The sequence below is a fragment of the Grampus griseus genome, assembly GCF_964374135.1.
Source record: "Grampus griseus genome assembly, chromosome: 19".
In the NCBI taxonomy this organism is placed as follows: domain Eukaryota; kingdom Metazoa; phylum Chordata; class Mammalia; order Artiodactyla; family Delphinidae; genus Grampus; species Grampus griseus.
The window spans coordinates 13,992,493-14,114,388 of record NC_139013.1 but is presented as its reverse complement, the minus strand read 5'-3'; the positions used below and the strand labels follow the sequence as shown (position 1 = coordinate 14,114,388).

The following is a 121,896-nucleotide window of genomic DNA, read 5'->3' as shown; positions in this document are numbered from 1 at the left end:
TTGTAGAAAAATCACCTCTCCTTGATTTTATAAAAAAGCTCTACAACCGTAAAGAAATTTCTTCCATAGAGTTTCTTTCCAGTATGAATTTTCTGGTGCAGCAAAATTTATGAGCTCTAAAATAGAGACCTTCATACTCTTATTATGTTCTAAAGCTCTTGTCATAGAATAAATTATTTGGGTTCAAAAGTGGATAGATGGTAATAGAATGTTTACATCTTTCTACGGTACTTATAAAATATTCCTACCATTTGACTTCTCTAATAGCATTAATAATGATGATAATAATAATGATGATGATAATAATAATGATAATAACACTGAGTATCAGATACTGTCCAAAGGGAGTTACATGTGTTTAATCACTTACAATTTGATCATTATTATACCATTATAGTATTTTACACATAAAGAAATGGAGGCACAGAGAAGTTAAGTAACCTATCCAATTTCACAGTTAGGAAATATTAAAATAGAGATGGTGCTCAAAAAAGGATATAATTGAGCATTACATTCCAGGGTTATAGAGATTTTTAAAAATGTTTAATGGGTTCCAGAAGTCATTTATTTCTGCATTCATGAAGTTAATATAAGCTTTCTAAAAATGAGTTGATTTTGAACACAATCAAAAGGATGTCCTATTTCATTACAAACATAATATGAGTTCTCTAATATTCCAGAGCTGCTGAAGATGGGTGAAGACTTTCTTATATTAAATCATATATAAAGCTTTCTCAATTATGAAGCCTCATATGTTGAATAAGTTGTGAATGACGTCTAAAGTCTTTACCACACTGTATGCATGCACAGGGTTGCTCACCAGTATGGATCCTTTGATGTAGAGTAAGTTCTGAGCCACGACTGAAGGCCTTCCCACATTCCTTACATTCATAGGGTTTCTCACCATTATGAGTTCTTAGATGTTCAGTAAGGTGTGAGCCACGAATAAAGGCCTTCCCACATTGCTTACATTCATAGGGTTTTTCACCTCTATGAACTCTCTGGTGTTCACTAAGTTGTGAGCCATAAATAAAAGCTTTGTCACATTCCTTACATTTGTAGGGTTTTTCACCTGTATGAATTCTCTGATGATATGTAAGTTGTGTAGTACGAAAAAAGGTCTTCCCACATTCCTTACATTCATAATGCTTCTCACCATGAATTTTCTCATGTTGAGTAAGATATGCACCACGAATAAAGGTCTTTCCACATTCCTTACATTCAAAGGGTTTCTCACCTGTATGAATTCTATGATGTTCACTAAGTTGTTTGCCACAAATAAAGGCCTTTCCACATTCCTTACATTTGTAAGGTTTCTCACCTGTATGAATTCTCTGATGTTGAGTAAGATTAGAATTAGAAATAAAGGCTTTCCCACATTCTTTGCATTTATAGGGTCTCTCACCTGTATGAACTCTCAGATGATAAGTAAGTTGTGAGCCACGAGAAAAGGCCTTTCCACATTCTTTACATTCATAGGGTTTCTCACCTGTGTGAATTCTCTGATGTTCATTAAGTTGAGAGGCACATAAAAAGGCCTTCCCACATTCTTTACATCTGTAAGGCTTTTCACCAGTATGAACTCTTTGATGATAAGTAAGGTGTGAACCAAGAATAAAAGCCTTTCCACATTCCTTACACTCATAGGGTTTCTCACCACTATGAATTCTTAGATGGTAAGTAAGTTGAGAGCCAAGAATAAAGGCCTTCCCACATTCCTTACATTCATAAGGTTTTTCACCACTATGAATTCTCTGATGGAGTGTATATTGTGAACAATAACTAAAGGCTTTTCCACATTTCTTACATTCATATGGTTTCTCTCCTGTATGAACTCTCTGATGTTCAGTGAGTTGTGAACCACGAATAAAGGCCTTCCCACATGCTTTACATTGATAAGGTTTTTCATTAGTATGAATCTTCTGATGTTGAATCAGATCAGAGCTACGACCAAAGGCCTTTCCACATTCCATACACTCATAAGGTTTCTCACCATTCTGAATCCTCTGATGTTGAATACAGGTTGGCTTCTTGCTGAAGATCTTCCTACATTTCTTAACGTCAGAGTGTTTTGCTTTATTATGACTTTTCTCATGTTGAATAAGGCATGACAAGTAGCTGAAAGCTTGTTTACATTCCTTACATTTGTACAATTTTTCCTTGGTAGGATTTATCTGATGAAGAATAGGGGACATGGAATGGCTTTGAGTGGCCTCTTCTTTACAGGTAATTTTCATGCGCATGTATGGTCTTTCCTGACTTCTCTGTTGATCCTCAAACTTGCCTTTGCACTCTGTATTTTCTCCAAGATCATTGCACTCAAGGTTATGGCTTATAGGTTTCCTCATATTCTCCCATTGCAGTGATTCCATTTCATAAGTTCCCTTTTCTGGACATGACCTTTTGGTCTCACAGCTGTATTCCAAGTCTGTAAAATAACAAGAAAGCGAATTCTTGCTGTTTTTGTTTGTAAGAAGAAATGAACTGTCTAAGGTAAAAATGGTAGATAAGGGCTTCCCTGGTGGCGCAGTGGTTGAGAGTCCGCCTGCCAATGCAGGGGACACGGGTTCATGCCCCGGTCCGGGAAGATCCCACATGCCGTGGAGCGGCTGGGCCTGTGAGCCATGGCCACTGAGCCTGTGTGTCTGGAGCCTGTGCTCCGCAACGGGAGAGGCCACAACAGTGAGAGGCCCGCGTACCGCAAAAAAAAAAAAAAAAAAAAAGGTAGATAAAAATGATAATTCTCATAAGAACAGAATGGCTTAAACATTGCTAAAAATTTTGTGCAATTTAGAAAAAGGCACAAGGAGAGAACATAGAATGAGGGGAATTTATAGGGGGGAAATTAATTAAGAAAACAGATTAAGTCAGTGGTTCTCAAACTTTGGAGTGGATTAGAATCACCAAGGAAGCTTATAAAATTACAACAAAAACACCCCTGGAAATAAACAAACAAATGCCTGGGTGGATAGCCAATCTATCAACAAATCCTATTAGCTCTCCTGTCAAAATTTATCAAATATCTGACCACATCCACTACAACCACATTAGGCCAAGCCACACATCTCTCACTGTAATAGCCTCTTATCAAATTCTTATGCATTTTAGACTCCCTCACATGCTGTTCCATCTGCCAGGAATGCTCTCTGCAAGGCCAGTTCCTTTTCGTCTAAAACATACTAACTTAAATGCCAGCTGCTCAGAAAGACTATCATTGAAAACTCTAATTGGGTCCATGCCATGTCTTTATTCTCTATATCTGCACCTTCTTCTTCATTCTTGTTTCAATCTTTGCAATTCTAGAATTACATTTTCTTTATTTATGTTGATCCTTCTATTCCTCAAGCTTCACAAGCGTAGGAAAAATATTCCTCTTTATAGCTATTCCCCAGAACACAGAAAGCAAACACAGTGTTTTCTTCTTCCCTTCATGTATTTTTTCAGGTCTTTCTTTCCAGTGCCTTCTACTCAAGGCCAAATGTTCTCATATTTTCCAGAAAAGCATAAGGTTCTATAATGTTCTAGAAATAGTGACAACTTTATACACTAAAGAAAATTTTATGTTATTCTGAACAAAGTTGGGAGATGGGTGTAATTTTAAAATGTAGAAGAACACTATCCACTGTGACTGGAGCCCCAGGCACACTCTGGCAACACTGCATATAGGCTGTAGAGTGTAATAGAGGATGGTAGTGGGAAAGAAAATAAATATATATTAGTAAATTCAAGTTCAAATGGTCTTTTAGAAATAAGAGTCAGAAATCTGAGGAAAACGTGCTTTTGCTAAAAAGTACAATGAAACTGTAATCTGTAAAGTACAATGAAACTGTAAACTGTAAAATACAATGAAACTGTAAACCGTAAAGTACAATGAAACTGCAAACTGTAAACAAAAACCCCCACACGGCTCAATTTAACACCAACTCGTCAGCAAAATGTACTGGGATGAGAGTATCTGGCTTTTACTTTCTGTCAGAGAAGCACAATATGGTTTACAAGACAGTAGGAAAGAAACCAACTGGAATATGGTGATTAATGGAACAGCGTAAGGGACCAGATAAATCCAGTTTAGATTCCAAACTGCTCTCCATGTTATAGTAACACAATAATAAAAATGGGAAGAAATATAAATCTAATGATTCTGGGGTGGGAAGCACTGTGAGACCACACAGGGTAAGGTGCTAAATGGCGACCTAGTGTGATAAAGAAAGTAAAGATAAGAATACCCAAGTCTTAAAACCAGGCTGAGGTTGAGGAATATGTATGAAATGTATTCAAATAAGTAGTTCTTTTTATTGTCATTAAATCAATGCAAGAATAACTGGGAAAACTGCAAAAGGGGTGATGACTAAAGACAACAAAATGGAGTCTGAAAAGCAGAAGGCATATTGAAAGGCCCCTTTGACTCTTACCCCCTTGAGTCCTACTGAGTCTATCTCCTAAATAGCTCTTGAATCTGTTTCCTTATCCCCAACACCACTGCCAACACTCCGAGGACGCCCAAAGCAACTCTCATTTGAGCCACGACAATAACCTACTCAGTAACGTCATGAGACCCTTCCTTCTCATCTCCATCTGGCAGTCAGAGTAATATATTAAATGTGTAAATCACATTATGTCACTGTCCTATATAAGATTCTTCATAAGCTTGCAAATGCTTTTGCGATAAAATTCGAACTTGTTAGTAGCATCTTTCAAACTGCTTTTGACTGCAACCTCACAATAAGAAATGCATGTTATATTATTATGCATGTTATATTGTGAGTACACATGCACAAACATAAACAAGACAAATAGGTCATGAAATTTTCTTTTTTACGTGTGATGCATTCTGATATTTTATTTTATTTTCTCTTCTGTGTTATTTTATTTATGAAACAAAACCAAACCAAAAAATAAAAACAAATGCTGCTCACATTCAATAAAGATGTTAAAAAACAAACCAACCAAAAACAAATGCTGCTCACAGCCTACCAGGTCATTTCATAACACCTAGAAGGTGCTGCCTGGCCTGGCTTCTGCCAGCTTCTCCAAACTCACACCTGGTACCTCTCCCTTACTAGGCTCCAACTACAAGTGTCTTCTTTGACTATCTCATATACACCAGGCTCTATCCTCTTATAGCCTTCAGTGCATTGTTCCCTCTGCTAGGAATGCTCTTCCCTCTACCCTCAGCCTCCCTACTGGCTTTCCATCTTTTCAGGGCTCATCTGAAATTTCACAGACCTTTGCAATTCCTGAAAAGCCTTCCCCAAACCCAGACTTCTAGCAACACTGCACCTACAATTCTTTCTTCTATTAAGACAACCACTCTTAGTTTCTAACAGGAATAAGTACCCACCTTCCCCAAAGAGACCACTCAGGACCAATCCTGTAATGCTTGACATCTCTGGGTATCCAGTTACCTCTGAAAAGCTCTGGCTTCCTGGGTCCTTGGTCATCACTAGGACTCTCATCCCAATCCAGGTCTGGACATCCTCTTTTATGACCTGTTGGTTTATGGTTTATGATCTGTTGGTTCTACTGCATGCTAACCAACAGATCTTCTGGAACTCATAGTGTACTTTCCAGAAGTACTCTAACCTCAGCCTCCCTTCTGATTCTTCTCTTCACCTTCTTGCTCTGATTGAAACCTTGAGCACACTGCTTCCCCTGAAACACTGTTTTCCTTCACTTCTTTCCACCTACCCTCTCCCACAGTAGATATAATAGACCTTGTTGTTACCAATAATCACAACACCTCTAAAAGTTCAGTTTCGAGCAATCATCATTTTGACCACTACCACACATATTTCATTTACTCTTATACCATCTCTCTATTATTTATCTCCATCTTAAAGACTCTCCTTTGAAATCAAACAAAACAACCTCTCCTTTGATTCTTTGGTTCACTTTGCAGCTCCTATCCATTTACTGTACTCCTTCCTGGCAAAACTTCTCAAAAGAGTTGTTGTACTTCCTGTCTATACTTTTTATTTCCCTTTACTCCCACCCTCATAACTAACCTTTTGCTGTATTTACTTCCAGGTTTTTTCCCTGCACTTTTATGTAGTTACATATACAAACTTGAATCAAACTTCTTTTTCCTCATTATTATATCATACTTCTTTTTCCTTACTATTATAATACTGTTATTTAAAACTTCTAAAGCATTTAAAAACTCTGTTTGTACCTTTGAGAGCTCCTCAAATGGGCCTTCCACACTGCCTGGTGAGTTAACTCACTATCCCACTGTAGTTTTTACTGTTGACTTATTTCTTCTTCATTCTCTTTTTAATCCTCTACAATCAGGTTTTTGCTCCTCTCATTTCCAAACCTACTTTGTCAGTGTCACCAATATCCTTCATCTTGCCAAATCCAATAGTCAGTTCTTAGCCTTCACCTTACTTGAGCTCTTAGCAGTATCTTTCACAGTTAACCACTCTCTCCTTGTGTTTGTCATGGCTTCCAGTACACTGAATTCCCAATTACTTCCTAGATCACAGGTTAATCAGGAAGCTCCTCAATTTCCTTTGCTGCATCATTTTCCTCTTCCCAGCTAAATGTTGGAATGCCCCATGGTTTAGCCCTTGGACTTTATTTACCTTGCTTTCCAACTAAACCAATCCCTCCATAATCTCATCTCATCCCATCATACAGAGATTAATCCTATATTTGTCTCTTCAGTCCTGACTACCCTCCTGCAGGCTTTCAAATGTGTGTCTAACTTCTCTATGGAGATATCTAATGGGCATCTCAAATGCATAACTCTTAACTTCCATCTGCAGGCTTCCAAACTCTGATGCCTCTTTCTATTTCCAATCCTTCAGCAAGTCCTATTAATCCTACCATCAAAATACAACCAGAATATAACCCATTCTCATCACCTCCACATATTAAACCCCATTCCAAGCCACTATTATCCGTAATATAGACTCTTGAACCAGTCCTCTAACTGGTCTTTTGCTTCCATTCTTACCGTCTTCCTACACATAACACCCAGAGTGATCTTTAAACAATAATCCCCTACTCATCTGCACAAAAGTCTCCAAGGGCTCCCTATCATACCTAGGATAAAACCTCACTCCTTGAAATGGCCTACAAGGCCTCATATGATCTGATCTCTGCCTATTTCTCTGACCTCATCTCTAATTTCTACTTTCACTCACTCTGTTCTAGCCACATTGACCTTCTTGCTGATCCTCAAATAAAGGAAGCTCAGCCTCTCCTCAGGGCCTTTGCACTTCTGTTCTCTCTGCCTGAACACACACTTGCCTTATTTTTACACTGCTAATTTCTTTCCAGTCTCAGTTCAAACGTTACCTCCTCTGAGAGATCATCCCTGTCCATCCTAATCTAAGAACACAATAAGCTCTCAACAAACGTTTGCTGGTTGGAGATACCTACCTAAATAAAAAAAAATAACTGGAAAAAAACTCAATCAAGAAATAGAAAAAAGGATTGTCTTGGAAGAAACCAAAGGTAGTTTCCTCATTAAAGCAAAAGGGGGGGACATCCCTGGTGGCACAGTGGTTAAGAATCTGCCTGCCAATGCACGGGACACGGGTTTGAGCCCTGGTCCGGGAAGATCCCAAATGCCGCAGAGTAACTAAGCCAGGGTGCCACAACTACAGAAGCCTGGGCGCCTAGAGCACGTGCTCTGCAACAAGAGAAGCCACTGCAATGAGAAGCCTGCACACCGCAATGAAGAGTAGCCCCCGCTCACCGCAACTAGAGAAAGCCCGCGTGCAGCAACGAACACCCAACGCAGCCAAAAGTGATAAATAAATAAATAACTTAATTTTTTTAAAAGGGTGGGGTGAATGTAGGAGGAAGAGCGGTAAATGGGAGTTGGAAAGGAAGTTCCTTTGGGAACTCATGTCGATATCACCTTCCTGCTCTCCCTAGGTCTCAGGTCTTCTTTCCACAGGCCTTTGAAGGGAGCTTCACACAAACATCGCAAAGTGTTGTCACTTCATAAAGCAGCTGTATTATTATCAGCAATAGCTGATCCTGTGTGGCAAGCTCTTATTCACCTGAGCTCCATCTTGTCATGGCTCTCACCACCATCCAGGGCTCCTTCCCTCGCTCCAATAAGGAAAACACGTCTGGCTTAGGGATCGAACATCCAGCTTAAAAGAAAAGAAACGGGACATGGTCATGGGATGAAGAGTCCCAGATTCAAATCCAGTCCATTGGTCATCAAAGAAGAGAAACTAACAGGAAGTGATGGAGGAAGATGTGAAGGTCCGAAGGGTGAGAAATAAAAAGGTACACAGTGGGGCTGTCTACTTCTACTTTTAAAAAACTCAAACGTTTCCTTAGGGAATAGAAATCCGAAATTCACAATGAAGGAGGCAGAAAGTATGGGAGACAAATTCTGAAAACTGTGTAAAATGATCTTACCCAGTGAGATCAGGTGGCTGTAGTTCTCCACCATGACCTCCCTGTACAAATCCCGCTGAATGGGGTCAAGGCATTCCCATTCCTCCTGAGAGAAGTTGATGGCCACATCCCTGAAAGTTACCAACCACTGAAACAACAAATCCATTTATTATTTGTGAAAATACGATGATGATTTTGAGGTAAAATGAGATAAGAAGGAGGAGCGCATTGAAGGAAGGGGGTGATATAATAAACAATATGCCATGGCCGAACACCTGTAACACTGAAGGAAATTGGGTGCCTGAACTGTAGTGTCAGCATGATCCTTGATCACTGCTATTGCCACAGACAAAACTTCCTATGTATACTAGGACAATTCCATTATCCCGAAAGGTCTGGGAATACAAAAGGCCAGAAGATTGCAGTTTCCCAATTGAATGAAATATTGTATGCAATCACCCAGCACTTTAAGCTTTCTAATTCTCAATAAATAATAAATAAATTCTCAACTAATGGGTTCTTTCTGAAATTAACTTCTCTCTTTAAAGAAAAGGATAAACAAAATTGACGAAATCTTTCCAAACAATTTTTTAACAACTCTCTGGACTGGAACATAGAATTTGGATGTAACTTAGAATCTTTTTGAAGATTCAAGTTCATTAAGTCACTATACTATGTCACCAAATATAATGGACATACAGTATTTTCACTTTATGGATGTAATGATCTGCTTATTTGGGAGTAGTTAAAACAAATTCTTTAATGTCTTTAGCTCTAGGAATCTAAAATTCTCAAACGATTATACATCTGGCAGATTTTATTTGCTCCTACGTTCTGTGTTCCTAGGCTACAGCAGGCTGATGGATGCCAGTCTAGGTGCACACAGGCATCACTCTGACACATTCTGGCCAACTCCAAGGTAAGCCTTGCCTCTCATTGGTTTCTTGGCAAGAGGGATGTGGAAGGTAGACTAATGACCCCGCAAAGATGTCCATATCTTAACCCCCGGAACCTGTGAGTATGTTACCTTACATGGCAAATGGGACTTTGTAGATGTGATTAAATTAAGAATCTTGGGGAGATTATCCTGGATTTTCTGGTTGGGGCCAATGGGATCACAAGGGTATTTTAAGTGATAGAGGGAGGCAGAAGAGTCAAAGGAGATGTGATAATGAAAGCAGAGATCAGAATGATGTGATTACTGGCTCTGAAAATGGAGGGGACCCTTGAGCCAAGGAATGTGAGCAGCCTCTAGCAGCTGGAAATGCCAGAAAATAGATTTTCCTCTGGAGCCTCCAGAAGGAACACAGACCTACCAACACCTTGATTTTAGCCCTATAAGACTGATTTCGGATTCCAACCTCCAGAAGTATGACAGTAGGTTTGTGTTTCAGTCACTAAGTTTGTAGTAATTTGTTACAGCAGCAACATGAAACTGTACAAGAGGCAAGATCTCTTTCTTCTCAGGACTCAATTCCCCAACCAATTTCAAAGGCCTCACAAAAAAATCTCACCACACACTGAGACTGGGAACAACCAGCAGAAATGCTGTCACTTCCAAGTGGAAAACCTAGGTTTGTAGAGATCAAAGTCTGTCATGTGTCTCATTTAACTACCTCACTAAACCACTGTGCTAATACTAGCACAGTGGGAGATATTTCTTAAGGGGAGATATTAAGGGGAGATATTTCTGCTTCCTCAGGGCTCCTGACAGAATACCATCTGGTGCAGGGAAAAACACTTAGAGAAGAATGAAGCTCTTTGCTACGATCACTCACTGGAATGGGAGAAATTTGGGAGCAGTTCCTTTACAGGACTAAGCAAGGCAGAAAATATGGGAATAAATATATCTGGTGTTCATATAACCCAACAAAATGATTGCACTTCAGGGAGGAAAGAAGAAGCAGCAACTCACGTGAGGCATGGTTTTCAGAACTGTCAGAACTGATCAACTTTCTGGTTCCTCTCCTGGAGATGTGCAGAGTCCTAAGAGGAGAGCAGGGCTGGAGAAGGAAAACAAAGCCATGAGAACAAGCTTGCCTCAGAGCCCACAAAATGAGCACCTTGGAACTACCTTTATTTCCCCTCTTTGAGGGAAGTTTGGGAAAATCTCAGCCCTCTTACAAATCCAGTGGAATCCAGATAGAGCAGAGGGAATTCAGGCCAGACTTTTCCTTAATCCCCATGATGCTGAACAGGACCCCAGAGGGCGCCAGTTTCCATGGGCATCTTACATCTCTAGGATAGGGGAGTACCCAGGGAGCCCTGGGGAGAAGCGCTTCCCCAGGGCCCACATGCTAAGTGAGCTGCTTCACTCCCATGCTTAAAGGCTCAGACCCACAAGACTGCTCCTGACTTCACAAGCCAATCGCAAATCCCAGGCCACTGTACTTCTGACCAACCAGCTATAAATTGGGGGCTCCTATAATCCCCTCCTAAGGTTCTATACTTTGCTAGGATGGCTCACAGAACTTAGGAAAACACTTCACTTATGTTTACCAATTTATTATAATGGATACAATTTAGGAGCAGATGCATGGAAAAGATGCATAGGGCAAGGTATGGTGGAGGGGGAGCTTGGAGTTTCCAATGCTCTCTTTGGGATTGCCACCTTCAAAGCACCTCAAGGTGTTCACTAACCCAGAAGCTCATCAAATCTAGTTCGAGAGTTTTTATAGGGCTTAACCTCCAGTCCCACTCTCCCCTTTCCTGGAGGTCAGGTCAGTGGGTGGGTTGGAAAGTTCCAACCCTCTAATCATTTGGTCTTTCTGGTGATCAGCTCCATCCTGAAGCTATCTAGGGGCCACTCCAAGCCACCTCATTAGCATAAATTCAGGTGTGATCAAAAGGGGTTCATTACGAATAATAAAAGACACTCCTATCACTCAGAAATTTGCTAAGTTAGGAAAACCAAATAGTTGATGAAAAGTTCTTATTTATAGAACTCCAGCTAAGAAATGCAGAAGGAATTGAGAGAATTTTTTTTAAAAAATCACTATATGTAACCCTTAATAAAATAATAGATCTCAGCATCAATCATAAATGGATGTTATAACCTCTATGTCAGTGTTTCTTACCCTTTTTTTCATTATTAGTTCCCCCAAAGCCTTTTAAGACAACTTTTCTCCTGATACCACTTACCTATGAAATTTTAATACCACAGATATACTGTATATGTGTTTATGTACTGTGTCCACAAACCATTATAATATTTAGTAAGAGTTTGGCCCCCCTCCCTGCCAAGAACCAAGTTTCACCCTCGTGGGGGCAATACCCCTCCTTCTGCCATTGAGAATGCATGCTTTAGGTGAAAGAGGAAGAGGACATTTTATAAAGGAAGAATTAAGTGGACAGCACTTGAACACCAATCAACATGGCATCACCAGAAGTGGGACACCAGACTAAAAAACCTCAGGATGTGATGTCACAGGAAGTACACAACATAACCTATGAATTATTTTTGCCTGAAAATGTGATTTAGGCAAAATATGATCTGAATCTGATCAAGGCTCTAGATCTAACTACCCCTTAACAGAAATATGTAGCATAGGGGAACTAATTATATGACACCACAAGGAAGAAATTAGCCAAAAGGAGAATGCACAATATTCTGTAAACAAATAACCTAGTTTTTCTACAAATCAATGGCAACAATTAAAGTAAAAACAGAAAATAGAGAAAACTGTTATGGATTAAAGAAAGTTAAGAGATTTGACAGGGACTTCCCTGGCGGTCCAGTGATTAACACTCCACGCTTCCAGTGCAGGGGGCCCAGGGTTCGATCCCTGGTTGGGGAACTAAGATCCCACATGCCGGTCGTCCAGAATAAAAATTTAAAAAAAATTTAATAAGAAAAGAGATTTGACAACCAAATGTAATGTGTGGACCTATCTGAATCATGATTTGAACAAACCAATTGTAAAAAAAATCTATCTTCCAAAGAATTGGAGAAGTTTGAATATATACTGGGTATATGATATTATGGAATGACTTAGTTTTTAAAGTTGAGATAGCATCATGGTTATTATTTAAAAATATGTCCTTTTGGTTACATAAGCATACATGTGATTAAAATAACACTTTGAAATACTAAAGGAAAAAGGGGGATGGATAGGTATAAGGATATTTGCAAATGTGTTAAATTACGGCTGAGCGTTGGGCACACTGGGGTCGTATTATTTTCTACCCTGCTTGAAAATTTCCATACAAAGTTAAAACAAAAGTCCACATTTTCTCCAGAAAGTATAGTTATCTTTCATCAAAAATCTTAGACCAGAAAGGGCTGATTTGTCATCAGGTGGAAAAGAAGAGGTAAAGATGTGGTTGGTGAGTAGAGTAGACTGGTGAGGCCATCCCTGGAGCGCCAAGATTCACAGGGATAGCAATGCCTAAGGACAGTCACTGGTTTCTCCTAAGGTTTCTCCTTAGGGAGATGTTGCAGGAGGTAGCAGCATCTTGAAAAGAAGAAACTCGAGAGAAGAAAGAAAATGGCAACATACTTTAGAAGAGACTTTTAGCTGTGCAATATTTTTTTCCTTTCCTCTGTATGCTTCTGTTGGAAAAAGTAGAACAGAGAAAAAAGAATCAAAGGATATCAAGCCTTTCCCAGAGCCGACCAAACAGTTTAGGACCAATTCCCACAACAACTTCAGGCTGAGAGAGGGATCAGTTTTTCCCCATAGGGTTCTCAAAGTAGAATGGGGCATCCTGTTAGGATGGTCTTCTGCCTTCCTGGGGCATAAACTCTCATTGTAGGGGCATCTTCAGAATAGCCTCGTTCTCTGTAAAGTGAAGGAACTGCGGCACCTGGAACCGCGCGATTCTCAACTGGCGAGACTCTGTCCCTGTCTCACGGCGGGAGAGTACACAGTCACTAAAGGGGCACAGCAGCCAAGTGCGTTAGAAGGCGGCAGGTGAGCCCGTCACGCTGCCACAAAAGCGCGCGCACACTCACACACCCAGCACTGTGGAACGTTCATGATAACATCTCCCTGCTCCCGTTGGCCGGGAACCAAAGTCACAGCGCCGCTTTTGCCGGAGGAGAGCGACGCGAAGTGCACACTCACCTGCGGCGCAGAGGAACACAGCTGATAGCACCACGCCTCTGCCGCTAGGAACCGAAGTGACAGGACCGACGACCAGCGGAGAAGGGCACAGCCACTCCGCACTGGCAAGGCCGACTTCCGTAAGGAATTAACCTGAGTGCTACGAAGTTGGAGATACGTAGTCCAGAGCCAGGATCGTCTCGATTCCTGTCAGCACCGAGCCCCAGCCGGCACACCGGTATTCCCAGCACCTTACAGGAACTTCCTTCTGGATGCTCCAACCCAAAGGCAGCGTGCGGGTCCCAGCGAGGTAGAGCACTCACCTACCGCTGCAGACTGGATCCTTAAACCAAGGAGTAACGGAGTAAGTGTACGAAATGGCGCAGGGACGCGGTGGCCTCCGGGAAATGTAGTCTTAAACATGAACCCGGCCCGATCCAACAGAATCCAGAGGAAGCTGGCCACGTCCTGTGGTCCGGAATCGGGCGCGCCTCGGGTCTCCCTTGCTTGAACCCGGGAACTCACGCTGCTGCGGTGTGAGCCGAACTATTTCATTTTACTCAAGTGACTTCCCAGAGGTTCTAGAAAATCGCAAAGAGGTTACCAGAGCTTGAGTCTTGCAGTGATGCCTTCAGAGAAATATAGTCCAGGGCTGAAAAACCTGCAGAAGTCTGGGAAGCAGGGTCCAGATTTCTTAGAGCTCTGGCCCGGACGAGGTGACGGTGACTACCGGGTTGCTGCTCAAAGGGGTTCAGGGGTGTGATGCTTACTTCATGGTCGTGTGTGTGTGTGTGTGTGTGTGTGTGTGTGTGTGTGTGTGTGTGCGCGCGCGCGCAAGGGCAAATGTTCTCTACAGGAGAAGGGAAGACTGGGGAGTGTGATTTGTGTCAGATTGTGCTTGAGACTGTGAGGAATGTTAGTGGATAAGCATGTGATCCATTTGGGACTGTGTTAAATGTCTGGGGTTGGTTGTAACTATAGCTTTCAGGATGATGTATGGGATTAATCAGACAGTCTATGATTAAGTATTTTATAACTTGTAAGAAAATGCTTTTTCTTTGCATGGTTGTGAATTTAGAATAGATTCCGTGGAATTATAGAAATGTTAAGTGAAAGATACCTTGAGAGTTCACCTGTAGTAGTGAATGTGGGAAAAGAAATGTGTGAGCATAGTATTGTGAGAGTGGGTATGATTGTCTCATGATGCAGCTCTGTGTAACAGTGGTATCTTTAAGCTTCAGTTTCCTCACCTGTAAAATGAGGTTAACATTCGTGTAACAGTTGGAGCAGTGCTGTCCAATAGATATTTCTGCAGAACTGGATTCCATGTCCGTCCAATACCATAGCCCTGGCCACAGTTTGGCTATTGAGCACCTGAAATGAGACTAGTTTGACTGAGGAGCTAAATTTTTTATTTTGTTTAATTTTAATAAATTTATATTTAAATAGCTATACGTGGCTGGCTAAATTTGACAGCACAGTCTGAAGTATCAATTTGCCTTCAAGATTTGGAGGGGAGAAACAAGTAATTTCATCTAGCAAATAATTTGAAAAATGAGTTTTACATTGAAATGAAGAGAGATGAAAAATGCAAATTCAGCTTTAGTCTTTATTTTGGGGGGAATAATTTGCATAGAGTCCACAAATATTACTATATACCGCAATGATTTTTTTTACATACCACACACAGATCAAGATAAAGAACATTTCGGGAATTCCCTGGTGGCGCAGCGGTTAAGAATCCGCCTTCCTTCCAATGCAGGGAACACGGGGAAGATCCCACATGCCACGGAGCAACTAAGCCCGTGTGCCACAACTACTGAGCCCGCAGTGCTACAACTACTAAAGCCCGGGCGCCTAGAGCCCATGCTCCGCAACAAAGAGAAGCCACCGCAATGAGAAGCCCTCACACAGGAACGAAGAGTAGCCCCAGCTCTCCGCAACTAGAGAAAGCCTGCGCGCAGCAACAAAGACCCAACTCAGCCAAAAATTAATTAATTAATTAATTAATTAAAATAAATAAATAAAATAAAAGGTAAAGAACATTTCGAGGACGCCAGAGTGTCCCCTTGTGCCCCATCCTGGTCAGCTCTGAATCCACCTAGAAGTGACCACTTTTTGGACTTCTAGCACTGTAGATTAGTTTTGTGAATTCTTGAACTTCATTTAAATACAATCAGTGTAATGATATGTGTCTGGCATGTTTTTTAAAAAAAATATTTATGCATGCTGTGCCGGATCTTAGTTGCGGCATATGGGATCTTTAGCTGCAGCATGCGAATCTTAGTTGCAGCATGCATGCAGGCTCTAGTTACCTGACCAGGGGATGAACCCCGGTCCCCTGCATTGGGAGCTCAGAGTCTTACCCACTGGACCACCAGGGAGGTCCTGTGTCTGGCATGTTTTTAATCAACATCATGGCTCTGAGATGAGTCCTTGTTATGGAGTATAGGAATAATACCTGTAGCCAGCTAGTAAATATTTTAGGTTTTGTGTGCCAGATGTTCTCTGTCACAACTGCTCAACTCTGCCAGTGTAGCATGAAAGCAACCATAGACAACATGTAAACAAATGAGTGTGGCTATATTCTGGTAAAACTTTACAGACACTGAAATTTGAATTTCATATAATTCTTACATGTTGCAAAACGCTATTCTTATTTTTATTTTTTTTACATCATTTAAAAATGCAAAACCTTTTTTAGGTCATTGGCCATACAAAAATAGGTGAAAGGTCATATTTTGTCCATAGGCTGCAGTTTTTCAATTCTTACTATGATTTATTCATTCTATATTAACAGACATTTGTGTGATTTCCAGTTTTTTCTTACTATGAATAAATCTTTCATGATCAATCTTAAAATATTTTTTGGTAGACATAGCATTCATTTCTATTAGGAATGCAAGAGTGGAATAGTTGGATCATAAAGTAGGTCTACATTTATATGTGTAGGTACTGTCAAACGATTTCCCAAAGTCTTTGTGTTAGTTTACACATACGTCAGCAATGTAAACGATTCCAGTTGCTCCATATCCTCTTGAACACTTGGTATTGTTAGTCTTTTTAAATTTTTACAATGCTAGTAGGTGGGTAGTAGTATCTCAGTGTGATTTTAATCTGCATTTCCCTGATTAATACTCACTTTAGCATCCTTTCATATATCAACCATTTGGATAACCTCTCTGTTGAACTGCCTGTTTAACTCTTGACCATTTCATTAAAGTCAGTTTGTGGGGTTTTTTTTCTATTTATTTATAGCTATTTGTATATGCTGGGATATGAGGCCTTTTGTAGGATATATTTATTGTAGATATCTTTCCCAGGATATGGCTTGCCTTTCACTCTGATAATGAAATCTTTTTTTTTTAACATCTTTATTGGAGTATAATTGCTTTACAATGGTGTGTTAGTTTCTGCTTTATAACAAAGTAAATCAGCTATACATATGCATATATCCCCATATCTCCTCCCTCTTGCATCTCCCTCTCACCCTACCTATCCCACCCCTCTAGGTGGTCACAAAGCACCAAGCTGATCTTCCTGTGCTATGCAGCTGCTTCCCACTAGCTATATATTTTACATTTGGTAGTATTTATAAGTCCATGCCACTCTCTCACTTCATCCCAGCTTACCCTTCCCCCTCCCTGTGTCCTCAAGTCCATTCTCTACGTGTGCATCTTTATTCCTGTCCTGCCCCTAGGTTCTTCAGAACCTTTTTTTTTTTTTTTTAGATTCCACATATATGTGTTAGCATACGGTATTTGTCTTTCTCTTTCTGACTTACTTCAGTCTGTATGACAGACTCTAGGTCCATCCACCTCACTACAAATAACCCAATTACGTTTCTTTTTATGGATGACTAATATTCCATTGTATATATGTGCCACCTCTTCTTTATCTATTCATCTGTCGATGGACACTTAGGTTGCTTCCATGTCCTGGCTATTTTAAATAGTGCTGCAATGAACATTGGGGTACATGACTCTTTTTGAATTATGGTTCTCTCAGGGTGTATGTCCAGTAGTGGGATTGCTGGGTCATGTGGTAGTTCTATTTATAGTTTTTTAAGGAACCTCCATACTGTTCTCCATAGTGGCTGTATCAATTTACATTCCCACCAACAGTGCAAGAGGGTTCCCTTTTCTCCACACCCTATCCAGCATTTATTGTTTCTAGATTTTTTGATGATGGCCATTCTGACTGGTATGAGGGGATACCTCATTGTAGTTTTGATTTGCGTTTCTCTAATGATTAGTGATGTTGAGCGTCATGTGTTTGTGGGTAATCTGTATACCTTCTTTGAAGAGATGTCTATTTAGGTCTTTTGCCCATTTTTGGATTGGGTTGTTTCTTTTTTTGATATTTAGTTGCATGAGCTGCTTGGAAATTTTGGAGGTTGATCCTTTGTCAGTTGCTTCATTTGCAAATATTTTCTCCCATTCTCAGTGTTTCGTCTTGTTTATGGCTTCCTTTGTTGTGCAAAATCTTTTAAGTTTCATTAGGTCCCATTTGTTTATTTTTGTTTTTATTTCCATTTCTCTAGGAGGTGGGTCAAAAAGGATGTTGCTGTGATTTATGTCGTAGAGTGTTCTGCCTATGTTTTCCTCTAAGAGTTTTATAGTGTCTGGCCTTACATTTAGGTGTTTAATCCATTTTGAGTTTATTTTTGTGTATGGTGTTACAGAGTGTTCTAATTTCATTCTTTTACATGTACCTGTCCAGTTTTCCCAGCACCACTTATTGAAGAGGCTGTCTTTTCTCCATTGTTATATTATTGCCTCCTTTATCAAAAATAAGATGACCATATGCGTGTGCGTTTATCTCTGGGCTTTCTATCCTGTTCCATTGATTTATATTTCTGTTTTTGTGCCAGTACAGGCCCAGCCGCTCCCAGACCGGGTCATGAACCTGTGTCCCCTGCATCGGCAGGCAGACTCTCAACCACTCAGCCACCAGGAAAGCCCTTTTTGGGTTTTTTTTGGCTGCATTCGGTCTTCATTGCCGCGTGTGGGCTTTCTCCAGTTGCGGTGAGTGGGGGCTACTCTTTGTTGTGGTGCATGGGCTTCTCATTGCAGTGGCTTATCTTGTTGCAGAGCACGGGCTCTAGGTGCGCAGGCTTTAGTAGTTGCAGCACGCGTGCCCAGTAGCTGCGGTGCACAGGCTTCAGTAGCTGTGGTGTGGGCTCTAGGGTGTGTGGGCTTCAGTAGTTGTGGCTTGTGTGCTCTAGAGCATAGGCTCAGGAGTTGTGGTGCACAACTTAGTTGGGCTTAGTTGCTCCAAGGCATATGGGATCTTCCTGGAACAAGAATTGAACCTGTGTCCCCTGTGTTGGCAGGCAGATTCTTAACCACTGTGCCACCAGGGAAGTCCCTGATTTTTGCATGTTAAACCAACCTTACATTCCTGGCATAAATACCATTTGGTCATGGTGTATAAATTTTTTTAAAAAATTTTCTACTGGATTCAGTTTGTTAGTATTTTGTTGAGGATTTTTGTGCCTTTTTGTTACTTTTGTGTTGTTGTTTGCTATGGTAAATATTTTGTTTTAAAATTTTACTGTTTAATTACTTGAAGCTAGTATACATGGACACAATTTATGTTTTTATAGTCACATATCCAGTAATCATGCTAAATTTATTTATTCAACTACTTTTATAATTCTTTTGAATTTTCTACATACAAATTATGTCATCTGCAAATATTGTTATATTTCTTCTTTTCCAATCTTTATACCTTTTCCTTCTTTCCTGTTTATTGCACTAGCTTGGGCCTCCAGTATGACGTTGAATGTGAGTATTGGTAGTAGATTTCCTTGTTTTGCTCTCTTGAAGAATCCAGCAAGTATGTTGTCTGTAGGTTATTTAAAGATGCTCTTTATCAGATTGATAAAAGGCAATTTTCTTTTATACCACTTTTGTTGAGAGTTTTTATGAATTTGTACATGATTGATATTTTGTATTCCATCAAATATTTGGAAGAATTCACCAGTGAAAATGTTCAGGAGTAGAGTTTTCCTTGTGGGGAAATTTATAATTAAACATTTATTTTTCTTAACGGAATTACTCAAATTTTATATTTTTTCTCATGTCATTTTGGTAAGTTATATTTTTAGAGGAATTTTCCATTATTTGAAGTTGTCAAATTTATTGGTATAAAGTTGTCCCTAATGCCTTCTTATTTATCCTTCAAAACCTATAAAATCTTTTTCCATACCTGATATTTGTAGGGTTATTTTCCTCTTTCTTGGTCAGTCTTGCTAAGGCTTATCAATTTTGTTAAACTTTCAAAGAACTGGTTTTTGGCTTAGTTTATTTTCTCTATTACTACTTTGTTTTCTATTTTAGTGATATCAAACTTATCTTTATTACTTCCTTTTAAATACCTTCTTTGGGTTTAAATTGATGTTCTTTCTTTTAGTTTCTTACAGTGGAGGCTTATACCATTCATATTCAATATTTTTTACTTTTTGATATATGCATTTAGAGCTAGAAACATGCCTCAAATTACTGCTTTTACTACAACCCAAGTGTTTTTTTTTTTACAAGAGAACAAATCCTACACTTTTATTTATTTACTTTTCAATAAGTTTAAATCCTTAAAAGGTACAGCATCACACGGATTCTGTGTCCAATGGCCTTAGCAAGAAGATTGCTTTGGAATTTGGCATGAACCATGCCACTGTTTCCATGAACACCCGTTATCTTTCCCCAGCTTACTCTGGTTTTGTTAGGTTTTCCATAAGTAGTTACTGTGTTGTTCTTTGCTTTGTACACATAAGTACACCTCTTGCCTAGACAGAATTCAGTTTCATCTTGAGCATATATACCTTCAACTTTCAGGAGAGCTGTGTGCTCCCTCTGGTTCCACAGACCCCACCGATAGCCAGAAAAAGTGGCCTTGGACCATAGCCTTTCAGACATATCTGTCATTTTAGAAGTCCTCTTCCCAACAGGCCCCACTTATTTGCCCCCAAAGTTCAGCTGCGGGAGCTCCACACACCTCCACAGGGTCCAAGATGGTTGAAAAAGCCCAAGTGTTTTGGTTTTTTTTCATTATTATTAAGGTCAAAATATTTTAAAATTTCTATTCTGCCTTATTATTTGACCCATTGATTTTATAGAATTATATTGCTTAAGTTCAGATAACTTGGGAATTTTTCAATATTTTGTTTTGTTATTGTTGTTGATTTTTAGTTTAATTCCATTGTGATCACACAACATACTGTACATGATTTCAAACCTATGAAATGTATTAAATCTGCTTTATGGCCCAGTGTATAGACTATTTTGCTAAATGATCCATGTTCACTTGAAATGAATATATATTCTGTCATTGCTAGGTGTTGTATTCTGTATTTGTTAAGTTGGCTAATTGTGTCATTCTCATATTGTTACTGATTGTTTTGGGACTATTTATATATGAGTTAATAGGACTTGTGTGTTAAAATCATTTATTTATTAAAGTGGCTGTATCTTTTTCTCCATTTTAGTTCTGTCAATCTTTGTTTTCAGAGTAGAATTCTAAAAATTCTCCCACAATGAGATATTATCTCAGTAGCTGATTGGCAAAAAAAGTTTTAAAGTGTTACAAGTGTTGTCAAGGATGTGGAACAACTCTCAACTATGTGGCAGTAAGTGTCAATTGAAATGATTCTGGAAACTCTGACATCACCTAGAGAAGCTGGGAAGCACATGCCCTAGAACAAAGCAAGTCCATCTGTAAGTATTATACTTTAGAGTTAATCTTACACAGACTTTTAAAGGTCTACAGAAATGTTCAAAACAGCACCACTTGAAATAGGAGGGAAAAATCTGGAAACAACTCAAGTATCCATCAAGAGGCTATATAAATAAAATTTGGCAGATGTACACAGTAGAGTGCTGCCCAACATTGAGAAAATGAACAAATTCCCAGAACATAATGTTGAGTTTTTTTTTAAGTGACAATACATAGAATGTCATTTCACTAAATTTCAAAACACATGCAAATCTAAACAATATGTTATTTGGGGATATGTACATATATGGCAAATCTGTAAAGAAAACCATGGGAATGACTAAATTCAGGTGATGGTTAACTTTATGGGAGATGGGGGAGGAGCATCTAGGACACTTCAGGGACTTCCCTGGTGCTCCAGTGGGTAAGACTTTGAGTTCCCAATGCAGGGGGCCCAGGTTCGATCAATCGTTGGGGAAATAGATCCTGCATGCATGCCACAACTAAGAGACTGCATGCTGCAACTGAGAGTCTGCATGCCACAACTAAGAAGTCCACATGCCACAACTAAAAGATCCCACATGCCACTACTAAAGATCATGCATGTGGCAACGAAGATCCCGCGTGCCGCAACTAAGACCCAGAGCAGCCTAAATAATAAATAAATAAATATTTAGGATACTTCAAAGGAACTGATAATAACTTTTTCTTAAGCTGAGTGGTAGGCCCACAGAATTTATTTTCATTCATTCAACTGTACTTATGTTCATATATATATATATGCTTGTGTGTGGAATTCTAAGTTAATAAATAGGCTCAAAATGAAACAGGATGAAAATATGAAATAGCTGAACAATTGTATTACTGAATTCAAGCCAAGGAATTCTCTGACACAACCCAAAGAATTAAAGGAATACAAGAAGCAAGAATATAAACCCAGAGAATGTATTCAGGAGAACTTGATGAAGATAAAACTAGAAAATAATGACATAGAAAATTAAAAAAAAATACAGTTGACCCTTGAACAACACAGATTTGAACTGTGCAGGTCCACTTATACATGGATTTTTTTCAATAAATACGTGCTATAGTACTACATTATTTGCAGTTGGTTGAATCCTCAGATGTGGGACCTAGGATATGAATATGGAAGACCCACTGTAAAGTTATACACAAATTTTCAATTGCACAGAGGGTCAGGGCCCCAACCCCAGTGTATTTCAAGGGTCAACTGTACAACCAAAACTAGTTTTTAAAAAAATGACCAAAATCTTGTCATTTGAAAAGAGCAAGGGTAGACTTTTGCTTACATACAGTGAGTAGGTCACATGCATTTATTTCCCATCACTATCCAAAAAGAGATGAAAATAACAATGACAACAACAAATGTAAAGACAAAACTACAAAAAATAAGAAAATTCAAGGAACTCTGGTATGAAAGAGCTTATGACCAATTTACAAATTCCCTGAAGGGCCCAGGTTCCACAGAAAAGGACCTTCGTGAGGTATGGATCTGGAAGTAGAGGACTGGTTGAAAATTTATACACAAACTCATTGCCCTGATCTTCCCCCTCTACAGTTAAATTTTCTCCCTTGTCTAAAAAGTACATTTGATCTCTGGATAAATTGATTTTGAGAAGATGTAGAGGATGCACAAAGAAGGGCAGACAGACACAGTTAGAATGAGTAATAACCACAGTCTGAAATCTTCTTAAGCTTCTTTCCCTATCCTGGTACCAGTCTCCAGCAACTCAACACATAACCTTCACAGGCAGGAAACTGGAGGAGTCCTCTAAGGAGAAACTAAAGAGCAAAGAGAATAGAATTCTGGGGGTGTCCCAGAGAAAAGATTGCTTCTGAAATCCATCAGTCGGCAGGCTCTAACTCATGACTCAAAGTAAGGATTACCACGTGGTTGAGAAAAGCACCTAAATGAAAGACAGAGAACAATTCAAACAGGAAAAGGGAATTTGGTCATAACAAAGACAATACATGTAGCTAAGAGAACTTTAAATAAATAATATTTACATAATTGACTATCCTACCTATCACATGCATAATATTATTATATATTATTCATATAATTATGAATCAAATATAATGAATATAATATATATACTATATATAACATTAATATATAATTTCATAAATATCAGAGAAGATATTGCATTCCTAAAGAACAGTATACTATATAGAAAAAAACCATGAGAGAGCTCTAGGAATTTAAAAATATGACTTATTAAAAATTAAATAGAAGTAGAAGATAAAATTCCTAGAGTTGAGTAAAAAGACAGAGAAAATAGGAAGAAAACATTTAGAAGCTTAAGCCATGTAAGTTCCTTCAAATAATTCCAGTGAGAGCGAGGAAAGAAGGAAAGAAAGAAAATACAGAAAAATTTTCCAGCCCAGAAGTACATGAGTCTCTAGAACGAAAATATCCACCTGACACCCAGCATTAAAAAATTTTAAAGAGGGATTTCCCTGGTGGTCCAGTGGTAAAGAATCCGCCTTCCAATGCAGCAGGACGCTGGTTCGATCCCTGGTCAGCGAACTAAGATCCCACATGCTGCAGGGCAACTAAGACCGCATGCCACAACTACTGAGCCCATGCGCCTCAGCTAGAGAGCCCGCATGCTCTGGAGCCCACGTGCCACAACTAGAGAGAAGCCCATACGCCGCATGGAAAGATCCTGCATGGTTGCAACTAAGACCCGACACAGCCAAAAATAAATTTAAAAATAAATTTAAAGATCCACACCAAGGAACAAAATTACAAAATTTTAGTACATTGTGTGATATATATCACCCTAAACATTCCAGGAGGGTTGGGAACACAGATTACGCACAAAGAAATAGAAAACAGATGACAAGCCTTTACAAAAGCAACATTAGCTACTGTAAGATTTTATCTGATGTTATGCCTTCAAATTCTAATTTATAGTAGAATTCTCACCACAGGGAATAAGTGAGATTGCAATAAAGGTATTTTCAGACAGTAAGAACTTAAACATTTACCTCAAAGGCATGCATTTGAACGAAGTTGTTGGAGAGAGGCAATCAGCAAAAATGAGAAACATACAAAATTAACAAGACTTGGAACATAGGAATTCAATTCCCGAAAAGGGAGAAGGGAAGTCTTACAGAAACCCTGCAGTCCAGACTGGAGCTACAAGATGATGGCTGTGAAAGAGATTCGGCAAGGGGGAGAAGAAGTATCAGATAAGTTTGAACATTTGGAAAAATCATTGCTTAGAGTTTGACACTTTGGAGGGGTGGGGAGAACATTTAGAAAAGTGTAGCAATAGGAGCAAGTACATATACATATAAACCAAGTCAGCTAAATCCACAATAAAAAAAATTGTGTAAAAAATATACTTGGCTCTGAAGCACAAAAATATATAATCAGTATATAAATACCAAATACCGCTTTAACCAATAACTGTGATATAGTCATATTTGGAAGTGGTAAAGGGAGAGGACAGGGTGGGAGGGTCTTGTTTTAAATGAGGTTTGAAGTTTTGATCATTAAACAGGACATTTTAATTATTTTAACCACTAAAATGAGACTGATTTTTTAAAATAAATTTATTTACTTATTTTTGGCTGCATTGGGTCTTCGTTGCTGTGCGCGTCTTTCTCTAGTTGCAGCGAGTGGAGGCTACTGTTCGTTGCAGTACATGGGCTTCTCATTGCAGTAGATTCTCTTGTTGCGGAACTCAGGCTCTAGCCTCGTGAGCTTCAGTAGTTGTGGCATGTGGGCTCAGTAGTTATGGCACACAGGCTTAGTTGCTACGCAGCATGTGGGATCTTCCCGGACCAGGGCTCAAACCCAGGTCGCCTGCATTGACAGGTGGATTCTTAACCACTGCGCCACCAGGGAAGCCCAAGACTGATCTTTTAACGAACAGTGGTAAAAGGAATTTTTTATTACCTAAGAGTGACTAAGGACGTTATTGGGCTCCTATACAAATATACAATTTTTACTCCTCTTCATGTTACTATGTAGTCCTCATTTCTACATTTTGGTATGGGTCCAGGAATACGTTATTATGATCCTATCATAATAAAGGAGATAATTTTGTCTCCTTTTCTCCCCAGTATTTATGCCTGAAATTATTTTACTTAATTAAGTGCCAGTCATAATTCTGAAGGCACACCTAACCACCATGTAATTAATCAAAATGCCACACATCCAGCCTCATACACAGAAACAGCGATGCACAAGCGCAGACCCTGTGGAAAACCATAACCAGAGGCGTTGGCCTATCAAAACCATTCCAGAAATGATACACTGTGGAGCACAGCCACATTCACGGATACACACAATCTCACGCACTTCACTAACCAACCGCGCAGACTTCCGGCTTCAGAGCTGGGCATAATCGTCCATTCTCTGCGGAGTCATCGCAGTACCCCATCCAAATAATTACACGCAAGAACAGCCCCACGCACAGAAACAACGCTGTCCAGATTACACACTCAGGCACACAGGCATCCAGCCGGCTCCGGAATCCTGGCCCCTAGCAGGTTTTACCGCCGCGTTCCAAACCCAACAGCTCCCTCTAGAAGAAGCGAAGGAGCACACACACACTCCTCTTTGCGCCTGCGCACTAGTGACTGTGCGGAGAATTCCCGGCAATCTCCGGGAGGGGCGGGTCGCGGAGACGATAACCAATGAAAAAAAAGCCAGAGGCCAAGACACTTCCCGCAGGGTAGCGGGCCAGAGTCAGTCTCAGCGTGTAATTCGAGGGTTCGTGTTCAGGGGTCTGAGGTTTCCTGGAGCCTCCTCGGCCTTTCACCGCCTCCTACACGCTTGGAGGAGGCGTGGGACTTGCGTCTGACAGAGACAGGCACTTCCCAGAGCCCCAGCGTCACAGCCTCGGGAAAGAGCTGTTCTCCTATGCCTATTCCATTGGAGTGTGGTGAGATGGGAACCCGTGCAGCCGCAGCTTTTCTCGGACACCTATGTTTGGGAGGGGACAGGCGGCACTCCGGAGACCCGACTGCGCATGGGAAGCAGAGGGTTTAGGGCATTTGGGGTCTAGAGTCTTCTGCCGCTCTATGTTTTCCCCCAGGGTTCCACCAGGTTGGTGCAGGTTGACCTCGTGTTAGGCTGCACCCTGCAGGTCTGCAAGCCTTGTAGTTGCCCAGCAGCGGGTTGCAAGAAAGAGCATGGAGACAGCGGTAGAGACATCAAGGGTTTATTGGACAGGAAATCTTTCAGCTCTGAAGCAAAGGCCCTGGGGTGATACCCCACTGTGTATGGCAGACATCAGGCAGGACACAGGCAGTAGTCTTCCTCTGGGAGAGGAGGAGGAGGAGGTTACCAATTATTGGGGAATTGATGTCAGGTGGGCTCATTAGTTTCCAGGGAAACCAGTAGAAGAGTGTGTCCCTCATTGCCCCTTTGGTTAACAACCATCACTGGGGCAGGTGTTGCCCCTTGATAAACTAGCATGGTGTAGCCATTCTGGTCTTGAACTCAGACAGCAGTGAGCAGTGGCTTGAAGTGAGATTTTAGTTCCCTGCCCAGGATTTGGACCTGGGTAGCCCAAAAGAAAACCAGGAATCCTAGCTGCTAGACCACTAAAGGCTAGGGGCTAGAAGCAAAGTTCCCCTGGCTCTTGCCTCATTTGAAAAATGAATTTCTCAAGGAGGCAGAAACAGGTACAAAGTTTATTGTTAGAGACACAACACAACAAGTTGGGGAGCACACGGAGAAACAGTTTGTTTATTTAAGACAGAAGCAAGATAGAGATACGCACCCGGAGAGAAAGGGTGTGGGTGTCCTCCCTAATGAGGAGAAGCGCAGTAGAGAGGAGGTCAAATCATTGGGGCTCGTGCAAAGACGAGGAACAGGCACCCTTGCTCACTCCCTGAGAGGAGCTGCTTTGGTCCTTAAATGGGGTAACAATGGGAGCAGATCCATGGGTTGGGTAGGAGGCGTAGCCTAGGTGGTCAGCCCACCCCCTTGGTGGTGCTGTGTACCACGCTTTTGCTCCCAGCCCCTCAGAAACGGCAGTTGGTTTGTGGCTTTTTGTATTTTTGTTCATAATTGCCCCAACTGCGTGTGTGTGCAGTTATTTTTAGTCCCTTATAGTTTCATTGTATTCCGTTGCTCAAGGAGATGTCTGTCCAGGTGCACGCACTCTGGGTCCCAGGTCCCAGCCTATCTCAGAAGGACCCATAGGACATTTCTGGAAAAACGAAGGCAGTAAACGGCCTCAGGGGTGACCAGCTGCAGTGTCAGAACTGCAGCGTATCCAGAGCTGTGAACGCAGACATTCTAGTCTTCTACTTTCTTTGCGTGCATGTGAAAGTGAGGGGCAGAGATGGTAGTGGAGACTGGGTTTTGACCAATCTTCAAAAAGACCAGATATCTCAGGCAACCCTTTCCCTGGCTACTGCCATTCTCCACAGAAGTCATGTGAGAAGGAGAGAATTGCTGCTGTACATCAAAAAATCAAATTCAAGGTGAGTTTGTGCTTCCTCTTTGTTCCATGAAATGCATTTCGTTTTTCAGTATGTGGAAACATCTGGTGTCCTCCTGAAACATTTTCATTGATTTACCCTTAAGTCTTCCTTCCACAGGGAAAGTCACAGGTCCTGGGGATAGATCCCATTCCCCAGTGCACCCAGATGTCCTTCTGGTTAATTATTTGCATTTTGCAAATAATTTAATTCTTCCTGTTGACTCTCTTTTATTAAACATTTCTTAGGCTGTAGAAATGCAACTCTGGAGGATAATAGACTATTATTTTAGACAGTGATTTTTAATGAAGAGAATATACCTGCTTGGAATCACACACTGGATATTCTTAATCTTCTACAAAGGCTTGAGATCAAAAGCAAATAGGGTAGGAGATGGTTTGACTCATTTCAGTCAGTGACAAGGACCTTGCTTTGTGAAACTTTTAAGAGTACAAATGTAATTGGTGGTTTGAGAGGTCTGTTTCAACTAGGGTGTAGATCCCACCACCACTCTACTCCAGAATACCTAATGGTATTTTTTGTAGTACTGGCCAGGTCTGCTTCCTGGTTTGTCAGCATAACTTTGTTTCAGGTCACATTTTTGTGTGATGTGTGAGCAGTATGGTATAATGGCTAAGAGTGTGGGTCTAATACCTGGGTTAAAATCCTAGCTCTAACGCTTGCTAGGTGTGTGAGCTGCTTGGGTAGTTTATTCAACCTCTCCTTGCCATAGTTTCTTTTTTTTCTCCAAAATATTTTGTAAAGACTGTTTTTTTTAAGAGCAGTTTTAGGTTTACAACAAAATTGAGAGGAAAGTACCGACATTTCCTATATATCCCCCGTCCCAATACATACATAGCTTACCCCATTATTAATAACCCCCACCAGAGTGGTACCTTTTTTTTTTTTTAAACCAAGGATGAACGTACATCAACGCATAAGTCACCCAAAGTCCGTAATTTACCTTACTGTTGTACCTTCGTGTTGTACTTTCTGTGGTTTGGGACAAACGTATAATGACATATATCCATCATTCCAACGTCATAGAGTGTTTTCATTACCTGAAAAGTCCTCTGTGCTCTGCTGATTCATCTCCACCCACCCCCCACAAACACTGATCTTTTTATTGTCTCCATGGATTTCCTTTTTCCAGAATGTCATATAGTTGGAAGCAGACAGTATGTAACCTCTTCAGATCAGCTTCTTTCACTTAGTACTGTGCATTTAAGTCTCCTTCCTGTGTTTTCATGGCTTGATGGCTTATTTCTTTTTTAGCACTGAATAATAGTCCATTGTCTGGAGGGACCACAGTTTATCCATTCACCTACTGAAAGTCATCTTGGTTGTTTCTGAGTTTTGGCAATTATAAGAAAGCTGCTGTAAACACCTGTGTGCAGGTTTTTGTGTGAATATGTTTTCATCTACTTAGGGTAAATACCAAAGATCTTTATTACTGGGTTGTATGGTAAGAAAGAGTATGTTTAGTTTTGTAAAAAAACACCAAACTTTCTTCCAAGGTGGCTATGCCATTGTTTCTTAACTGGAAAATACCTACCGTGTAGCATTATTATGAGGGTTAGATGAGTTACTAGTGTAAAGTCCTTAGAATAGCCCCTGGCACATACTAAAAGCTCAGAAAACATTGCCTGTTATGATGTGGTAATTCTGGGTCATTCCCCTTCAGCTTTCTGCAGATCAGGAACAATGACAGTGTAAACTTAAATTTCTTGGCACTTGCAGGTAAGAAAATGAAGCAAATGCCAAAGTCCTGTAGAGTGGCATTTAACTCTATGCCATTTACCTTCCTTTATGGGATTCCAGGCAAAAACTGAATCCTTGATTTCCCCCCACACACATTTATTGAGATATACTTGGCATATAACATTGTGTAAGTTTATGGTGTACAGTGTGAAGATTTGGTAAATGTATACATGGTGAAATGATTACTACATAGTTAGCTCTGTGCGTGTATGTGTGGTGAGAACGTTTAAAATCTACTCTTTTAGCAACTTTCTAGTGTACAGTACAGAATTGTTAACTATAGTCACCAAGCTGGACATTAGATCCCCAGTTAGATCTTCTAACTGGAAGTCTGTACCCTTTAACCAACATCTTCCCATTTCCCCAGTGCCCTAGCACCTGGCAGACTCCATCCACTTTTTGTTTCAATGAGTTTGGTTTTCTTAGACTCCACATATAAGTGAGGTCATACAGTATTTGTCTTTTTCTGACTTATTTCACTTACTGTAATGCTTTCAAGGTTCATTCATGTTGTCCCAAATGACAGGATTTCCTTCTTTTTTCGGGCTAATATTCCATTGTGTGTGTTTATATCTATATATAAAGAATATGTGTTGTATGCACATATCACATGTACATTTAACCCATTTTCTTTATCCATTTATTGGTGGACAGACAAGCTGGTTGCATGTTTTGGCTATTGTAAATAATGCTACAGTGAGCACCCCTGCGAACATGGCATGGCGAGCGGTGCGGAGCGTGTGGCCCGTGGTCTACAGCCTGTGCGCCGTCTCTGCGCCCAACGCGCCCTGCCCGCCGCGGCCCTGGGGACTGCGGGGCGGGCGCCATCAGGGCGCTGCGCACCGGACCCGCTCTGCTGTCGGGTCGTAAATTCACAGACAAACATGAATGGGTAATAATAGAAAAAGGTGTTGGAATAGTGGGAATCAGCAATTTTGCACAGGAAGCTTTGGGAGATGTTGTTTACTGTAGTCTGCCTGAAGTTGGGACAAAATTGAACAAACGAGGAATTCGGTGCTTTGGAAAGTGTGAAAGCTGCTAGCGAACTATTCTCCTCTATCAGGAGAAGTAACTGAAATTAATGAAGCTCTAGCAGAAAATCCAGGACTTGTCAACAAATCTTGTTATGAAGATGGTTGGCAGATCAAGATGACGCTCAGTAACTCTTCAGAACTAGATGAACTAATGAGTGAAGAAGCATATGAGCAATACATAAAATCTATTGAGGAGTGAAAATGGAACCCCTAAATAAACTAGTTTGAAACAACTTAATCTAGCATAGTTGTCTTAAATTAATGGTGGATAGATTTTTAAAAAGAACCTTTTAGCAAAAGAAACTACTTGCAACAATGTTGCCTGAAGAAAATACCCCTTAACTGCCTAATGACTTCAGATAAACACCACATCTTTTTCACAACACCCTATAATTTTTTTATTTTTTTATTTTTTGCGGTACGCGGGCCTCTCACTGCTGTGGCCTCTCCCGTTGCGGAGCACAGGCTGCGGACGCGCAGGCTCAGCGGCCATGGCTCACGGGCCCAGCCGCTCCGCAGCACTTGGGATCCTCCCAGACCGGGGCACGAACCGGTACCCCCTGCCTCGGCAGGCGAACTCTCAACCACAGCACCACCAGGGAAGCCCCTCAACACCCTATAATTTTTAGGCTAATCTCCAGTTATAATATTTAGAATTCCTGAAATTATCTGTGGTAAAACTAGTTATAAAAATTATGTAATTCAAGGATAACATTGTTATCTTAACCTTGTATAATATTGTAACTTGCTTACAGCCATCCCTGGATTTGGGTCAAAATACTCAATGAACTTCCCACTGGAAATAAATGGCAGTGGGGAAAAGTTGTTTAGTTGTATAGTGTCCAGTGAAGAACATTACTATCTTAATTTTGCAGTATACTGTGTTTGCTTGTGCTACTTCTATACAGTGAAGCAACAGTCTTGCAGGAAAATAAGAAACAGTTTAATAATAAAATATTCAACTTCTTAATAAAAAAAATAATGCTGCAGTGAACGTGGGGGTACAAATAAATCTCTTTGAGATAGTGATTTCATTTCCTTTGTGTATATACCCAGAAGTGGGATTGCTGGATCATTTGATTGTTCTATTTTTAAGTTTTTGAGGAACTGCCATACAGTTTTCTATAATGGCTGCACAAATTTACATTTCTACCAACAGTGTACAAGGGCATCCTTTTCTCCACATCCTTGACAACACTTGTTATCTTGTCTTCCTAGGGATAGACATTTCTAACAGGTGTGAGGTGATATCTCATTGTGGTTTTGATTTGCATTTCCCTGATTAGTGATGTCAAGCATCTTTTCACATACCTGTTGACCATTTGTATGTCTTTGGGAAAATGTCTATTTAGGTCTTCTGCCTTTTATTTATTTATGTTTTGGCTGTGCTGTGCAGCATGTGGGAATCTTAGTTCCCCAGCCAGGGATTGAACCCATGCCCCCTGCAGTGGAAGCACAGAGTCTTAACCACTGGAAGGGAAGTCCCTTCTGCCCATTTTTTAATCAGATTTTTTTCTCTTGAGTTGTATGTGCTTCTTATATGTTTGAGTTATTAATCCCTTATCACATGTATGGTTTGCAAATATTTTCTTCCATTCTGAAACCTGCCTTTTTATTTTGTTAATGGTTTCTTTTGCTGTGCAGAAGTTTTTTAGTCTGATGGAGTCCTACTTGTTTATTTTTTCTGCTGTGGCCTGTGCTTTTGGTGTCATGTCCAAAATATCATTGCCAAGGGAATTCCCTGGCAGTCCAGTGGTTAGGACTCCCCACTTCCACTCCTGGGGGCCTGGGTTCGATTCCTGGTTGGGGAACTAAGATCCTGCAAGCTGTGCAGTGCAGCCTATATGTATGTGTGCATGTGTGTGTATATGTGTGTGTGTGTGTGTATCATTGCCAACACCAGTTTTCCCAGTGTTTTCTCCTAGTAGTTTTATGTTTTCAGGTCTTACATTTAAGTCTCTAATTCAATGAATTAGAGACTTAATTTTTGTTAGTGGTGTAAGATACGGGTCCAGTTTCATCCTCTTGCATGTGAATATATCCAGTTTTCCCAGCACCATTTATTGAGGAGGCTTCCTTTCCCTACTGTGTATTTTTGGCTCCTTTGTCAACTATTAGTTGACTGAATATTTGTGAGTTTATTTCAGAGCTCTTAATTCTATTCTGTTGGTCTATGTGTCTGTTGTTATGTCAGTATTAAACTGTTTTGACTAGCTATGTAGTATAGTTTGAAATCAGGACATGTGATGTCTCCAGCTTTGTTGTTCTTTTTCAAGATTGTTTCGGCTATTCAAGGTCTTTTGGGTTCCATACCTATTTTAGAATTGTTTTTTCTATTTCTGTGAAAATGCCAGTGGAATTTTGATAGGGATTGCATTGAATCTATAGATAGCTTTGGGTAGTATGGACATTTTAACAATATTAATTCTTCTGATCCATGAACGCAGAATATCTTTCATTAATTTGTGTCTTCTTCAGTTTCTTTCATCAGTGTCATAGTTTTCACTGTACAGATCTCTCATTTCCTTGGTAAAATTTATTCCCAAATATTTTCTTGTTTTTGATGCTATTTTAAATGGAATTGTTTTCTTTATTTCTTTTTCAGATACTTCAGTGTTAGTGCATAGAAATACAACTGATTTTTGTATGTTGGTTTTATATTCTGCAGTTTTACTCAATTTGTGTATTAGTTCTATCAGTTTTTGGTGGAGTCTTTAGGATTTTTCTACATATAAGTTCATGTCATCAACAGACAAATTTTACTTCTTCAGTTTTGATTAGGATGCTTTTTATTTATTTTTCTTGCCTGATTGCTCTAGCACTTCCAGTACTATGTTGAATAGGATTGGTGAGAGAGGGCACCCTTACATTTTTCCTGCTCTTAGAGGAAAAGCTGTCAACCTTTCACTACTGAGTATGATATTTGCTGTGAGTTTGTTGTATATGGCCTTTATTATTTTGAGATATATTCCTTCTATACCCAGTTTTTTTTTTTGTTGTTGTTTTTTGGGGTTTTTTTTGTGGTACGTGGGCCTCTCAGTGTTATGGCCTCTCCCGTTGCGGAGCACAGGCTCTGGATGTGCAGGCTCAGCGGCCATGGCTCATGGGCCCAGCCGCTCCGCGGCATGTGGGATCTTCCTGGACCGGGGCATGAACCCGTGTCCCCTGCATCGGCAGCCGGACTCTCAGCCACTGCGCCACCAGGGAAGCCCTATACCCAGTTTTTTGAGAGTTCTTATCATGAAAGGAATTTTAATTTTGTCAATGCTTTTTCTGCATCTAATAAGGTGATCCTGTGATTTTTATCCTTCAGTCTATTAATGTGGTATACCACATTTATTGATTTGCATCCCAGGGGTTTATTCTTACATTCCAGGGATAAATCCCACTTGATCAATCCCACTATGATCCTCTTAATGTACTGTTGAATTGGGCTTATTAGTATTTTGTTTAGAATATTTGCATTTATATTCATCAAGGATATTGGCCTGTCATTTTCTTTTCTTGTAGTGTCCTTATCTGGCTTTGGTCTCAGAGTAATGCTGGCCTTGTAAAATGAGTTTGGAAGTGTCCTTTCCTTTTCCATTTTTGGAATGGTTTGAGAAGGCATGACATTAACTCTTCTATAAATGTTTGGTGGGCTTCACTACTGAAACCATCTGATCCTGAGCTTTTCAGTGTTGGGAAGTTTTTTGTTTTTTTAAAATTAATTATTTATTTATTTGTTGCACTGGGTCTTAGTTGCAGCAGGCAGGCTCTTTAGTTGTGGCACACGGGCTCCTTAGTTGTGGCATGTGAACTCTTAGTTGTGGCATGCATGTTGGATCTAGTTCCCAGACCAGGGATTGAACCCAGACCTCCTGCATTGGGAGTGCAGAGTGTTAACCACTGCGCCACCAGGGAAGTCCCAGTATTGGGAAGTTTTTGATAACTGATTCAATCTCCTTACTTGTTAGTGGTCTATTTATATTTCCTATTTCTTCATGATTTAGTATGGGTAGGTGTATGTTTCTAGGATTTATTTCTTCTAGGTTATACAGTTGTTTCTGTATAATTGTTCATAATAGTCTCTTATCTTTGATATCAGTTGTAATGTCTCCTCTTTCATTTATAATTTTGTTTGAGTCCTCTCTTGTTGAGTATAGCTACAGGTTTCTCAATTTGGTTCATCTTTTCTAACAACCAATTCTTAGTCTCATTGATTTTTTTTCTGTTTGCCTTTCTAGTGCCTATTTCATTTCTGCTCTTTTGATAAGATTTTGCTCTTCTGTCTGCTACTTTAGTCCTACTCTGTTCTTTTTCTAGTTCCTTGAGATGTAAAGTTAGGTTAATTATTTTGGATCTTTCTTTTTCTTAATGTAGGCATTTATCACTATAAACTTCCCTCTTAGAATTGCTTTTGCTGCATCCCACTTGCTCAGTTCTCTTAATGAATAATATGCAGAAAGGAGCATACTTATTAATTTAAAGGAGACCAGGACTTCCAACTAGTCAATTAAACCTCTGTGTGTGTAAGAAGGAAATACTAGTAATCCTCATCTGATTTGACAAGCCTTATACGTATTTACACCTTAAAGATTATAGAGATGTCACTAGAATAGCAAATCACCAAGATAGTCATTCAGAATTTCTTACTTTTTTAGAGATGTGAGCTTATTCTCATAGATTTTAGCAATAATCTCTGAAGTCCAGGTATCTTACAAGATTCCATGATAGGAACAACAATTCCAAGGATATATTTTTAATAATATTAGAAAACATAGTAAGGTGCTTATAGTTACAAATATTCACGTGCTCTGTATTGGACAGGGTAACAAAGCTAAGCCTTTGTTAATATTCTCTATTTGTCATTTTATCACATCAGAAATTTTATAAGGTAAGAATGATATCTCTTTCATTGTAAATTCTAAGGTTGGGGAGGGGACATCACCTTTTTCTTCTGAGAAACTTTTTTGCTAATATTGTTAATTAAATAGGTTTGCATTCTCCAGACAGATCTCTGAAATTTATTAATTAGTATTATTAGACATGGCTATCAAATCCCACAGAACCTACAAAAAGGATTCTTGGAACTAATAGAAATTTTAGCAGGATCACAGAGTACAAAATCAGTATACAGAAGTCAGTCATGGACTTCCCTGGTGGCGCAGTGGTTAAGAATCTGCCTGCCAATGCAGTGGACACGGGTTTGATACCTGGTCCAGGAAGATCCCACATGCTGCAGAGCAACTAAGCCCGTGCACCACAACTACTGAGCCTGCGCTCTAGAGCCCACAAGCCACAACTGTTGAGCCCATGCACCACAACTACCAAAGCCCACGCACCCTAGAGCCTGTGTGTCACAACTACTGAGCCCATGTGCAACAACTGCTGAAGCCTGTGCACTCTAGGGCCCGCATGCCACAACTACTGAGCCTGTGCTCTGCAACAAGAGAATCCACCACAATGAGAAGCCCGTGCACTACAGCAAAGAGTATCCCCCACTTGCTGCAACTAGACAAAGCCCGTGCACAATAATGAAGACCCAATGCAGCCAAAAAAAAAAATTTTTTTTAAATAAAAAAAATTTTTTTTTAATTTAAGAAAAAGTCAATCATCTTTGGGACTTCCCCGGTGGTCCAGTGGTTAAGAGTCCACCTTCCAACGCTGGGAGCAGTGGTTCAATCCCGGTTGGGGAACTAAGATCCCACGTGCCGTGCAGTGTGGCCAAAATCTTTTAAAAATAAAAAATTTAAAAAACAGTCATTTTTTCTATACTAGCAATGAACACCTAGAAGTTGAATTTAAAAAAACAATACCTATATGTGTATGTATAACTGATTTACTTTGCTGTACACGTGAAACTAACACAACATTGTAGATCAACTATACGCCAATAAAAATTTTTAAAATATAAACATTTTTAAAAAGACATACTTAGGAAATTTCAAGTATTCGATACAGTATGGTTAACTATAGTTGACATGCTGCACATTATCTCTCTAGAATTTCTTCATTTTGCACAACTAAAACCTCGTACTCCAGTTATTTGTGTTAAATGTAGATTCTGTTCATGTCTTGAAAATATTAAATATTTATATTCAATAAAATGTAAGTTAAAAAAAATAAAAAACAATACCATTTTCAATAGCAACCCAAAAGGTGAAATGCTTAGGTATAAATCTAACAAAATATTTACAGAATCTATGTGGAGAACTACAAAAGAATGATAGAATTCAAATACCTAAATAAATATATTTATTTATGTTTTCACATATAGATTTTTTTGTTCGTGAATATTCAAAGCAGTTTTATTATCACTGGACAAAAACTATAACTCAAATGTCCATCAAAAAGTAAATGGATAGGGCTTCCCTGGTGGCGCAGTGGTTGAGGGTCCGCCTGCCGATGCAGGGGACGTGGGTTCGTGCCCCAGTCCGGGAGGATCCCACATGCCGTGGAACCGCTGGGCCTGTGAGCCATGGCCGCTGAGTCTGCGTGTCCGGAGCCTGGGCTCCACAGCGGGGGAGGCCAGGGCAGTGAGAGGCCCGCGTACCGCAAAAAAAAAAAAAAAAGGATAAAGACATTTTTGTACATCCACAAAATGGAATACAAAACAGCAACATAAAAAGGATGAATGTCAAAATAATTATGTTAAATTTAACAAACAAAATACAACTTATATAAAATTGTTGAAAATTTATACTAATATGTAGTCACAAACATCAGTTTTTGCTTGGGGATAAGGAATAGAAAGGAGGATATATACAAAAATGCACCAAGAAACTTTTGCAGGTGATGAATACATCCATTATCTTGATATTTCTGCAGGTATATACACATGTAAAAACACAACAGACTACACTTAATTTTTTGGCTGTGTTGGGTCTTTGTTGCTGTGCACAGGCTTTTCTCTAGTTGTGGTGAGTGGGGGCTACTCTTCGTTGCAGCACGCGGGCTTCTCATTGCAGTGGCTTCTCGTTACAGAGCATGGGCTCTAGGCGCGTGGGCTTCAGTAGTTTTGACACGTGGGCTCTGGAGTGCAGGCTCAGTAGTTGTGGCACATGGGCTTAGTGGCTCCACGGTATGTGGGATCTTCCCAGACCAGGGCTCGAACCCATGTCCCATGCATTGGCAGGTGGATTCTTAACCACTGTGCCACCAGGAAAGCCCTATTTTTTTTTAATTTTTATTTTATACTGGAGTATACTTGATTAACAATGTTGTGTTAGTTTCAAGTGTACAGCAAAGTGATTCAGTTATACATATATATGTATCTCTTCTTTTTCAAATTGTTTTCCCGTGTAGGTTATTACAGAATATTGAGCTGAGTTCCCTCTGCTATACAGTAGAACTTTGTTGGTTATCTGTTTTAAATATAGTAGTGTGTGTATGTCAATCCCAAATTCCCAGTTTATCCCTCCCCCACCACATATAGATTTTTATTCATGTATTGGATCACTCAATATTGTTAAGGTGTCAGTTCTTTCCAATTTGAGCTATAGATTTAAGTCAATTCAAATCAAAATACCAGAGTCTTTTTTGTAGATATCAACAAGTTGATGCTAAAATTTTATGGAAAGGCAAAGGAACAGAAATAGCCAATACAATTCTGGAAAAAAAAGTTGTAGGATTCACATTATCTGATTTCAAGACTTAATGTAAAGCTACGATAATCAAAGCAGCATGTTATTAGTGAAAGAATAGACATATAGATCAAGGGAATAGAATAGAGACTCCAGAAATAGACTCATATCTATATGGTCAATTGATTTTTTTTTTCAGTATAGCACGAAGGCAGTTCAATGGAGAACGGCTAAGTCATTTCAAAACATGATGCTGGAATAATTGAATGTCCATATGCAAAAGGATAAAAAAAGTAACCCTGACACAGACCTTATCCCTTAATAAAAAATTAACTCAAAATGAATTATAGACCCACATATAAAATGCTATAAAACTTAGAAAATAGGAAAAATTCTGCATGGCTTTGGGTTTAGCAGTAAATCAGGTATTTTGTAGGATATTCATCAGTTTGGATTTATCTGATGTTTTCTCATGATTAGATTGAATTGATAGATTTTGAAGGGAAGAATACCTCAGTGGTGATGTACCCTCTTCAGCACATTACATCAAGGGATACAATATGTGCTATTACTGGTGATGTTAGCCTTGATCACTTGGTTACGGTAATGTCTGTTAGATTTTCCATTGTAAATTTACTGTTTTTCTCTTTGGAGTTAATAAATTTGGGGAGATACTTTGAAGCTACATGACTATCTTTTTTCTCATTAAACTTTCATTCACTGATTTTAACATTCATTAGTGGATCTTGCCTGCAACAATTAAAATTGTGATTAGCTAATGATGATTTTTTTACCTTCCTTATTTCTTCTATATTTACTAATAAGAATCCTTCTATAAGGAACTGTTGTTCCTACCTCATTTATATGTGTGTATGTCATTTATATGTGTATGGGTCCATAAATATTATAATACACATACAGACAGATACACAATCCAACATTGTTATTGGGGGGTGTCAAATTGTTCCTTTAGCCTTCAGCAGCTATTCTATTTTTTATTCTCTTAATTTTTATTTCATATTGGAGTATAATTGATTTACAATGCTGTGTTAGTTTCAGGTGTACAGCAAAGTGATTTAGTTATACATGTACATATATCTATTCTTTTTCAAATTCTTTTCCCATTTAAGTCATTATAGAATATTGAGTAGAGTTCCCTGTGCTTTACAGTAGGTCTCTGTTGGTTATCTATTTAAAAAAAAAAAAAAACTGGTATAGGGAAGTTTATAGCAGCTTTATTCATGATTGCCAAAACTTGGAAGTAACCAAGATGTCCTTCAGTAAGTGAATGGATAAATGAACTGTGGAATATCCAGACAATGGGCCACGTGGCATGAGTGGTCTAGTTCCCTAAGCAGGGATCAAATTCATGCCCCCTGCAGTGGAAGCATGGAGTCCTAACCACTGGACTGCCAGGGAATTCCCTAGTTATCTATTTTAAATATAGTGGTGCATATATGTAAATCCCAAACTCCCAATTTATCCCTCCCCACAACCTTTCCCCTTTGGTAACTGTAAGTTTGTTTTCTAAATCTGTGAGTCTGTTTCTGTTTTGTAAATAAGTTCATTTGTATTTTTTTTTTTTTTAGATTCCACATATAAGTGGTATCATATGGTATTTGTCTTTCTCTGACTTACTTCACTTAGTATGGTAAACTCCAGGTCCATCCATGTTGCTGCAGATAGCATTATTTCATTCTTGTTAATGCCTAAGTAGTATTCCATTGTATATATGTACCACATCTTCTTTATCCATTCATCTGTCAATGGACATTTAGGTTGCTTCCATGTGTTAGCTATTGTAAACAGTGTTGCAGTGAACATTGGGGTGCACGTATCTTTTTGAATTACGGTTTTCTCCAGATATATGCCCAGGAGTGGGATTGCAGGATCATATGGTAGCTCTATTTTTAGTTTTTTAAGGAACCTCCATACTGTTCTCTACAGTGGCTGTACCAATTTACATTCCATCCAACAGTATAGGAGGGTTCACTTCTCTCCATACCCTCTCCAGCATTTATTATTTGTGGATTTTATTTATTTATTCTTGGCCGTGCCACACGGCATGTGGGATCTTAGTTCCCTGACCAAGCATCAAAGCCATGCCCCCTGCATTGGGAGCTCAGAGTCTTAACCACTGGACTGCCAGGGAAGTCCTGTTTGTGGATTTTTTGATGATAACCATTCTTACTGATGTGAGTTGATATCTCGTTGTAGTTTTCATTTGCATTTCTCTAATAGTGACGTTGAACATCTTTTCATGTGCTTCTTGGCCATCTGTATGTCTTCTTTGGAGAAATGTCTATTTAGGTCTTCTGCCCATTTTTGAATTGGGTTGTTTGTTTTTATGCTATTAAGCAGCATGAGCTGTTTGTAAATCTTGGAGACTAATTCCTTGTCGGTCCTGTTGTTTGCAAATACTCTCTCCCATTCTGTGGGTTGTATTTTGAAAAAGATACTGCTGCAATTTGTCAGAGAGTGTTCTGCCTTAGTTTTCCTTTAAGAGTTTTATAGAAACTCACATTTAGATCTTTAATCCATTTTGAGTTTATTTTTGTATATGGTGTTAAGGAGTGTTCTAATTTCATTATTTTACATGTAGCTGTCCAGTTTTCCCAGCACCATTTATTGAAGAGAATTCCTTTCTTCCATTGTATGGTCTTGCCTCCTTTGCCATAGATTAATTGGCCATAGGTGCGTGGGTTTATTTCTGGGTTTTCTATCCTGATCCATTGATCTACATGTCTATTTTTGTGCCAGTACCATACTGTTTTGATGACTATAGCTTTGTAGTATAGCCTGAAGTCAGGGAGCCTGATTGCTCCAGCTCTGTTTTTCTTTCTCAAGATTGCTTTGGCTATTCAGGGTCTTTTGTGTCTCCATACATATTTTAAGGTTTTTTTGTTGTTGTTCTAGTTCTGTGAAAAATGCCACTGGTAAGTTGATAGGGACTGCATTGAATCTGTAGATTGCCTTGGGTAGTATAGTTATTTTGACAGTATTGATTCTTCCAATCCAAGAACATGGTATATTTTTCCATCTCTTTGTGTCATCTCCCACTTCTTTAATCAGTGTTTTATAGTTTTTAGAGTATGGGTCTTTTGTCTCCTTGGGTAGGTTTATTCCTAGGTATTTTATTCTTTTTTGATGTGATGGTAAATGGGATTGTTTCTTTAATTCCTCTTTCTGATCTTTTGTTGTTAGAAATGCAACAGATTTCTGTGTTTTAATTTTGTAACCTGCAACTTTACTGAATTCATTGATGAGCTCTAGTAGTTTTCTGGTAGTGTGTTTAGGATTTTCTATGTATAGTATCATGTCATCTGCAAACAGTGACAGTTTTCCTTCTTCTTTCCCAATTTGGATTCCTTTTATTTCTTTTTCTTCTCTGACTGCCATAACTAGGAATTCCAAAACTATGTTGAATGAAAGTGGTGAGCATGGACATCCTTGTCTTGTTCCTGATTTTAGAAGAAATGCTTTCAGCTTTTCACCACTGAGTATGATGTTAGCTGTAGATTTTTTGTATATGACCTTTATTGTGTTGAGATTTGTTCCCTCTGTGCCCACTTTCTGGAGAGTTTTTATCATAAATTGGTATTGAATTTTGTCAAAATATTTTTCTGCATCTATTGAGATGATCATATGGTTTTACTCTTCTATTTGTTAATGTGGTGTGTCACACTGATTGATTTGTGGATATTGAAAAATCCTTGCATCCCTAGGATGAATCCCACTTGATTGTGGTGTATGATCATTTTAATATATTGTTGGATTTGGTTTGCTGGTATTTTGTTGAAGATTTTTGCCTATGTTCATCAGTGATATTAGCCTGTAATTTTCTTTTTTTGTGATATCTTTGTCTGGTTTTGGTATCAGGGTGAGAGTGGCCTCATAGAATGAGTTTGGGAGTGTTCCTTTCTCTCCAGTTTTTTGGAATAGTTTCAGAAGGATAGGAGTTAATTCTTCTCTAAATGTGTGATAGAATTCGCTTGTGAAGCCATCTGGTCCTGGACTTCTGTTTGTTGGGAGTTTTTATTTTATTTTATTTTATTTATTTATTTTTGGCCACATTGGGTCTTCGTTGCTGCTCGCAGGCTTTCTCTAGTTGCAGCAAGTGGGGGCTCTTCTTTGTTGTGGTGCGTGGGCCTCTCATTGTGGTGGCTTCTCTTGTTGTGGAGCACAGGCTCTAGGCATGCGGGCTTCAGTAGTTGTGGCACTTGGGGTCAGTAGTTGTGGCACTTGGGGTCAGTAGTTGTGGCTCGTGGGCTCTAGAGCACAGGCTCAGTAGTTGTGGCACACAGGCTTAGTTGCTCCGTGGCATGTGGGATCTTCCAGGACCAGGGCTCAAACCCGTGTCCCCTGCATTCGCAGGCCGGTTCTTAACCACTGTGCCACCCGGGAAGTCCCTGTTTGGGAGTTTTTAAATCACGGTTTCAATTTCAGTACTTGTGAGTTGTTCATATTTTCTGTTTCTTCTTGGTCCAGTCTTGGGAGATTGTACCTTTCTAAGAATTTGTCCATTTCTTCTGTGTTGTCCATTTTATTGGCACATAGTTGCTTGTATTAGTCTCTTATGATCCTTTGTATTTTTGTGGTGCCCATTATGACTTCTCCTTTTTCATTTCTAATTTTATGGATTTGAGCCCTCTCCCTTTTTTTCTTCATGAGTCTGGCTAAAGGTTTATCAATTTTGCTTATCTTTTCAAAGAACTGGCTTTTAGTTTCATTGGTCTTTGCTATTATTTTCTTCATCTCTGTTTCATTTATTTCTGCTCTAATCTTTATGATTTCTTTCCTTCTACTAACTTTGGGGTTTGTCTGGTCTTTCTCTGGTTGCTTTAGGTGTAAGTTTAGGTTGTTTATTTGAGATTTTTCTTGTTCCTGAGGTAAGTTTGTATTGCTATAAACTTCCTTCTTAGAACTGCTTTTGCTGCATTCCATAGGTTTTGGATCATTGTGCTTTTGTTTTCATTTGTCTCTAGGTATTTTTTGATTTTGTCTTTGCTTTCTTCAGTGATCCATTGGTTGTTTAGTAGCATGTTGTTTAGCCTCCACATGTTCGTGTTTTTTACAATTTTTTTCTTGTAGTTGATATCTAATCTCACAGCATTGTGACTGGAAAAGATGTTGATATGATTTCAGTTTTCTTAAATTTACCGAGGCTTGCTTTGTGGCCCAGCGTATGGTCAATCCTGGAGAAAGTTCCATGTGCACTTAAAAAAAATATGTATTCTGCTGCTTTTGGATGGAATGCTCTATAAATATCAGTTAAGTCCATCTGCTCTAATGTGTCATTTAAGGCCTGTGTTTCCTTACTGAGTTTATGTCTGGATAATCTGTCCATTGATGAAAGTGGGGTGTTAAAATTCCCCACTATTATTGTGTTACTGTCGATTTCTCCTTTTATGGCTGTTAGTATTTGCCTTATATATTGAAATGCTCCTGTGTTGGGTACATATTTATTTAAAATTATTATATCTTCTTGGATTGATCCCTTGATCATTTTGTAGTGTTCTTCTTTGTCTCTTGTAACAGTCTTTATTTTAAAGTCTATTATGTCTGATAAAAGTATTGCTACTCCAGCTTTCTTTTGATTCCCATTTACATGGAATACCTCTTTCCATCCCCTTACTTTCAGTCTGTATGTGTCCCTAGATCTGAAGTGGGTCTCTTTTACCCACATATATGGGTATTGTTTTTGTATCCATTCAGTGAGTTTATGCCTTTTGGTTGGAGCATTTAATCCATTTACATTTAAGGTAATTATCGACGTGTATGTTCTTACCGCCATTTTGTTAATTGTTTTGGATTTATTTTTGTACATCTTTTTGCTCCCCTTCCTCTTTTGTTCTCTTGTGATTTGATGACCATCTTTAGTGCTACGTTTGGATTGCTTTTTCTTTTTTGTGTGTGTATCTATTATAGTTTTGGGGTTTGCTGTTCCCATGAGGTTTTGATATAGCAGTCTATAAATGTATTGATACAAGATTGTTTTAAGTTGTTGTCTTTTTCCTGCCTAGAGAAGCGCCTTTAGCGTTTGTTGCAAAGCTGGTCTGGTGGTGCTAAATTCTCTTAGTTTTTGCTTGTTTGTAAAGTTTTTGATTTCTCTATTGAATCCGAATGAGAGCCTTGCTGGGTAGAGTGTTCTTGGCTGTAAGTTCTTCCCTTTCATCACTTCTAAATACATTGTGCAACTGCCTTCCGGCTTGCAGAGTTTCTGCTGAAAAATCAGCTGATAATTTTATGGGAATTTCCTTGCATGTTATTTGTTGCTTTTCCCTTGTTGCTTTTTAATATTTTCTCTTTGTCTTTAATTTTTTTTAATAAATTTATTTATTTATTTAGTTTTGGCTGTGTTGGCGCTTCATTGCTGTGCGTGGGCTTTCTCTAGTTGCGGCAAGCAGGGGGCTACTCTTCGTTGCAGTGCACGGGCTTCTCATTGCGGTGGATTCTCTTGTTGTGGAGCACGGGTTCTAGGCACGCAGGCTTCAGTAGTTGTGGCACGTGGGTTCAGTAGTTGTGGTTCGCGGGCTCTAGAGCACAGGCTCAGTAGTTGTGGTGCGTGGGCTTATTTGCTCCGCAGCATGTGGGATCTTCCCAGACCAGGGCTCAAACCCATGTCCCCTGCATTGGCAGGTGGATTCTTAACCACTGCACCACCAAGGAAGCCCTTGTCTTTAATTTTTGTCAATTTGATTAATATGTGTCTCAGCATATTCTTCCTTGGGTTTATCCTGCCTGGTACTCTGTGCTTCCTGGACTTGGGTGACTGTTTCCCATGTTAGGGACATTTTCAGCTATTATCTCTTCAGATATTTTCTCAGGTACTTTCTCTCTCTCTTCTCCTTCTGGACCCCTATAATGAGAATGTTGGTGCATTTAATGTTTTTCCAGAAGTCTCTTAGACTGTCCTCATTTCTTTTCATTCTTTTTTCTTCATCCTGTTCCACAGCAGTGATTTCCACCATTCTGTCTTCCAGATCACTTATACATACTTCTGCCTCTTTATTCTGCTGTTGATTCCTTATAGTGTAGTTTTCATTTCAGTTATTGTATTGTTCATCTCTGTTCCTTAGATCTTATAGCTGTTTATTAAACATTTCTCATATCTTCTCAGTCTGTGTATCTTAACTCTTACATGGCCAGGGTGGAACTTTTTGACATTCCAAAATGGATTCTTGCATGCCTAATTAGAGAAAGTGGGCTTAATAAAACATCTTTTCAAAATTCTGACCCTGAGAGAACAAAAGTAATTTTGGGAGAAAGTTTGAAGTTGTAACTCTTATCATGTCCTTGAAATGTAAACACATCCTACATTTCCTGAGACTACAGTCTTAGCTCAACTAGTAGAAACTAAAACTGAAAAAAGAAAAAAAAAAGGGAAAAGAGGCCTTTTAAAACTCGAGCAGGAAAACTATGAGACCTCTGTGTCTATTTGGATATATGTATGTCTGTGTGTACATTATAAATATGATATGTCCCTACCTCCAGATGATATTACCAAAAATAATTTGTAAAAGAGCTGTATTTAATTGACTTAAAAGTAAGTACTTAGAAATCAAATACTTCTGAATGTAACTCAAGCTATCCAAAATTTTTAAGCGTTCATATGATCTAAGATTAATCTTCAATAAGTGAAAAGTTTTAGTTGATGGTTTAATTAATATAGACACATCTTTAAAGTCATCAACATTAAATATAATACTTTTATTGTACCTAGGTTTACTAAAAGGTTTTAAACACGTGGCCAAGTAAGATCATAAGTCACTGTGAAACAATACTTAGATTCATTTAACCAAAGTGACAATAAAAGATTTCAAGGGCAAATTCAGAAAGCTACAACAGACTGCCTAAGAGGTAAAGAAACTGTACAATATGCTATCAAAATCAGATCAATAGTACAAGAAAATTTTATCCTCTTTACAGAGAAGCCCTAGGGAAGCCCTAGATCACTTTTAATAAGATAAAATACTGAAACATTTATTGCTAAAGAAATCTATATTGACCTACTTTAGACCTCTTATTACAGAGAGACTAAATATGTTTGAGATTATTAATAATCTTGTGCATTATTTTTGTACATGTATCTTTTGCATTATTATTGAAAGATTGTACTATGAAGTGGCATATACTTCTAGAAATTAATTTAAAAAAGGGAACTGTGAGGGACTTCCCTGGTGATCCAGTGGTTAAGACTCCATGCTCTCAGTGCAGGAGGCCTGGGTTCGATCCCTTGTCAGGAAACTAGATCCCACATACCGCAACTAAAGGATCCTGCGTGCTGCAGCTAAGATCCGGCGCAGCCAAATAAATAAATAAATATTAAAAATACTTCAGGACTTCCCTGGTGGCACAGTGGTTAAGAATCCACCTGCCAATGCAGGGCACATGGGTTCGATCCCTGGTCCAGGAAGATCCCACATGCCACGGAACAACTAAGCCTGTGCACCACAACTACTGAACCTGTGCTCTAGAGCCCACGAGTCACAACTGCTGAGCCTGTGTGCTGCAACTACTGAAGCCCATGCACCTAGAGCCTGTGCTCTGCAAGAAGAGAAGCCACTGCAATGAGAAGCCTACGCACCACCACGAGGAGTAGCCCACGCTCTCCACAGCTAGAGAAAGCCCACGCTCAGCAATAAAGATCCAATGCAGCCAAAAAATAAATTTAAAATTTTTTAAATAATAAAAAGGTAACTGTGAGAAAAAAGTTTTAGGCATGGTCAGGACTAAGATTAGATTGAATTTAATTAAAGGGACGAATTTTAATATTGAAAATAAAATGGTACAAAACTAGAATTTGTTTTTTTCTCTGTAAAGAGGATAAAATTTTCTTGTACTATTGATCTGATTTTGATAGCATATTGTACAGTTTCTTTACCTCTTAGGCAGTCTGTTGTATCTTTCTGAATTTGCCCTTGAAATCTTTTATTGTCACTTTGGTTAAATGAATAAGTATTGTTTCACAGTGACTTATGATCTTACTTGGCCACGTGTTTAAAACCTTTTGATATCTTTGAAAGACTTCCTCAAATCAAATTCTAAATGAAGTTCTTCTGATCTCTAGCTAACTTTGGGATGCTTCAGAGGGCCCCTGAACATCTCAAAGGGAAATATTAAACTAATTAGATTTATCTGGTATGTTAAATTACCTGGGAAACGTGGTGAAATGAGTAATGATAAACCTTCTTAGATTATATTGTATGGGTTGTTAATATAAATATTCTAGAAATTATATGAAGTTCCTAAAATTTGAAATGTCCTGGTATGTAGTCAGTCATAACTCTAGTTATTATCTTAAAATGTTGTATGTCACAGAAATAGTGAAATTTCCATGACAGTGGCATTGTAATCAGGTCTTCAACCATGTTTTGTGTTTTTTTTAATACTTATTAGTCTGCGCTGGATCTTAGTTGCAGCATGTGGGATCTTCGTTGCTATGTGCAGGATCTTCACTGTGGCATGCAAGATCCTTCAGTTGCTTCATGCAGGATATTTTAGTTGTGGCATGTGGACTCTTAGTTGTGGCATGCATGTGGGATCTAGTTCCCTGACCAGGGATTGAACCCAGGCCCCCTGCATTGGGAGCATGGCATCCTAACCACTGGACCACCAGGGAAGTCACTAACCATGCTTTAAATTTTAAGTCTTTTTTCATTTATAGGCAGTTGCTGTCTTACTCTTATGCTTTTGCAAAAATGCTTATAGATGAATTGCCTTTATGCTCCAAAGCAAAATTAGACCCAGAAGTGAAAGGACTTCCACTTTTTATGAGGGCTGTTTCAACAGTGGCTTGCTTGTGTAAGGTTACTGAAGAAATAGAAATGGGGTCCCCTTTAACTATTTATTTTATGTCCCACACTCAGTTGAGAGTCTTCTAAACTCTTACCACACTCAGCAGTATTCTGTAAGCTGACTAACTTCTTAAGAAATATTGTTGCTTTCTGCACCTAATATTACTTTGGTTCAATGTAATAACCTTAACCTTGCAACTTTGCTTCCAGAACCACAGAAAGAAAACACATGACTTCATTTTGTTAACTGATTATCATCTTGCTCCCAGGAATGAATTACAAAAAGCTCCTATTGGTAATGCTGATCTAATTTGAATTACAGATGGGTCCTACTTAAAGAATGAGCAGGTACATTATGAAGTTGGATATGTAGTAATGCCCACAGTGGACATAAATGAAAGCTCTTATATACCAAAAACAAAGTCAGCAGAATAACCTCTATTAATTGCCTTAACCAGAGCTTGCCAACTAAGACCAGATAGCAATTATTTATACTGACAGTCACTATGCCTTTGGAGTAGCACATGACTTTTGAATCCTATGGAAACAATGAGATTTTTTAACCTCTTCAGGACAACCTATATTTTTTTAATTTTTAAATTTAATTTATTTTTTTATACAGCAGGTTCTTATTGGTCATCAATTTTATACACATCAGTGGATACATGTCTATCCCAATTGCACAATTCATCACACCACCACTCGCACCACCATGCCGCCTTCCCCGCTTGGTGTCCATACGTTTGTTCTCTACATCTATGTCTCAATTTCTGCCCTGAAAACTGGTTCATCTGTACCATTTTTCTAGGTTCCACATATATGCATTAATACACGATATTTGTCTTTCTCTTTCTGACTTCCTTCACTCTGTATGACAGTCTCTATATCCATCCACATCTCAACAAATGACCCAAATTCGTTCCTTTTTATGGCTGAGTAATATTCCACTGTATGTATGTACCACATCTTTATCCATTCATCTGTCGATGGGCATTTAGGTTGCTTCCATGACCTGGCTATTGTAAATAGTGCTGCAGTGAACATTGAGGTGCATGTGTCTTTTTGAATTATGGTTTTCCCTGGGTATATGCCCAGTACTGGGATTGCTGGATCATATGGTAATTCTATTTTTAGTTTTTTAAGGAACCTCCATACTATTCTCCATAGTGGCTGTACCAATTTACATTCCCACCAACAGTGCAAGAGAGTTCCCTTTTCTTCACACCCTCTCCAGCATTTGTTGTTTGTAGATTTTCTGATGATGCCCATTCTAACTGGTGTGAGGTGATAACCTCATTGCAGTTTTGATTTGCATTTCTCTAATAATTAGTGATATTGAGCAGCTTTTCATGTGCTTCTTGGTCACCTGTATGTCTTTTTTGGAGAAAAGTCTATTTAGTTCTTCTGCCCATTTTTGGATTGGGTGATTTGTTTTTTTAATATTGAGCTGCATGAGCTGTTTATATATTTTGGAGATTAATCCTTTGTTGATTCATTTGCAAATATTTTCTCCCATTCTGAGGGTTCTCTTTTCATCTTCTTTATGGTTTCCTTTGCTGTGCAAAAGCTTTTAAGTGTCATTAGGTCCCATTTGTTTATTTTTGTTTTTATTTCCATTACTCTAGGAGGTGGATCAAAAAAGATCTTGCTGTGATTTATGTCAGAGTGTTCTTCCTATGTTTTCCTCTAAGTTTTATAGTGTCTGGTCTTACATTTAGGTCTCTAATCTATTTTGAGTTTATTTTTGTGTATGGTGTTAGGGAGTATTCTAATTTCATTCTTTTACATGTAGCTGTCCTGTTTTCCCAGCACCACTTATTGAAGAGGCTGTCTTTTTTCCACTGTATATTCTTGCCTCCTTTATCAAAGGTAAGTGACCATATGTGCGTGGGTTTATCTCTGGGCTTTCTATCCTGTTCCATTGATCTGTATTTCTGTTTTTGTGCCAGTACCATGCTGTCTTGATTACTGTAGCTTTGTAGTATAGTCTGAAATCAGAGAGCCTGATTCCTCCAGCTCCGTTTGTCTTTCTCAAGATTGCTTTGGCTATTCGGGATCTTTTGTATTTCCATACAAATTGTGAAATTTTTTGTTCTAGTTCTGTGCCAGTGGTATGTTTGATAGGGATTGCATTGAATCTGTAGATTGCTTTGGGTAGTAGAGTCATTTTCACAATGTTAATTCTTCCAATCCAAGAACATGGTATATCTCTGCATCTATTTGTATCATCTTTAATTTCTTTCATCAGTGTCTTATAATTTTCTGCATACAGGTCTTTTGTCTCCTTAGGTAGGTTTATTCCTAGATATTTTATTCTTTTTGTTGCAGTGGTAAATGGGAGTGTTGTCTTAATTTCACTTTCAGATTTTTCATCATTAGTGTATAGGAATGCAAGATTTCTGTGCATTAATTTTGTATCCTGCTACTTTACCAAATTCATTGATTAGTTCTAGTAGTTTTCTGGTACCACCTTTAGGATTCTCTATGTATAGTATCATGTCATCTGCAAACAGTGACAGCTTTACTTCTTCTTTTCTGATTTGGATTCCTTTTATTTCTTCTCTGATTGCTGTGGCTAAAACTTCCAAAATTATGTTGACTAATAGTGGTGAGAGTGGACAACCTTATCCTGTTCCTGATCTTAGTGGAAATGGTTTCAGTTTTTCACCATTGAGGACGATGTTGGCTGTGGGTTTGTCATATATGGCCTTTATTATGTTGAGGAAAGTTCCCTCTATGCCTACATTCTGGAGGGTTTTTATCATAAATGGGTGTTGAATTTTGTCAAAAGCTTTCTCTGCATCTATTAAGATGCTCATACGGTTTTTCTCCTTCAATTTGTTAATATGGTGTATCACATTGATTGATTTGCATATATTGAAGAATCCTTGCATTCCTGGGATAAACTCAACTTGATCATGTTGTGTGATCTTTTTAATGTGCTGTTAGATTCTGTTTGCTAGTTTTTTGTTGAGGATTTTTGCATCTATGTTCATCAGTGATATTGGCCTGTAGTTTTCTTTCTTTGTGACATCTTTGTCTGGTTTTGGTATCAGAGTGATGCTGGCCTCGTACAATGAGTTTGAGAGTCTTCCTTCCTCTGCTATATTTTGGAAGAGTTTGAGAAGGATAAGTGTTAGCTCTTCTCTAAATGTTTGATATAATTCACCTGTGAAGCCCTCTGGGCCTGGGCTTTTGTGTTTTGGAAGATTTTTAATCACAGTTTCAATTTCATGCTTGTGATTTGTCTGTTCATATTTTCTATTTCTTCCTGGTTCAGTTTCGGAAGGTTGTGCATTTCTAAGAATTTGTCCATTTCTTCCAGTTTGTCCATTTTTTTGGCGTAGAGTTGCTTGTAGTAATCTCTCATGATCCTTCGTATTTCTGCAGTGTCAGTTGTTACTTCTCCTTTTTCATTTCGAATTCTATTGATTTGAGTCTTCTCCCATTTTTTCTTGATGAGTCTGGCTAATGGTTTATTGATGTTGTTTATCTTCTCAAAGAACCAGCTTTTAGTTTTATTGATCTTTGCTATTGTTTCCTTCATTTCTTTTATATTTATTTCTGATCTGATCTTTATGATTTCTTTCCTTCTTCTAACTTTGGGGGTTTTTTGTTCTTCTCTCTCTAGTTGCTTTAGGTGTAAGGTTAAGTTGTTTATTTGAGATGTTTCTTGTTTCTTGAGGTAGGATTGTATTGCTATAAACTTCCCTCTTAGAACTGCTTTTGCTGCATCCCATAGGTTTTGGGTCGTCGTGTTTTCATTGTCATTTGTTTCTAGGTATTTTTTAATTTCCTCTTTGATTCCTTCAGTGATCTCTTTGTTATTAAGTACTGTATTGTTTAGTCTCCATGTGTTTGTATTTTTTACAGATTTTTTCTTGTAATTGATATCTAGTATCATAGCATTGTGGTCATAAAAGATACTTGATATGATTTCAATTTTCTTAAATTTACCAAGGCTTTATTTGTGACCCAAGATATGATTTATCCTGGAGAGTGTTCCATGAGCACTTGAGAAGATAGTGTATTCTGTTGTCTTTGGTTGGAATGTCCTATAAATATCAATTAAGCCCATCTTATTTAATGTATCATTTAAAGCTTGTGTTTCCTTATTTATTTTCATTTTGGATGATCTGTCCATTGGTGAAAGTGGGTTGTTAAAGTCCCCTACTATGATTGTGTTCCAGTTGATTTCCCCTTTTATGGCTGTTAGTATTTGCCTTATGTATTGAGGTGCTCCTATGTTGGGTGCATAAATATTTACAATTGTTATATCTTCTTCTTGGATTGATCCCTTGATCATTATGTAGTGTCCTTTTATGTCTCTTGTAATAGTCTTTGTTTTAAAGTCATTTTGTCTGATATGAGAGTTGCTACTCCAGCTTTCTTTTGATTTCCATTTGCATGGAATATCTTTTTCCATCCCCTTACTTTCAGTTTGTATGTGTCCCTAGGTCTCAAGTGGGTCTCTTGTAGACAGCATATATATGGGTCTTGTTTTTGTATCCATTCAGCCAATCTGTGTCTTTTGGTTGGAGCATTTAATCCATTTACATTTAAGGTAATTATTGATATGTATGTTCCTATTACCATTTTCTTAATTGTTTTGGGTTTGTTATTGTAGGTCTTTTCCTTCTGTTGTGTTTCTTGCCTAGAAAAATTCCTTTAGCATTTGTTGTAAAAGCTGGTTTGGTGGTGCTGAATTCTCTTAGCTTTTGCTTGTCTGTAAAGGTTTTAATTTCTCCGTCAAATTTGAATGAGATCCGTGCTGGGTAGAGTAATCTTGGTTGTAGGTTTTTCTCCTTCATCACTTTAAATATGTCCTGCCACTCCCTTCTGGCTTGCAGAGTTTCTGCTGAAAGATCAGCTGTTAACCTTATGGGGATTCCCTTGTGTGTTATTTGTTGTTTTTCCCATGCTGCTTTTAATATTTTTTCTTTGTATTTAATTTTTGATAGTTTGATTAATATGTGTCTTGGTGTGTTTCTCCTTGGATTTATCCTGTATGGGACTCTCTGTGCTTCCTGGACTTGATTAACTATTTCCTTTCCCATATTAGGTAAGTTTTCAACTATAATCTCTTCAAATATTTTCTCAGTCCCTTTCTTTTTCTCTTTTTCTTCTGGGACCCCTGTAATTCGAATGTTGGTGTGTTTAATGTTGTCCCAGAGGTCTCTGAGACTGTCCTCAATTCTCTTTATTCTTTATTCTGCTCTGCAGTAGTTATTTCCACTATTTTATCTTCCAGGTCACTTATCCGTTCTTCTGCCTCAGTTATTCTGCTATGACCCCTTCTAGAGAATTTTTAATTTCATTTATTGTGTTGTTCATTGTTGCTTGTTTCATCTTTAGTTCTTCTAGGTCCTTGTTAAACGTTTCTTGTATTTTCTCCATTCTATTTAGAAGATTTTGGATCATCTTTACTATCATTATTCTGAATTCTTTTTCAGGTAGACTGCCTATTTCCTCTTCATTTGTTAGGTCTGGTGGGTTTCTGCCTTGTCCTTCATCTGCTGTGTGTTTCTCTGTCTTCTCATTTTGCTTAACTTACTGTGTTTGGGGTCTCCTTTTCGCAGGCTGCTGGTTCATAGTTCCTGTTGTTTTTGTTGTCTGTCCCCAGTGGCTAAAGTTGGTTCAGTGGGTTGTGTAGGCTTCCTGGTGGAGGGGATTAGTGCCTGTGTTCTGGGGGATGAGGCTGGATCTTTTCTTTCTGGTGGGCAGGTCCATGTCTGGTGGTGTGTTTTGGGGTGTGTGTGGCCTTATTATGACCATATAATTTTATCATATGATTTTATGATTTTGGGGGGTGTGTGGCCTTATTATGATTTTCTGCTAATGGATGGGGTTGTGTTCCTGTCTTGCTAGTTGTTTGGCATAGGGTGTCCAGCACTGTACCTTGCTGGTCATTGAGTGGAGCTGGGTCTTGGTGTTGAGATGGAGATCTCTGGGAGATTTTTGCCATTTGATATTATGTGGAGCTGGGAGGTCTCTTGTGGACCAGTGTCCTGAACTTGGCTATCCCACCTCAGAGGCACAACCCTGTCACCTGGCTGGAGCACCAAGAGCCTGTCATCCACATGACTCAGAATAAAAGTGAGAAAAAAAAAAAAAAGAAAGAAAGAAAGAAGAAGATAAAATAAAAAAGTTATTTAAAAAGATAAGTATTTTACAAAAAAAAAAGATAAGTATTTAAAAAATTTTTTTAATGTAATTTAAAAAAAGAAAGCAAGAAAGAAGAGAGCAACCAAACCAAAAAACAAATCCACCAATGATAACAAGTGCTAACAATTATACTAAAAACAAATACAAACCAAAAAAAAAAAGGACGGACAGAACCCTAGGATAAATGGTAAAAGCAAAGCTATACAGAGAAAATCACACACAGAAGCATACACATACACACTCACAAAATGAGGAAAAGGGAAAACAATATATATGTCCTTGCTCCCAAAGTCCACCTTCTCAATTTGGGATGATTCTTTGTCTATTCAGGTATTCCACAGATGTAGGGTACATCAAGTTGATTGTGGAGATTTAATCTGCTGCTTCTGAGGCTGCTGGGAGAAATTTCCCTTTCTGTTCTTTTTTCGCACAGCTCCTGGGGTTCAGGTTTGGATTTGGACCCGCCTCTGCGTGTAGGTCACCTGAGGGCGTCTGTTCTTTGCTCAGACAGGATGGGGTTAAAGGAGCAGCTGATTCGGGGGCTCTGGCTCACTCAGGCCATGGAGAGGGAGGGGTACGGAGAGCAGGGCAAGCCTGCGGCGGCAGAGGCAGGCATGACGTTGCAGCAGCCTGAGGCGTGCCGTGTGTTCTTCCAGGGAAGTTGTCCCTGGATCACGGGACCCTGGCAGTGGCGGGCTGCACGGGCTCCCCAGAAGGTGGGTGTGGATAGTGATCTGTGCTCACACACAGGCTTCTTGGTGGCGGCAGCAGCAGCCTTAGTGTCTCATGCCCGTCTCTGGCATCTGTGCTGATAGCTGCGCCTCGCGCCAGTCTCTGGAGCTCCTTTAAGTGGCGCTCTTAATCCCCTCTTCTCGCGCAACAGGAAACAAAGAGGCAAGAAAAAGTCTCTTGCCTCTTCAGCAGCTCCAGACTTTTTCCCAGACTCCCTCCCGGTTAGCTGTGGAGCACTAGCCCCTTCAGGCTGTGTTCACGCAGCCAACACCAGTCCTCTCCCTGGGATCCCCCTGAAGCCAGAGCCTCAGCTCCCAGCCCCAACCCATTCCGGCGGGTGAGCAGACAAGCCTCTCGGGCTGGTGAGTGCTGGTCGGCACTGATCCTCTGTGCAGGAATCTCTCCACTTTGCCCTCTGCACCCCTGTTGCTGTGCTATTCTCTGTGGCTCTGAAGCTTCCCCTTTCCCCCACCCACAGTCTCTGCCCACGAAGGGGCTTCCTAACGTGTGGAAACCTTTCCTCCTTCACAGCTCCCTCCCACTGGTGCAGGTCCCGTCCCTATTCTTTTGTCTCTGTTTTTTCTTTTTTCTTTTGCCCTACCCATGTATGTGGGGAGTTTCTTGCCTTTTGGGCAGTCTGAGGTCTTCTGCCAGCGTTCAGTAGGTGTTCTGTAGGAATTGTTCCACATGTAGATGTATTTCTGATGTATTTGTGGGGAGGAAGGTGATGTCCATGTCTTACTCTTCTGCCATCTTGAAGCTCCTCCTCTTGTTATATTCTAATTGGCCTTACATTACATTTCTTAATGAACTAACATCTTTATGATGTTTAGTCTTCCAATTGTTTACCTAAAACAATATATTAGCCAGTTATTTTACCAGCAAAATGGGTTTATTTGGGAACAGCAAAGAATTGCGATTAAGGACATGCAATCTATGGCAAACCACAGGCAAGTCCAAAGGAGATAGTTTTTTTGTTTTGTTTTGTTTTATAGAGGAGAAGAGGGAGTGGGAGTGGCTATTACGAAGAGTTCATTGGAGGAAACCAGGCGTTTGAAGTGAGTGGCATTTTATTGGCTGAGTTGTGACAGTCGCTCACTGGCTGGGCTGTTGCCAGGAAAGGAAAAGCTCTTCCTCCTACTTGGTAGTAAAGTAGTATCCTTCTTCCTGTTGGAGATGCAAAGTACCTCTCTTCCTATTGGGTATGCAATTGACATGAGTGGTTGGTTTTAAGAACTCCGCCTCCTGGCCTCCCAACTCCTTTTTAAATTAGTTTGTTTGTTAATTTTCACATTTTCCCCTTTTGATCATGATCTTTCTCTGACACCCGAAACTAACACAGCATTGTAAATCAACTGTACTTCAGTTAAAAAAATAAAAGATCTTTCTCTGAAAGCATTGCTGATCAAGAGTCAGGTTTTTCCTGGTTCAGCAGCCTTTTCTCCCTCAGTGCTAGGAAGGACCTTTCCTGGGTGTCTTCACACTGGATGGAAAATGCACAGATTGGAAATCTGTTGAGATTTGAGTAACAAATACATTTGAGTAACAAGGAGTATATTTACAAATTTTTGTTAAGAGTCTACTTAGGAGTGGAATTTGGTGACACTGGATATATATGTTGAACTGTGATACTTTCAATTTTCCTAAGCAGCTTTGCTAGCATGCATTCCCACTATTAGTGTATAAGAGAATTCTTCTTGTTATGCAGCCTTAAAGGCATTTGATATTGTTTCTCTCCCATCTTTTCATTTTAGCCATTTTGTTGAGTAGTTGGTAGCATTGTGTTTTAATTCGCATTTCCCTGAAAATTGCAGTACTGCTTTATTTTTGTTGACTATTTGGATACCCTCTTTTAAGAAATGCCCATTGAAGTCTTCCACACAGTGTTCTATTTGGCTGGCTGGGGTTTTTCTTACTGGATTTTAGGAGTTGATTTTTATTCTGGATACAACTTGAGATATATCTGTATCTGTATAGCTAAATATCTATGTATAGCTATCCCTATCTATGTATACCTATATCTCCACACATTAATCTACCCATCACCCATTAATCTTTGAAATCTTCCTTGCTTTTTTGGTACAGGAAATCCTGGACTCAACTCATACCTTCTCTGCTTCAGATCAGAAATCCACAAGTACTCCAAAGAAACTAGGGTTGGGGTGTATGTGTGTATTTCATATATAATATCTTGCATATGATGGCTTACCTTTTACTTTCTTATTGATGAATTTGAACAGTAGTTCTTAATTTAGAAAAGCAGAAAATGTGCTTTTTTTTCCTTTTGAACTATCAACTTTCCAAGTACAGTTATTTAAATAGCCACCTTGCTGACATTGGAAATGCTCTTTCACATATATATATATATATATATATATTCACATATATATATATATATATTCATTGATTAAATGCATTTCAATGAATGATCATCCATCTCCCTCCCTCACTCTTGCTCTCTCCTGTTGTCTCACTGTTAGCCTGGGTTGCTTCTTAAGCTGTTTCCTATGTTATTTTGACATCACTCACTTCCTTACTTTTTGGCATGGGAAATCATGGACACACATACCTTCCTTGCTTTAGATTAGGAATCTGCAAATTCTCCAGAGAGCTCAGGTTGATATTTGTAGGGAATAATACTTAAAGACCACAGTTTGGGTGATAGGAATGTGCATTACTGTTACCTTTCCTAGGGAATAATTCATTGACGGGCTTCTCTGTTCCTTCAAGAGAAGTTGGTCTATTTACATTTTATTTTTTTATTTTATTTTTTTGCGGTACACGGGTCTCTCACCGCTGTGGCCTCTCCCATTGTGGAGCACAGGCTCTGGACGTGCAGGCTCAGCAGCCATGGCTCACGGGCCTAGCTGCTCCGCAGCATGTGGGATCTTCCTGAACCAGGGCACGAACCTGTGTCCCCTGCATTGGCAGGCGGACTCTCAACCACTGCGCCACCAGGGAAGCCCAACACTTTATCTTTTTTAGAGTTGGTTTTGATCAGTTCTTTTCCTAAAAATAAAAAACTGTTTCACATATAGATTAAAATTCATTTACAAAATAATCTTGCATAATTAAAAAAATATATTCTTTTAGACATTTCCCCTTTGTCATTTAAAAGTTTTCCCTTCCTCTTTTTTCTTTATTAGGTAGGCCAAGAATTTATTTCTCTTACTGATTTGTTTTTAAGAATGAGCTATTTTATTTGTTTACCCCATCTTTTTGTATTTTTTGACTGATTACATTTTGTCTTTATTCCTTTCTTTTGCTTTACTTCAGCTTACATGCCTTTTTTATCTTTTTTGTAGGGTGCTTAGTTCAGTCTTATATTTAGGTTAATATAACCATTTAAGTCTTTGACTTTTTTTCTGAGCACTAAATTGGTATGCCATCCATTCTGATGTTATTTTTGTCATCAAAATTTTCTATAAAGTCTGATATTTTAATTGTTTTTAATATTTATTTATTTATTTAGGCTGTGCCGGGTCTTAGTTGTGGCACACAGGATCTTTGCTGCGGCATGCAAACTCTTAGTTGTGGCATGCATGCAGTTCTAGTTCCCCAGCAAGGGATCGAACCCAGGCCCCCTGCATTGGGAGCACAGAGTCTTACCCACTGGACCACCAGGGAAGTCCCTGATATTTTAATTTGTATTTCCTCATTGAAACAACAGTGGCTTAGTTAAGTACATTGTTTACAAATAGAAAAGCTTTCAATTTTTTGCTGTTATTATTTAAATTTTTATTGTGTTATATTCAGAGATTGTTTTGTTTCAAACACCCTCCTTTTTAATTTTTTTTACTTTTTTATTTTATTTTATTTTTTTGGTGGTACGCGGGCCTCTCACTGTTGTGGCCTCTCCCGTTGCGGAGCACAGGCTCCGGACGCGCAGGCTCAGCAGACATGGCTCACGGGCCCAGCCACTCGGCAGCATGTGGGATCTTCCCGGACCGGGGCACGAACCCGTGTCCCCTGCATCGGCAGGTGGACTCTCAACCACTGCGCCACCAGGGAAGCCCCCTCCCTCCATTTTTATACTTATATTGTAATCACAGAAAACTACTTCTCCATTCATTTCAAATTGAACCTTACAACCACTATTTAGATTTTTCATAGGCTCTTCTTTTATCTAGATTGCCACCCTCCAGGTTTTATCCCAAATATCCTTTTTAATAGATTCCCTGACACTCCTAGTTTCCCCAGACAATTTCCTCATACCATTCACTTACTCTGCTCTCTCCAAAATTATGGTCTCCTTGTTCAGTTTTTAAATAACTGTTTAATATGATACATAACTGCTATAATATCTAAAAATCATTCAGATACTTTTCCATAAAGAATAAGAATGGTTGGTTCTAAATGTAAGGGGATAGAAGGGAAATCTGTGAAATGTTATGAAGTAAGCAGACTGAGCATCTAGGAGGGTTGAATAATAGTGAAACTCAACTGAATATATGTTCATTATACACATCTCTATGCGCAGCAGGGAATGAACAATATTGGTGGAGACATCTCTGTTTGATTGGATAACTGCTTAAAGAATTATTAGGTAAAACAAGGACCTTTTTCCTTTTACACATTTGGCTGAGCTACCTTGAATTTCCTTTAGTTCCTATATATATATAGGAAGTAAAGTAGGAAGAAGTGCACTTAATCACTGCAGTAAGATATGAGAGATTAGAGGTAGGGAGAAATGTCTTTTGAGTGTTGTGAAATTATTTAAGTGATTATTATGATATTCAACTGCATTACAGTGACTTTGTAATATTTTCATTTAGTATCATAGTTTGACAGTTATCATTTTATTCTAAAGTTAATCAGTTAACACCTGCTATGTCCCAGTCAATTTATTTATTTTGAACGAAATAGGAATTATATATTCCTTTGGGATGGTTTGGGGATCAGAAACAGCAAAGCAAAGTGAAAATTTATGTATATGTGTTGAAAACTGTGACATGAAGAAAAGAATCATGATGTTGTGATTGAGAATAAACATGGATCTACTTATAGTCAGCAGGGCAAGCATTTCTTTGCAAGAAATGTTTAACCTAAGATGAAAGGATGAATAGTCAGCCTTTCATTGAGCCCAGGAGAGGTGATTCTTAGGAGATGAAATACCCTGTAAAAAGCTGTATGAAATGGAAAGGTTGTGGGCATAATCTAGGAGCTGAACAGTAGCAAGTGTCCTAAGAGAGTAAAGAGGACAGTTTCTTCCAGAGAAGTCTTTAGGTAAGCAAAGGCCATATTATATTCTATGGTAACATGTTTGGATTTTATTCTAAGAGTAAAGGAAATGATTAATACTATTAAATGGGAACTCCTAAACTTTGATTTATATTGGAATCATCTTGTGAAGTTATTAAACATGTAGATGCCCAATTACTCCTTTAGATTTGATTCACCTTGGTCTGGGGTCGTACCCAAATAGCTGTACTTGTAAGAAGCTCTCCAGATTATTCTGATTGACACCTAAATTTCAAATCACCACAATCTTACATAATCTCTCATTATTCTCTCAGCTCATATTGTTTTGATTTAAAACTACCTAATTATATTGAAAGTTTTAAGCCATTTATTTCTTTTCAAGAATTGTTTTCATTTTGTATCCTATTTTTAAGATAGAAACTGTATGTTTTGCTGGCTGCTAGAAAGTTATCTTTGTTTGCTTTTTTGTTTTCTTTTAGGTTTACTCTCCAGGTATAAGACCAAGAAGTTATCTCCAGAGGACATTTATGAAATCAGTTTATCCTGATGGAAGATAATAGGAGGAAGTAAAACTCCTTGTCTTAAAGGATCTATTTTGAGAAATGAGTGGCAGAGCAAAAGTGAGTTTGAGGGTCAACAGGGACCTCGAGATAGATATCTCAGTCAAGTGAAAATCATCTATAACATGCCAACATGTAGAAAACATTCATCTTTTACTCTGAATCAGAGAATTCATAATAGTCAGAAACTTTATGAATATAGGGAATGTGGAAAACCCTTTAGCTGTGGCTCAAATTTTGTTCAACATGAGGAAATTCATTCTGGTGATAAACTTTTGATTGTAAAGAATGTGGGAATACCTTTAATAGTGTCTATCGGGAGTTCCCTAGCTGTCCGGTAGTTAGGACTTGGTGCTTTCACTGCCGTCGGCCCAGGTTCAATCCCTGGTCGGGGAACTAGGATCCCGCAAGCCACGCGGTGTGGCCAAAAAAAAAAAGTGTCTAAGTGTACATCAGAAAATTCATACTGGTGAGAAACTATGAATGTAATGTATATGGGAAGGTCTTTAGTTGTAGCTATCAGCTTACTCTGCATCAGAGATTTTGTACTGGTGAGAAACCCTATGAATGTCAAGATTGTGGAAAAGCTTTTCTACTTGTTTTTTTCCTTACACAGCATCAGAAAATTCATACAGGCAAGAAACCCTGTGAATGTAAGGAATGTGGGAAAACTTTTAGTGCATGTGGTCAACTTACCTGTCAGCAGAAAATTCATACAGGCAAGAAACCCTGTGAATGTAAGGAATGTGGGAAAACTTTTAGTGCATGTGGTCAACTTACCTGTCAGCAGAAAATTCATACAGGCAAGAAGCCCTGTGAATGTTAAGGAATGTGGGAAGGCCTTTAGACTTGATTTTTACCTCATTGAACACAGAAGAATACATACAGGTAAGAAACCTTATGAATGTAAGCAATATGAAAAAACCTTTAGTGTGTGTGAACAGTTTAATTGACATAAAACAGTTCATACTGGTATAAAACCTTTCGACTGTAAGGTATGTGGGAAGGCTTTTAGTTGTAATGGCAACCTTAGAGTACATCATAGAATGCATACTGGTAAGAAATCATATGAATGTAAGGAATGTGGGAAGACTTGTGGGAGTATATTCTCAAGCTAGTGTACATAAGAAAATTAATACTGATGTGAAACCCTACAAATGTATAGAATGCGGGAAGGCCTTTAAATTTAGTTTCTATTTTACTGAGCATCAGATAATTCACACTGGTGAAAAGCCCTATGAATGTAAAGAACATGGAAAGGCCTTTATTCATAGAACAGATCTAAAAGAACATCTGAGAATTCATTCTGGTTTAAAACTCTACGTATGTAAAGAATGTGATAAGGCCTTTAGTTGATGTGGACAGTTGACTCAACAGCAGAAAATTCATACGGGTATAAAACCCTATGAATGTAAGGAATGTGGAAAGGCCTTTAGTCATAGTGGAGACCTTAGACCATATCAAAGAATTCATATTGGTGAGAAATCCTGTGAGTGTAAAGAATGTGGGAAGGCCTTTAGAATTAATTCATACTTTACTGAACATCAGAGTTTTCTACTGCTGAGAAACCCTATAAGTTATGTAGGAAGGTCTTTAGACAACATTCACATCTTTATTGGCATCAGAGAATTCAGAATGTAACGGAATATAGGAAAGCCTTTCCATGTCATTTTCTGTTTACAGAATAGCAAAATATTCATGCCAGAAAGAAATTCTGTGAATGTGACTCTTTCCAGACATGTTAATTTAATAAGTGTGTAACAGCCTTCTAATACCTCTCAATCCTTCTTAAATTTTAGGAAGTTCGTATTAGGAAATAAACCTGTTAATGTAACTGTTAACCAAGAATTCCAAGAACAGAGACCTGGTTGAAGAAAAAAAGGAAAAAAGCGCTTTTATTTGGGGTTTGTTAGAACTGCAGCCCAAGACACACAACCCACTCGAATTGTGTTCTGCTGGACTATAAAATGGGGTAGGCTTAAAAAGGTAAAAAACTGCAAAGTTACATAAGTTGTCAAGAATTAGGATGTGAGCTGGCGCAAGAGGTAAGGGTGCTTGTTAAACAAGGATGCTTTGGGGTTACATAATTGTGTCAGGGGGTGGGAGACTTTTAAACTACAAGGTTGCAACTAGCAGCTGCTAGCAAATACTGTTTTGAAAACAGCTGGTGCTGTCCTTGAGTTTAATACAATTCAGAGAAAATTCAAGTTCTCAGTGATGCATGAATGTGTCTCAGACCAGATCCTCAGTGTCTGCCAGATTACATTTTTGTATGCCTGAACTATGAATACTCCATTATAATTTCAATTTGTCATCAAAATAATTGTGGGGAAGTTTTTAATCAATGACATATACTTATCATCATTGCCTTTACTATCTGTGTGATAGTGGGCAACATATTTACCCTTCTGTGTGTCATTTATAAAATGGTACCCACCTAAAAGTGTGGTTGATAGTTTATAACATGTACAATTTTGCAAAAACTACCTGGCCAAAAAACTCCTTTGAATGAAAAATAGATATGATAATTTTTATTATTATCAACATTATACTTAATGAGTTTCTTAATATAAAGAAAGACATAATGAAGGTAACAAATTTAGAAAGCCATTCATCACTTATTGTATTTCAGGAAATTCATCTTTGATAAAATCCATAAGAATATAAAGAACATGTAAAGATCAAATGCAGACTTCATTGCTTAAGTTCTACCAGAAAATTAGAGCTGAAAAGTAACCCTAAGGATTTAATGAGTGTGAGAATATTAAGAATATAGCTGGTGAAACATCAGGGAATGGTGTGAAGGATTTTACCAATAATATAGAAGTTAAAAGGATAACAAAGAGCAAACTGCCTAGAAAATATTTACCAACTTTATTATGAAAAATTTCTGACAGAAACATAGAACGCATTCTGTAATGAACATCCATTTACCCTTCACCTAGATTTGAAAATTTACACTTTGTATATTTGCTTCATTTTTCTATAAAATATAATTTTTGCTGTACCATTTAATAATAAATTGTAAACATTGTATCACTTTACCCTCAATAAATCAGTTTGTATCCTAGAAGTTAGGATATTACCAAAATATTATAATCATACCTTAAAAATTAATTCTATACATTCTAATATTCAGTCCATATTTAATTTTCCCTAATATTCTCAAGAATATCTTTTAACAAGGATTCACTCTCCAGGCTCATACTTGTTAGTGGTTATGTCACTTTTAAACTGAACAGCACTCCCCCATCTTTGTTTCATGGTTATGTTTTTTTGAAGAATCCATCACAGTTGTCTTAGAATGTCTTAAGTTCTTGGTTTGTCAAATTTATTTCCTCATAATGTTGTTCATCTTGTTACACTGTTTCTAAATTGGAACTTAAGTAGAAGCTTGATTTGCCTCTTGTTAAACATTTTTAGCAAGAACACTTCACAGGTATCTGTGACTGCCAGATCTCTCATTATAAAACTAGCTTATTTTTTTGCAATTAGTAAGTAATTGGGTAATAATTTGCACCTCCTCTTGGAAATGTATAATAATCTATATGTATAAAACAAGTAATAGATTAAACTGAAAGTCAAATTTTAAATTATAACCCATTCAGAGAGGACTGGTACTAAAATGTTTGTATTTCAAAATTTGTGAGATGTAGCCAAACCGCTACTCAGTGTGAAATTAACATCCTTCGATGCATACAGAAAACTAAAATTAAGGGATGGGACTTTTTGTTATCTCCCACCTCAGCTCCTATTCCAGTGTCTTTCTCATATATTAGGCACTTGATAAAACTTGAAAAAAATAAGCAGTCAAGTGAAAAAGTTAAAATAAAACGAATGCTAACAGAAGGAAGTAGTTAATGCAATTTAAACTAGAAATTAATTTTAAAAAACACTCATAGACTTATCCAATTTTTCCAATTTAAATTAGAAATTAATTTTAAAAAACACTCGTAGACTTACCCAATTTTTCCAATTTGATAAAAGAAAAGAAAAATGACACAATTATAGCAGCATGAATAACAAGAGGGATATTATTAACACAGATACTGATGTTGTTCTTTGTGAGGAAATATTATGTAAATTTATTTCAATATATACAAAATTCCAGTTAATGAATTATTGTCTAGAAAGTGAACTCTATTGAAATTGATAAAACATAATGAAGCCTGAAAAGACCATTAATGAGTGGGAAAGTTAAATTTAGCAAAAAAGCTCCTTTTTATGAGCCAGCACTTACAATCTGTTAGCTCCTTGGATAAAAACTTCAAGGAGATAATCCTTAACAGAATTTTCCCAGTTCATGCTGCATGACTGATGTAATCCAGATGACAAAACTAGAGAATAGTTATTAAAAGGCAAATCTAGATGAGTTCTAATTAAATAGAAAAGGCAAAAAGCTAAATAGAATATTTGTCAGCAAAATGATATAAAAGCATTATGCAGTAAATTCTCATTTATTTGAAATAAACCAGCATTGGAAATTTCTAATTATGTACATATCTAGCTTAAATGATTGAAAACAGAACTTGATTAATTCTCTTTTATCTTCTAGATTCATTCTCTTAGCCTTACTATCACTGATGTTGTCCTGATTTCTCAAAATGAAAAAGTGCTCTCTCATTTTAACATTTTGAAGGTGATACAATTTAACAATCAGTGGCATCCTGTAATTACTTTCAAGCAAATACCAACCAAGATTTTTATGTGTATGAAAAGCTTTCATTGGTATTTTCTGGTAAGATCAACAGTGTTCCAGTATCAAAACATTTTATATTTGATGGAATGTATTGTATGTATATACACATGCCTATACACACTCTAGACATAAGGATTTAAATTTAATTCTTTATAAGAGTTTCTTGAAAATAACCGCCAAAACAAAGGCACTTCAATGTTTTTGTTTAGATTTTAATAAATGGTCCTGGGACTCTTATACATACAATACATACCACATACAGGCAGCTCCTGAAAATCTAAATAACTTCTGGTGAATATCAGAGAATACCTGAAGTACTTGGCATTAGATCGTCTTAGGAAACCCGATGATCTAAGACCAGAACACGAGAGAATATACACCACAATTTAAAAAGTAAGTGTGGCATAATGTGATCTATGTCTAGGGTTTGTCACAAGGAGCATGAGTGGAGACAATGGCAACAGTGAGATTGCTGGGAGAAGTAATTTCACTTTCTTAAATATCACTCTTTCTTAAATTTCACTCTTTCTTAAATATCACTCTTTCTTAAACTAGTTAGTAAGTACTATTGTTTGCTTCTGGGAGAATGTGAGAGGCTACTGATTGGTATTAGAAAAAACAGGAGCATCCCTATACTTAGGACTAGCTGGCAAGGAATTTTGTACCACAGTAGCCCTCCTGCTAGCCTGTCTCTCTCTAAAAACAAATCAGAGTACAAATCAAGGCAGCACATCCTAGTCCTGCCCTGAGGCAGATTACATCAAAAGGATCCTCAAGTGTAAAACTGAGTATATGTCAGAATACCAAACATTTGATAAAAGTAGATTCTCATATAATAGAGAAACAAAGCTAACCAACTGGAAATACTACCAGTAGAATAAACAGAACAGGACTTTTAAGTATGAATAGCATCCTCAAAATGATGTGAACATATATACTATATCCCCAAAACAGAATCTACTAGAGATTACACAAGTTATTTAAATGTTTTTGCGAAAATAACTCAGTAGAGAGACTTCTGTTTCTAAAAAGATGGAATACATGTCCTTTTCCCTGTTCTTCCTGCTAAATACAACTCAAAACTCTGGACATTATATATAAAACATACAAGATGACTCTCAAAGATGAAGAGAAGCTAGGGACCACAGGACCTAAGGAGCAACATGGGGTGAGTTCCACAGGTTTCATTTTTATCCCAAACTTGGAGCTAAAGAAGCTGGTAATTGAAATGCTAATGTGCAGAGACTGAAAAAAAGTCTCAAGAAAAGCCTGTTCTCTCCAACCAGAGAAACAGGAAAGGACAGCCTAACAAGTCAGGAAACTTTTAAACAACTGCTCTACTTCAGGCAAACACCACCAAAAAATCTGTGGCCCTATCCCCACCACTGACACCAGAGGCCAAATGGAGACTCTAGCCCTCTGACCTTTATTAGGTTGTAAAAAAGTATCCCCAATGTCCCCACCAGATTGTGTCAGAAAAAGTTGAGTATGAAGTCCACCCTTTAATGGGCCCCTCCACTACCAGTACAATGTCAATGGTGCCTAAATGGGGAGCCTGACCTTCCATAACCAATGAAAATATTGTTCAGGAAATGAGAAATCGAGAACAGCCTCAGATGAAAATGATTTTTAACAACAGGCATACCCTCAAAGAATGACTTCCAGGATTTGTTGCCAACAAAACTATCCCCAAAGAATGCCTAAAGAAATACCTGTAAACAAAAATGAAACATTAAAGAATCGTGGAAAACAAGGAACGTAGACAGAACACGATAAGAGCAAAACTGTGGGTAAAATAGATTTTCCTTTCCTTAATTATGTTTGACAGTTTAAACAAAAATCATAACACTGTCTAATGTGGTCTTCAAGAAATATTCAAGTCAATTAGAAATGAGAGAGAAAAAAGGAAAGTAAGGTTTCTACACTTACAGTGGATAAATGTTGAACCATTATACTTCAGTATGTACAGCTGGCCCTCCATGTCTGTGGGTTCCATATCCACAGGTTGAAAATACTTGAAAAAAAAATTCCAGAAAGTTCCAAAAAGCTAAACTTAAATTTGCCACATGCTGGCAACTATTTACATAGCATTTACATTGTATTCCCAACTATTTACATAACATTTATATTTTATTAAGTATTATAAGTAGTCTAGAGATAACTTATAATATACAAGCATGTGTGTAGGTTATATGCAAGTACTACACCATTTTATGTAAGTAGGGAATTGGGCGTCTGTGGATTTTTGGTATATGCAGTGTGTCCAGGCATTAATACACTGTTCCAGGGGACAACTGTATATATTATGTCATGCCTAGAACAACTCTTAAAAAAAATATAAGAGACCCCACAAATACTCCAAACAGAAAAATAGCAGAGTAGGAAACTACAGCAGTCCATCCAACCACAAAAGTAATTAATAGACTGGCAAAAACAGAATCAACTTTTTCAAAAATCTGGTAACTAATCAAAAGCGTACAGCATTCAGAGAACTTCTGAATCAAGAGAAAAACAAGTGTTATCATAATAAGTGAAGTAAGAAAGACAAATACCATATGATATCACTTATATATGTAGTCTAAAATATAACACAAATGAACTTATCTATGAAACAGAAACAGACTCAAAGATATAGAGAACAGACTTATGGTTGCCAAGTGGGTGGGGGAGGGATGGATTGAGAGTTTGGGATTAGCACATGCAAACTATTATATATAGAATGCATAAACAAGTTCCTACAGTATAGCACAAAGAACTATATTCAATATCCTGTAATAAACCATAATGGAAAAGAAAAAATAACCAAGTGAATCTCAGAGCTTTGTGGTATTTTAATTTACCCTGGTCCCATGCCTCATTCCCCAGCTCAGCAGCAGTCTTGACTACAACAGCCCACACTCCCAATACTGCTATCTAGAATCTATAGGAAAGGGGAAATCACAATAGGAAAGGCAAATATATATTAAGGATTGAAGATTACTTAAATAACCCAGTATGTAGATTAAAAATAAATTTTTAAAATTGTAAAAGTGATAACTACAATAAACAGTAAAAGGATAAACATGAAGATATAAAAGAGAACATCAAAATAAAGTCTGGGAGGAGGGAAATATAAAAATATATATCTTTTAGAACATGACTAACTTGAATGATTATCAGTTTAAAGCAAGTAGATATAGTTATGGGTCAACATACTTGAACTCCACGGTAACTACAAAGCAAAAACATACAATAGATTCACAAAATATAAAAAGAAAGGAACTCAAGCATATCACAAAAGAAAGTCATCAGAAAAAAAAAAGGACTGCAAAAACAACTGCAAAACAAGGATTAAATGGCAATAAATATACACATATCAATAATTACTTTAAACATCATTGGACTAAATGCTCCAATTAAAAGACATAGAGTGGCAGACTGGGGGAAAAAGAAAAAGAACCTGCAATATGCTGCCTAAAGACACTCACTTCAGGGCAAAAGACACAGACTGAAAGTAAGGGGATGGATAAAGATATGTCATGCAAATAGAAAAGAAAAAGGGGGTAGCAATACCCATATCAAACAAAATAAAGGCCATAAAGAAAGACAAAGGCATTACATAATGATATAGGGATAAATACAAGAGGAGGATATTACATTTGTTAACATGTACATACCCAAAACAGGAACACCTAAATATATACAGCAAATGCAGACATAGAGGAAGAAATAGACAATGCAATATTATGAGACTTTAACACCCCACTAACATCAATGGATGGATCATACAGACAGAAAATAAATAAGGCAAGAGATCCTAAATGACACCAGTTGTACTTCATTGATATCTACAGGACACCATATCCAAAACAAACAAAAACAAACAGAATACACATTCTTTTCAAGCACCCATGGAATGTTTTCTAGGATAGACCACATACTAGGTCACAAAAGCCTTAGCAAAGAAGAGGATAGAAATTATTTCAAGCATCTTTTCTGACCACAACGTTTGAAACTAGAAATCACCGACAGAAAGAAAACAGGAAAAGAAGGAAAACATAGAGACTAAACAACATGCTACTTTAAAACCAATGGATCAATGATGAAATCAAAGAAATCAGAAAACTTGTGGCAAAAGAAAATGAAAACACAACATTACCAAATCTATGATGCACCAAAAACAGTTCTAGGAGGGAAGTTCATAATGATACAGGACTTCCTCAAGAAATAAGAAAAAAATCTCAAAAAAAAAAAAAAACCCAAAAAACAACCTAGGGACTTCCCTGGTGGTCCAGTGGTAATGAATCCACCTTACAGTGCAGGGGACATGGGTTTGATCCCTCGTCAGGGAACTAAGATCCCACATGCCGTGGGGCAACTAAGCTCGCACGCCACAACTACTGAGCTTGCATGCTTCAACTACAGAGGCTGCAAACTACTGGGCCCACACACCCTGGAGCCTGCGCACCACAACTAGAGAGAGAAAATCCACATGCCACACCTAGAGAGAAGCCCGCAAACTGCAACAAAAGATCCCACATACCTTGACAAATATCCCGTGTGCCACAACTAAGACCCGACACAGCCAAAAATAAATAAAATAAATAATAAATGAATCTTAAAAAACCAACCTAAACTACCACCTAAAACAATTAGAAAAAGAACAAACAATGCCCAAAGTCAGCAGAAGAAAGGAAGTAATAAAGATCAGAGAGGAAATAAATAAGAGATTTTTAAGCTTCCCTGGTGGCACAGTGGTTAAGAATCCGCCTGCAGGGGACATGGGTTCGAGCTGTGGTCTGGGAAGATCCCACATGCCATGGAGCAACAGCCTGTGCACCACAACTACTGAGCCTGTGAGCCACAACTACTGAGTCCACATGCTATAACTACTGAAGCCCGCGTGCCTGGAGCCTTGCTCTGCAACAACAGAAGCCACCGCAGTGAGAAGCCCACGCACCGCAATGAAGAGTAACCCCCATTCGCCACAACTAGAGAAAGCCTGCGCACAGCAATGAAGACCCAATGCAGCCAAAAATAATTAAATTTAAAAAAAATAGAAAAGATCAATAAAACCAATAACGGGTTCTGTGAAAAGTTTTTAAAAATGGACAAACCTTTAGCCACACTCACCAAAAAGAAGAGAGACAGGATCCAAATAAAATAAGAAATGAAAGAGGAGAAATAACCAATACCACAGAAATACAAGAAATCATGACAGAATACTATGAACAGTTATATGCCAACAAATTGGACAAGCTAGAAGAAAGGGACAAGTTTCTAGAAACAGAGAGCCTGCCAAGAATGAGTCAATAAGAAACGTAATTTGAACAAACTGATCACTAGAAGTGAAATAGAATCTGTAATTTTAAAAACTCCCTACAAACAGAAGTCCAGGACTGGACGGCTTCACTGGGGAATTCTACAAAACATGTAAAGAAAATTTAATACCTATCCTCAAACTATTCCAAAAAATTTAAGAGGAACACTCCCAAATTCATTTTTACAAGGCCACCATTACCCTGATACCAAAACCGGACAAAGACACTACAAAAAAAGAAATTACAGGTCAATATATTTGATGAATATAGATGCAAAAATCCTAAACGTATTAGCAAACCAAATCCAACAATACATAAAAAGGATCATACACTATGATCAAGTTTGATTTATTCCAGGGTCACAGGGATGGTTCAACATTAGCAAATCAATCAATATGATACACCACATTAACAAAAGGAAGAATAAAAATCACATGATCATCTCAACAGACACAGAAAATCCATTTGACAGCATTCAACATCCATTCATGATAAAAAATTCCTATCAAAGTATGAGAGTGTATATGGAACATATCTCAGTAAAATGAAGGCCATTTATGACAAACCTACAATTAACATAATACTCAATGTGAAAAGCTGAAAACCTTTCCTCTGAATATTCAGAAACAAGTAAAGGACACCCGCTCTTGCCACTTTTATTTAATATAGTGTTGGAAATCTTAGCCACTGCAATCAGATAAGAAGAAGAACTAAAATGTATCCAAATTGGAAAGGAACAGGTAAAACTCACCATTTGCAGATGACATGTTAATCTATAGAAAATGCCAAAGTGCCCACCCCAAAAATATAAAAAGTAATAAATGAATTCAGCAAAGCTGCAGAATACAAGATTAATATACAGAAATCTATGGTGTTTCTTTAATAATGAAATATAAGAAAAAGTGGGAAAAAATCCCATTTAAAAGTGTCAAAAACAATAAAATAACTAGGAATAACCTTAACCAATGGGGTGAAAGACCTATACACTGAAAACTATAAAACACTGATGAAGGAATTTGAAGATGATACAAAGAAATGGAAAGATACCACCATTCTTGGAAGAATTAATATTGTTAAAATGGCCATACTTCCCAAAGCAATCTACAGATTCAATGCAGTCCCTGTCAAAATACCCATGACATTTTCCACAGAACTAGGACAGATAATCCTAAAATTCAAATGGAACCACAAAAGACCCAGAATTGCCTAAGCAATCCTGAGAAAAATAACAAAGCTGGACGTGTCACCTTCCTTGACTTCAGACTATACTACAAAACTCCAGTAATCAAAACAGCATGATAAACTTAACTGTAGCACTATTTACAATAGCCAAGACATGGAAGCAACCTAAATGTCCATCAAGACATGAATGGAGGGGGCTTCCCAGGTGGCACAGTGGTTAGGAATCCACCTGCCAATGCAGGGGTCACAGGTCCAAGCCCTGGTCTGGGAAGATCCCACATGCTGCAGAGCAACTAAGCCCATGTGCCCACAACTAATGAGCCTGTGCTCTAGAGCCTGTAAGCCACAACTACTGAGCCCACATGCCACAACTCCTGAAACCCATGCACCACACCTAGAGCCCATGCTCCGCAACAAGAGAAGCTACCGCAACGAGAAGCCTGCATACCGCAACGAAGAGTAGCCTCCACTTGCTGCAGCTAGAGAAAGCCCATGTGCAGGAACGAAGACTCAATGCAGCCAAAAATAAATAAATTTTAAAAAGAGAGAGAGGAATGGATAAAGAAGATATGGTATATATATACAATGGAATATTACTCAGCCATAAAAAAAGAATGAAATAATGTTATTTGCTGCAACATGGATGGACCTCGAGATTATCATAATAAAAGTAAGCCAGACAGGAAAAGGCAAGCATCATATGATATCACTTATATGTGGAATATTAAAAAATAATACAGGGACTTCCCTGGTGGTCCAGTGGTTAAGACTCCATGCTCCCAGTGCAGGGAGTCCAGGTTCAATTACTGCTCAGGGAACTAGACCCTGCATGCCGCAACTAAAAGATCCCACAGGCTGCAATGAAGACCTTGCATGCAGCAACAAATATGCTGCACACCGCAACTAAGACCCAGGGCAGCCAATAAATAAATAGATAAATATTGTTTTAAAAAGATACAAATGAACTTATTTACAAAACAGAAGCATACCCACAGATACAGAAAACAAACTTATAGTTACCAAAGGTGAAGTGGGGGAGAGATAAATTAGGAGTTTCGGATTAACATGTACACACTACTATATATAAAACAGATAACCAACACGGGTCTACTGTATAGCACAGGGAACTATACTTAATATTTTGTAATAACCTATAAGGGAAAAGAATCTGAAAGATGTTATATGTATAACTGAATCACTTTGCTCTACACCTGGAACTAACAACATTGTAAATCAACAATTCGTCAGTAAAAAAAAAAAAAAAGAAACAAAAACAACAAAACAGCATGGTATTGGCACAAAAATACTCATGCAGGTCAATGGAGCAGAAGAGAGTCCAGAAATAAACCTATGCACCTATGGTCAATTAATCTATGACAAAGGAGGCAAGAATATACAATGGAGAAAAGACAGTCTCTTCAACTAGTTGTGCTGGGAAAACTGGACAGCTAAATGTAGGACAATGAGATTAGAACATTTACCTCACAACATACACAGAAAAACTCAAAACGGATCAAGAACCTAAATGTAAGACCGGAAACCATAAACTCCTAGAAGAGAACCTAGGCGAAACATGTTTTGACATAAATCATCACAATATTTTCTTACATCAGACTCCCAAGGCAAAAGAAATAAAAGCAAAAAAAACTAAATGGGACCTAGTTAAACTTAAAAGCTTGTGTACAGCAAAGGAAACTTTCAAAAAGACAAAAGGACAACCTACAGAGTGGGTGAAAATATTTGCAAGCAATTCAACCAACAAGGGGTTAATATTCCAAAATACACAAACAGCTCATATAAATCAATATGAAAAAACAACCCAATCAAAACATGGGCAGAAGACCTAATTAGACATTTCTCCCAAGAAGACATACAGATGGCCAACAGGCACATGAAAAGATGTTCAACATCACTAATTCTTAGAGAAATGCCAATAAAAACAACAATGAGATATCACCTCACAATGGTCAGAATAGTTATCATCCAAAAGTCTACAAATAAATGCTGGAGAGAGTGTGGAGAAAAGGGAACCCTCCTACAGTGCTGGTTGGAATGTAAATTGGTACAGCCACTATGGAGAACAGTATGGAGGTTCCTCAAAAAACTAAAAATAGAACTACCATCTGATCCAGCAATTCTATCCCTGGTATATATTTGGAAAAAACTAAAAACACTAATCAGAAAAGGTACATGCACCCCAATGTTCACTGCAGCACTATTTACAACAGCCAAGCTATAGAAACAACCCAATTGCCCATGAACAGATGAATGGATAAAGAAGTTATGGTAGAAAACAAATGCTGCAGAGGGTGTGGAGAAAAGGGAACCCTCTTGCACTGTTGGTGGGAATGTAAATTGGTACAGCCACTATGGAGAACAGTATGGAGGTTCCTTAAAAAACTAAAAATAGAACTACCATATGACCCAGCAAGCCCACTACTGGGCATATACCCTGAGAAAACCATAATTCAAAAACAGACATGTACCACAATGTTCATTGCAGCACTATTTACAATAGCCAGGACATGGAAGCAACCTAAGTGTCCATCAGCAGATGAATGGATAAAGAAGTTGCGGCACATATATACAATGGAATATTAGTCATCCATGAAAAGAAACGAAACTGAGTTATTTGTAGTAAGGTGGATGGACCTAGAGTCTGTTATACAGAGTGAAGTAAGTCAGAAAGAGAAAAACAAATACCATCTGCTAACACATATATAAGGAATCTAAAAAACAAAAATGGTTCTGATGAACCTAGGGGCAGAACAGGAATAAAGACACAGACGTAGAGAATGGACTTGAGGACATGGGGAGGGGGAAGGGTAAGCTGGGACGAAGTAAGAGAGTAGCACTGACATATATACACTACCAAATGTAAAATAGATAGCTAGTGGAAGCAGCTGCATGGCACAGGGAGATCAGCTTGGTGCTTTGCCACCACCTAGAAGGGTGGGATAAGGAGGGTGGGAGGGAGATGCAAGAGGGAGGGGATATGGGGATATACATATGCATATAGCGGATTTACTTTGTTATACAGCAGAAACTAACACAACACTGTAAAGCAATTATACTCCAATAAAGATGTTTAAAAAAAGAAAATGTTATGGTAGAGATTGGTTCAAGATGGTGTAGTAGAAGGACGTGTGCTCACTCCCTCTTGCGAGAGAACTGGAATCAAAACTAACTGCTGAACAGTTATCAACAGAAAAACACTGGAACTCACCATAAAAGATACCCCACATCCAAAGACAAAGGAGAAGCCTCAATGAGATGGTACAAGGGATGCAATCACAATAAAATCAAATCCCATAACTACTGGGTGGGTGACTCACAAACTGGAGAACAATTATGCCACAGAAGTCCACCCACTGGAGTGAAGGCTCTGAGCCCTACGGAGGGTTTCCCAACCTGGGGGTCTGGAAATGGGAGGAGGAATCCCCAGAAATCAGACTCTGAAGGCCAGTGGAATTTGATGGCAGGACATCGACAGGACTGGGGGAAACAGAGACTCCACTCTTGGAGGGCACACACAAAGTAGGACCCAGGGGGAAGGATCAGTGACCCTATAGGAGACTGAACCAGACCTACGTGCTAGTGTTGGAGGGTCTCCTGCAGAGGCAGGGGGTGGCTGTGGCTCACCGCAGGGACAAGGACACTGGCAGCAGAAGTTCTGGGAAGTACTCATTGGCGGGAGCCGTCCTGGAGTGGAGTCCACACACCATTAGCCCCACCAAACAGCCTGTAGGTTCCAGTGCTGGATTGCCTCGGAACTCAGCCCCACCCACCAGCAGAGAAGTGACTTAAAGTTTTACTAAGTTCTGCCCACCAGAGCAACACCCAGGTCTACACACCAACAAGTCCCTCCCATCAGGAAGCTTGCACAAGCCTCTTAGCCTCATCCACCAGAAGGCAGACAGGAGAAACAAGAAGAACTACAATCCTGCAGCCTGCAGAATGAAAACCATAATCACAGAAAGAAAGACAAAATGAAAAGGCAGAGGACTATGTCCCAGATGAAGGAACAAGATAAAACCCCAGAAAACAACAAAATGAAGTGGAGATAGGCAAACTTCCAGAAAACAAAATTCAGAATAATGATAGTGAAGATGATCCAGGACCTCAGAAAAAGAATGCAGGCAAAGATTGAGAAGATGCAGGAAACAGTTCACAAAGACCAAGAAGAATTAAAGAACAAACAGAGATGAACAATACAATAAGTGAAATGAAAAATACACTGGAAGGAATCAGTAGCAGAATAACTGAGGCAGAAGGATAAGTGACCTGGAAGACAGAATGGAAATCACTGCCACAGAACAAAGAAAAAACAATGAAAAGAAATGAAGACAGCCTAAGAGACCTCTGGGACAACACTAAACACACCAACATTCACATTATAGGGGTCACAGAAGGAGAAGTGAGAAAGGACCCAAGAAAATATTTGAAGAGATTATAGTCAAAAACTTCCCTAACATGGCAAAGGAAATAGCCACCCAAGTCCAGGAAGCAGAGAGTCCCCTACAGTATAAAACCAAGGAGAAACACACCAAGACACATAGTAATCAAACTGATAAATAAAAGACAAAGAAAAATTATTAAAAGCAGCAAGAGAAAAACAACAAACAACATACAAGGGAACTCCCATAAGGTTAACAGCTGATTTCTCAGCAGAAACTCTATAAGCCAGAAGGGAGTGGCAAGATATATTTAAAGTGATGAAAGGGAAGAACCTACAACCAAGATTACTCTACCCTGCAAGGATCTCATTCAGATTCAGCAGAAAAATCAAAAGCTTTACAAACAAAAACTAAGAGAATTCAGCACTACCAAACCAGCTCTACAACAAATGCTAAAGGAATTTCTCTAAGTGGGAAACACAAAGAGAAGAAAAGGACCTACAAAAACAAACCCAAAACAATTAAGAAAATGGTAATAGGTACATATCGATAATTACCTTAAATGTAAATGGATTAAATGCTCCAACCAAAAGACACAGACTTGCTGAATGGATACAAAAACAAGACCCATATATATGCTGTCTACAAGAGACTTACTTCAGACCTAGGGACACATACAGACTGAAAGTGAGGGGATGGAAAAAGATATTCCATGCAAATGGAAATCAAAAGAAAGCTGGAGTAGCAATACTCATATCAGATAAAATAGACTTTAAAATAAAGAATGTTACAAAAGACAAGAACGGATGCTACATAATGATCAAGGGATCAATCCAAGAAGAAGATATAACAATTATAAATATATATGCACTCAACATAGGAGCACCTCAATACATAAGGCAAATGCTAACAGCTATAAAAGAGGAAATCGACAGTAATACAATAATAGTGGGGGACTTTAACCCTCACTTACACCAATGGGCAGATCATCCAGACAGAAAATTAATAAGGAAACACAAACTTTAAATGACATAACAGACCAGATAGATTTAATTGATATTTATGGGACATTCTATCTGAAAACAGCAGATTACACTTTCTTCTCAAGTGCACACGAAACATTCTCCAGGATAAATCACATCTTGGGTCACAAATCAAGCCTTGGTAAATTTAAGAAAATTGAAATTGTATCAAGCATCTTTTCTGACCACAATGCTATGAGATTAGAAATAAATTACAGGGAAAAAAAAGTAAAAACACAAACACACGCAGGCTACACGATACGCTACTAAATATCCAAGAAATCACTGAAGAAATCAAAGAGGAAATAAATACCTAGAGACAAATGACAATGAAAACACGACAATCCAAAACCTATGGGATGCAGCAAAAGCAGTTCTAAGAGGAAAGTTTATAGCAATACAATCCTACCTCAAGAAACAAGAAACACCTCAAATAAACAATCTAACCTTACACCTAAAGGAACTAGAGAAAGAAGAACGAACAAAACCCAAAGTTAGTCGAAGGAAAGAAATCATAAAGATCAGAGCAGAAATAAATGAAATAGAAACAAAACAATAGCAAAGATCAATAAAACTAAAAGCTGATTCTTTGAGAAGATAAACAAAATTGATAGAATTTTAGCCAGACTTATTAAGAAAAAGAGGGAGAGGAGTCAAATCAACAAAATTAGAAATGAATAAGAGGAAGTTACAATGGACACCACAGAAATACAAAGCATCGTAAGAGACTACTACAAGCAACTCTATGCCAATAAAATGGACAACCTGGAAGAAATGGACAAATACTTAGAAAGGTATAACCTTCCAAAACCAGGAAGAAATAGAAAATATGAACAGACCAATCACAAGTAACGAAATTGAAACTGTGATTTAAAATCTTCCAACAAACAGAAGTCCAGGACCAGATGGCTTCATACGTGAATTCTATAACACACTTAGAGAAGAGCTAACACCCATCCTTCTCAAACTCTTCCAGAAAACTGCAGAGGAAGGAACACTCCCAAACTCATTCTACGAGGCTACCATCACCCTGATACCAAAACCAGACAAAGATACTACAATAAAAGAAAATTACAGACCAATATCACTGATGAATATAGATGCAAAAATCCTCAACAAAATACAAGCAAACAGAATTCAACAACACATTAAAAGGATCATACACCATGATCAATTGGGATTTATCCCAAGAATGCAAGTATTCTGCATTATACACAAATCAATCAATATGATACACCATATTAACAAATTGAAGAATAAAAACCATATGATCATCTCAATAGATGCAGAAAAAGCTTTTCACAAAATTCAACACACATTTATGATAAAAACTCTCCAGAGGGACTTCACTGGTGGTGCAGTTCTTAAGAATCTGCCTGCCAATGAAAGGGACATGGGTCTGAGCCCCGGTCCAGGAAGATCCCACATACCATGGAGCAACTAAGCCCATGTGCCACAACTACTGAGCCTGAGTGCCACAACTACTGAAGCCTATGTGCTTAGAGCCCGTGCTCTGCAACAAAAGAAGCCACTGCAATGAAAAGCCCGTGCACCACAACAAAGAGTAGCCCCTGCTTGCCACAGATAGAGAAAGCCCACACACAGCAATGAAGACCCAATGCAGCCATAAATAAATAAATAAATAACCAAATAATTTTATTTATTTATTTATTTAAAAAAAGACTCTCCAGAAATTGGGCATAGAGGGAACCTACCTGAACATAATAAAGGCCATATATGACAAACCCACAGCAAACATCATTCTCTATGGTAAAAAACTGAAAGCATTTCCTCTAAGATCAGCAACAAGACAAGGATGTCCACTCTCACCACTATTTTTCAGCATAGTTTTGGAAGTCCTAGCCATAGCAATCAGAAAAGGAAATGAAATAAAAGGAATCCAAATCAGAAAAGAAGTAAAATTGTCACTGTTTGCAGATGACATGATACTATACATAGAGAATCCTAAAGATGCCACCAGAAAACTACTAGAGGTAATCAATGAATTTGGTAAAGTTGCAGGATACAAAATTAATGCACAGAAATCTCCTGCATTCCTATACACTAACAATGAAAGATCAGAAAGAGAAATTAAGGAAACAATCCCATTCACTATTGCAAGAAAAAGAATAAAATACCTAGGAATAAACCTACCTAAGGAGGTAAAAGACCTGTACTCAGAAAACTATAAGACACTGATGAAACAAATCAGAGATGATACAAACAAATGGAGAGATATACCATGTTCTTGGATTGGAAGAATATTGTGAAAATGACTATACTACCCAAAGCAATCTACAGATTCAATGTAATCCCTAACAAATTACCAATGGTATTTTTCACAAAACTACAACAAAAAAATCTTAAACTTTGTGTGGCGACACAAAAGACTCCAAACAGCCAAAGCAATCTTGAGGGGAAAAATCTGAGCTGGAGGAATCAGGCGCCCCAACTTCAGACTATACTACAAAGCTACAATAATCAAGACAGTATGGTACTGGCACAAAAACAGAAATACAGATCAATGGAACAGGATAGAAAGCCCATAGATAAACCCATGTACCTATGGTCAACTAATCTATGACAAACGAGGCAATGATATACAATGAGAAAAGACAGTCTCTTCAATAAGTGGTGCTGGGAAAACTGGACAGCTACATGTAAAAGAATGAAATTAGAACACTCCCTACGCCATACACACAAAGAAAAACTCAAAATGGATTAAAGACCTAAATGTAAGACTGGACACTATAAAACTCTTAGAGGAAAACATAGGAAGAACACTCTTTGATATAAATCACAGCAAGATCTTTTTTGACCCACCTCCTAGAATGGTAATAAAAACAAAAATAAACAAATGGGACCTAATGAAACTTAAAAGCTTTTACACAGCAAAGGAAACTGTAAACAAGATGAAAAGACAACCCTCAGAAAGGGAGAAAATATTTGCAAATGAATCAACGGATAAAGGATTAACCTCCAAAATATATAAACAGCTCATGCAGCTCAATATCAAAACAACAACCCAGTCAAAAAATGGGCAGAAGACCTAAATAGACATTTCTCCAAAGAAGACATACAGATGGCCAACAAACACATGAAAAAATGCTCAACATCACTAATTATTAGAGAAGAGCAAATCAAAACTACAATGAGATATCACCTCACACCTGTTAGAATGGGCATCATCAGAAAATCCACAAACAATAAATGCTGGAGAGAGTGTGGAGAAAAGGCAACCCTCTTGCACTGTTGGTGGGAATGTAAATTGATACAGCCACTATGGAGAACATTGTGGAGGTTCCTTAAAAAACTAAAACTAGAATTACTGTATGACCCAGCAATTGCACAACTGGGGATATACCCAGAGAAAACCATAATTCAAAAACACACATGCACCCCAATATTTATTGCAGCACTATTACGATAGCCAGGACATGGAAACAACCAAGATGTCCATCAACAGAGGAACGGATAAAGAAGATGTGGTACATATATACAGTGGAATATTACTCAGCCATATAAAGGAATGAAATTGGGTCATTTGTACAGATGTGGATGGACATGGAGACTGTCATACAGAGTGAAGTAAGTCAGAAAGAAAAAACCAAATATTGTATATTAACACATATATGTGGAATCTAGAAAAATGGTACAGATGAACCGGTTTGAAGGCAAAAATAGAGACACAGATGTAGAGAAAAAATGTATGGACACCAAGGGGGAAGGGTGGGGGGGAGATGAATTGGGAGACTGGGATTCACATATATACATTAATATGTATAAAATAGGTAACTCATAAGAGCCTGCTGTATAGAAAAATAAATAAAATAAAATTCAAAAATTCAAAAAAACCCAAAAACCTGCTGTATAGCACAGGGAACTCCACTTCTCTGTACAGTAGAAACTAACACAACATTGTAAAACAACTATACTCTAATAGAAAAAAAAGTTATGCTATATATACAAAATAGAATACTATTCAGCCATAAAAATGTATGAAATTCTGCCATTTGCAGCAACATGGATGGACCTAGGGAATATTATGCTTAGGGAAGTAAGTCAGAGAGTGAAAGAAAAATACTCTATGATACCACTTATATGTGGAATCTAAAAAAAAAAAAGAGAAACTAGTGTATATGTAAAACAGAGACTGACTCACAGATAAAGCAAAAAAAAAAAAAAAAAAAACTAGAGGGTACCAAAGGGGAGAGGAAAGAGGGAGGGGCAAATTAGGAGTATGGGATTAAGAGATACAAACTACTATGCATAAAATAGATAAGCAATAAGGATATATTGTATACACAGGAGATTATAGCCATTATCTTGTAATAAACTTTAATGGAGTATAATCTGCAAAAATACTGAAGCACTATGCTGTACGCCTGAAACGAGTATGATACTGTGAATGAATTATACAAATAAATAAATAACAAGGCATAATAAATAAAACAATAAATGAATCATATTACATGGATCAATTTAATGAAAAACAAACAAATACTAATCATTATGAAATAGATAATTTGAATAGCCCTATATAACTATTAAGGAAATTGAATTCATAATTTAAAATCTCCCCAAAATACAATCTCTAGGCTCAGATAATTTTGGTAGAGAATTCTACTGAACTTTTTTTTTTCCTTTCATTTTAGCTTTCCACAGGATCAGTTGAACTGCCAAACATTTAAAGAACCAACTCCAATTCTAGACAATCTCTTCGAGAAGCATAGGATCACTTATGGAGCCAGCAAGAACTTTATACCAAATGCCAGTATTCATTCTATGAAGCCAGTATTGACATGACACCAAAACCAGACAACTCCTTAGCAAAATACTAATAGAATTTAGCAGCATATAAAGAATTACTATTAACCATGACAAGTAGGGTACATGCAAGGCTGGTTCAATATTTGAAAATCAAGGTAATCTGCCATATTAACAGACTAGAAAATTACTTGATCATATCAATTGATGTAGAAAATGTATTTGAAAAAATTCATAACCCATTCATGATTTAAAAAAAAAACTTTCTGAAGCTAGGAATGATTGGGTAGCTTCTTCAACTTGATAAAGAGTATCTACAGTTATCATCATATGTAATGGTGAATGACTGAATGCTTTACCCATAAGACTGGGAACAAGGCAAGGACGTTCACTCTCACCACTGCTACTCAACATAACTCCGTAAGTTCTACGCAGTGAAATAAGGCACAATAGGGATTTAAACATTTACAGCTCAGAAAGGAGTGCCTAAAACTGTCCCTTTTTGCAGATGATGTGATGATTTATGTAGAAAATCCCACAGAATCTACTACAGATGAACTTCTAGAAATAAGTGATTTTAGCAATGTCATAAGATACTAGATCAACTTGCAAAATCAGTTGTATTTCTATTACTAGCAACTACAGTACCATTTACAACTGTGTCAAGAATTAAATACATAGGTGCAAATCAAACAAAACAAGTACAGAACTTATAAGCAGATAAGTACAAAACACTGATAAGAAATTTAAGATCTAAATAAATAGGTATTCCTTGTTAAGAGATTGGAAATTCAACATAGTCAAATGTCAGTTCTCCCCTAACTGATATACAAGTTTAATGCAATTCCTATCAAAATCTCAGCAAGGTTTTTAATACAATATTCTAAAATTTATGTGGAGAGACAAACAGCAGTAGCTAATACAATTCTGAAAAAGAAGAATAAAGTGGTAAGACACCCTCTACCCAGTTTTAAGGCTAATTACATAGCTATAGTACTCTACTGGATGATATTGGCAGGGGTTGGGTATAAAGTCAAGGCAACAGAACAGAGGATAAAGAAATAGCCCTACACAAGTATGGAAAATGGATTTTTGACAAAGATGTAACTCAGTACAATGGAAGATGGATAGTCTTTTCAACAAATGGTGCTGGAACAATTGAATATCCATAGGCAAAATAATCTACCTAAAAATTGCACCATATACAAAATTTAGCTTACAATAGATAATAAATTGTAAAAGTATAAAACTTTTAGAAGATAAAACAGAAAATATTTCTGACCTAATTGGTGGTGACACATTACACATGACACAAAAAGCATGATCATAAAAGAAATAAGGGATAAATTAGACTTTATCAAAATATAAAACTTTTGCTCGGCTAAAACCTTGTTAAGCAGATGAAAAGACAGGCTACAGACTGGAAGAAAGTATTTGCATGTCCAACCAGAAATCCAACAAATCCCAATAATCTAACAGAGAACTCAGAATATATAATGCGCCCAAAACTCAGCAGTTAAAAACAACAACAACAACATTATATTTAGAAAATGGGCAAAAGGCATGAAGAGATATTTCACCAAAGAGAATTTATGGATGGCAAATGAGTACATGAAATGATATTCGGTGTCACCAGCTATTAGCTAAAAGCAAAATTAAAACCACAATGAGAAACCACCACATGCCTATTAGAAAATCCAAAATTGAAAATAGCAACAATACTATAAATTCTGGCAAGGATGTTGAGAAACAGATCTCTTGCATATTCCTGGTGGGAATGTAATATGGTACAGCCACTCTGGAAAAATAGTTTGGCAATTCTTTAAAAAATAAATGGCGGGGGTGGGGAGTAAATTAAGAGTTTGGGATTAACAAATACATACTATATGAAACAGATAAGCAAGGACCTACTGTATAGCACAGGGAACTATATTCAGTATCTTGTACTAACCCATAGTGGAGAGGAATCTGAAAGAGAATATATATATGTACACACACAAACTGAATCACTTTGGTGTACACCTGAAACTAACACAGCACTGTAAATCAACTATACTTCATTTTAAAATACATATATATATATATATAAACTTACCATATAACTCAGCAGTTGTACTCCTGGACATTTATCCCAGAGAAATGAAAGAATTTGCCCACATAGCATTGCGTGCCTGATTGTTCATAGCAGCTTTATCTGTAGTAGCCTAAAATGGAAACAACAAAAATGGTTCTCCATACCATGTAATACTACTTAGCATTAAAAAGGAATAAATTATTGATACATGTAACAATTTAGATAGATCTCAAGAACATTATGTTTAGTTCTGGAAGCCAATCTCTACGGGTCATGTACTACACAATTCCATTTATATAACATCCTTGAAATGATGAAATTATAGAGATGTGAAACATTAATGGTTTCCAGGGATTAGGGATGGTGGGGTGGGGTGCAGGTGTGACTTATAAAGGGGTACAGAAACATCTTTGTGGGGGTGGAATAGTTCTGTATGTTGATTGCAGTGGTGATTACATGAATCTATGCACATGATAAAATGACATAACTATATAAACACATTGTACCAATGTCTAATTCTGGGCTTTGATATTGTACTGTAATTATGTAAGATGTAACCATTGGTAAAAACTGTGTGAAGTATAATCAGGACTATCTCTGCACTATCTTGCAACTCCCTGTGTATCTATAATTATTTCAAAGTTTAAAAGTTAAAAAAAAAACTTTCAATAAATGGGCTGAAAAGCAGAATGCACACAGCTGAATTGTGAACTAGGAAGCCAGGGGTTAAATTGCTATACAGCCCAGAAGAAACCAAGTGTAACAAAGAGATGCAATGTATGGAACAAAACGACATAAAAGATAGAAACTGATTTTCCTCCAACCATTTAATATAAGTCCCGGAAGACAATAGAGCTAATTGAGGAGAGATAGTAGTAATCAATGAAAATTACCTCAAAATAAAGAAGGATGTAAGTCCTTAATTTGAGAGAGGCCTACCAAGTTAATAAAATTCTATTTAATAATTATTCTGACATATTTTTCATTTTAACATCTATGAAACTGAAATGCATCTTTATATCAGAGACATGTCATAGTTTAATTCAATGTTTTCTTTCCTTTTCAATGGTACATAAAATAACTGTGGTCCTAAACGTGACATCTATGAAAAAATTAAGTAAAAAATAAGTACCCGGCTTCCCTTGTGGCGCAGTGGTTGAGAATCCGCCTGCCGATGCAAGGGACACAGGTTCGTGTCCCGGTCCGGGAGGATCCCACATGCCGTGGAGCGGCTGGGCCCGTGAGCCATGGCCGCTGAGCCTGCCCGTCCGGAGCCTGTGATCCGCAATGGGAGAGGCCACAACAGTGAGAGGCCCGCGTACCGAGAAAAAAAAAAAAAAGTACCTACATCTAGGCACATTTTAGCAAAATTTCCAAAGAGAAATAAAAAGATAAAATACTGAAAGCTTCAAGAAAGATTTTTAAAGTTTACTTTCATGGGAATAAGAAATCAGTTTGGGACAGAAGTCTGTTTGCAGCTGAACTTGGTCCTCTCCCTCTCAGACTGCAGTCAAGGTGTCAGCTGGGGCAGCAGTCACCTCAAGGCTCAAATGGGGAAGGATCTGCTTCAAAACTCACTCATATAGTTGCTGATAGAATTCGGAGTGTGAGCCTTGGTTCCTCACTGGCTGTTGGCCAGAGATCATCCTTAGATCACAGCATGGAAACTTGCTTCATCAGAGAAAGCAAGAAGAACCAGAGTGTTGTGAGCAAGACAAAGTTACAGACCCTAATCTCAACAGTGAGCTCCCATCACTTTTGCCATATTTTATTCATTAGAAGCAAGTCACTAAATCTAACCCACACTAAAGCAAAGGAGATTACAGAAGGATGTGAATACCTGGAAGCAGGGATCAGTGGGAGCCATTTTAGAAGCATCCTATCTATCGTATCTTATTACTTGCTACTCCATCTCCCATCCCCCCCAGACAATTTTCTCATTTCTGAGCCAGAGAATACTGTTACAGGTTAATCCAGAGTCACACATATATCACCTGAAATCAGGACATGCTCTTCAGATACAAAATGGACCCTACTATAGGTTTTCACCTCTCAGGAATTCCCAGCATGGATCTGTAAGCAGGCTCTAAATCATTTCCTTGCCCACCCCTAAAGGCCTCACAAAGCCTGGGATTGCACCACATTCTTTTTTTGTTTTGTTTTGTTTTAGAGAGTTCAGCTTTCTATTGAACATGTAACAAAAGAGGTTTAGTCAAAGAGATCAAAGCCCATGTCAACATCAGACTCCTCAAATTCTTCTTTCTTTGCTTCCACTTTCTCCTCCTCAGCTGGGGCAGAAGTGGTGGAGGGGGGAGGACCTCCTGCTCGTGCAGGATCAGCTGCTGGGGCAGGTCCCTGAGCCCTTATATTGCAGATGAGGCTCCCAATGCCAGAGCCTTTGCAAACAAACCTGGCCAGAAAGGTTCAACATTTACACTGGCTGCTATAATTAGGGCATTGATCTTATCCTCCATGACCGTAACCTCATCGTTGTTGAGGATGAAGGCCCAGTAGATGCAGGTGAGCTCTGAGATGGAGGCCATGGTGTGGGTGAATGCTAAGCGGGGAATGCTGGGCGCAGTGCTAGCCTCAGGATGAAGTGAGGGCCTAAGCCTAAAGCGGCCTGCAGCTTCCTCAGAAGGACTGAGCACCTTAGCAGCAGCTGAGGCCAATCAACACTAAATCGTATTTTATCTACAGACATGGGTCTATGGAAAAGTTCAGAACTTTCCCATGTGCAAACGAAATCATCCTTTATCATCAAATTGCAGAACTGACAAGAGATGGTCAAGTATCTCTCTGAAGGGACTTTGTTTTTGCTTCACCTCTGGTCTAGACGGAAGACTGAGTACGTAGGAGATGCTGATTTCTCCAGTACACATTTGAACAGTGGTTTGAGAAGATGGGGGCACAGAGGAGGGACCTGGAGTGCATTCCTCCAAAAATAGGAGGAACTGGGGAAGTTTCAGAATAAAAAATTAAAGTCTTCACATAACCTAAAAAATGACAGAATTTAACACCGAAAACCAACTTACATGACCCATGAGTTTAGAATTGCAAGAATTAGACAGTCTTCCTTGGAATTCATCTACTCAAGAATCCTAGAATCCAGGGAATTCTTATCTGGGAGGAGGAAAAAAATAAGGCAATGAGACCAGATTTGCCATGGAGTTCACAAAATGTCAAGGTTTTTCTCCTCCATTTTTTTCTTCCAAACCACTCTCCCCCCATATATACATTGGGAAGATAAGGTGGAGTCTAGGGACCTCTATGCTTTCTGCAAACCCCAGGGAACACTGATGTAAACAGATGGATTCCTAGCAGATGTTCTCCTGCATTGAAACAGAAGTGTGGGCACTTTAACAGGATTTCCACCAGTACTGCGTTCTGGGATGCTGAGCTACACTTGGGACTAGACTGTTCAAACTTGCTCTTCCAGGCCAGAGGAGGGGCCATATCAGCCATATAGAACCTCCTTTAAGGTTTCTGGAGCCTGGTTGATCTTCCACATCTGAAGTGAGAAAACTGCACAGACCATGTGTTCTTCTAAGCCTACATTACAACTCTCAGATTCTCATGGCTCATCACCCTCATTTAGTATCCAGACTGGGAAGGATGAAATCATGCCCACTGTAGCCAGCCAAAAATGAATATATTTTTGTCTTTTTTTCTCTTTTAGTCCTAATCATCAGACCCTGCTATGAGATTAAGAATCATCAATTAGCAGGCTTTGTTGAAGGGCCAGGTGTCCATGAGCCACACACATTAATCTACACTAGGGAGACATCAAGAGTCTATTATTAAATGGCCCCATCCTTCTTCCCCTTGATTATTTAAATTGAAGTATAATACACATAAAGTATGTAACAGACACTGATCTTAAGTATACAGCTTGATTATTTTACGTGTATAGGAGGGTGACTACCACCCAGATTGAGATACAGGGTTTTTCTAACATACAAGTTCCAGTCATGCCCCTTCCCGGTCTGTACCACCTGGGTGACCAATATTCTGACTTCTATCATAATTGGTTAGTTTTATCTACTTTTGAACTTCACATAAATGAAATCATACAGTACATACTCTTTTGTGACTGACTTCTTTCACTCAGCATAATACCTTTAAGATTCATCTATGTAAATGTACCAGTACTTTCTTTTTTCATATTGTTATGTAGTACAATTTTCTTATGCATCCTGCTAGGGCATTTTGGTTGGTAACATTTTTGGGTTAAAATAAAGCTGCTATTAACATCCTTACCCATATAACTTTGTGGATAAATGTAATCATTTCTCTTGAATATATACTTAGAAGTGGCATTGGGACTTCCCTCGCGGTGCAGTGGTTGAGAATCCGCCTGCCAATGCAGGGGACATGGATTCGATCCCTGGCCTGGGAAGATCCCACATGCTGCGGAGCAACTAAGCCCATGTGCCACAACTACTGAGCCTGCGTGCCACAACTACTGAAGCCCACGTGTCTAGAGCCTATGCTCTGCAACAAGAGAAGTCACCACAATGAGAAGCCCACGCACCACAACGAAGAATAGCCTCCGCTCGCCACAACTAGAGAAAGCCAGCGCACAGCAATAAAGACCCAATGCAGCCAAAAATAAATATATAAATTATATAAAAAAAGAAGTGGCATTAAGGATCATAGAATAGTATATCTTTCTCTTGATTTCGTAGAAAAGTTAAAGATACTCTTATAAGAGCTAGTGTATTTATGCTGAATGACTTTTCTTTACCCCTTCGTGTTCCAAATACATATCTGAACAAATCTATGTTTCCTAAGTATAACTATGTTGGATTACTGGGTAGAAAAGTATGGCTAGAAGTTCCTAAGTAATGAATGTATTGATTAAGTCTCATTGCTGTTTTTCTTCATATCTTCCTGATCTTCTAGCCATAATGTTCTTCAAAAGCTGCTGAAACATCTTATACTAATAATCTCACTTTGCATCTAACATCAGTGTAATACAAAATGTAAAAGACGTGTAGCTTGCTGCATGAATCCATTCATTTCCAGAGAGTCCATGAATTCAAAATAATTTTCAGCTTGCTAGAATGTCTTCCATCTATATCTTCAGAGGTATATCATCTTAATTTAGTCTAGAGGCCTTTATCACCCCCTACTTTAGATTTATTCCTGTAAGGATTACATTTTTCTTGCTCAATTATAAAGATCTGAAGGATAGCAACTACACTTTTAATGCTAATCTTCAAACACTAGCCCAGGGCCTGCCATATTGTTAGCAATTACTAAATACCTGATAGTCATTCAGAAATATAACTTCTAGGAAACTGTCATTGGGAAAGAGTTATAAAATGCACAGTGATACATGCACAAGGATGTATATCAAAGAATGATGTACAATAAGCACAAGTTAGAAACGTAAATACCTAATAAAAGATTAAATAAATTATTATCACCAGTAAGGTGATATATTATGCCATCAATAGTGATGGCATATTCCACAGATCTGTTAATTCATCATATTCCTGATGAGGTACTGAGATGGAAGGCATTAAAAAATGCATGACATTGAGAGATGATATTCAATCATAATTTTTTTTAATGGGCTTTGTCAAACTTCTCAGATGTGAATCTCAGCTATCACAACTAACCATGTGCCCCTTGGACAATTTAGTTTTGGGGGCCAATTTCATCATCTTACTTTAAAATGGAGATAATAATTTAGGGCTAAGTAAAATACAATGAACAAGTTTTAAACACACACAATTGAAGACGCAGAGGGAGAAAAGGGGCAGAAGAATATTTGAAAAAATATTAGCTGAAAAATGTCCCAAACTAAATCCATCAGGCCATAGTTCAAAGAAGCTGTCAAAAGGCCAAGAAGAATAAATACAAAGAAAACTCTGTTGAAAAACCAAAGAAAAAGGAAATCATAAAAAGTAGTGAATGGGGCTTCCCTGGTGGTGCAGCGGCTAAGAATCCACCTGCCAATGCAGGGGACACGGGTTCAAGCCCTGATCTGGGAAGATCCCACATGCCGTGAAGCAACTAAGCTCCTGTGCCACAACTACTGAGCCTGTACTTTAGAGCCCGTGAGCCACAACTACTGAAGCCCGCGCACCTAGAGCCCATGCTCCGCAACAAGAGAAGCCACCGCAATGAGAAGCCCGCACACCGCAACGAAGAGTAGCCCCCACTCACTGCAACTACAGAAAGCCGGCACGCAGCAACGAAGACCCAACGCAGTCAAAAATAAAATAAGTTAAAAAAAAAAAGTAGTAAGGAATCACTAAGCCGCTGCCATGGACTAAGCAGCCTCCCCCTCGAGCCCCCTCGCTTCCCGACGCTCAGTCCTCCGCGCCCGCTTTCTCCAGCCGCGGCCTTCCGCAGGCCGTTTCCACAGAGGAAAAGGAATTGTATCGTATGTCTGCTATCCAGAACCTCCACTCTTTCGACCCCTTTGCTGATGCAAGTAAGGGAGATGATCTGCTTCCTGCCGGCACTGAGGATTATATTGATAAAAGAATTCAACGGAGAACCGGCAGGAAGACCCTTACTACAGTCCAAGGGATCGCTGATTACGATAAAAAGAAACTAGTGAAGGCATTTAGGAAGAAATTTGCCTGAAATGGTACTGTAATTGAGCATCCAGAATATAGAGAAGTAATTCAGCTACAGGGTGAAAAGTGCAAGAACATATGCCAGTTCCTCGTAGAGACTGGACTGGCTACGGACGACCAGTTCATGGGTTTTAAGTGCGTTTGGCTCACTGAAGCTTAAGTGAGGATTTCCTTGCAATGTGTAGAATTTCCCTTCTGGCCCTTGTCACAAGTTTAAAAACCTCACAGCTTGTATAATGTAACCATCTGGGGTCTGCTTTTAAATTGGACTAGTGTAACTCCTTCATGCAATAAACTGAAAAGAGCAAAAAAAAAAAAAAAAAAAAAAAAAAAAAAAAAAAAAGTAGTGAGAAGTAACACTAAGACTGAGAACTGACTTCTCCAAATCAACAAAACTAAAGCCGTAACAATTAAGTAATCTGGGACTTCCCTGGCGATCCAGTGGTTAAGACTGTGCTTCCACTGCAGGGGGCACAGGTTCGATCCCTGGGTAGGGGAAATAAGATTCCACATGCCACGGGGTGTGGAACAAAAAAAACAAAACAAAACAAAACCAAAAAAAAAAAAAAATTAAGTGATGTCTTCAATATGCTGTATAAATGTCAAACCAGAATTCTATACTACATAAAAACAGCCTTCAAAAAAGTGGACTGGGCACTTATTCTTGAATTAGGTTTGCCTTATCTCACTTATAATTCCACAAAACTGAATGTATTGTTCATCATATTATCCCACTCAACACTGATTTTGACGATGGAACTTACTGTACAGAAAAAGTGAATCAATGAGCTAAAATCCATGGATTCACTAGGTTTAGGTATACATCTCCTCAATTAACTGATATTATACAATGGTGGAAAGAACTACTAAAGAGTCAATTATGTTGTTAGCTAAGAGGAATACCATGTGATGTTGGGGCACTATCCTGTAAAATGTATTTACTTGAACCAGAGATCAGTACATAGTACTATTTCTCCAATAAACTTTTATACATGGATAGGTTCAGGTAGCAAGGGTAGAAGGAAGTCAGACTAGATATTCTGTGGCTCACCACAAATTTTGGTTCCCATCAATATTGGGTTACACTAATTTAGAGATCTTACTGGTATTTCGATAAAATTGAAATTCTCACTTTCCATTCCTAGCCAAAAAGAATCACAATATACAAGATAAAGACCTTTTGTACTTTTTGATACAAGCAGATGCTATCATTCGTGGAAGATGTGCCAGATGGCTAAAACGGTCACCACCCTCTGCCAGCAATAATGAGGCAGCTCCATGACACAGTCTATGGAAATCTGCTAAGGCTGTGAGTTTTGAGCAGAATCCTGACTGCCAATCTGTCCCAGGAATAACCTGCCTATGTCTTCCTCCCAGCTGGTGGACAACTTCAAATGCTATGTGTACATGGAGCCTGTCTACTACCCTGACCTTGCAGTAACTAGGAACTTGATTTAAGTGTGAAATAGAGACTCATAAAATAAAACCCCAAATATCCAGGATACAATAATTACACACACTCACACATGCGTATCAAGAACTAGGGAAAATCTCAAAGTGGATGATAAAACATAATCAACAGATATCAACAGGAAGTTAACAGATATTGGAATTATCTGACATGGATTTTAAACTATGAAAACTCATCCAAGATGAATAGTCTGATAACTATTAATTAAATCCATAATTTACCATCTTCAGAAGAAGAAATCTCCAGGCCTGTATTAGAGTTCTTCAGAGAAACAGTACCAATATGATATCAAAGGAGATTTGTTTTAAGGAATTGGCTTATATGATTATGGAGGCTGAGAAATCCCATGATCTGCCATCTGCAAAGTGGAGACCCAGAAAAGCCAGTGGTGTAATTCAGTCAACAGCCCAAAGGCCTGAGAATGAGAGGAGCCAATGATGTAACTAAATCCCAGTCTGAGGGCAGAAGATGAGGTGAGATGTCTCAGCTCAGAAAATAGGGGAGGGGAGAATTCCTCTTTCCTCTGCATTTTTGTTCTATTCAGGCCCTCAACGGATTGAATAATGCCCACCCACATAAAAGAGGGCAAACTCACTTTACCAAACTCACTGATTCAGATGCTGATCTCATTCGGAAACATCCTAACAGACACACCCAGAAATAATGTTTAGCTAGGTATCTGGGCATCCTCTGATCCAGCCGAGCTGACACATAAATTTAACTCTTACAAATGCACACTGTCAAATCGGCACTCATACCGCTCTCCTTAAACCATACTTAATCTCCAAATAAAAACAATAACAAGGTCATAATTTCACCTAACATGATTCAGCTATTCTGGGTACAACTGAAAACTCAGTAAATTTTTCCCAGAAGAGGATGCAAAGTCCTTGGGTGATCTTTACACTTCTTCTAGGTACCCTGTAATTTAAATATGATGATGTAAAATTAACAACGTTAAATACTATGACATAAAGTCAATACTTGAATACTATGATGTAAAGTTACAAGGTATGGGATCAAGAAAGAAAAGAATATAAGCATAAACACACAGGTTCATAACAAAACAAGGAGGAATACTCATGACAATTAGAGTCCTCATTTCTGTAACTGGTCACATGATCATGCTTCTTTACCTGGTGGAGTGACACAAATTTTCATTCCTGCAGGGTCTGGATCATTGGTAGTCCTGCCTGGATTGGGTTGTTGTTTTCCACTGACCTTAGTCACAGGGCCATGGTGATAAGAGATGCCCTAAGTGATCTCTTGTATTCCAGATGTATTCTTCCTTATCTCCATTGTGGGATAGTAGTCCAATTTCCCCTCAGTAGTCAGGATTGATCATCCTAGCCAACACCGTAACTCTCCTTTGCCTGTTGATTCAGAGGTATGAGACCAAGGTGACCAGGTGGCAGTCTGAACTTCCAATTCACTGGAATCATTATTGTGCCGCCTGCTGGAAGCAGTCTTCCTTCTGGAACTAAAACCTCTAACCCAGAAGGGCATAAAGTCATGGGAATGGGAAGCAAAAATTTTGATAGTGGATCACTAGGGGTAATAGTTTTACCACTACCATTTCCACCTGTAAAGGAAAACCCACAGTTCTTCCCTGTGTTTCTTCCTTGTGCGTCTTCTTTACTATTCACACAGAACACTTCACTTCTGGTCGCCAAATGTCGGAGGTGGGGCCGCGGTGCATGGCGGGGTGGGGGGGGGGTCAGCTGGGTGTCCTACAATTTAGTGTCAGACACACAGGTTAAGGGCTCAGTCCCACAAGGCTGCTCACCACTTCAGATGCCAATTGCAAGTAGTAGGTCCCCATGTTACAACTTCTGTCTGATTTGGCTACAAATTCAAGGTTCCCACGACCCCCTCCTCAGGTTCAGGTAATTTGCTAGAGCAGCTCATGGAACTCAAGAAAGCACTTACATTTACCAGTTTACTGAAGGATGTGATAAAAGGATACAGATGAACAGCCAGATGAAGAGAAACACAGGGTAAGGTGTGGGAGGTCCCAAGCACAGGAGCTTCTGTCCTTGTGGAATTTGGGTGTCACCCTCCCAGTGTGGATGTGGTCACCAGCCTGGAAGTTCTTTGAACCCTGTATTTTGGGGATTTTTACGGAGGTTTCTTCATGGAGGCATGATGGATCATTAACCCCATTTCCAGCTATTCTCCCTTCTCAAGAGAAAGGTGAGCAGGGTTGAAAATTCCAACGTTCTAATCATGCCTCCTCAGTCTTTCTGGAGACCAGCCCTCATCCAAGGACCATCAAGGAGCCCACCCAGAGTTGCCTCATTAGAACAGAAGATACTCCTATCACCTAGGAAATTACAAGGATTTCAACAGCCCTTTGTCAGGAGCCAGGTCAAGGACAAAATATTAGAGTAAGAGATGCCCCTAGTGTTCTTATCACTTAGGAAATTACCAGAGTTTTAGGAGCTCTGGGCCAGGAACTAGAGGCAGAGACCAACATATATACAGTTAACCCTTGAATGGGTTTGAACTGAGGGTCCACTTATACATGGATTTTTTTCAATAAATACCACAGTACTACACAATCCAAGGTTGGTTGAATCCACGGATGCAGAAACACAAATACAGAGGGCCGACTATAAAGCAGTATGCAGATTTCTGACAGCACGGGGTATCGGCACCCCTAAACCCTGGGCTGTTCAAAGGTCAACTGAATTTTGTTATCTCACACTATTCCTCGACTCCTGTATCCATGAATCCTGGCTACTAGAGAAACTATCACATATTGGATTCTGCTTCAGAGCATATACAGCCTTCTGGAGAACCCAGACTCAGCCTGCAAGGTACTGCCACCAGCTGGATCTATAACTGAGTCTTCAAAAGGCCATGCCACCATTCTATCAAGCGAGCTGCTTCAGGATGGTGGAGAACATGTTAAGACCAGTGGATTGCATGAGCATGGACCCATTGCTGCAGTTATTTTACTGTGAAAGGAGTTCCTTGATCAGAGGTGATGCTGTGTGGAATACCATGACAGTGGATAAGGCACTGTATGTATGTAAGTCCATGGATGGCAGTTTTGGCAGAAGCACTGCATGCAGGGATGGCAAATCTGTATCCAGAGTAAGTCTCTATTCTAATAAGGACAAAGCGCTGCCCCTTGCACAATGTAAGTGATACAATGTACTCAACCTGCCACCAGGTAGCTGGTTGAACACCTCTCAGGGAATGCTGCTATATTAGGGATTCAGTGCTTGTCTCTGCTGGCAGAATGAGCACCCAGCAGTGGCCACAGTCAGGTGGGCCCTGGTGGGTGGAAGTCCATGTTTCTGAGCCCATGCATAATGTCCATCCCTGCCACCACTATGTTCCTAAGCCCACTGGATGATAATGGGGGTAGCTGGGAAAAGAAACTGTTATCCACAGAACAGGCCATCCTATCCACTTGATTATTAAAGTCCTCTCTGCTGAGGTCACCCTTTAGTAGGTATTTATACAGGGCACAAATACCTTCAAATGTTTTGCCCAGAGAGGTCTATCCACACAACTCTTTCCCAGATTTCACTGTCACCAAATTTCCAATCATGTTCCTTCCACCATTATTCCACATCCTTAGTATCCATTCCCATACTTGTTCCCTAGATTTGCCTGTAAAAATTAGAAAACTCAAGTAATTCTTTTGGAGTGTAGCACACCTCCTCCTGGGTCACACTTTGTACTTCACCTTTAGGAGTCTGCTGGGATTTGAGTCTAGTGATAGGCCCATCAGCATCATCTTGCATGGCCACTGCCTCAGGGGAGGTCATGGTTTCTTCAGGCAATGCGGGCTTAATCCCCTCAAATGGAGGTGGAAATGCCATTGCCACTGTGGATGGGGATGCCACTTCCATTAGTAAAGCAGACTCTAAACTCAGGAGCTCAATGTCCCCAGTTTCATCCCACATGTCTCCCAACCAACTTATAGGATGCTATTCTTTCCCAATCTATGCCCTCACTTTAACACTATTTACTCAGCTAAGAATTTTCCAAATCTTTACATTCTGCTTCAAAAACTCCATCTTTAAGTCATTTCTCTCTTCTTGCACTTCATTATAATCAGCCAGGAGGAGCAAAGCCACACATTAAATTTCATTGCTCAGAAGATCTACTTTCCACAAAATACTAGAACACAAACACAATTTAGCCCTGTTCTTTGCCACTATAAAAAGAATGACCTTTCCTCCAGTTTCCAATAATACGTTCCTCATTTCCATCTAAGACTGCGGCAGAATGGTCTTTACTGTCCATATTTCTACTAATATTTTGTTCATGATTATTTCCTAAGACTGAGGTTTTCTCTTCAGCTCTCCTCTTTTCTGAGATTTCACCAGAATCACCCTTAACATCCGTTATTTTTTGCATGCACGTCAAAACTCTTTTCAGCCTTTATCCACTCACTATTCAGTTCCAAAGCCACTTCCATGTCTTTTACATTAGTACCCACTTCTAGTACAAACTTGTCTTATTCAGCTTGGGCTGCTATAACATGGTACCACAGACTGGGTAGTTTGTAAACAAATTTATTTCTCACAGGTTTGGAGGCTGGAAGTCTGACATTAGGGTGCTAGCACAGTTAGTTTTGGTGAGAAACATCTTCCAGATTGAAAACTGTCATCTTCTTGTTGTATCCTCCTCACACGGCAGGAGAGGGTGAGAGAACTCTCTGGGGTCACTTTTACAAGGGTACTAATCTCATTCAGAAGGGCTCCACCCTCATGACCTAATTATCTCTTGAGAGGCCCCACCTCCTAATACCATCACATTGGGGGTTAGGATGTCATCACATTTTAAGGAGACACATTCAGTCCATTGCAAGGCCCAAATGGTTTCACTGGAATATTCTACCATTCAAAGAATAATTAACACCACTTCTACACTACCTCTTCCAGAAATTAAAAGGAAGCAACATTTCCAAACTCACGTTATGAGAACACCATCAACCTGATACCAAATGAGGCAAAAATAGAACAAAACTATAGACCAGTATCCTTCATGAATACAGATGCAAAAATCCTCAACAAAACATTAGTAAATCATAGCAATCACAGCAAGTACAGCAATATATATATATATTTAAAGTACACACTACAGACAAATGGAGTTTACTCCAGTGATATAAGGCTTAATATTTGAAAATCCATGAAGGTAATCCATCATATTAACAGAGTAAAAAAAAAATCATTCTATTCATTATATCGATTGGTGCATATTTCAAGTAGAATTTCAAGGAAATAGAGGGTTCATGACAGTGTTTACAGGTAGCAAAGGGTTCTCAAAGTTATAATGGGCCTGAGAGGGGAGGAAAACTCAAATATGTGGTGCTGTCCTGAAAATGTCACCCCAGGGTAAAGATAAAGCCAACTTGCATCCTTTCTGTGAAACAGCGTGGCTTCTAAGAATTTCAAAGTCGTTTTTCCACAGTAGCCTCACAGGGAACCCAATACAGAGAAGAGCCTGTTGATCTTTTGTCTAATTGAATGAACCCTAATAAAAATCATAGAAAACACAGTCTTAAAGAGAATTGTACTACTTGAAGCACTGCAAGCTTGAACTTAGTGGGAAACAGTATAAAGTAAAAAAGTGCCTTTGGATGCCGAAACATCTACAGGCTATAAACAGTCTGAGAAAACTACTCAGCTGTAAACACAGGCAACGTTTTATGAAAAGAAAAAAAAATTCAGCATGACTTGGGGTAGAACCAAAGAGACCAAAGTGTGTAAACATGCTGCTACTTGGAAGCAGAGCCATACTTAAATTGGGTTCTGTATTATGCAGTAATGCAATCCGCTGAATATCACAGCTTCCCAACAACAGCAGAGAAACGCTGTGAGAAACTGACCTGTTAGATATTTTTTTAGAAGTATTCAAAACTTGTGTGTTTTTTACACTTAACACCATCTTAATTTGTACTAACCGCAATTCAGGCTCTCAATAGCTCAATTTTAAGTGTTCAACATGTTGCCAGCAGCTACCTTATCAGATAAAACAGTTCTATTCCATTAATTTCCACAAGTAGTTGTAATTGCTCTTTTTACTCACTCTTGAAATATACGAAGTACTATGGGACAGGCACTACAACAGATGTAGCATTAGGTGAACTAGATAAAATCTGGATCCTCAATCTTAATTTCCCAAATACATTATAGCACATTTAATATCCCTGTGTGTAAAACTTTAGCAACATCCGTAAGTTCTGATATGTAGCCATTTACAAACATCATTCACTTTAAGTGGGTTATAATTTCACAGATACTTTATCTTTAAAAAAAATTATGGAAAATTTAAAATACATGAAAATAGAGAAAAGAGCAAAAACAAAATGAGCAAAAACCACACACCTGACTCATCTTACCATGATTTTGACAAACAAGTTATCCATCTTCAATTTTCTTTTGCATGAGCATTTTAAAGGTAATTCTAGACATATAATTTCATGTGTATAAACTTGCTAATTTATCTCTAAGACACTTTTACATAAACACAATGCTATTTGCACATCTAACAAGAACATAATTCTTAATATTATCTAATACTGTCAATAGTCCCATTTCCCCAACTGTCATAAAAATGTCTTTTTTACACTTGTTCAACTTGTGATCTAAATGAGAACCACTCATTCATTGCATTTGATTGATACATCTCTTAAGACTCTTAATATCTAAGAGTTCCACCTCCCTTTTTCAATCCATTTTATTGGTTGAGAAGCTGTCGTTACTCTTGTAGAATTACCCACATTTTAGATTTGTCTGCTTCTTGCTGTATCATGTAATTTGTTCTTGTTTCCTGAATTTTCTCTAAACTGGGAGTTAGATCTTGATGCTTTAATTAGATTCAGGTTCAATATTTTTTGTCAATGGTATGTCTTATTGTATCATATCAGGAGGCACAAAATGTTTTGTCCTATTTTTGATGAGATTAAAATTGATCAGTGGGTTCAGATGTTGTCAACCTGATCTATTCACTATGAAGTTGACATCAACCATTCACCTAATGGTCTTAACACCTCTACTGAGAATTGTGCCTAGATCCATTATTTCATTATGTCCTATAAAAATCTCTAATAAAGAACTTTACCTCATCAACTTCTAGTTGCCTTGAAATATAGTTTATATAGGAAATGCAGGCTAAATCACATTTCCTTCCTTTTATTTATCAATTTCCAGAATGAGTTGGTGCCCTGGCAACTTCCATAGGTATACTGTACAGATGAAAGAACAGAGGTGATAACAGGTAAGATCAAAAGCTTTTCCACATTCACTCCTTTAAGAGAGTTTCTTTCTAGAAAGAACTTCCTAAGGTTTAACATGGTTTGAATGGTGACGAAATATTTCTATATATTAATTAAATTAACCTATTCTTTTAAAACCTCTTATTTTAATTTTGAGCATGAAGCAAAAGGGATTCCTACATTCAAACACTTTTCCTCCAGGATTTATTTTCTACTGCCCCTTAACACAAAATTCACAATGGATGGCTTTCTAATAATTATTTAGTGACCTTATGAACTCGCTGATGGTAAGTAAGATGTGAATGTTGTCTAAATGCCTTCTTACATTCCTTACATTTGTATGGTTTCTCACCAGAATGAATTCTCTGATGTTGAATAAGTGATGAATGTAGTCTAAAGGCCTTTCCACATTCCTTACAGTCATAGGGTTTCTCACCAGTATGAATACTCTGATGTTGAGTAAGTTGGGAGAGCAGTCTAAAAGTCTTCTCACATTCCTTACATTTATAAGGTTTCTCACCAAAATGAATACTCTGATGTTGAGTAAGTTGTGAGAACAGTCTGAAGGCCTTCCCACATTCCTTACAATCATAGGGTTTCTCTCCAATATGAATACCCTGATGTGAAATAAGTTCTGAGTAACGACGAAAGAACTTCTGACATTCCTTACATTCATAAGGTTTCTCACCAGTATGAATTCTCTGATGGAGAGTCAGATGATAGGCACGACTAAAAGTCTTCCCACATTCCTTACAATCATAGGGTTTCTCGCCAGTATGAATTCTCTGATGGAGAGTAAGTTGTTGCCGCACTCTAAAGGCCTTCCCACACTCCTTACAGTCATAGGGTTTCTCACCAGTATGAAGTTTGTGATGTACTCTAAGACCTGTACTACACAGAAAAGCCTGCCCACATTCCCTACATTCATAGCATTTCTCAGCAATATTAAGTCTTTGATGTCGAGTAAGGTGTGCATATTGTCTAAAGGTCTTCCCACATTCCTTACATTCATAGGGTTTCTCACCAGTATGAATCCTTTGATGGAGATTAAGTTGTCCTCGCACTCTAAAGGCCTTCCCACATTCTTTACAGTCATAAGGCTTCTCACCAACATGAATTCTCTGATGTACACGAAGATCTGCACCACATGTAAAGATTTTTCCACATCTTTTACATTCAAGGAGTTTGTCAGAAGCATGAATTCTCTGATGTCGACTAAGGTGGGCACACTGTCTAAAGGCTTTTCCACATTCTTTACATTCATAGGGTTTCTCACCAGTATGAATTCTCTGATGGAAAGTGAGTTGTTGGCGTACTCTAAAAGCCTTCCCACAATCCCCACATTCATAGGGTTTCTCTCTATTGTGAATTCTCTGATACAGAGTAAGAGATGTGCGTTTTTTGTTCTTGGGCATTTTTTCAGAGGTGGTTTTTTTCACTTGCCTGAAATACGCCTCCTGAGGACCCTCTTGTCCCTCAAACTTTTTATATTCACAATCTTTCCTGAAAAAGGAATCTTCAAGGCCACAACTTCTAATTCTTTCCATTATCTCCCACTGAGATACATTCATTTCACAAACATCCTTTACTTCAAATAATTTTTTAGTGCCATATCTGGATTCCAAATCTGAAAGAAAATAAGATAAACACATGTTATTTTCTTATTCTAGAAAAAGTAAACAAATAAGCAAATAAAAATTTTATAATAGGAAAGTCCAGTTGAAGAAAATGTGCTTAAAAACTCTTTAAAAATCATGTAGCTTGAAAAAAGCTAAGAGGAATAAAGAAAATGAGTTAAGACCAGATAATTCAGAAGCAAATCAAAGTCTGAGATCTCTACCTAAACTTTTTAATGATTTCTCTTTTTAATAAGAATACAGTAGAAACACTTTATTATGAATAACATGGCCTTTGTTTACCAAAAGATGTCATCTCAAGCTACTGCCCCCTCTGCACCCTACATCTGTCACACTTACCTCCTTTCAGTTGCTAAAATATGTTACAATCTTTCCATTTCTTAGAGCTTTTTACTGGCTGTTAAATCTCCCAGGAATGCTGGCGGGCTCTCCACATGGTTGGGTTCCTTTCATCCTTTAGGTATCATGATAAAAGTCAGAAAAAATACCTGTGCTGACTTCATCTAATTTATATCCTTTATTTTCTATCCTAATAACTTGTTCCTTGCTTAAAACTTTTTTTCAATTCTGCTGTGGTATATTCATTAACTTTCCCAGTTTTTATTCTATTTTCTTACCCCAAGGGCAGAAACAATCTTTCACTTATCACTGAATAACAAACCCATAGCACACAGTAACTATTAATTATTAAATTTCAATAATTAGTTAATAGTAAAAATGTATATTTTGCCTTGCCTCCAATCTTACACCTTCTTTTTTATCACTTCCTATAGAGATGGGAAACAAAAGCACATCTAAGCTATCTCAATCAAATACATACATGGAAAAATTTCTTTACACCTGATCATCCTTCCAATGGCCTCTCCACTTTCACTTGCAGATATCTCCACTTCAGTTCATTTTCTACGTTGCACAGTTGTGAGTGAACCTCACTTTCACGATCAAGGTAATAAAAGGTTCTACTTATTTATTTTCATTTGAGTTTATTAACTATACACACTATGTTACAAATACTCAACCTGTTTTGTTCCTTCATACCCTTTCCTATATTCTCCCTGAAGTCTTCATAGCCAATGCCATTTAGGTACTGCCTAAAAATATATTAGTGATTTTTCAGTCACAGCAACAGGTTTATAAAAGAGTAACATGCTAATGAAATTCTGAGCAGAGACGTATTTTTCTCAAATGTATATTTTCTCAAAATTTTTGAAATAAGATTTCAATATTTTTCAAAAAGAAAAAGGTATTTTAAAAAATCTACAATACAGCAACATTATTTTTAATATACCCAAACTGGAAAGAATCTAAGTGTTCATCAACAGAAGAATGACAAAGAAAATTAAGATATGTGGATACAATGCAATAAGAGCAATGAGACAAACTGTAACAGCAATGAGAATGAATAATCTACAAGTACACACAACAACATGGATCATTCTCACAAACATAATGGTGAGTAAACAAAGCCAGGCATAAAAGAATTTATACTATTCCATTTTTATAAAGCTTGAAAACAGTAAAACTAATCTATGGACTTGTTAGAAGTCAGGTTAGTAGTTAACTTTGGTAGGGAGGAATGACTGGAGAAAGTTAGGGGGGAGCTTCTGATATACTAGTAAAGCTCTATTTCTGAATCAATGTGTAATTACTTTGTGAAAATTCAGTGAGCCACATATTATAATTCTGTATTTTTTATATCTGTTCGTATTTCAATAAGTTTATTTTAAAAAGGATATACTAAAAAGACGTTAAAAGGCAATAATGATTTAAATAGTGTAGATAATTTGTGAGCAGAGACAAAAAAATGAATGGCACAGAAAATACTCCTATGAAATCTGAGTGTCTTTCTCCATGCTTCCCCCTCCCTTCCCTCTCTCCTGTTCTCCTTCCTTTACTCCTCTCTTTCTCTTTCTCCCCTTCCCTCTCTCTCCTCCTGTCTGTCTGTCTCTATCTCCCCATTCAAGAAAGCAATATAAAACTATGACAATTTTGTAGAAATTTGGGGGAAAAAAACAATTTAAGGTCTCATTAAGACAAATAAGATATAAATTATACATAAAATGAACAGTAATTAGCTAGTCATAACAGTAGTAAATAAGCAGGCAGGTACAAAAGTATGACAGTTGTTATTAAGATGGTGATTTCAAAGGATTTACTTGCAAATTAAAAATTAAAAACCAGTGATCTAAAGGAAAGTCACAGTCAAAACCAAAAGTGAAGGCCCAAACATTTGTAAGAAAAATGAGAAATTGTATACAGCAGAAAAGCCCATACAAACTGTATAAGAAACATTAAACAATGGAAAAAGTAATGGAATAAAGGAAGTGAGTAGAAAATGCACAAAATAAAAGTATAAACAAACTTAGGGCAAAATGTCCATATTCACTCATAAAAAACAAAGTAGAAGTTATAAAACTTATCCTATAGAAGTTGAACATTTTAATTTAAAGAACAAACAAAATATTCCCAGTGTGGATATAGAGACGCTTATATGGCTTCCCCACCTAAATGACGTGTCAGATTAAGGCTTTGGCACGCTGAACATTCTCATCTAGGAGACTATACTACAGTTGACCCTTGAACATAGGGGTTAGAGGGGACAATACCACCCCCTCCCCCGCCCCTCTACTGAAAATCTGTGTGTAACTTTACAGTTGGACCTCCATATCCGCAGTTCTGCATCCACAGATTCAACCAACCCCAGGTCATGCAGTACTGTAATACACATTTATTTTTTTAAACCCATGTATAAATGGACCCATGCAGTTTAAACCCATGTTGTTCAAGGGTCAGCTGCATAAACAACTGAAGTGTAATCTTAAGATTTCTGTTAAAAGTCAGCCATAATTGTTCCCAAATTTGTTTATGCCAGTTCTTTCCCCTTCAAGAAACTGAAAGACAACCATTTCTATCTATGAAAACTAGGTTCAGTGCTTTGCAAGTTCTGGCTAGGGATGCACACTGCATTGTTCTCAAAATAGGCATGAGTGAGAAAATAGTAAAGATTGATGGGAAATGTAAAGAGTCATGAAGGATTCTGCACACAGTTTGCTTTACAAGTATCTTTAGATTCTTGTTCTACTTTAAATAAATTGAAACTGGAAATAATAGCCTATGCATTATATGTATGATTTAATCAAGAAAAAACTGACTGGACCAACTCTAAAACAAAAGGCCAAACTAAACATCAAAAGACATATATAAAATATTTAACTACTCAAAATTAATAAACCAAATATTAGTTTGTATTCTACTGAATCAAAGGACTTTATTCTAGTAAATAATGCTAATGTGAAAGCAAAATATTAACCTATCTTAAAGCAATGTAAAAGGAGAAATATTATTTCCATTTGCAGGATACCAGCTTTAATTAAAAAGAAAATATGAATTACCTGTTCATAGAGTTAATTAGTTTCCTGAGATACAATGTCTTCAATAACCTTTGCTGATACAAGATGATACGGATACAGAATATTTATGACAGAGGCAGTTTTAGGCACATTAACACCAGGGTAAATGCAACCAGAGATCTGTAAATGTTAAAACCCTATAACCACAGAACTGTACTTCTGAAAATCAAAACTGATCAAATATGGTGTTGGCCTAAAAGTTCATTCCGGTTTTTCCATAAGATGTTATGGAAAAACCCAAATGAACTTTTTGGCCAACTCAATATTAAATAATCCATACTGAATTCCAAATAACCTTCACATTCTGCTGATAATTTTACTGCTAATTTCATTAAGAAATAAGAAGCAATTTAAAGAAAAATGTTATTCTCCCCTTCACCACGTTATCCAACCAACCTGTGTCCATAGTCTTATCATATGCATTGGTTTTCCTTCATAAATTGATTCCTACCCATTTACTGAAAGTCATTGCTTACAGAATTCCCTCTTTCTCTACTCCATCAATTTTCCCTCTTTGAAATCATTCCCTTCAGCCTATATACATGTTCTAATACCTCATCACATCTTAAGATACTTTCCCTGTACCCCATGTGTCTGCTTTTATGGCAAAATTCCTCCAAGAGTTATATATATTTATTTTCATCACTGCCTCACTTCTCACTTTCTTTTCATCTCCCAATAACTTTAAAAGAAACAAAATTTTATTACAGAGCATATCTGACATACACAAAAGGAGAAGAGTAATTATAAATGTCCATGTATCTATGGCCAGCCTCAGCAACCACCAACCAAGCCCAGTACTGGCCTATGCAGACCCTAATCCACTCTCCTCACATTTTCTGAAGCAAATCCCATAATCTAATGTTTTTTGTTATCACTTCAGGATGTATCTCTAAAAGGATTTAAAAAAATAATCATAATACCATTATCCAAACCTGAAAAAATGAACAGTAATTCTTTAAGAACATCAAAAATCAGTGTTCACACTTCCAATTACCTCATACATAAAATTTTAAACAATTTAAAAATAATAACTGATCCAAAGCCCATAATGTACAATGGTTGACATGTCTTCTACGTGTCTAAAACCTACAGACTGTCCTACTATCTTTTAAAAATATTTATTTATTTATTTATTTATGGCTGCATTGGGTCTTTGTTGCTGCACGCAAGCAGGTGCTACTCTTCGTTGTGGTGCACGGGCTTCTCATTTCAGCGGCTTCTCTTGCCGCGGAGCATGGGTTGTAGGCGTGCAGGCTCAGTAATTGTGGCATACGGGCTTAGTTGCTCTGCGGCATGTGGGATCTTCCCGGACCAGGGATCAAACCCATGTCCCCCGCATTGGCAGGCAGATTCTTAACAACTGCGCTGCCAGGGAAGTCCCTGTCCTACTATCTTTTGATTTCCCTTACAATTTATTTGTTGAAGAACTGTTTTTGACCCTATAGCATTTCTCATATTCTGAATTTTTCTGACTATATTCCCAAGGTGTAATAGAACATGCTCCTCTATCTTCCTCCAATAAATTGGTGGCTTTAGATGCTCCATTAGACTTAGGCCCACTTCATAGGTCATATTGTATCCTTTCATTCACCCCTTCATTCATTGTCTCTATTTCTGTGATGCTATCAGCACTGATGTTCAGTGCCTAGATCCAATAGCTCACTATGGGTTCCAAGGTGATAATATTCTATCATTCTTCATTTATTCACTGAATACTTTTATTAAGAAAAACATCCCTCCATCTATTACCTATTGGTACAGTTCTTACAAGGAAGACAGGATAAACACTTCTTTTTTCTTTTAAATTTATGTTTTCCAAATAAGTTAGTTCTTTAGTAGTTTCCAATGGTGAACAATCTGCTGTTAGCATCATTAAGAATTTATGGAATTAAGCATGTGGTATTTTATGTGGTTGCAATACATTGCAGTTATGTATACAGATGCTCAAATGATTCCATCTTTGACAAGTTGAAGAGCCTCTGCTAACTGGTTCTTCTTCCCTGACCACCCTATCTAAAATTACCCCATTAACCCATCATAATTCTCCATATTCTTATCCTACTCACTTTTCTTTATAATACTTAATCACTTCATGATATTTAGTAATCCACTTGTTTATTGTATGATTACCCTACTAAAACGTAAACTCCATGAAAAGAAGGCAATGAAGAAATACATACATAAAAGCCAAATACAAAAGATGAGCTAGAAAGAAATTAGATGCAAAATACAGGTAAAATGGTGGTCTTTGGTGAAGAAAGCTTTCCCCCATTGAAATGAGAAAGAAACAGGACAGTGAAGAAAGAAGAGGTAAATGGAAGTAAAGATGGAATTTCTTTGGTGGTTCAGGCTGAAATCTAAGTTTTCTTCCCAGGTTTCAGGTCTCTCCTTCGTAATCAACATCTAAGTGGTGTGTCTCCTTCCCAACCAGCAGGAATATGCCATGCCACAATAGCTTACCTTTCCTTATTATCACTTACTCACCTAGGCTCCGTCTTCTTTTCTCATCCCTCACAACCATCCAGGGTTCTTTCCCTTGCTCTAACAGAGTAATTACATCTGGTTTAGAAACGGAACATCCTCCTTGAGAAAACATAATACAGAAAGGATATACCTGACTAAGCCTTCAGAACAAAGAAGAGTAAATGAACAGAAAAACATTGATATTAGAGTTACTTCAGGATCACAAGAACAGAGAGATAGGAATAGTGCCTTATTTTAATTGCCAATTCATACAGCCTCTGTCTCTTGAGAAAGTAACCACTGACAGCAGTGGTTTCAAATCCTGCCTCTGTCACCTGAACAACTTACGGCCTCAGTTTTCTCAGTTGGAAAAATAATATATACCCATATGTAAATAATATATAAAATAATACATAAAAATATATAAATAATAATGTATACCATTATTATAATAATGTATAGGATTGTGTGAGGTTTGACTTAATAAACAAAGTGCTTGGATGAGTGCCTAGTACATAGTAAGCAGTCTACATGTTTATTAGGTACTATTTTTGCTTTTCTTTAAATACTTTGCTAAAAGGAATATAGTTTCTTGCCAGTATATTCATCCAATGTTAAATGCAAAGTTCATATATTTTAAACTTTTAATCATAAATCAATTAAAAGATAATGTTTGTTGCAATAAATTGAATGTGCCCACTTGAGTTTTTACAAACTACTGATTTAACCCAGTATCATATACATTGTATAAGCTTTTTCAATAGGTATGTAGAGCCAGACACCTCTGTCTTCCTACTCACATTGCAGGTAAGTTAATAGATAATAGACCATCTACAGCAGTATGAAACCAGATTTCTTTGAAAATGGTTTTGCTCTGAGCGTCTAAGAATTTATATCAAACTGTCATTCAAGAGAAGCAATTATGGAAAAGGCAAAGGAAAATGTAAATGTCACTGATTTATGGGGAAGCTAAAGGTGCTATTTAATAGTTTAACAGCTGAAGGTGCCTATTCCCAAACTACAAAGCAGATATTTGGCTTTTAGAAGGATAGCCCTGAAATTCAGTCATGTGAATTTCTACATTACTTGACACAGATAAACTTACCCAGTGACACCAGGTTGCTATAGTTCTCTAATATCACATCTCTGTACAAATTCCTCTGATTTGAGTTCAGACATTCCCACTCTTCCTGAGAAAAGTCTACAGTTACATCTCTGAACATCACCAAATCCTGAAATGACAAACCCATGTTTTATTTGTAAAATTATTTATTTCTGTATAGGGCCACATGCCACATATTGTCACTATTTGTATATCCTTCTCCTTTCCCTACTTTTTTAAAACAATTCTTTCAAAAAGTAATTAACTCATAGATTGTACAAAAACAGGCCATGGGTTGAATCTGGCTCACAAGCTGTAGTTTGCCTACTACTGCTACAGACGAAACTTCCTATATAACTGTGGGATACCTAATTTTACTTATTTCCAGATACATTCAGGTAATTAATCAGAGTTTCACTAAATTGTAGCAATATTTTCTTAGATCAGTCTCCAACAGCAAAAGAAATAGAAGCAAAAACAAACAAATGGGACCTAATCAAACTTAAAAGCTTTTGCACAGTAAAGGAAACCATCAATCTTCTGTTGATGGGCACAAAAGGAAACAAAACAAAAAGACAGCCTACCAAATGGGAGAAAATATTGGCAAACGAAGTGACCGACAAGGGGTTGATATACAAAAAATACAAACAGCTCATACAACTCAGTACCAAAAAAACAAACAACCAAATCAAAAATGGGCAGAAGACCTAGATAGACGTTTCTCCAAAGAAGACATCCAGATGGCTAACAGGCACATGAAAAGATGCTCAACATCACCAATTATTAGAGAAATGCAAACCAAAACCACAATGAGGTATCGCCTCACACCAGTCAGAATGATTATCATCCAAAAGTCTACAAATAATAAATGCTAGAGAGAGTGTGGAGAAAAGGGAACCCTCCTACACTGTTGGTGGGAATGTAAATTGGTGCAGCCACTATGGAGAACAGAATGGAGGTTCCTTAAAAAACTAAAAATAGAGCTACCATATGATCTAGCAATCCCACTCCTGGGTATATATCTGGAGAAAACAAAAACTCGAAAATACAAAAATTTGAAAAGATACATGAACCCCAATGTTCATAGCAGCACTATTTACAATAGCTGAAACATGGAAAACAACTCAAGTGCTGATCAACAGAAGACTGGCTTAAGATGTACAACTGAATGCTAGCCATAAAAAAGACTGAAATTTTGTCATTTGCAGCAACATGGATGAATCTAGAGAATATCACACTAAGTGAAGTAAATCAGAAAAAGACAAATACTATATGATATCACTAATATGTGTAATCTAAAAAAATAATACAAATGAATTACATACAAAACAGAAACAAACTTATGGTTACCAAAGGGGAGGGGGAGGGAGGGAGAGACAAATTAGGAGTACTAACAGGTACAAACTACTCTATATACATAAAATAGATAAGCAACAGGATTTACTGTATATCACAGAGAATTATATTCATTATCTTGTAATAACCTATAATAGAATATAACCTGAAAAAAAATAATTGAATCACTTTGCTGTACACCTTAAACTAACACAATATTGTAAATAAAAAAGAAAAGAATTTCACAATTAATTGAAAGTGTCCATAAAAATACTGCTAGCAACGGGCCTAAAAAAAATAAATATGATTTACTATAGGGACTTCCCTGGCGGTCCAGTGGTTAAGACTCCACACTCCCACTGCAGGGGGCATGGGTTCAAAACCTGGTTGGGGAGGTAAGATCCCACATGCTGCAAGGTGCGGCCAAAAACAGAAATGTGATTTACTCTAATCGCTTTCCCTTTAAGGGTTAGAAAAAAATAATCAATGGAATTTTTCCCCCCAGATGAACCATATTTTTATGGAACTCTATTTTTAAAAAGTAGAGTTTGCACAAAATTAAAGAATTTCTTCCAGACCCAATTTCATCACTATATGTATCATTAGCACTTTCCCTTATTATAACAAATCTTTTTTTTTTTTTTTTTTTTTTTCCGTACGTGGGCCTCTCACTGCTGTGGCCTCTCCCGTTGCGGAGCACAGGCTCCAGATGCACAGGCTCAGCGGCCATGGCTCACGGGCCTAGCCGCTCCAGGGCATGTGGGATCTTCCTGGACCGGGGCATGAACCCGTGTCCCCTGCATCGGCAGGTGGACTCTCAACCACTGCGCCACCAGGGAAGCCCTATAACAAATCTTTTATTGAATATTTTAAACTTATTATAAAATACTCCATTTAATAGATATGTTGGACTTAATAATGACGCTATTTAGATTATTTCTATACTCTTAAACATATTAAATTATATTTACAATTTAGGTTACACAAAATTTCTAAAGCTACAATGTCCAATATGCTACCTTAGACACATGGTTACTGAGCACTTGAACTGTAGCTAGTACAAATTTAGATGTGCTGTAACTATAAAATATACACCAGATATTGAAGACTTTAGAGAAAAAAAAGAATGTAAAATACCTCAATAATTTTTATACTGATTACATTTTGAAATGATAGTATCTTGCTATATTGGGTTAAATAAAGCATTAAAATTAACTGCACGTTTCTTTTTAAAATATGACACTAGAGACTTCCCTAGTGGCACACTGGTTAAGAATCTGCCTGCCAATGCAAGGGACACTGGTTGCAGCCCTGGTCTGGGAAGATCCTACATGCCGCGGAGCAACTAAGCCCATGTGCCACAACTACTGAGCCTGCACTCTAGAACCCTTGAGCCACAACTACTGAGCCCATGTGCAGCAACTACTGAAGCCCACGCGTCTAGAGCCTGTGCTCTGCAACAAGAGAAGCCACCGCAATGAGAGCCTGCGCACCACAAGGAAGAGTAGTCCCTGCTCGCCAAAACACTAGAGAAAGGCCCACGCGCAGCAACGAAGACCCAAGGCAGCCAAATAAAATAAAATTAATTAAAAAAAATTTTTTTAATAATAAATAAAACGTGACACAAAAGATTACATATGTGCCTTGCATATTATTCTCTACTTATTATGAGACTGCCATGAGGCCTACTGTGCTAATAAGGCACGAATTTTGTATTTTTAATATTGGACAGTGCTGCTCTAAAGTGTTCTCCAGTCCTGAGAGTCTCCTATCAGTTGTCTCCCTCTAGGGACTTCATTTCTGCTTTATCTCTGCTCTAGACAAAGAATGAACACACAGGAGACCCTGAGTAATTTGGTCAATTCACACAGAGAGGGGCACACAGGAGGGGCCAGGCTGTCTGGCTCCATCCTTCACTAGAGTGGGAGCAACTAGGGAAAAGCTGTTGGATGGGGCTCTGTTAGGAAGTTTGGGGATAATTAATGAAAATGCTTACATAACCTGAAAACAATTACAGCATTTCAAAAAGAGAGAAATATCAACTTACATGAGCCATGATTTCAGATTTGCAAGAAACTGGTTAGTTTTTCTCAAGGGTCATTTGCTGCAGAAGCAGAGTCCACAGAAGCTAAGAGCTGGGGGAAGAATATGAAGCCATAAGAACAAAATTGCCTCACAGCTCCCAAATTTTAAAAACTCACAGCACTTTTCCATTCCTACATGCAACACCCCTCTACCCGCCCCTCCCAACACACAAACAAGTGATGAAAGGTAAGAGGTAATCTAGACAAATACATGCCCTCCCCAAAATGACAGGAAAATCGTTGCACAAGGATAGACATAGAGCAGACGCCCCTGCATGGTAGGACATATCCAGCCATTTTAGCAGGAGAGATTCCAGTTACTTCCCCACCCCAGCGAGGCCCATCTGGACCTGAGCATAGGCTGTCCAGACCTGTCCTGAGCAGAGCCACCTCCCCTCGTTCCCACCTTCCCCAGCTGAGAAGTGGCTACATCATCTAAACCAGAACTTCCTTCTGAGAGTCAGGAATCTGACTTGCCTCCCTAACCCTGAAGGCAGAAAACAGTACAGACAAGAATTTCCCAAACTTTGCCACACACTGGAATCACCAGCAGATCTTTAAAGTATACTGATGCCTAACTCCCATCCCCTAAACATTCTGATTTAATTAGCAGGGAGTGTGACCCGGGAATCAGAATTTTTAAACCTTCCCCAAGTGATCATAATGGGCAGGTTTGGTAATCAAACTTTGTATGCATCAGATCATCTGAAAGGCTTATTAAAATACAGTTTGCAGGCCCCCACTCCTCAAGGTTGGCATTTACTAGGTCTGGGGTTGGGCTTGAGAATTTGCCTTTCGAAAAAATTCCCAAGTTGATACCGATGCTGCTGGTCCAAATGCCACAATTTGAGAATCACTTGCACAGATCATGCCTAGCAGTTTTTATAATGGCAAGACTGTACTTGCACACTGGGATCCCATCCTCAAGGCTGAACTATCTTTCCCAGAATCCTCAGAGCTCACTGTTCACCATTTTCCTATTAAGAATCATCAATACTGCCTACATGATCTCATTTACCAACCCAATTCTCTTGGTATCCAGGCTGGGGAAAAGTGAATTTGTAAAAGTGAGTACAGATAATTCTCTAGAAAGTAGAAATAACCCACTAGTTAAAACTGACTAGTAACTAAGGAGTTGAATTTAAAGGAATTTGATTAGCAGATTTTAAAAACTGATAATACTTCAGAGTATCACTAAGGCTGTGGAGAAATGGACACTTGTGGTATGCAGTAAAAAGAATGAAATGATATGTGGAAAATGGTTATAATGGGACCAAAAAAGCCAGAAAGAACCTAAATATCCTTCAACAAGGTTAAATAAATTATCATGCATTCACACAACAGAAAACTAAACACCCACTAAAAATACAAAGGTAAAATTCTTATTTGATGTCATGGAAAGATGGTCACTACATATCGTTGGGAGAAGAAGATAGTTTAGAAAATAGTATTGTGTGTGATTCTATTTTTGGCAAGAAAACTACATACATATGCATACATGTATATATTATGCATGTGCATGAAAGTCTGTGGATGGACTTGGAATAAAATTTTATCATGTTACCTCTACTGGATGGTATCCCAGGTGATCTTTATTTTGTTCTCCTCTGGAGTCTCTTAATTTTTTAATCAAAAAATTTTAAATTTGTATCACTTGTACCTGGCCATAAATTTAAAACAACCCTACAAGGAATATCACAAAAAGCCCCAACAATTCCATCCCTGCTACTCTTTCTTTCTCCCATCTTCCAAATCAAGAGGCAACAATTTTCACCTCTTTTAGCTTTTTCTTTTGTTACTTAAACACCATATATTCAAATAACATGCTAATATTGCTACTTCTGAATTTTCAGTTTTAACCATTATCTACTGACTTCCTACTATGGAAAGCACAGTTCTGGCTGTCTTTTATCCACCCATCTCCCACTGCACGTATGCGTAGCTCCATCTCCCTATCCTTCCAATACGGTTTTGTTCTATTACAGGGTAAATGGATATTCAATTTCCATTATTATGACTATGTAAATACCATTTCCAACTGAGCTATACAGTATAATTAGATTATTTCGCCTTCCTTTCCCAAGTCTTCTCTGAGGTTAAAATAATTTTGTTTTTTGTAAGATTATCATTAATTCATTTCTCAAACTCTCACTCAAATGAAGGATCAGGAGGATGAAGCTTCTGGCATAAAATAGCAGAACTGTCCATTTCATATTCTAAGACTCTTTCAGAAATTCAGCCAAATACTTCAGAGTTATCACCTGAACCCCAACTTGGCAAAAGTCAATGCCATGTTCCTAAATGTTCCTACCTCTGAAATCCCAAGTGACCTTGAAGTGAAAAGCTGATTAAGTAATAGGACCTAAGAAAGGCTATTTAAGGAATTGCTTAGGCAGTTTTGAACATCACTTCCCAACAACTGATTTCTTAAATAATTTATAAAACATCCACAAAATAGAATAAAGTAATCATTAAATGCTAAGTTTTAGAAAACTGTTAAGGAATGGAAAATATCCAAGAAACAAATGAAAAAAAATCAGTTTAAAAAATATATGGGGCTTCCCTGGTGGCGCAGTGGTTGAGAGTCCGCCTGCCAATGCAGGGGACGCGGGTTCGTGCCCCGGTTCAGGAAGATCCCGCATGCCGCGGAGAGGATGGGCCCGTGAGCCATGGCCGCTGAGCCTGCGCGTCCGGAGCCTGTGCTCCGCAACGGGAGAGGCCACAACAGTGAGAGCCCCGCGAACCGGAAAAAAAAAAAAAAAAAAAAAAAAAAAGCTATTCCCATTAAAAATAATTTTTTAATGATTTGGGAAGGTGGGTACCTTATAGTCATTAAAAAAAAAACTGATTAAATAGGCCTGCATAAGTAGTAACAACAGGGAAATCAATGTCACTGAAAAAATAATTCTTACCAGTTCTTCAATGTTGTAGTTCATTAACACCCAGAGATCCTTCTGTGAAGGATCACAAAGCTGGTTCGTGACATTTCCAAAGATTAAGAGACAGTATGCACAGCAGACAGAAAAAAATGCTTATTTCACAGCAGCTGCTCAATCATTTGAGTTAACCCCTCCTGCGTGCCAACGAATAACCAATTATTAAATCCTTGCAAAAGATCTTGTTAATCCTTACCTTAGCGTTCAGGACACATATGTAACTTAACAATTTCTTTAAAATTTTTTATTCAGAACAATAAGTACTTCCCAATATTACATTATATGGTTTTTTCTTATGACTTTATAAACCTAATCTTTATTATCGCATAACATTCCATCACATGTATGGACTGTGAGTTACTTAACCAAATTGCTAGATACTAATTTTTTAAGATTATCCCAAAAGTCATTCCCAGTTATCCCAGACTTTGATTCTAGACCAGTGAGAATCAATCTTGTTGGGTCTTATACAACTCTGATAATATGAAATGATAGACTTCTTCCCCCAAATTACCCATTGACAAATATATACAATATTTCTGTATATACCTTAGATTTTTCTTGTCCTGAAAACTCATAAACAGAGTCCAAAGACTTCATATTAAGAATCCCTGTTCTGGTCCACCTGAGCGGGATTCATTTTCCTGCTTGCAAGTATTCATCCTAATTAACTTCACGTTTCCATTATTCTTGGGAATATACAAAGTTGATAGGGAAAGACTAAGAATCATCACTAACAGCAACAGCTAATATTAATTAAGCACTCTTCTAATGTGCCAGGTAATCTTCTAAGAGGTTTAACGGATATTAATTCAGGTAATCTTCAAAACAACCCTGTGAGGTATATAATAATTCCGATTTTACATATTAAGAAACTGCAACACAGAAAGACTGCCCAAACTCACTCAGATTTAAGTGGTTGTCAGGATTAAAACTCTCTAGGTTCAAAATTTTCAACCACTACACACACCTCTCTTCCTCTATCCAAAGACATACCCAAAACAAACTACAAACTTTCAGTTATAAGATAAATAAGTTCAGTTATAAGATAAATAATGCACAGCATGGTTACTATAGATAATAATAATAATGTATTATATACTAGACATTTGTCAAGACAGTATATCTTAAGTATTCGTGTCACACACACAAAAAAAGGTAACTAAGAGAGGTAATGGATATGTTAATTAGTCGGTGTGGTTAGCATTCCATTCCACAATGTGTACATATATGAAAACATGTTGTACACCTTAAATACATACAATTTTTCATTTGTCAAAAATAAATAAAACAAACTCATGCTATCAAACCTCTAACTACATCAGGCTGGTACCAAAAATTTCCACTCATGGATTCCCCTGGGAAAAAAAAAATCCCCACTCATACTCCGTAATAATTACAGATGTCTAAAGCCCTAAACTACTACTCAACAAATCACAGTCAAAAAGAAAACATAGGCTTCCCTGGTGGCGCAGTGGTTGAGAGTCCGCCTGCCGATGCAGGGAACACGGGTTCGTGCCCCAGTCCGGGAGGATCCCACGTGCCGCGGAGCGGCTGGGCCCGTGAGCCATGGCCGCTGAGCCTGCGCGTCCGGAGCCTGTGCTCCACAACGGGCGAGGCCACAACAGTGAGAGGCCCGCGTACCGCAAAAAAAAAAAAAAAAAAGAAAACATAAACGTTAACTTCCAATAGGGCTATTTCCATCATTAGAATCCTTGGAAAAGCTGTGCTCACAGAGCAACTTAATTTATAGCACATGGTTAACTAACTGCAGAACTGAATTAAGTGGGCACTAGAATGAGAATCTATAAATTAGGTCCCTGCCCTTAATGAGGTAGAGAAATCCTCAGGCCCAAATCAATAAGTAGATCATTCTTTTAAGCAGGATATTCCAAGGGAAGGAAATAAAAAAATCTCGTGTCCTGAAAACCAAATGCATTTCACGGAAACAAAGAAGCAGCACAAACTCACAAAGAACCTGGCTTTTAGAGCTGCAGCAGCGATTCGGTTCACTTCACAGGCCTCCTCTGGAGACTGACGGGCTGGGGAAGCAAACAGGGTTCATTACACCGCAGGCGTTTCTTGTCTCGGTCAACAAACGTCCACGTCCCCTTGACCCTCGCTACCCACCACCTGCATACAGGAAATGGAAACAGGGAGACGGAGGAAGGTCCTTGGTCACCCTTGTCCGGGTTCGCGGCTCTGGGTCCGCTGTAGTTCCGACACCACAACCGCCCACCCCCGGGGCTGCCCACCGCGTCTTTGCAGGGCACTTTCACCCAGAGGCTCCACCTCCCACTTCCTTCCCAGACCTTTCCTCTACGCCTGGGCCTGGGTAGGTGAGGCGAGGAAAGTGAAGCGCAGGCCCTCCGGGTCGCGCATTACAGAATAGGCCGGGGAGGCGCCCGATTACCGCCGCCAGAGCTTAATCCCGCGGCTCCCGGTCTCAGAACTACAAGCCCTCACTCCGGAGGAAACGCACAGTGGCCTGAGGCCCTCGATCTCGTCCGCAGAACCTGGCCTGTCCCGCGCTCGTTTCCTTCAGAAGAGAAGCGGCCGCCTCCGAGCCTGCCTCACCGCCCTCAGGCCTCGCCTGCCTCGGAGGACAGCCCAGCGCTCAAGACTTCGGCGCTGGAACTCCGGGGAGTTCCTTCTCAGTCCCGGGTGCGCAGGCGCGCAGGGGGCGGGGGCAAGTCTCCAGGCTCCTCACTTAGCGCTTGGAGAGACGGATGGGGCCAGATCCCCGCGGGGCGGGCAGAGAAGCAGGGTTTCCTAATAGGCCGGCTCCCCGCCTGTAAAGGTGACCTTGTGAGTGACCCATGCTGTCGAGCTGACCTGCTCCCCTATTGGAACTGTAGTCCAAAATCAGAGCAACTGTATATTCCGCCTTTTCTCACTTGGTTCTTGGCTCTGCAACGGGCGCAGGCCCGGAGCTCCGCCCCCACCCACGAGAGTCCTGCGCTCAGGCTCCTGGGAGGTGCTGTTTCTGTCCCGCGTGCGCAAGCGCACGGGTGGACCCGTTCGAACCTGGGGTTCTCCGTGGGGCTGAGGATGCTCTTGCGGCGACACACGTTGAGGGCTGGAGGGTGGGATGAGTAAGGGGGGCCGGTATGAAGAGGTTGGGACCAGGATTCCAAGTTGGTCTAGGGTGTCCAGATCTTTAGGCTTTTAAGAGTGATTGTGATATCCCAGTGTCCCAAGCATGGTCCCTGTGATATTTGCCAAGGGACTGGCGTTGGCGTGGTGCCCCGTGCGCCTGAGTGTGTGATCATGGATGGGGTTGTGTTTTCATGCATGGAGTTGTTTACTGAGTGTGTGCCACTCATTGGATGCTGGACTGAAATGGTGCCACAGAGAAATGAAACTAAGCAGGACACTGTGGGGCCCTCCTGGCTGCAAAACCCTTTCAGTTTCAGCCTCCTACAACTTTCCAGAGTACCAAAGGGCAGATTGAAACAGTTGCTAATCAGAAAAGTGAGGCAATGCAGAAACAAAGGAGAAGCAAATCAAGAAATGACAGTGCAGGGACTTCCCTGGTGGCGCAGTGGTTAAGAATCCGCCTGCCAATGCAGGGGACATGGGTTTGAGCCCTGCTCCAGGAAGATCCCACATGCCACGGAGCAGCTAAGCCCGTGTGCCACAACTACTGAGCCCACGTGCCACAACTACTGAAGCCGGCGCGCCTAGAGCCCGTGCCCCACAATAGCAGCAGCTACCGCAATGAGAAACGTGCACACCACAACAAAGAGTAGCCCCCGCTCGCCGCAACCAGAGAAAGCCGCACGCAGCAACGAAGACCCAATGTGATGAAAAATAAATTAAATTAAATTAAAAAAAAAAGTGCAGCAGTAAAACAGTGCTAGTCCTTCCTCGAGGAATACACATAATCATATATCTTTGAGTTCTTCTGCAGGAACTAAACCCACCCCCACCCCCCCACCTCCCAGTTGGAGGATGGCAACTTCAGGCTGAGCACAAATGTCCTGGGACATTGTCCTGTTCTCTCACCACCAACCGATCAGAAGAAAGTCACACACCATGCAGCCCTCACCCCAAATTTTGCCTATAAAAACTTCTCCCAGAAAACCATTAGGGAGTTTGGGGTTTCTGAGCACGAGCCACCTGTTCTACTTGCTTGTCCCTGCAATAAACCTTTCTTTGTTCCGACGTTTCGGTTTGGCCTCATTGTGCTTTGGGTGCACAAACTTGTGTTGGACGACAGAAGGTTGCATGCTTTTACGCTGGACTGTGACGCCGGGTTTAGGGGTGTCTGGTTGTGTCGAGGAGGAGGAAATTTTCCTCCATGCTTTCAAGTTCTGTCTGGTCTTATTACCTGAAAACTGGGTTCGCCTCTTGGTGGGTGTCGAGCCAAAAGACACAACCAAGCCAAAGGTCGGGAGAAGGAAGGAATTCTTACTTGCAGCATGTAAGGAGAATACTGGGATCTTTCCCAATGTAGTGTCTCCCTAAACAGCAAAACTGGGGAAGTTTTAAGTTAAGGGTACATGCATATTCATGAAGGGGCTTGAGCAGAGGAGAATTCAACATAGAATTGGGGCAAAGGTCAACAGAGTCCAAGCTTTAGTTGACTGGTCAACATCATCATTCTGTCCTCCACCTCAGGTGGTGGGGCCTTAATTCCTGCAGAACTCAAAGATATGTTATTATGCATATCTGAGGCAGGAGACAGATGGGCTTCAGGCTAGGCATTTACAACTGACCTCCTGTTTACATTTCTTGGGGCAGAAAAAGATGCCTTCAGACTGGACACTTAGAACTAGCCTCCTGTTTGCATTTCCTGAGAACAGGGGATAGGTGGGCTCCAGGTTAGATATTTACACCCAGTCTCCTGTTTGTACTTAGAAATAGAAACAACAACAGAAACAGAGTAAATAGCCAGGCTTTGCCTCCTGAGGACACTTGAAGATAACGGTCATGGCAGGAACAGAGAGGGGCTAAACCCTGTCTGAGTAAAGGATCAAGAGGTCATAGATCTCCCATCCTTGGGGCAACAGAGACATTGTACATGCACAGAAAGCCTCCTCAGGGTCAAAAAGGAGCGGTCACCGCCCCAGAATAGGTGGTGCCAAGGTCTCACACAGGCCTCTGGGCTGGAATCCATCTTGGAAAAAAGTTGCACACATATGTTGGGGAGGGTCCTAGGGCAGGTCAGGTGCGGAAAAAGAAACCATATAGTTGGCCAAAGGTAAACAAGGAGAGGATGACCACATCCTTTCTCTCTGGGTGTGTATCTCTGCCCTGCTTCTGTCTTAACTAAACAAACTCTTTCTCTGTGTGCTCTCCCACTTGTTGTGCTGTGTCTCTAATAATAAACTTTGGACCTGTTTTTACAGTTTTTGCCTCGAGAAATGCAGTTTTCAATGGAGGTGAGAGCCAGGGAAATTTTGCTTCTAGCCTCTAGCCCTTGCTGGTTTAGTGGCTAGGATTCCTGGTTTTCATCCAGGCTACCCAGGTTCAATTTCTGGGCAGGGAACTAAGATCTCGCTTCACGCCACCGCTCACTGCTGCTGCCTCTCCAATATCATATCCCTTGAGGAGGAACTAGGACTCTGTTTTATCACTACACTATTGTTTGACTGCCTTTTCTCTGTTCCTACATTCCTTTGTTCCCTTAAGATCATTTATTACTTAGCCTGTTCAAGAGCAAGTATTGTGGCCAGGCTCAGATCACAAAATGGCTTAGGCCAAAATTGCCTCTCTTATGTCAAGAAAGCCATTCCTGGTTCTCTTTCTCCAGGGACCCCTTACCCTATCTGCTTACAGTCTAAGAGTTAAGTTGACATGAGACAGGTTAACAGAATAAAATCAAACAAAATTTTAATAACATGTATACTTGGGAGAGATCCAGGAAAACTAAGTAACTTGCCAAAATAGCTGAAGCCCTTCAGCTAAAGACAAAAGAGGATGTTGGGGGTAGTGGTTTGGGACTTCAAAGGGAAAGAAGGCAATTCACACGGAAAAGCAAACATTTGGTAAGCAAATGTTTGCTGAGCTACTCAGAAACAATGGGACTTGTAGTGGACTCATCTCCAGCCCCTGCCAAGAGTTTCCCCACCACACTTAGCCCCTGTTCTTTGCAGATATCTCTGGTGAGATATCTGCTCTATTCTGGGAACAGCCCTTTATCTAAACTCTTTAGGCAGCTCAGGAGGAGGTAAAAAGAAAAACTTCCCGAGTCTTCTGTTTCTTAAAAATAATCTGCCTGAATTAATCCTCATGCCAAAGATACACATTTTGGCGTGGCAAAGTTTGCTGCCCTACGGTTGCTTCCTTGTGAAGTGCCTGAGATTATGTGTATCTGTGAAGACTGTGCCCTGAAGGAAACCACAGTGTGTCACCCCAACATATGCCTCTTTGACATAAAAATAGTTTTAAGGGCTTCCCTGGTGGCGCAGTGGTTAAGGATCCGCCTGCCAATGCAGGAGACAAGGGTTCGAGCCCTGGTCCAGGAAGATCCCACATGCCGCAGAGCAACTAAGCCCATGCGCCACAACTACTGAGCCTGCGCTCTAGAGCCCGCGAGCCACAACTACTGAAGCCCGTGTGCCTAGAGCCCGTGCTCTGCAACAAAAGAAGCCACCGCAATGAGAAGCCCACGCACCACAACGAAGAGTAGCCCCCGCTCACCTCAACTAGAGAAAGCCCACACGGAGCAATGAAGACCAAATGCAGCCAAAAATAAAAATAAATTAATAAATAAAAATTTAAAAAAAGAACAGTTTTGAGCCAAGGGCAATTTAGAAGCATCAAATGCAGGAAAAGCTCTCTCTACCCTCCCCCATTTCTGCCTAAAAGCAGGATGTAAATTCTCCTTTACTGGAGACAACTCTAGATTCTTAGCCCATAGATGGCACCAAAGGAATCTACAAATAAACTTTACTCCATTAGTTTCCTCCCACAGTTTGCCACCCTTGGAAGCTGAAAACTGTTTTTCTTTATCCTGTCATTTCTCTATAAATTTATGATCTTTGTTGAAGATGCTATAAAAGATGGAGTTCTAAGCCATACTTTGAATTGCTCTTGTTAAGGCTTTCCCATATGACATGTGCACACAAATTAATAAATTGTTTTTCTCCTGTTAATCTTTTTTAAAGGGCCCCTGCTGAGAACGTAAGATGGCTAGAGGTAAGATTTTTCTTCTCTTATAGCCTTATTGTGTGTTATTTCTGGGATGGTTTTGACAGGCCAGCACTTCTGGTTCTTGTTTCCATGGGCACTGTGTTTGAGGGTCACTGTGTTACCGGGTGTTAGATTTTTGATGATCAGTGTCTTAAGCGTACCCTCAGGAATGTGGTGATTTGGCAGTTGGATGAGTAATTGCAAGCACAGGCAACATTGGAAAAGAAGAGGCAAGGTTATCATTATTGCTGAGACCTAGAATTGTAGGAGTATACTGATGAGAGAGATTTTCACACATTGAGGTATGGGGAAATCCTGGCTTATACATGATTTAACTCAAACTTTATGCTAACTAAAACAGGCTGTTTGTGGCCTATCAAACATACATTGTACATCTGCTTCAGTTATTAAAGAAAAAGGTGCAATGATCAGAAGAATGTCTGTTTTAAAGATAAATATTAAATGCCTCCCTTCCTGAGACGCCAATGTTGGTACTCCTTTGACGATAAGACTCACTTCCTTGGTGCCAAGGCCATACTGACTCACTGTGTACATGCTGATCTGTTTTTGTTTTGTTTTCTTGAAACCTTGAAGGAATGTATCCCTGACTTGTTTGGTGTTCT

General features: G+C 38.7%; 3 protein-coding genes, 1 long non-coding RNA gene and 3 pseudogenes across 10 annotated transcripts; 3 read left to right on the top strand and 4 right to left on the bottom strand.

The window, feature by feature from the left end:
• Positions 1-576: 576 nt before the first annotated feature.
• ZNF571 (zinc finger protein 571) lies at positions 577-13,742 on the bottom strand. 4 transcript variants are annotated; one of them, XM_082676627.1, is made up of 5 exons: positions 13,431-13,742; positions 10,280-10,367; positions 8,386-8,512; positions 8,016-8,111; positions 577-2,428 (listed from the first exon to the last, which is right to left on the bottom strand). In XM_082676627.1, the coding sequence occupies exons 2-5, from the start codon at positions 10,286-10,288 to the stop codon at positions 735-737; spliced, it is 1,926 nt and encodes a 641-aa protein (XP_082532753.1). In that variant the 5' UTR covers positions 10,289-10,367; positions 13,431-13,742; the 3' UTR covers positions 577-734. The 4 variants fall into 4 exon arrangements, with proteins under 4 accessions (XP_082532753.1, XP_082532754.1, XP_082532755.1 ...); XM_082676628.1 differs by lacking the exon at positions 8,386-8,512; XM_082676629.1 differs by lacking the exons at positions 8,016-8,111; positions 8,386-8,512.
• Positions 13,743-19,972: 6,230 nt separating this feature from the next.
• On the bottom strand, positions 19,973-20,357 carry LOC309836962 (large ribosomal subunit protein eL33-like). Its single transcript, XM_082677204.1, has one exon. The coding sequence runs from the start codon at positions 20,336-20,338 to the stop codon at positions 19,997-19,999; it is 342 nt and encodes a 113-aa protein (XP_082533330.1). The 5' UTR covers positions 20,339-20,357; the 3' UTR covers positions 19,973-19,996.
• A 5,506-nt stretch (positions 20,358-25,863) lies between these two features.
• LOC309836858 lies at positions 25,864-61,162 on the top strand. The gene is made up of 4 exons (XR_014298184.1): positions 25,864-26,047; positions 27,546-27,599; positions 60,332-60,472; positions 61,029-61,162. It is a non-coding gene; the product is annotated as an uncharacterized lncRNA (long non-coding RNA).
• Positions 30,072-30,590, top strand: LOC309836821 (glycine cleavage system H protein, mitochondrial-like; annotated as a pseudogene). Its single transcript has one exon. The product of its transcript is annotated as a glycine cleavage system H protein, mitochondrial-like (transcript).
• A 24,899-nt stretch (positions 61,163-86,061) lies between the features above and the next one.
• LOC309836364 (large ribosomal subunit protein P1-like) lies at positions 86,062-86,396 on the bottom strand (annotated as a pseudogene). Its single transcript has one exon. The product of its transcript is annotated as a large ribosomal subunit protein P1-like (transcript).
• Positions 86,397-89,935: 3,539 nt separating this feature from the next.
• Positions 89,936-90,609, top strand: LOC309837323 (eukaryotic translation initiation factor 1-like; annotated as a pseudogene). Its single transcript has one exon. The product of its transcript is annotated as a eukaryotic translation initiation factor 1-like (transcript).
• A 5,847-nt stretch (positions 90,610-96,456) lies between these two features.
• On the bottom strand, positions 96,457-115,338 carry ZFP30 (ZFP30 zinc finger protein). Its single transcript, XM_082677893.1, has 6 exons — positions 114,683-115,338; positions 114,110-114,270; positions 111,161-111,248; positions 107,782-107,908; positions 106,698-106,796; positions 96,457-100,790 (listed from the first exon to the last, which is right to left on the bottom strand). The coding sequence occupies exons 3-6, from the start codon at positions 111,167-111,169 to the stop codon at positions 99,421-99,423; spliced, it is 1,605 nt and encodes a 534-aa protein (XP_082534019.1). The 5' UTR covers positions 111,170-111,248; positions 114,110-114,270; positions 114,683-115,338; the 3' UTR covers positions 96,457-99,420.
• Between the last annotated feature and the right edge of the window lie 6,558 nt (positions 115,339-121,896).

Bases quoted from the DNA above. Each gene is read 5' to 3' on its own strand.
- ZNF571 (XM_082676626.1), bottom strand. From the start codon at position 8,530: ATGGATTTGTTGTTTCAGTGGTTGGTAACTTTCAGGGATGTGGCCATC. The intron at 8,112-8,385 runs GTAAGATCATTT...TTTTCTTTTAAG, and splicing joins CAGCCACCTGATCTCACTGG to CTGGATGTTCGATCCCTAAG. The intron at 2,429-8,015 runs GTGAATAAGAGC...GTTATTTTACAG, and splicing joins CATGACAAGATGGAGCTCAG to ACTTGGAATACAGCTGTGAG.
- LOC309836962 (XM_082677204.1), bottom strand. From the start codon at position 20,338: ATGACAGATATGTCTGAAAGGCTATGGTCCAAGGCCACTTTTTCTGGC.
- ZFP30 (XM_082677893.1), bottom strand. The intron at 106,797-107,781 runs GTAAGTTTATCT...TGTTTTCTCAAG, and splicing joins TAGCAACCTGGTGTCACTGG to GAGGATGTTCCGTTTCTAAA. The intron at 100,791-106,697 runs GTGAGTAAGTGA...ATTTTCTTTCAG, and splicing joins GAAAAGAAGACGGAGCCTAG to ATTTGGAATCCAGATATGGC.